This window comes from Xiphophorus hellerii, chromosome 21, assembly GCF_003331165.1.
Source record: "Xiphophorus hellerii strain 12219 chromosome 21, Xiphophorus_hellerii-4.1, whole genome shotgun sequence".
NCBI lineage: Eukaryota > Metazoa > Chordata > Actinopteri > Cyprinodontiformes > Poeciliidae > Xiphophorus > Xiphophorus hellerii.
The window spans coordinates 23,630,734-23,756,890 of record NC_045692.1 but is presented as its reverse complement, the minus strand read 5'-3'; the positions used below and the strand labels follow the sequence as shown (position 1 = coordinate 23,756,890).

The 126,157-nt window shown below is 41.1% G+C and overlaps 4 protein-coding genes across 7 annotated transcripts; 3 read left to right on the top strand and 1 right to left on the bottom strand.

Moving 5' to 3' along the window:
* Positions 1-14,869: 14,869 nt before the first annotated feature.
* LOC116712363 (uncharacterized) lies at positions 14,870-24,942 on the top strand. Its single transcript, XM_032552229.1, has 15 exons — positions 14,870-17,011; positions 18,726-18,867; positions 18,945-19,055; positions 19,127-19,175; positions 19,326-19,462; positions 19,566-19,669; positions 19,739-19,849; positions 20,836-21,096; positions 21,180-21,259; positions 21,933-22,145; positions 22,646-22,724; positions 22,794-22,895; positions 22,966-23,054; positions 23,126-23,195; positions 24,062-24,942. Exons 1-15 carry the CDS (start codon positions 15,071-15,073, stop codon positions 24,188-24,190), a joined length of 3,618 nt encoding a protein of 1,205 aa, XP_032408120.1. The 5' UTR covers positions 14,870-15,070; the 3' UTR covers positions 24,191-24,942.
* A 1,863-nt stretch (positions 24,943-26,805) lies between these two features.
* On the top strand, positions 26,806-77,302 carry LOC116711784 (disco-interacting protein 2 homolog C-like). Of its 3 annotated transcripts, none has more exons than XM_032551290.1 (38): positions 26,806-26,912; positions 41,439-41,501; positions 42,022-42,126; positions 43,085-43,210; positions 46,250-46,540; positions 47,199-47,321; positions 48,254-48,400; positions 49,063-49,182; positions 51,137-51,334; positions 52,225-52,316; positions 53,109-53,219; positions 55,236-55,359; positions 55,432-55,541; positions 56,527-56,629; positions 56,748-56,812; positions 57,671-57,764; positions 57,855-57,974; positions 58,817-58,931; positions 59,630-59,769; positions 61,912-62,048; positions 63,135-63,343; positions 64,695-64,809; positions 65,321-65,522; positions 65,604-65,704; positions 66,797-66,877; positions 66,975-67,098; positions 67,810-67,931; positions 68,017-68,128; positions 68,819-68,928; positions 70,065-70,195; positions 70,280-70,448; positions 71,091-71,261; positions 71,989-72,050; positions 72,124-72,181; positions 72,687-72,761; positions 73,319-73,493; positions 73,582-73,705; positions 74,824-77,302. In XM_032551290.1, the coding sequence occupies exons 1-38, from the start codon at positions 26,834-26,836 to the stop codon at positions 75,074-75,076; spliced, it is 4,857 nt and encodes a 1,618-aa protein (XP_032407181.1). In that variant the 5' UTR covers positions 26,806-26,833; the 3' UTR covers positions 75,077-77,302. The 3 variants fall into 3 exon arrangements, with proteins under 3 accessions (XP_032407181.1, XP_032407180.1, XP_032407182.1); XM_032551289.1 differs by having other exon boundaries at positions 42,001-42,126; XM_032551291.1 differs by lacking the exon at positions 41,439-41,501 and having other exon boundaries at positions 26,811-26,912.
* A 1,837-nt stretch (positions 77,303-79,139) lies between these two features.
* Positions 79,140-101,662, top strand: LOC116711948 (vasoactive intestinal polypeptide receptor 2-like). Of its 2 annotated transcripts, XM_032551601.1 has the most exons (14): positions 79,140-79,540; positions 83,463-83,562; positions 85,533-85,640; positions 89,323-89,420; positions 95,655-95,752; positions 97,208-97,346; positions 98,484-98,634; positions 99,585-99,645; positions 99,744-99,813; positions 100,018-100,109; positions 100,481-100,619; positions 100,920-100,961; positions 101,064-101,215; positions 101,260-101,662. In XM_032551601.1, exons 1-14 carry the CDS (start codon positions 79,484-79,486, stop codon positions 101,267-101,269), a joined length of 1,317 nt encoding a protein of 438 aa, XP_032407492.1. In that variant the 5' UTR covers positions 79,140-79,483; the 3' UTR covers positions 101,270-101,662. The 2 variants fall into 2 exon arrangements, with proteins under 2 accessions (XP_032407492.1, XP_032407491.1); XM_032551600.1 differs by having other exon boundaries at positions 79,142-79,540; positions 101,064-101,649.
* Positions 101,663-102,606: 944 nt separating this feature from the next.
* LOC116711950 (C-C motif chemokine 2-like) lies at positions 102,607-105,059 on the bottom strand. Its single transcript, XM_032551603.1, has 4 exons — positions 104,887-105,059; positions 103,159-103,285; positions 103,031-103,089; positions 102,607-102,941 (listed from the first exon to the last, which is right to left on the bottom strand). The coding sequence occupies exons 1-4, from the start codon at positions 104,957-104,959 to the stop codon at positions 102,913-102,915; spliced, it is 288 nt and encodes a 95-aa protein (XP_032407494.1). The 5' UTR covers positions 104,960-105,059; the 3' UTR covers positions 102,607-102,912.
* Positions 105,060-126,157: the final 21,098 nt, after the last annotated feature.

The following is a 126,157-nucleotide window of genomic DNA, read 5'->3' as shown; positions in this document are numbered from 1 at the left end:
CCGACTTCCTGTGATAGTTGGCTTATAACATTAAATGTAAGTTCTGAGTCTTTTGGTGAGCTCTACAAGTGTGCCAAATTTCATGTCTCTACGATGAAGTACGTTCATACCATTGTGTCAACAGAAAATTGCTAGTTGCCGCCGTTGAGCAATTTTTTATGCGATTTTTGCGACAACCTTAAAATTCAAAATTTTTAATTTTTCTAGTCGCGACCGCCAAGTTTGGTGAGTTTTTGAATATGATAAAGCCCCCAAAAAGGCACACGAAGAGGGGGGCAGAATAATAATTAAAGCTGCAAGCAGCCTCGGGCGGCCCTCGCAGCAAGCGCCGCTCCGGCCTATTGGCCACCGCGGGGGTTCCGGCCACCGCAGAAGCTCTCGCGCGTTTTCCAGAGCCGCAGCCTGCTCCCCACCGCGGAAGCTCTGCCGCAGTTTCCAGCATCGCCGCCCGCTAGCCGCCGCAGAAGCTGTCGCGCATTTTCCCCGCCCGTCCACCGGGCGACAGGCGTGAATGCGTTCGGCGGCGCTCCCCGACGACTGTCCAAAAATCTGGTGCAGATCGGTCGATGCGTCGAGGAGATACGGCCGATGTATTAACTTAGGGGGCGCAGTGGAGTCAAATTACATCTCAAACCCGTCGGGCTCTTTAGAGGTGAACAAAGGTCATACATATCCAGTTTGGCGCCAATCGGATGATCCATGTGTGAATTAGAGCCAAACGTATGAATATGGCGAGGGACTGATATTCGCCGTTTGGCCACGCCCGCACGGTTCAGCCAGAAGCCAGCAATGACAGAGCTCATCATCCGAATCATCTTGATTAGGTCAAGAGAGCCATAAACGGAGCTTTCCAAGGAAAAAAACGGCACTTCCTGTTCCGAGGGGGCGGGGCTTAGATGACGTCATAATGTGATGACGTAGGATTGACGGGCAAGCCTCCAGGATCACTCAGGCCAAGTTTGATGCAGCTCGGTCAAAATATGTGGAATGTAGAGGCAAACGTATACGAACGGCGTTGCCGCCATTGAAAACTCTTGGCACTTTAAAGCAAGCGAGATCAACTTCCTATCTGTCATCCAACACAGAATCACCTTGATTAGGTCAAGAGAGCCATAGATGAAAGTTTCCAAGGAAAAAAATAGCACTTCCTGTTCTGAGGGGGCGGGGCTTAGATGACGTCATAATCTGATGACATAGAATTTTCAGACATCACACCAGCATCACTCAGGCCAAGTTTGGTGCAGCTCGGTCGAAACGTGGAATCTAGAAGCAAAAGTATGGCATCGGCGTTACAGGTCACTTCGCCACGCCGCCACGCCCAGCTGCTATCTCAAAGCCGGTCAGGGTTGGAAACCTCAACACACCAACATGTCTTCTGTCTCTGGACACAGGTTCATGTTGATTAGGTCAAAGGGCTAAGAGAGCGACCGTTCACAGTAAAACATGACACTTCCTGTTCTCAGGGGGCGTGGCCTACGTGATGTCATCATTTGACCATATGGTATTGTAGGCCACCTGATGACGATCAATCACTGAAAGTTTGGAGTCTCTGTGACTTTTTGTGTTAGAAATACCAATTTTTCATTTTTTCCGGTGTATTACAAAATCGAAGAATTTCATCTGCAGGGCAATGCTGCCCTCTGGTGTCGAATTACTGAAATAATGAAACTATTTCAGTGGCCAGCAGAGGGCAGCATTGCCCTACAAACGACGAACATGTACTGTTTATTATGTAATTACACAGAAGATCTCTCTAATTCATTCTGAGGGGGCGGGGCTTAGATGACGTCATAATATGATGACATAGCATTGTCAGGTATCACACCAGGATGAGTCAGGCCAAGTTTGGTGCAGCTCGGTCGAAACATGTGGAATCTAGAAGCAAACGTATGGCATCGGCGTTACAGGTCACTTCGCCACGCCGCCACACCCAGCTGCTTCATCGCAGCCGGTCAGGGCTTGAATCCACAACACACCAACATGTCTTCTGTCTCTGGACACAGTTTCATGTTGATTAGGTCAAAGGGCTAAGATAGCGACCGTTCACAGTAAAACATGACACTTCCTGTTCTCAGGGGGCGTGGCCTAAGCGATGTCATAATTTCACCACAGGGTATTTTAGGACAACTATTGTTGATCAATAACTGAAAATTTGGTGTCTCTGTGAGTTTCTGTGCAGGATATATAAGAGTTTCGTGTTTCATGGCGAGTAGGTGAACTTTGACCCCTGGTAACCCCCCTTCAGCAAGCTCATACAGTCACCAATTTGATAACTTTAAATCAGACATGCCTTATGATCAGACTGACCGAGTTTGAAGCCGATCAATCGAAATCCCTAGGAGGAGTTCGATCAAATGCAAAGGCTGTAAACGTCAAACTCGAGGTCCAAAATGGACCTTCAATACAAAATGGCCGACTTCCTGTTGGGTTTCGACCATGGCTGTAATAGACTTTTTTGTACGTCCTGACAAGATACACATATGTACCAAGTTTCGTAATTCTAGGATAAAGCATGGCATGGGGCTGTTCATTTAAAATACTCTAGGGGTCGCTATAGAAAAATTAGGCCACGCCCACCAAATATTGCTATGGATTCCTGTTCGGGGATGGATAAGGATCCATCCTAGTGAGTTTGGAGCAGCTCACCCCGAAACTGTGGAATTCAGAGCCAAACGAAATTCGATGGCGTTCGCAACGCCGCCACGCCCACCTGCTTCATCGCAGCCGGTCGGGGTTGGAATCCACAACACACCAACTTGTCTTCTGTCTCTGGACACAGTTTCATGTTGATTAGGTGAAAGGGCTAAGATAGCGACCGTTCACAGTAAAACATTACACTTCCTGCTCTCAGGGGGCGTGGCCTACATAAAAAAAAAATTTCACTGCAGGGTATTTTAGGACACCTGATGTCGATCAATCACTGAAAGTTTGGTCCCTCTATGTGTTTTTGTATAGGAAATATAAGAGGTTTTTGTTTCATGGCGTGTAGGTGAACTTTGACCCCTGCTAACCCCCCTTCAACATGCTCCAAAACTCACCAATTTGATAACTTTAAATCAGACATGCCTTATGATCAGACTGACCGAGTTTGAAGCCGATCAATCAAAATCCCTAGGAGGAGTTCGATCAAATACGAAGGCTGTAAACGGCCCAATCAGGCTCCAAAATGGACCTTCAATCCAACATGGCCGACTTCCTGCGATACTTGCACTATGACATTACTTGTAAATTCTGAGCGTCTTAGTGAGCTCTACAACTGTACCGAATTTCAAGTCTCTACGATGAAGTAAGTGAATAGCAATGGGTCTTTTGAAAATTGCTAGTTGCCGCCGTTGAGCAATTTTTTTTGCGATTTTTGCGGCGACCTTAAAATTCAAAATTTTTAAACCGCCTAGACGCGACCGCCAAGTTTGGTGAGTTTTTGAATATGATAAAGCCCCCAAAAAGGCACACGAAGAGGTGGGAAGAATAATAATAATAATAAACAGTACAGATACAATAGGCCTTCGCAGCGCTTTGCTGCTCGGGCCTAATTAAAGCTGCAAGCAGCCTCGGGCGGCCCTCGCAGCAAGCGCCGCTCCGGCCTATTGGCCACCGCGGGGGTTCCGGCCAGCGCAGAAGCTCTCGCGCGTTTTCCAGAGCCGCAGCCCGCTCCCCACCGCAGAAGCTCTGCCGCAGTTTCCAGCATCGCCGCCCGCTAGCCGCCGCAGAAGCTGTCGCGCGTTTTCCCCGCCTGTCCACCGGGCGACAGGCGTGAATGCGTTCGGCGGCGCTCCCCGACGACTGTCGAAAAATCTGGCGCAGATCGGTCGATGCGTCGAGGAGATACGGCCCATGTATTAACTTAGGGGGCGCAGTGGAGCCAAATTACATTTCAAACCCGTTGGGCTCTTTAGAGGTGAACAAAGGTCATACATATCCAGTTTGGCGCCAATCGGATGATCCATGCCTGAATAAGAGCCAAACGTATGCATATGGCGAGGGACTGATATTCGCCATTTGGCCACGCCCACACGGTTCAGCCAGCAGCGAGCATTGACAGAGTTTATCATCCGAATCATCTTGATTAGGTCAAGAGAGCCATAAACGGAGCTTTCCAAGTAAAAAAACGGCACTTCCTGTTCTGAGGGGGCGGGGCTTAGATGACGTCATAATATGATGACATAGGGTCGTCAAGGATCCCACCAGGGTCACTCGTGCAAAGTTTGGTGCAGAAGCTATCGACCGTTCACAGTAAAATACAAGACTTCCTGTTGTCAGAGGGCGTGGCCTACGTGATGTCATCATTTGACCATTGGATATTATTCTACACCCGAGGATGATCAATAACTCAAACTTTGGTGTCTCTGTCAGTTTTTGTGTTAGAATTACAAATTATTTAATTTTTTCCTCTATAATTCAACATTGAACTGTCATTCCGTAGGGCAATGCTGCCCTCTGGTGTCGAATTACTGAAATTACTGAAATAGTTTCATTATTTCAGTAATTCGACACCAGAGGGCAGCATTGCCCTACACATGACAAAGCCCTTTGTATTACACAGTCGATCAAAATTGAACTCTGTCATTCCGTAGGGCAATGCTGCCCTCTGGTGTCGAATTACTGAAATTACTGAAATAGTTTCATTATTTCAGTAATTCGACACCAGAGGGCAGCATTGCCCTACACATGACAAAGCCCTTTGTATTACACAGTCGATCACAGGGGAACTTTGAGCCTTGCTAACCCCCCTTCAACATGCTCCAAAACTCACCAATTTGATAACTTTAAATCAGACATGCCTTATGATCAGACTGACCAAGTTTGAAGTCCATCAATCGAAATCCCTAGGAGGAGTTTTATCAAATACGAAGGCTGTAAACGTCAAAATCGAGGTCAAATGAACTTCAATCTAAAATGGCCGACTTCCTGTTGGGTTTAGAGCATGGCTCCAAGAGACTTTTTTGTACGTCCTGACAAGATACACATGTGTACCAAGTTTCGTAATTCTAAGCTAAAGCATGGCTTGGGGCTGATTTTTTGAAATATTCTAGGGGGCGATATAGAGAAATTAGGCCACGCCCACCAAATTTTGTTATGAATTCCTGTTGGCGGGTCAATAAGGATCCATCCTAGTGAGTTTGGAGCAGCTCACCCCGAAACTGTGGAATTCAGAGCCAAACGAAATTTGACGGCGTTCGCAACGCCGCCACGCCCACCTGCTTCATCGCAGCCGGTCGGGGTTGGAATCCACAACACACCAACATGTCTTCTGTCTCTGGACACAGTTTCATGTTGATTAGGTCAAAGGGCTAAGATAGCGACCGTTCACAGTAAAACATGACACTTCCTGTTCTCAGGGGGCGTGGCCTACGTAAAAAAATAATTTCACCACAGGGTATTTTAGGACACCCGATGACGATCAATCCCAAAAAGTTTGGTCCCTCTATGTGTTTTTGTATAGGAAATATAAGAGTTTCGTGTTTCATGGCGAGTAGGTGAACTTTGACCCCTGGTAACCCCCCTTCAGCAAGCTCATACAGTCACCAATTTGATAACTTTAAATCAGACATGCCTTATGATCAGACTGACCAAGTTTGAAGCCGATCAATCGAAATCCCTAGGAGGAGTTCGATCAAATGCAAAGGCTGTAAACGTCAAACTCGAGGTCCAAAATGGACCTTCAATACAAAATGGCCGACTTCCTGTTGGGTTTAGAGCATGGCTCCAAGAGACTTTTTTGTACGTCCTGACAAGATACACATGTGTACCAAGTTTCGTAATTCTAGGATAAAGCATGGCATGGGGCTGTTCATTTAAAATACTCTAGGGGTCGCTATAGAGAAATTAGGCCACGCCCACCAAATTTTGTTATGAATTCCTGTCGGTGGGTGGATAAGGATCCATCCTAGTGAGTTAGGAGGAGCTGGGCCCGAAATTGTGGAATTCAGAGCCAAACGAAATTCGACGGCGTTCGCAACGCCGCCACGCCCACCTGCTTCATCGCAGCCGGTCGGGGTTGGATTACTCAACACACCAACATGTCTTCTGTCTCTGGACACAGTTTCATGTTGATTAGGTCAAAGGGCTAAGATAGCGACCGTTCACAGTAAAACATGACACTTCCTGTTCTCAGGGGGCGTGGCCTACTTAAAAAAATAATTTCACCACAGGGTATTTTAGGACACCCGATGACAATCAATCAATGAAAGTTTGGTCCCTCTCTGTGTTTTTGTATAGGAAATATAAGAGTTTCGTGTTTCATGGCGAGTAGGTGAACTTTGACCCCTGCTAACCCCCCTTCAACATGCTCCAAAACTCACCAATTTGATAACTTTAAATCAGACATGCCTTATGATCAGACTGACCGAGTTTGAAGCCGATCAATCAAAATCCCTAGGAGGAGTTCGATCAAATACGAAGGCTGTAAACGTCAAAATCGAGGTAAAAAATGGACTTTCAATACAAAATGGCCGACTTCCTGTGATAGTTGGCTTATAACATTAAATGTAAGTTCTGAGTCTTTTGGTGAGCTCTACAAGTGTACCAAATTTCATGTCTCTACGATGAAGTACGTTCATACCATTGTGTCAACAGAAAATTGCTAGTTGCCGCCGTTGAGCAATTTTTTGTGCGATTTTTGTGACAACCTTAAAATTCAAAATTTTGAATTTTTCTAGTCGCGACCGCCAAGTTTGGTGAGTTTTTGAATATGATAAAGCCCCCAAAAAGGCAATTCATTTGGGTGGAAGAATAATAAGAATAATAATAATTAAAGCTGCAAGCAGCCTCGGGCGGCCCTCGCAGCAAGCGCCGCTCCGGCCTATTGGCCACCGCGGGGGTTCCGGCCACCGCAGAAGCTCTCGCGCGTTTTCCAGAGCCGCAGCCCGCTCCCCACCGCGGAAGCTCTGCCGCAGTTTCCAGCACCGCCGCCCGCCAGCCGCCGCAGAAGCTGTCGCGCATTTTCCCCGCCCGTCCACCGGGCGACAGGCCTGAATGCGTTCGGCGGCGCTCCCCGACGACTGTCCAAAAATCTGGTGCAGATCGGTCGATGCATCGAGGAGATACGGCCGATGTATTAACTTAGGGGGCGCAGTGGAGTCAAATTACATCTCAAACCCGTCGGGCTCTTTAGAGGTGAACAAAGGTCATACATATCCAGTTTGGCGCCAATCGGATGATCCATGTGTGAATTAGAGCCAAACGTATGAATATGGCGAGGGACTGATATTCGCCGTTTGGCCACGCCCACACGGTTCAGCCAGAAGCGAGCAATGACAGAGCTCATCATCCGAATCATCTTGATTAGGTCAAGAGAGCCATAAACGGAGCTTTCCAAGGAAAAAAACGGCACTTCCGGTTCCGAGGGGGCGGGGCTTAGATGACGTCATAATGTGATGACGTAGGATCGACGGGCAAGCCTCCAGGATCACTCAGGTCAAGTTTGATGCGGCTCGGTCAAAATATGTGGAATGTAGAGGCAAACGTATACGAACGGCGTTGCCGCCATTGAAAACTCTTGGCACTTTAAAGCAAGCGAGACCAACTTCCTATCTGTCATCCAACACAGAATCACCTTGATTAGGTCAAGAGAGCCATAAACAGAGCTTTCCAAGGAAAAAAACGGCACTTCCGGTTCCGAGGGGGCGGGGCTTAGATGACGTCATAATGTGATGACGTAGGATTGACGGGCAAGCCTCCAGGATCACTCAGGCCAAGTTTGATGCAGCTCGGTCAAAATATGTGGAATGTAGAGGCAAACGTATACGAACGGCGTTGCCGCCATTGAAAACTCTTGGCACTTTAAAGCAAGCGAGACCAACTTCCTATCTGTCATCCAACACAGAATCACCTTGATTAGGTCAAGAGAGCCATAGATGAAAGTTTCCAAGGAAAAAAATAGCACTTCCTGTTCTGAGGGGGCGGGGCTTAGATGACGTCATAATCTGATGACATAGAATTTTCAGGTATCACACCAGCATCACTCAAGCCAAGTTTGGTGCAGCTCGGTCGAAACATGTGGAATCTAGAAGCAAACGTATGGCATCGGCGTTACAGGTCACTTCGCCACGCCGCCACGCCCAGCTGCTATCTCAAAGCCGGTCAGGGTTGGAATCCTCAACACACCAACATGTCTTCTGTGTCTGGACACAGTTTCATGTTGATTAGGTCAAAGGGCTAAGAGAGCGACCGCTCACAGTAAAACATGACACTTCCTGTTCTCAGGGGGCGTGGCTTAAGTGATGTCATCATTTGACCATATGGTATTGTAGGCCACCTGATGACGATCAATCACTGAAAGTTTGGAGTCTCTGTGAGTTTTTGTGTTAGAAATACCAATTTTTCATTTTTTCCTGTGTATTACAAAATCGAAGAATTTCATCTGCAGGGCAATGCTGCCCTCTGGTGTCGAATTACTGAAATAATGAAACTATTTCAGTGGCCAGCAGAGGGCAGCATTGCCCTACAAACGACGAACATGTACTGTTTATTATGTAATTACACAGAAGATCTCTCTAATTCATTCTGAGGGGGCGGGGCTTAGATGACGTCATAATATGATGACATAGCATTGTCAGGCATCACAACAGCATCACTGAGGCCAAGTTTGGTGCAGCTCGGTCGAAACATGTGGAATCTAGAAGCAAACGTATGGCATCGGCGTTACAGGTCACTTCGCCACGCCGCCACACCCAGCTGCTTCATCGCAGCCGGTCAGGGCTTGAATCCACAACACACCAACATGTCTTCTGTCTCTGGACACAGTTTCATATTGATGAGGTCAAAGGGCTAAGATAGCGACCGTTCACAGTAAAACATGACACTTCCTGTTCTCAGGGGGCGTGGCCTAAGTGATGTCATCATTTGACCATAGGGTATTGTAGGGCACCCGATGACGATCAATCACTGAAAGTTTGATCCCTCTATGTGTTTTTGTATAGGAAATATAAGAGTTTCGTGTTTCATGGCGAGTAGGTGAACTTTGACCCCTGGTAACCCCCTTTCAGCAAGCTCATACAGTCACCAATTTGATAACTTTAAATCAGACATGCCTTATGATCAGACTGACCGAGTTTGAAGCCGATCAATCGAAATCCCTAGGAGGAGTTCGATCAAATGCAAAGGCTGTAAACGTCAAACTCGAGGTCCAAAATGGACCTTCAATACAAAATGGCCGACTTCCTGTTGGGTTTCGACCATGGCTCTAATAGACTTTTTTGTACGTCCTGACAAGATACACATATGTACCAAGTTTCGTAATTCTAGGATAAAGCATGGCTTGGGGCTGTTCATTTAAAATACTCTAGGGGTCGCTATAGAGAAATTAGGCCACGCCCACCAAATTTTGTTATGAATTCCTGTCGGTGGGTGGATAAGGATCCATCCTAGTGAGTTTGGAGCAGCTGGGCCCGAAATTGTGGAATTCAGAGCCAAACGAAATTCGACGGCGTTCGCAACGCCGCCACGCCCACCTGCTTCATCGCAGCCGGTCGGGGTTGGAATCCACAACACACCAACATGTCTTCTGTCTCTGGACACAGTTTCATGTTGATTAGGTCAAAGGGCTAAGATAGCGACCGTTCACAGTAAAACATGACACTTCCTGTTCTCAGGGGGCGTGGCCTAAGTGATGTCATCATTTGACCATAGGGTATTGTAGGGCACCCGATGACGATCAATCACTGAAAGTTTGGTCCCTCTATGTGTTTTTATATAGGAAATATAAGAGTTTCGTGTTTCATGGCGAGTAGGTGAACTTTGACCCCTGCTAACCCCCCTTCAACATGCTCCAAAACTCACCAATTTGATAACTTTAAATCAAACATGCCTTATGATCAGACTGACCGAGTTTGAAGTCGATCAATCGAAATCCCTAGGAGGAGTTCGATCAAATACGAAGGCTGTAAACGTCAAAATCGAGGAAAAAAATGGACGTGCAAGACAAAATGGCTGACTTCCTGTGATAGTTGGCTAATAACATTAAATGTAAGTTCTGAGTCTTTTGGTGAGCTCTACAAGTGTGCCAAATTTCATGTCTCTACGATGAAGTACGTTCATACCATTGTGTTAACAGAAAATTGCTAGTTGCCGCCGTTGAGCAATTTTTTTTGCGATTTTTGCAACAACCTTAAAATTCAAAATTTTTAATTTTTCTAGTTGCGACCGCCAAGTTTGGTGAGTTTTTGAATATGATAAAGCCCCCAAAAAGGCACACGAAGAGGTGGGAAGAATAATAATAATAAACAGTACAGATACAATAGGCCTTCGCAGCGCTTTGCTGCTCGGGCCTAATAATAATAATTAAAGCTGCAAGCAGCCTCGGGCGGCCCTCGCAGCAAGCGCCGCTCCGGCCTATTGGCCACCGCGGGGGTTCCGGCCACCGCAGAAGCTCTCGCGCGTTTTCCAGAGCCGCAGCCCGCTCCCCACCGCGGAAGCTCTGCCGCAGTTTCCAGCACCGCCGCCCGCCAGCCGCCGCGGAAGCTGTCGCGCATTTTCCCCGCCCGTCCACCGGGCGACACGCGTGAATGCGTTCGGCGGCGCTCCCCGACGACTGTCAAAAAATCTGGTGCAGATCGGTCGATGCGTCGAGGAGATACGGCCGATGTATCAACTTAGGGGGCGCAGTGGAGTCAAATTACATCTCAAACCCGTCGGGCTCTTTAGAGGTGAACAAAGGTCATACATATCCAGTTTGGCGCCAATCGGATGATCCATGTGTGAATTAGAGCCAAACGTATGTATATGGCGAGGGACTGATATTCGCCATTTGGCCACGCCCACACGGTTCAGCCAGAAGCGAGCATTGACAGAGTTTATCATCCGAATTACCTTGATTAGGTCAAGAGAGCCATAAACGGAGCTTTCCAAGGAAAAAAAACGGCACTTCCTGTTCCGAGGGGGCGGGGCTTAGATGACGTCATAATATGATGACATAGGGTCGTCAGGGATCCCACCAGGGTCACTCGTGCAAAGTTTGGTGCAGAAGCTATCGACCGTTCACAGCAAAATATGAGACTTCCTGTTGTCAGGGGGCGTGGCCTAAGTGATGTCATCATTTGACCATTGGATATTATTGGACACAAGATGATAATCCATAACTGAACGTTTGGTGTCTGTCATTCCGTAGGGCAATGCTGCCCTCTGGTGTCGAATTACTGAAATAATGAAACTATTTCAGTAATTTCAGTAATTCGACACCAGAGGGCAGCATTGCCCTACGGAATGACAAAGGATCCCCTTTGTAATTACATATTACACAGTCGATCACAGGGGAACTTTGAGCCCTGCTAACCCCCCTTCAACATGCTCCAAAACTCACCAATTTGATAACTTTAAATCAGACATGCCTTATGATCAGACTGACCGAGTTTGAAGCCGATCAATCGAAATCCCTAGGAGGAGTTCGATCAAATACGAAGGCTGTAAAAGTCAAAATCGAGGTCAAATGAAATTCAATCTAAAATGGCCGACTTCCTGTTGGGTTTAGAGCATGGCTCTAAGAGACTTTTTTGTACGTCCCGACAAGATACACATGTGTACCAAGTTTCGTAATTCTAGGTTTAAACATGGCTTGGGGCTGTTCATTTAAAATACTCTAGGGGTCACTATAGAGAAATTAGGCCACGCCCACCAAATTTTGTTATGAATTCCTGTCGGGGGCTGGATAAGGATCCATCCTAGTGAGTTTGGAGCAGCTCACCCCGAAACTGTGGAATTCAGAGCCAAACGAAATTCGACGGCGTTCGCAACGCCGCCACGCCCACCTGCTACATCGAAGCCAGTCGGGGTTGGAATCCACAACACACCAATATGTTTTCTGTCTCTGGACACTGTTTCATGTTGATTAGATCAAAGGGCTAAGATAGCGACCGTTCACAGTAAAACATGACACTTCCTGTTCTCAGGGGGCGTGGCCTACTTAAAAAAATAATTTCACCACAGGGTATTTTAGGACACCCGATGACGATCAATCAATGAAAGTTTGGTCCCTCTCTGTGTTTTTGTATAGGAAATATAAGAGTTTCGTGTTTCATGGCGAGTAGGTGAACTTTGACCCCTGCTAACCCCCCTTCAGCAAGCTCATACAGTCACCAATTTGATAACTTTAAATCAGACATGCCTTATGATCAGACTGACCGAGTTTGAAGCCGATCAATCGAAATCCCTAGGAGGAGTTCGATCAAATGCAAAGGCTGTAAACGTCAAACTCGAGGTCCAAAATGGACCTTCAATACAAAATGGCCGACTTCCTGTTGGGTTTCGACCATGGCTCTAATAGACTTTTTTGTACGTCCTGACAAGATACACATATGTACCAAGTTTCGTAATTCTAGGATAAAGCATGGCCTGGGGCTGTTCATTTAAAATACTCTAGGGGTCGCTATAGAGAAATTAGGCCACGCCCACCAAATTTTGTTATGAATTCCTGTCGGTGGGTGGATAAGGATCCATCCTAGTGAGTTTGGAGCAGCTGGGCCCGAAATTGTGGAATTCAGAGCCAAACGAAATTCGACGGCGTTCGCAACGCCGCCACGCCCACCTGCTTCATCGCAGCCGGTCGGGGTTGGATTACTCAACACACCAACATGTCTTCTGTCTCTGGACACAGTTTCATGTTGATTAGGTCAAAGGGCTAAGATAGCGACCGTTCACAGTAAAACATGACACTTCCTGTTCTCAGGGGGCGTGGCCTAAGTGATGTCATCATTTGACCATAGGTTATTGTAGGGCACCCGATGACGATCAATCAATGAAAGTTTGATCCCTCTATGTGTTTTTATATAGGAAATATAAGAGTTTCGTGTTTCATGGCGAGTAGGTGAACTTTGACCCCTGCTAACCCCCCTTCAACATGCTCCAAAACTCACCAATTTGATAACTTTAAATCAAACATGCCTTATGATCAGACTGACCAAGTTTGAAGCCGATCAATCAAAATCCCTAGGAGGAGTTCGATCAAATACGAAGGCAGTAAACGTCAAAATCGAGGTAAAAAATGGACTTTCAATACAAAATGGCCGACTTCCTGTGATAGTTGGCTTATAACATTAAATGTAAGTTCTGAGTCTTTTGGTGAGCTCTACAAGTGTGCCAAATTTCATGTCTCTACGATGAAGTACGTTCATACCATTGTGTCAACAGAAAATTGCTAGTTGCCGCCGTTGAGCAATTTTTTATGCGATTTTTGCGACAACCTTAAAATTCAAAATTTTTAATTTTTCTAGTCGCGACCGCCAAGTTTGGTGAGTTTTTGAATATGATAAAGCCCCCAAAAAGGCACACGAAGAGGGGGGCAGAATAATAATAAAACAGTACAGATACAATAGGCCTTCGCAGCGCTTTGCTGCTCGGGCCTAATAATAAACAGTACAGATACAATAGGCCTTCGCAGCGCTTTGCTGCTCGGGCCTAATAAAACAGTACAGATACAATAGGCCTTCGCAGCGCTTTGCTGCTCGGGCCTAATAAATGAGTCAGAAAAAGTATTCCTGATAGGACGACAATCTGGGCCAGAAAACGGTCCAGATCGTCGTCCTGCAGCACATCGGCTCATTGGCTGGCAAAGAGCAGAGAATCACCCAGCAGGTCTTTATCTCTGCTTGCCGGTTTTTCACTTTATCCAAAGATTTCCTGTTTTGTGGTGAGCTGGAAGTTCTCAGGTTTGGTGCGTTCACTGAAAAAAGAAAAAGGAGCTCCATCTTAAAAAAACAAACTTAATTTCTTACATGTAATCAAATAAGAAAGTTCAAAATCAATTTATTTATGTTGTTTAAAATGATAACTTAATAAACTTAACATATTTAATTGTATAAACTTAATTTGATTACTTGTAAAAAAATAAAAAAATTAAATGTAATTTATTTTTCCATTGGTCTAGAAAAGAGAAAAAGTGCTCACTGGTATCTCATTAAGGTTGAGGTCTGGACTTTGACTGGACCATTGTGCTTGATTCTTTTGTTTTTGTTTTTCTTTCTTTTTTGGCTATTTTATTGTTGACCCAACCTGACGTCTCATTTTGAGTTCAGATCCATGCTGAGTTGGCTGACTACTGCTCTGCTCCCCCCCAACAGTCTCCGTGGCGACCAGCAGCAGCAGCACTCGTCCCATTGAGCCGACGTCCTCCATGACGTCAGAAGTGAATCCGTTCTACCCAGCTGATCTAGAGGTGCAGCTGACGCTCGGAGAGCTGGTTCCTGGTTATTACTGTGTTTACCAGGTAAATCCACCTCAGAGGGCCCATCGGTGTTCAGAGGGGGCCACAGACACATGACACGTTTTCAGGGTTTTTGTTGTAAAACAGTTTTCCTTCCAGTTCACTATTACACTCTACTTGTGATTATTAAAGGAACTCTAGCTGACACTGCAGCTTTCTGTCATGTTTCTAGAGCCGCCTGACTCATAATTCAATATATTCAAAAAACAAACAAAACAAAACTCTGACTTTGTCAAAAACAGCATTGTATCCATACCAATTGTTTTTCATGTCTTTGTTTTATGTGTATGTTTTTGCATGTTTTGTTAATATCATGTTCTATTATTTACATTATTATTGCTATTTCACTAGAAAACCCATCTAGGGCGAAGTTTTGCACATTAGCTTGTGCTATTAGCATCATGATTCAGGCGTGGGACTGCAGCTTCATTCAGGTTGTTTATGTTATTGTGTGTTTGTCCCTAACAAATAAAGCTAATGAATAAAATCAAAAAATAAAAGAAGGATCCTCCATGAGCAGATTATTCTCACACATGGCAGGTTGAGAAGGGAAGGACCTGGAGTGGGGAGGGGGGGATTTCCTGGAAGAACCCAGCTCAGTGATTGGTGGGCTGCTGGATCATGTGACTCCTCTCAGTCTGTGCCCTAATTCAAACACATAGACCACCCTCCCTGGGTTGAGTGGCAGGGACATGTGAGCCCCTCACTCCAGCTATTCTGGGAAGGCCGGCGGGGCCGGAGGGGGGAGCGTTCCTGTTCCCGCATGCGGGCCGGCGGCGGCGAGGAGCAGCTGCTGTGTTACTCTCATGTTGTGTGGCTCTTGGTGAGTGCGGCCGTAGCAGACTTGTGTTTTACTCTCCCTCCAGGCCGGAGAAGATGGGCTGCTGCTTTAGTAAGGAGCTCGGCCCCGAGCCGCAGACTGAGAGGAGCGTTCTGTTATCGGCGCCCCTCCAGGACGGGCTCAGCACGCTGACGGAGCAGGTCAGGAGGCAGGCTGAGGCCGTGGCCCACAGCGCCCGCCTGGAGGACCAGGAGCCGGCCAGGGAACAGGACCGGCCCGGGCCCGACCCGGACCGCACCCAGGTGGCTCTGTCTGGCGGTGAGGCGGAACCGCAGCGGCCCCAGAAGAGCCCAGAGGCCTTCATCACCACAAACACACACACAGATACCAGAGCAATGGCTGCTGGGACGCGGGAGGCCAGCTCCGGCCGCGGGACGCCTCCCTACATGGAGGTGTCCACCCAGAATCCGCTCGGTCCTGAGACTCTGGAGACCGCCGCGCACCGGGCCGCGGGGTGCAGCGGGGCGCCGGAGCACGGCGAGCAGGGAGGGCCGGAGCCGGGTCCCCAATCGGGCCTCCAGGACGCAGCAGGATTCCCACTCAATGCTGCAGCAACGCACCGCAGCTTCTACAGCATCTGTCCCATCGGAGCCGAGGAGCTGGAGCCCAGCTGGACCCAGACGGCTCTGCCCGGCACACCCTCCAGCCAATCAGAGGCCAGCATGTTCAGGGACCATGCCCACACAGGTATAGCCTGGTCACATGACCAGGAAGTGGTCTCTGCTGACAAACTGGATCCTGACTCAGTTCTGGAGAAGGACGGAGTGTTAAATCAAAAGGGTGAGGCCGCCGTGAGCGGCGAGGACCCTCAGGCATCCACAGTGGACAGCCATCAGCTGAAGGACCCCGGCGCCGCCACAGAAGAAGAAAACATCCGCTTAAGGAAGAAAGAAGCAGAGCTAAGCAGTGATGGGTCTGGGTTCAGAGCTGGGCAGGAAGTCCAGAACCGTCCAGGTCCGAAGACCGTCGAGGTCCGAATGCTGCTCCAGGAGGAAGACGAGGATGACCTTTGTCTGCTGGAGGGACCGACCCTCCGACTATGCCACACAGAGGTCATCTGCAGGGTCAGCAATGCTACAGCGACCCCGACCCGACGTGGTCAGAACCCCACCCCGCTGGCTCCCGGGTCAGACTCCTTCCATCAGGAACCCAAAGAGCCGACAGGAAACACTAAGGCAGAGCTCTGTGATGAAGCTGAGCAGGGGTCAGAGGTCATCATTCAGAGAAGCCTTGCAGAGGCCGGCGATGCTGCCTCTGGTGTACAGGAACCAGAACCACAGGGCTGGGACCGGATTGGACCTCAGAACCATGAAGGTATAAGCCACCATCCTCCCAGCCGCTCTGGGCCGCCACCTTCCTCTCCTGTTTCCTCCTCTTCCTCACACGAGGAGGCGCCGTCTGACGGGTTTACTCCAGCGGGTCAGAGACCCCCCCCCAAACCGGATCGGACCTTTGACTCTTCCTCAGACAGAAACAACATGGAGAAGATGAAGAGTTCACTCCCCGTTGCCCCCGGTTACTCAGACTGGATGGTTACAGATGCTAGCTGCCAGGAGAGTTCTGGTTCGGTGCCAGTGGACCCAGATCAGATCGATGTTTATGCCTCCACTCCGTCCTACGAGATTCACTTCCTGAACCAGGAAGTTCCAGCCACTGAGGAAGAGGAGGAGGAGGAGGAGGAGAAGGAGGGCGGGATCAGGGACATGGTGTCGGAGCTGCTGGGAGAGCTGGCCGAGGCGTCCGTCTGCCGCCTGTACCCCCAGCCCTGGATCCGGCTGAGCCCGGACCAGAACCCCGATGCTCTGGCCCAGGGCGCGTCGGAGGCGGACAGGACGAAGGGCGAGGATGAGGAGCAGATCCCGGCCCTGGTGTCAGAGCTGCAGCCCTCCATGGCCCTGCTGGGGGCCTTCCCCTACAGCACGGCGACGCCCCAGGGGCCCTGCGTCTGGGACTGGCACACCAGCGGCTCCCAGGCTGTAAGTCTGGCTCCAGCTCTACTGCTCCATGTCTCACACACACACGCACACCCACACACACACACACACACACACTGGAAGGAAAACATCTGGAATATTCTAGGTTTGACACAACAAATGGGTTATTATTCACATGTACACACACAGTTTCAAGAGATGAGATTTTATTGATAATCCAGACTGGAGTTAACTTGGAGTCATGGTTTTCGTTACATTCAGATGATTGTGCTGACCTTTGACCCTAACAGCGCTGTTTTCTACATGATGAACCTGAACTGAGCACTGAGAAGAATCAGTGAACAGCCATGCTGTGTTTCATGTGTGCATCATAATCTGTCTAGGAGCTGTGATGTACAAATTATGATTTAGCAACTTTTCAATCTGAGGTGTTTTAGTGTAAAACAGATTTGGAACTTTGGAGTAAAGAAGATTCATGGCAAAATATTAATTGGTAAGAAAAAATGATTGAATCGTGAAAGTCAGGAAGGTCTGAGGAGAAAACCAGACCAGGTTCATGTGTCTCTGTCACATCATTTAGAAGGTAATATGACGTTATGAAAACATGTCAGAATACAGCTGCACTTTGCTGATTTTCGTGCCACCTGTAATAGATTTTCTTATTCCTGATGAGTTGACGCTTCAGCGCTTTGGGACGATTTGCCAGAAAACTGCAAGTCCCACATAAGTGAGGGACTTGTATTTTCTAAAGTCAGACAAAATTGTTACATTTGATGCATAATACATGTAGAAAGAGTGAAAATTGAGTTAACAGAATTTGTTCAGAGACCATAAAAATTTTTGCTCTAGCAGCTGAAGAACTTTGTAATTGGATTCCATTGAAAATGTGACATCTGACAATAATATGACCAAAAAATTGAAGAGGAATTTTATGAAAATAGTAAAAAGCATAAAAAAGCTGGAACATACAGAAGTAACCAAAAGGCGTTAAGACAATTCAAAGTTTGAATGACATTTTTAAGTGAAAGTATGTGGAAGTGTTTACATTTGAAAAACAGGCAAGTTTTAGCAGAATGTTTTAGGGGTTTCCATTTATTTCATTCTATAAAGTGAAACATTCTGTGGGCAAATTTCAGTTTTAATTAGAATTTGGCTAAATTATAATAGAGTTTATATGAAACGATCATTCAGTGTTTCTTTATCCTTCACATTTAAAAGCAATTTTCTCTTGATCAAAGTTTTCTACAGACAATAAAGAACTTTTTCTTATATAATCATGTAGAAACAATAAAGTATAACATGATAACTAAAATCACACAAGATAAAACCATTAAACCACAGAGTTAAAAGCAGCTGAACACGATCTGATCAACAGACTGGTTTCTGCCTCTGGTTTCCAGTCTGGAACTGGGAATCTTTAACAGTTTCTGGTTTGTGATGCTGTCAAAGTTCTGACTACTAAGGTTGTTCCAACCACTTAAACTGGTAAAAACAAGAAATAAACCTGTTGGCATGACTCATTTACCTAGTGAACTCTGAACATGAACAGATTCAGTGAACCTGAGTGAACTGAGAACTAGTTAAGGGTTTGATGAACTAGTTAAGCTGTTGTTAATCCAAGAAGTGGCTCAACATGCTGAACCAGAGCGGTGTAAACTGGGCTCAGAACATTCATTAGGATGTGGATCTGTTTCCTGTCTGCTCACACCACCAGGAAGTCTAAATGTGTTTTAGAGTTAAATGTTGTTTGTTTCAGGAAGCTGCTGCTGCTCCGTGTCTCAACCCTGAAGCTGAAGTATGGAACGACCCCAACCTGAGCTTCCACATCCCCGACCCGGACTACCAGCAGCTGCAGCAGCCGTGGCTGCAGCTCCCCGACAACCTGAACCACCAGGAAGGTGAGCCCAGGGTCCCGCCTCTTCACCGCATCACGCCGTCCTCTTTACCTCACCTTCCCCTATCGCCATCCCATCAGGATTCGTGTCAGAGTTTGAAGGGAACGTGGACCTGGCGGAGGCCGAGTATCTGACTCAAACGCCTGAAGCTCTGGCGGTGAACGGAGAGACTTCTGATCCTCCGGTTACAGGTAGGAGCTGGAATCACGCAGCAGCAACACTTGTCACACTGTCGGACTGAAAACATCTGCTCTGTTTCCAGATGAGATCCGAGAGGAACTGAGCAGAGCTCTGGAGTCCTGCCTGACCAGGTAACATCTGGAACCACAGCGGCTGGTGCAGCAGAAAGCTCCTTTACCCGCCGTGTTTACCCTCCATGTGTCTCTGAGTACAGAGAAATGTGCGTTTTGCTGTTTTCTGGATCTAACCTCTCCGTCAGCCTTTCCTGCTCTCCTTCTCAGGGATTATCTGAGCAGCGACCTGTACCTTAAGTCCCAGATGGACAACGACCAGTATGTCTCCATCGCCACGCTGGCCAGCCTGGACGGCATCAAGAACCTCACCACAGACCTGGAGCTCATCTCCGACATCCTCAAATGTGGCTCCGTGTTTTAGCTCCCACTAACACATCAATATTTTACTCTAAAAAACTTTAATCACCAGAATAATTGAGCGCTAACGTCCTGCTCTCTGGTTGGCAGCCATGCCTCTGGTCCAGGTGGCCCCGTGCGGGCAGAAAGTCCGGCCCAGGCAGAACCGCTGCGTTGTGATCTTGCGGGAGATTCCTGACACCACGCCTGCAGAGGTGAGTCCCGCTGCTGCACCGATCCGCCTGCTGCTCTCTGCAGGCTTTACCCTCTGATGTTCCCTGCAGGAGGTGGAGGCTCTGTTCGAAGGAGAGAACCTTCCCAAAGTCCTGAGCTGTGAGGTCGTCAACAACGACAACTGGTTCCTCACTTTTCAGTCAGAGGCTGACGCTCAGCAGGTACAACAGCTCCTATCAAAGTCTTACCTAAGTTTCAAACCACAATGCTGCTGGAGAGCCAGTCACTGATCCAGCTATCAAAGACACTAACAGGTTGATGTCAACCACAAAGATCTGACAGGAAATACAAGAAAAAGACTGAATGCCACCAACTAACCAAAATCTGAAAAGTGTGTCGTGTTGGTATTCAGCCTCCATTCAGAACCATGTTTGGTCTCAGCTTTTCACAACAGACTCAAGTCAGTTTGGATGGACATCAGTCCAACTAAGCTCAGACATGAATAATAAGAATGAACTAATGACACATTCTATGTACAGCAGCTCTATGCTCCCTCCTTTACCTTCAGATTCATGTTGCAGGAGTGAAATAGATACTGGTATTCATAGTATGACTAATATTTAGTTATTAAAGCTTTAAAATGGAAATGATATTGAAAACATTCAGTTATCTTCCTGTTTCCTGTTATGAACATGAAGTTGTTGTTATCCGTTATCAGACGCCGGGCTGGCCGCTGAAGGTTCAGCCTGGACATTTACAGTCAACAGCAGAAACCACACTGGGAAGACTTACCAGAGGTTTTGCTGTTTGCTTCTCTGTTCGATGTTTTCTTTAAAAAAATCAATTAAATTGATCCAATATCATCATTCTTACTTAAATCTGGGCTTTGACTGGGCCATTCTGACATGAGTCTGCTTTGATCTGAGCTCCAGTGGTCCAGATCTGGTTCATCATCAGGCCTCTGCAGAGCTTCAGCACTGCAGTAGTGAATTAGTCATAAACTGAGCTGTTCGTACAACACACCAGAACCAGAACCATGCTGCATGTTCAGGGTGGTCACCCTGCTGGAAGGTGAACTTTGACCCCAGTCTCAGGTCTTCTGCTGCCTCCAGCAGATTTTGTGCTCCAGCAGCTTGGCTGTATTTCTGTCAGATTATAATCCTATCAGTGTGTGGGATGTGACAGAGTAACATGGCCGGTCCTTCAGGCCTACAGGTACCTGAGAGAGGAGGTCCGGGTGTTTAAGGGGAAACCCATCATGGCCCGGATCAAAGCTAAGACCATGGCTATTGCCTCCTTCGCCCCCAAGAATGGCTACAGGCCCGTCCAGTTGGACCAGTGCAGCAGCCGCTACAGCTCCTACTTCCCCCCCACCACGTTCAACCCGTCCTGCCTCCCTCAGCAGATGTTTGACCAGAACAATGAGGCATGGCCCGCCACCTCGGCCCAGTACCAGGAGAACGTGGAGGTGAGAGCAGAACCGGGTTTCCTGATCCGGACCTGGTCCGTCCTACTCAGTGTTTCAGTCATTAACTCTGATTCTCTCTGCAGCCTGAGCTGCTGATGAACAACTTGATGAACGAGTTTCCAGCAGCTTCTACCTTCAAGCCACACGCAGCTCACAGACAGAGGTACGACCGCCACCCTGCTGCTGCCGTTCTTAAAGGGCCAGTGTAAAAAAAAAAAATCCACTTTTATCAGCTCTACATCTTCTAATAATATTACTCTCTCCTTCAAAAACAGAAGCCTCAATTCGTTCATTCATATTTGAGAAATCCTTTAATCTCCATGGCAACCATTTAGCAGCTGGACCTAGCTCCGCCTTTGAGGCAAACCTCCTCCACTTCACAGAGCAACTCTCTCCCACTCAGCTCCTTCAGACTAGCCTGCCGAAATTAGCAAACACCTGTTGGAACTGCTGAGCTCATTGTAGGAGCTACTCAGAGCAACGCTGGAAAAATGTTGTTAAAGGGTTAATAGAGGAGCCATGTTGCATGTTCTTCCTGTAGGCGGAGCTTCAGAAAGGATATGAGATTCTTAAAGAGACAGAGGCCCAATTTTAAGGCGTTAAATTACAATGTTAAATTTCTTTTAAGTGATATTTGATATATACAGGATTATGACAACTTTAGGTAACATAGTAACTTGATTGTGCTATAAAATGGTGCTGCGTGCCTGGAAACTACATAATACTGCTCCTTTAATGCACCGGGTCTGAGTCGGTTCCATGCAGTTTGGACCGGGTCTGAGCCGGTTCCGTGCAGTTTGGACCAGGTTGGAGCTGAATTTGGTCTCTACTTGCAGGAGGGGCTCCAGGATGCTGAGCTGTGGAGACCGCTGGCAGGCCCACCACCCGGACCTCTACCAGCCGTCGGAGCAGCTGTCTGCAGACCAGTACTCCTCTCCCTCCCTGAGGGCCCGGCGGGGCCGGCTGAGGGGCGGCCTGCGCCGGCAGAGCCGGGGCGGAAGAACAGAATCCAACAAACAGGTTCTGGTGCCCCCCTCTGACCGGGGAAGGTAATGTAACTGTTCCTGTTGCAGAATCTCAGCAGCTGTAGTTCAGCCTCAGCAGGCCTTCCTGTTCTCTTTGGTAAATACTAACCAAACCTTAGCAAGCTAGCAGCAGCTGGCAGCGTAGGAACATTTTGCCCTGCATGCAGAGCCCTGTGTGTGTTTAGAGTGGAAAACTCTGAAGATCATGCAGACATTTCAGATGTTAATGTTTGAAGCTGATTAACAAACTGACAGCTGTAATTGTAGACAAAGTATTGACTCAGATGGGCTGAATACAAATGCACACCGCATTTTTCAGATTTTCTTTTTTGTTGACACAAAATTTTTCTTCCACTTCACAGTTTATCTTTACTTTTTCTTTGTCTTTCATAAAACCCCCCAAAACACTGAAGTTTGAGGCTAGTAAGCAACAAAACATGGAAAAGTTTAGTTTAGCGATGCTCTGCAACACGAGGATTTCACTGCAGAGATGCAGAAAACAGGTTTTTGTTTTTCTGTCTCAGTTACAGCAGGAGGGGAACCTTCGGCCAGAAGAGGAGGGAGACGGAGAAATCCTTGGAGAGACCCAAACTGAACTCTGAGGTAAGAAAACACAGCAGAGGTCAGACTGTGGAAAAGTGAACCACTCCCATTCTGTCTCCTCTTCATTAGCCTCCTCCTCCTCCTCTGGAGCTCAGCCTGTCCAGCTTCCCCCCACTGTCTACTGCAAATGTTGCCACAGCGACGACGCCTGCAGCTAATGACAGCGTCAAGGTAACGCACACACTCATACACACCCACACCTGAATCAGTTCCAGTCTGACCTGTGTGTCTGAATCATCAGAGTCCGACAAAAAGCAGCAGCTCAAACTCATCGTCCTCATCCTCATCATCATCACTTCCTCCAGTGGAGCCTCAGCCGGCGTCTCTGCTGTGAGTATCCAGCTGTTGCGGCTGTGCGGCCGGACCGGAGGCTTCACATGCAGCTCTGTTGTTGTGTGCAGGAAAGACGGGGACAGCGGAGAGACGACGGTGGAGGACAAACCAGTCCAGCTGCCACTGGAACCAGCAGCAGTAAGACACATTCAGGACTCACGTTTATCACCTGGATCAGCCAGAGGGGGAGATGTGGGTCGTTTAATGGTGCTTGTCTCTGGTTGAAGCTGATCTGGGTTCAGTTCAACAGGAGAAAAGAACAAAATGTTTCCTATTGCTTCATTTTAACAACACAAAGACAAAAACACAACCAGCTCTGTGACAGCAGCGTGTGACTCCCTGATTAGGTCACTTCAATATTAAACATTTCAACCTTTTATTTAAAACAAAGCCTGCCCACTAGACAAACAGTCTTAAATAGTTGCTTAGCAACTCTTACCAATATACGCTGAACCTCTTTTAAAAAGATTAAACTAATCAGGGCATTTAAGATGAAAACCTTTTTCTGTAAATCTGTTGTTGATGTTGGAAGGATTTTTATCTGCAGATTTATCTTTTTCTACAAACGTTCACTAAAGGAATGATGACACTGCATTTTAGGCCATAAACTTTATTTTCTTACTTTTAAAGGAATTGAACTCTGTTGATTTTCACCTTTTAATGTATTTCTAATATTGTATAACAGACTTATGTGAAAAATCACATTTCTTTCAATTTCTTTTAATTGTCAGAATAATCGGTTACTAAAATAGTTTTATCCGTTTTCTTGTGTATTTTGTCTGCTGGTTTTAATCCATTGTGATGTCACTAATCGCATCACATGAAAACTTCATGAAAACGTTGTACTCTATCACAGTGGGGAAACCCAGCTCTATTTGAACTGGACTCATTTGTTGGTTTAAAAACAGTGTATGGTTTATGTAAAGATGAAAAGTACATGAATAATTGAAACATGTCGGCGTATCCGCCTCCTGACGCCCGGTCCTGTTCTTCACTTCCTTCAGGAGCTGAAGAAGCTGAGCTACGCTGAGATCTGCCAGAAGGCTTCATCCAATGAGGCGTCGGCGCCGCTGGCTGACCCCGCCCCCTCAGCGGAGTACCAGGCATCCCAACAGCCTCTGCTGCCGCCGTGAGACAAAAACAGTCTGATGGGAATGTGTAGTTGTATAGCTGGCTGTATATTTATTATAAAGATTGATCAGTAAGTAATGGAGATAAACTCTGAGCTAAACAGAAACCAGTCTTTACAAGCTCAGGATTTTTAATCTTAGAACTATAGAAACTGCTGATGCTGAATGGAAATTTTTAACACTTTAATTTTTTGGCAGGGAACTGAAAATAATCTGTAAATGTTTTTGTAATTCTTTAGTTTTGTTTCTTGTCTTGTTGTTGGGCTCAGTGTAATGAGAGCCAGGCGTTATTTTCAGATTTATTGTATTTGGCCGTCGGCTCTGTACAGGAAGTTCTGTCAGGATTCTGTTATTTATTCTGAATTTTTAAGTCTGAAGTGGATCTTTCCCGTGTTTAGAGGCCCAACAATTAATAACCAGATCTGTAAAGCCTTCCTGTATGTTTGAAAGTACTGAATATCAACTCTTTATTGTTGCTCTGTTTTATTTAATTTTAAACACAGATTCAGTTTTATTTGTTAAACTGGCCTGTTTTAGTTGTTGACTTTATTTAACTTGCTGAGTTTTGACCGCTGAGCGTCCAAGAACAAACTGATTCAACTTGAAGAAATGTTTTCTTTGATTGTAAAGAGACTAATGTTGTTTTCTGATGTGAAGTTTGAATGTAAAGCTGGCACCATTGTGACATATGTTGTTGTGTACAAATGTACAGAATACTGAACAGAAATATATTAAAGAAGTGCCTTTACAAGTAACATGTTTAGATTTTTATTTGTTTGAAGCTCCGAGTCATTCAGCCTCTTGCAGATTTACTTCCTTCTCTTAACCAGCAGATGGCGGTAGAGCCACATCACAACTCTAATTACATTGTTTGGCTCAGCATTTGTTTATCAGCTGCCTAATGAATAGCATGCAGCATACTAATGAAATGATCCATACTGGGCTCACTTCATCACACTTTACTCAAATAAAACTGATGACTTCAGGATCCGCCTCTGAATTCAGTTCACACCAGAATGACCAAATTTGGTCTGAACAGATTCTGGTTTAGTAATAAATCCTGTCGTTGTTCCACCGGGCCACAGGTGCATTCACCTGCATTCAGAGGAGACCCGCACACGGAGTGGCAGGTGTCAAAACCAGGGCGCCACATTTCTCCTGCTTCACATGAAATGAGTAAAAGTTTTAAAATGCAGGAAGCTGCTGTTTTTCCTGGCAGGACTCATAAATCTCCTGTAATGAAAACGGGTCACAGGCTGCGCTCAGACTGATCACGTTTTAGTTCATTTCCCCTTTCAGCTGCAGGTCATCTGAGGGCAGAAACTGACATCAAGGGGACAGAAATAGAAACGGTTGTTTTTTCCTCTTGGAATCTGTAATGAACTTTTCACCTGAAAAATGTGGTTCAAATGATCAAATAAATTCAAGGAAATGAATTTTTATACAGGTTTGAGTTTGGCTGATGACTCACATGTGCTGATATTTTGTTACTGAGACTTTGTGCTCCGAAGAGGCTTTGCTGCAGAGTGGGTCACCTGCAAATAGGAATGTTATAAAAGGTTTTAGATGCACAATGGAGACATAACAGGCCAAAATCATAATATCAGCCAAAAATTTAATAAAGTGCATCTGATCAAGTCGCCTCCTAAATACATATTCTGTCTTCAGGCCATCTTGTCACCAGGTCTGACTTTCCCTCACCTCTCTTTTTGCGTTTTTATTTTAATTTGAAAGGACTCTATTTATATAGTTTTAATGCAATATTGACGTGAAATAACATTTTTGGAAGAGACATGAGAAAGAAACAAAATTTCTCAAGTCAGTCCAACAAATTTATTTTTAAATGAAATAATTCAATACTAAAATTATTTTTAAGCAAGAAAATTAACAGTTGAATTTCAAGAGTCTAAGTCAGTAAAACCCGATGCAAACTTTATTACACAGTGGAGCATTTTGTTTTAAAAAAATATCTTGTTTTATTTTTTATGTTAAATATTACATTAAAGAAATACATTTTAATGCAAGGAAAAGATCAAATGAAGTAAAAATGCCTAAAATTAACTTATTAATTTTAGGCATTTTTCATTAAAACAGTTTTTAGTTAATCACAACTTAATTTAATAGATACATTTAGTAGATATTCAGTGGATGAAATATAAAAATGATGCTGATCTCGTATTTCAGTCAGGTGTAACTGAAGCGGTGTCTCTCTGTAGGTGTGGTTGTTCGCTGCGCCCCCTGCAGGTGATGAGTGTCACCACCTCTTTCCGTACAGTCACGTGACAGCAGCAAGCTTCAAACGGCTGCGAGTGCGGTGCTGCGCGAGCCTCATCATCCTCATCACAACCGCCAGCAGAACCTCCGCAGCGGCAGAGAGGAGAACCGACCGAACCACCGGGGGTCTTCACCGAGCCAAGGAAGCGGGCAACATGGCGGACCCCCGTTAAAACCGGACCCAGATTTATCCTCTTTGTTCTACCCCGACGCCTCGCTGTCTTTACGCGCCTCCGCTGAGGAGGGGCCGCCGAGGAGAAGGAGAAGGAGAAGCGCTCCCCCCACCGCCTCCGAGCCGAGCCAGGAGGAGGCAGGAGCGGCTGAGGAGGTAGCTGTTACCGCCGGAGAGCTGTTTTCTTCGGTACCAGCCGAATGGCGGACCGTGAGGCGTCGCCGATACCGTTGGAGATCCGAGCCCGGCTGGCGGAGCTGGAGCTGGAGCTGTCAGAGGGTAAGGAATTAATTAGAAAATGGGGGGAGAGAAAAAGAGCGCAAACCTCCCCCCTCCTCCTTCCTCCTTCTCTCCCTCCTCTTCATCCTCATCACCTTATCTCATCTCCATCCTCACCGGTTGTTCACTAGTAGCGGAATCCGGCCGTTCATTCCTGCGGCCTCATCCTCTTCCTCCTCCTCCTCTTCCTCCCGCTCCTCCCATCCAGATGTTTGTCAGCCGGAGTAACCGGCCTGGGCAGCTCCGTGCTGCCCGGGGAGAGTGAGGGCAGAGCGGGATCCGGCTGCTGGGTTGGGCCGCTGCACTTTGTCTCAGCCGCGGTGCCGCTTTTAGGGAAACACCGCGATGTTCTGCCGGTTCCGATCCAAAAACAGAGCCGTGCTGTGACCTTGAGATGTTGACACAAGCAGCCTGGCCTACCTGGCTGACTGACTGCGTGAGTGTGTGTGTGCGGGCGTGTGCGTGTGTGTGTGTGGTCGGTTTTAATAATAGCTTTGCGGTGCGACGCTGCGTGACACCGCAGCACACAGAGGCTCCCCGGCTCCGGGCGCCCCGTCCTCTCCCTGTGCGTGTTTTTCTGGGCCTGCGGAGCTGGAGGGTGAGGAGCAGGATGCTCCTTCTCTCCCTGGATTGTGAGTTTAACCCACATCCGAGCTCAGATTTTCTTCCTGACTGGCTTATATAATGGGAATCACATATTTTATTCATATCGGCTCATGTGAAATTCACATTCTTCACCTAAAATTCTCCTTTTATTTTGGAGAAACATCCTGACAGCAAACTGCAGCTACATCTGCAGCTGTTTTGCTAAAAAACAAAACAATCTTTCCAATATGTTTATTGCAAACTCTGGAATGAATGCTGAATTATTTATCATGTAAAGGTTGGCACACAATCAGGACTCTTCTTTTTTGAGATCTCCTGAGGTGAAGTGGACCTCCAGAACCAGCTCGGTCCAGACGCTCAGGTGTTTTTTTCTGCTGCTGATCTCTGAGGGAGACTGAGCAATCGGTCACCAAATGAGACCAAGCTGTTTTAATGTAGGGCAGCGTTTCAGAGGATTAACCAAAAGGCCGTGACTTTTAAAAAAATTATAAATGGTTTTATTTTAAAACTGTCTGGGCAGCATGCCGGTGGCTCCTGATGTAAACAGGGTTGTTGTTGTTGATGTTTTTCATAAAATTACCTTCTTTTTCCATGTTTATCAAAACTGGAAAGAATATCTTTGAGTTCAACGAGCAGATATTGTGATTTTAAGCTCAGTTAAATAGCATATTTGATACTTTTATGACTAGATGACTAGACTAAATGTCTAGAAAAACAAAGATCAGTAATAAAATCTATAGTTACTAGTAAGTAAAAAAGCTAACTAGAGCTATTTTAAAGCTTTTATAGTTTAACAAAACCAAGAAAAAAAAGCAGAGATGCACCAATTTGTGGTTATTGGTGAGACAAAATGATTCAGCTGTTTTTAGGATCTTACATTAGCTAAAGAAGTGTGTTACAAATAGGAATGTTTCAAAAGCAGTGTTTGTATTAGTGGGACTATAATTGCTGTGACACATAGTCACAGCGATATACTAGCTAAAAAAGTTAGTAAATAACTCTTCTCTTCACTTTTGCTATCAGAATACTAACACAAAATATCGTGATAAAGTCCTTATCGCCCACCTCTAAAGCCGTCAACAATAATAATAACACCTAGTTTCTAGGTTTCTCAAAGGCCAACAGTTACAAATCCAGTTTGTTCCAAATCATCATTTAAATCAGGAGTGGAGGTGATGCCACACTGTGTGAGAGAGCAGTCGCTGTAAAACTTTTCACTTCTTAAAGTGTCTCCGATCACATAAAGCTTGGATTCTTGACTTGATTGACTCACCTGTATAAAAAACTCCCAGAATTCCTCTGTTTTACTGCAGTCAGGTAGACATTTAGTGAGTTTGCCTTCCGGGTTTCTGTGAAAATGTGGGAACTTTAGTCAGACTGAGCTGAGCAGAGCTGGATGGTGGTCTGGTTCTTCTGTTCTTGGTGTTGATTTAATAGCAGTGCTGCAGTGATGCAGGAACAAACCGGTCGGAGTTTTACCAGGCCATGTTTACGTTCTGAGTTATCAGTTTTGATTCCTAAAGGAAATCCAGAGCAGTGATCTGATCGTTAATCATTTTGAAAAATTAAAGCTATCAGACAGACTCTGAAAAGCAGCGAGGTTCTGTCAGACTGTATTTGTCTTTGGTTCAGGGTGGATAATATTAGCACCACACAGGAATGTGTGGATTGTAATATTTCAGATGTCGTTGATCTGCGCCCTGCACAGCGTTTCCAGGCTCGACCAGTTCTACGGATTCCTGCGGCCCAGTTGGTCCTGACCTCATTTAGGCAACAGTAGCTCAGCTGCTACAGAAAATACTCCAATCATTTGTTGTGTTTGAAGACCTTTGTTGATATTTTTGGGTTGAATTTTCGGATGTTCGGACAAATATTCCCTCTGGTTTTAGACGCTGTGCAGACAGGAAGAAATTTTGCTTTTACTTTTTTACAACTGGAAGGAGCTGATTAGTATCTCAAAACTTCAAATAATACCTGAACTACAACTTCAAATCCCAGAAACGTTGAAAAAGAGCAGAGAGAGAAGGAGGAAGTTCAAACCATCTCTTCCCCTCCAGCATCACTCCAACCAGACAACCAGACAGAAAATTAAAAAGCAAAGGAGGAGGATTAGCAGAGCTTGCTGCCACATATTAAGCCACTAGCATGGCAAGACAGTTGTACAGTTTTCAGTCAGAGGCCTCTTGAGATTTGTTGCAAGACTGACTGCTACTGGAGAACCTTCCTGTCAACAGCTGTTTTTCCTAATTGAAAAATAGATAAATCAATTTTATCAATAATCAAATTTTCTATTTTTGAAGATTTAATTTTTTAAAATGGATTTTTTTATTTCACCAATGCTTTCCTTGAGTCTTCAGAGTTCAGAGTGATGTAAGTGCACCCGGGGTGGCCATCTTGTTTGAAAAGCATTTTTTACAGCTTGTCAACTCGCTGAAGGAAAGGTTGAAACAAAAGCCATTTTTTAAAGATATTTTCCCTCATTTGGATCTTTTTTCAAGGAACAAAGCGAGGAAAAAGAGTGGCAGGTTTATTTGTAAGCCGTATCGCCCAGTCCTGGTTTGAAATGTCCATAGAGGTAAAGTTTGTCTCTGCTTCTGAAGCTAAAGGAAAAGGAGGCAAATAAAAGTGATTAGTCAGCTTAGTAACTCAGAGCAGAATCACCTCATCTCATCTGTAAGTCATGGAAAATATTTAACATTTCATCACAATAACAAACTTCGGTGTGTTATTGGGAATTTGTACGATTGATACGACTGAAGTAAAACGACTGTCAAAGAGAATCTGAAAGCTGCTGGTATACATGCGGATTACCTTAAAAATCACAACGACACAATAATAACATGACTTTAATCTAAGCCAACATGGCAACCTGAACGCAGCTTTATTGGGTTTAAAACAGGAAACCTCCAGATCAGCTGCCTGCATGCAGGTTTTGACAAACTTTAGTGTTTTATCTAATAAAATCCAGCCTGTAGAAGATGAGAGCTGCAGATCGGTGCGGTTGTCTGTCAGATTTGATGGGTTGAGCTACAGTGTTTGACTCCAACCTGGCAGATAATCGGCGCTCCACCTGTTTATTAGATAAACTGAGCAATCAGCCGACTCGCCGCCGCTGAATCCCGTCTCCTCCAGCGCCTTTCTGTGACCTCCAGCCATTAAAAGTCGATATTCTTCAGCGTCTCAGAGCATTTTGCTCCTGCTGCATTACAGATCAGGCCAAACTGTGATCTCTGACATGTCCTACACACCTTGAAGTATCCATTCCAGTTTTATGTGATGAAGCTCAAAGACCTTCTGGAAGGTTTTTCTTATTTGTCCCATAAAAACCTGCAGCTTTATCCAGGGAAAACCAACTGAGACCAGACAGAATAATAAAAAATAATAATCTAATATTTAATCAGTAAAGTGTGAAACCTGCAGCCTGTGTAGTTTATAACTGGACATTCATGATCAGCCTGTTTGTGATTCTGGTGTTTCACCTCTGACCTTCTGCAGCGCTGCAGATTGAGAGTTTTCTTCGTTAGAGATGCATCCCTGCTTTCCTCCGCATGTGAGCCTGCATGCGACGCAGCGATGCTCATCATGTGGCCTGCAGCGGTGCGTTTCAGGTCAGCTCTGTTTCTGTGGAGCTGGGATCATTTATGGCGTCTTTTATAATCCCTGATTACTTCCTGTGTGTCGTGGTTCTGTCAGCAGGCTGCTGGGTTTGGGAAGCAAATTTAACCAAAATAAACAACTTTTATTATAATTTTACAGCTGTTTGAAAAAGTTAGACTTTTTAATATTAGTCTGAGGTGTTTGAGACTGAGGCGGTCTACAAACCTGACCCGGTTCCACTGGTTCTGTCAGGAGGAATGGACCAGAACTCAGCAAACTGTCGGGGGAAGCTTGTATTATTTTAAAGGCGACGCTGCCGAATACTGAGGAAATGTATGTAAACTTCTGGTCTTGAAGATGTTAAATAAATGATTTTTAGCAAATAGAAGTAATTTTGGTCATTTTGACTTAAAGGAAGAGAAGTTTGATCTGAATTAACTGTATGTAAACGTCTGGTTTCATCTGTATATTTAGATCATGAGACGTATTTTTCAGTTTGATTAAATTATGTTATGAAAATATTCAGGTTCAAATATTAAGACTTTTTTATTCTGGGCTAAAGTGTCCATTGACTATAAAATTGGTCAGATATATGACCATGAACGTTCCTCCGTTAGCGGACAGCGGAGGCCCAACGTTCCTCTGTTAGCGGACAGCGGAGGAAACGGCGGCGTGTTTCCATTTCTGAAGGCATTTGATCTGGTGACAGCTGGCTGACTGATGCGTCGGTGTGTTTTCAGAATGGAGACGCTGTCAGCGCTGGCTGCGCCGCCTGGTTACACTGACGTCCGTCTCCGTCGCCCCACTCCACACAAACACACTGTGGGCTGTGTAACTTCACTGCTCATGATTCTGCTGACGGTCCTCCGTCAGAAGGTCCAGAACCATGACAAGCCTGACCGCTCTGCTGAGATTTAACGACTTTAGAGCGCCGTTGCATTTCTTACGTCCAGTTTGTGCAGCGTCACTTCACCAGACCTCACAGCCTCACTCAGCAGAAACAAAGAAGTCTGGCAGGAAATGTTTCTTCCTGTCACCTTTTAAAGACGAACACATCCTCACCTCGGTTCAGATTAACAGATTCTAGATCCTCAATATGTCCGTCATCAAACCTTAATCATCCAAAAAATAATCAAGAGTTTACTGATTGATCATATCTTTTGTTTTTCTTTGAGATCTAATAGAAAAATTCTGATTTTGGTGATTTTCTTTCAGAAAATAATAACACATCCAAGCTAATTTATGCTCACTTTGACTTAATGAAATAACACAAACAGTCTCAAGTTTTTAAAATAAAAGGCTAAGACGCGTCCTAAAAGATAAAAAGTCCAAGTAGTAAAACTCTAAATTACCATGGCAACATTTTGTTTTTATCGTTTCAACTGGCAGCTGAATAACTGGGCCTTTATTTTTGGTCTAGTTTTGATATTGTGGTACCGGTACATCTTCATGTATTGTTCAGTCAAAGTACAAATCTCTACAGCACAAGTCTAAGTCAAATCTGAAGCTTTAATTTTTGCAACTTCAGTGCAATTTGATCTGTAATATCAAAGTCGAGTCACCATCTCTAGTTAAAACCCTAAATGATCGTAGTGACATCATTTTTTTATCGTTTTAACTGACTACTGGATAACTGGTTTTATATTTCTGCCCATGAAGAACCAATTAATTCAGTGAATATGATCAAAACTTGTGTTTGAGGATATAAATGTTTATGTTGCTGTGAGATCCGCAGCTTTTAATTGGGTCAGAGTGAAAAACGTGAGAGAGGAGCAGAGAGGCGTCACTCCTGCTGAAACATGCGTCTCTGTTTGGTACAAAGAGCAGCTTATGGACTTTATTCACTCCTGATCAACTGATTGTTTATGATTATGATGAGACATTTGAATCAGAAATCAGCAGAGCTTGTGATTAAATGAAAATGTTTATTATTGAGATTAAAAAGGAAGCAGAACTGAAAACAAACAAATTGATTTCTGGAGGCTCTTCAGGATCGTCGCCATGTTTGCTGGTAAATTTCTGCCTCTATTTCTCACTGTTTAATTATGAACTTTGACCTTCCCCAAGGCGTTTAAGGCCAGCAGAGCTTTAGATGTTCTGGATTCTTCTATGACTTCCTGAAAAATGGTTGATGTGCTGTTGAAGTAATTTTGCTCTGTGGAACTGGGTTAACTGGGATAGTAATACTGACTAGCTGGAAATAATTCGGCTAATTAGTGGCGTCAGTTTTTTGTGCTGCTAGTCATTCTGGATCTGGCTCTGTAGAACTGGGCAGCCGGTCCGCCTGCAGCCCAACACTCAGCACTAGGCGTTGACCAAGCTGCCACTGGTTGACCTTACAGTACGACCTTGACCCAGTGCTCCAACTGGGCGCCCTGCTTCCTGTTCAGTGTTTGTTAATGGGCCTCCGGCTCGGCCGGGCCCAGATGGGTCGAGACGGGCCGCAGAGCTAAAGGACGCTACACACGTGAGTGGGACCGCCCGGGGTCTGCCGAGTGTGACACACGCAGCTGCTCAGAGGAGGCTGGGTGAGCCGGTCGCCATGGAGATGATGCGACGCACCGACGACTCGTTTCATTTTTATCAAATTTCCACATCTGGATCCTGCAGCTGCTTCTGGTTCCATGCTGTTCTTATGGAATATATTCTATAGAAGAAACAATTATACAGAGAATCACAATCCTGGCAATCCTCTAAAATAGATTTCATAGTTGTAAATAAATGTTTTGTTTGTTTACTGTCTTTTCCTCTTGTCAGTCTCATCATTCAGACAGATTTTCTAGACTGTTTCTGAATTACAAATTAATCGAATCGTCATCCTATAAATCAGAATCGAAAATCTCTAGACACTGAAAGATTTGTATCTGATATTCCATCATCTACGTGATTCTGCTTATGAATTTCCAAACATTTGGATTTTTCTCTCCTCCCAACACGGCCTCAGAAACATTTGCTCCTGGTTGCTGCTGAGGACAGAAGTCGGAGGCTGGCTGAATAAGTCGCTCCATATGACCAGACGTGTTGCCGGTTTTCAGTACGTGACATTTTCAGCACACTCTGCTCCGACGCTGTGTATAATGAGCCATTTATTTTTACATTGGATGATAAATGTCAAGTTCCCGAGAATCACAGAGCAGTTCCAGCACGTATTAGAGCTCCAGAAAACCAAACAAACAAACGGGGAGGAGAAAACCAGAGCTGAAATATGGCTTTGGAGAAAAATCAAACGGTCAGCTCAGTTTTCCTTCAGATAGCACTCAGCCATCTTTCTGGTAACAAACCATCCAGAATGTTAACCTTCTTATTTCCAATTCTTTGCTTTGTTTTGCTATTATCTGTCACACTTTGCAAGCCTTCTTGCTGCGCGACTGCCACCAATGATGAACCAAAGCTACGTTAGGCAGGCGGAGGTTTGAGTGGAAAACACAAAATATTTAGTTTCTTAAATATTTATGTACATGCAGAATATGTCAATTTGCAATTTTCACCTTAGTGTCAGCTGTCGTAACTCATAACATCCAGAAGGATCTCCAGTAGCAGTCAGTACTGCAACAAATCTGAAGAAGCCTCTGATTGAAGACTTGCTATATGCTAACAGCTCAATAGCAGAGACAATATTCCACAGTAACATTTATAGATTATTTTGTAACTTTCTTTTTATTTTGTGTTTAAGCGTCATTTACTATAACAGGATTTGTTTTGATTATTTCAGTGTAATGAATATGTATTATTTCTAACAATGACTTATTGATGTTTAATTGCATTAAATGTTGCTTATATTTTATACGATAAACAACGTTTACAAGGCTGAAGGATTTTTTTTGTCAATGTTTTGTTCTCAGACCAGTCAGCCGTAAAAGTTGTGAGAAACACATTTCAAAACATAAAATGTTGTTTTATTTTAGTTTACCTGCTGTAGAAGACAGATACTATCACGCGTAGCTAAAAATTATTTTAGTAATAATCAAAAGAACTGATTAAAGGTCATTCTACCGATTTTTCATTTAACCTTTTAAGTCTTTTTGTACAATGTTAGGAATACATTAACAGATGCAAATAAGCAAATAATTTAATTCCTTTTTTTTATGAAAATAAACATTTTAGTTCTTAAAATGCACTAAAATGCATACCAGTAGTGTTCTGCCAAAGGTGTTTTTATTTTAAATGTAATATGTATGCATATTGTACAGTTTGGGTTTAATTATAGCTCTGAATATGATGTTTTTTCAGTAAATGGCGTTTTTTGAATCTGTGTACTCCAGTTTGTGATTAATTGATAACTATATTTGTTGATGATTATTTTATTAATCAATTCATCACAATTAATCTGATTAATCATTTCAGCTCTAGTCACAGGACATGATTAATAACAGTGATAAATGATCATATAGTGAATATAATGGTGAATTGAAACAGTTTTTTAGTTAATTTGTGCAGTGTGGTGCTGGAAAAGTTTGAAAACGTATCTTGAAAATGCTTGAAAAGTTCTTGAATTTTATAAACCATAAAAAGTAAAGTCTGGATGTGTAAAAATCTTCCTCCCAGTTTTCACCTTCACCTATGAATTTAAAAGGTTTGAGCAGATTTAGGAAGTGGCTTCAAACAGGCTGAGAGCGAGTTCAGGATCAGAAGGGTGCCTGTCCCTTTAAGATAGAGCTGAGCAGAAAATCAGGCCTGATGGGTTTGCTGCAGAGGAACATCACACACAGGTGTGTGTTTCGCCCAACAGAACAGCGTGTTCAGAGCTGAGCAGCCCTTTCCACCGCTCAGCCGCAGAAAAACTTCAGTCTGTAGCTGCTGCCATCCGTCCTCCACGCTGCGCTGTGTCATTAAAATCACTGAGCAGGAGGAGGAATTAATTAGCCTGCGGCAACACACACACACACACACCCCCACACACACACACGCCCAGATCATATTCATGCACCTTGGCAGGTACCGTCTGAGCACCTCTCTCATCTGATGCTCCAAATCCAAGATGGCCATCTCAGGCCTTCTCCAAGAGAACCGTTGCTAGGCAACACCCTCCCAGCTCTGCTGCGCTGTGCTGCGAGTGGAAGATGGCGTCTCCCCACGGACCTCGGGTGTGTTTGTAAGAGAGTAAAAAAGAGAAGAACAGAGAATGTTGTTCCACTGCGGCTGATCAGAGAGAAGAAGAAGCTGGAGGCATCTGTTGGTTTTACAGCACACAGACGAAGCTTACCGGCACCGATCAGAAGATTGGACCCAGATGTTCTGGCCGTTCTCCACCATCAGATTATCAACTCTTTATTTCCCTCTCTCTCCCCATTTGAGTTAAATCAATCCATTTGATTTGATTCTGGGTGATTAAAAACAGCGGAGGCTCGTTTTCTCTGCGCTCTCTGTCGTCTGTGATTCAGCTGCAGACCGACACTTTTCAGTCATCACAGCCCTGCAGCGAATCTGCTTTATTTTCCCCTCATTCGTGTTTCTGCTCACATATTTCCTCCCTGCACTCCAGAGACTCCCCACAGCTCAGCATATGTTATCCATGAAGTCAGCAGAGACGCTGCTCCTGTAGAAACCTTCTTTACCACATCTGGTTCGCTGAAGAGTTTACGGTAGAAGCCCGAGACATCACACTTCCCACACCGTGCTCAACAGATTGTGTGATGATCATTTTAGGGTGCATTGACACCAGCACTGTTTAGTCTAGTCCGTTTGAAGGTCCGGTTTGTTTGGAGAGCTGTGAATGTGTAATAAAACTCTGATGAGGACCTGAAAAGTGAAGTCCTACAAACCTCAGTCTGGGTTCATTTGAAGTGAACTCTGGTGCGGTTTCAATGCATATGCAAACACTAAGCGGACCGCAGACAGCTCCAAAAGCAGGAAGTTGACTACAGCGCAGGGCATTCTGGGTAAATCCAACCAAAACAAACACTAGCCTAGCGCTATTGGGAGAAATGGCTCCTGGTCTTTACCAAAAACAAAAGAGAAATCTTCCAACTTCTGAAATCTGAGGCTACTACATTTTTATTTACATTTGGTAAAGGAGGAAGTTACTCTCAGAGTCTTCAGAGGTTTTTGTGTCGTTTCCTTCAGTAGTTCTTGGTGCAGCGCCCCCACTGGCGAGGAGGGGAACAGGTTGCTCAAATGGTTTGGTTTGTTTAACTCAGTGCAGCGATAAAGAGAATCGCAGCAGCTGAAAATGTAACAAATGTTGTGACTTTGGTTGCCAGACTATCAGGTGTAAGAAATACCTTTGTGAAGCATCCTAAGTGGTAGTTTTTCTCCTTTAAGCCCTTCCAAACAGCCATACATGTTCATTCTTCTTCATCTCTCCTGTCAGAACATTTAACCTGCTAACTGCAGAGTCTAAGACGGAGCTTGTGAGTTTTTTAGTTAACTCTCTGAACCTTGCACGGGCTGATCATGGTGGACTTCCTGGGAAGACTTACAGCTGCAGAATGACGTCAAATAGTTTGGAAATGTGCTTAATATACCTTCCAAAACTGATGTCAAGCAGCAGTTTCTGCTCTAAAGCTCACCGCTGTTGTCTTTCTGGTTTGGCATTGAACTCTGCAGGCCAGCAAACTGGAAAAAGAGCAGCTTTCTGGACCCGTCCCACTGATGATCCGCAGCACCTGGTCGCTAATAAATTCTGCATCTTTACATAGAAGTTAGGTCAGCAGGGTGTCTGTGAATCTTTAAAAAGTCTTAAATTCATTTAAAAAATGTAAGTTGATCTTGAATTTGTTAATCACACATCTTAAATTTTGTCGTGGCATAACAATTTCAAAAAAAAATTTCTCACAGGACAGGTTAAACTTTGAGTGATGCGCAGGCATCTTCATTGCGTTTGTGACTCGAGGCCATTGAGGCTACTGCTAACTAGCTGCTGATATACTGTTGCTAGCTAGCTTTGTAGCGTCACCAGTCTTTTCTAGTCTCTTACATTTTCTTCATAATAGTCTTGAAAAGGTTTTAAGAGTTGCTGAAAGCTCAAAAGTAAAACCCTGTTCAGATTATAATAATGTATTTTTATTATTTGCTGAATCATCTGTAGGAGGGAGTGTTTCTTTTCCTCATGACTGTAAACTCTTTAGTGTGAAGAAGCTGTTGTCTGGTTGTGTTCAGACTTACACAGTCCTCCATTAGTCTTGCTGTCTGCAGAAAGATTCGACCCAGCAGTGATTTATTCTTGTTTTCTTTGTTCACCTGAACCCAGACGGATTGTCCTCCAGAACCCGTCCCAGTCTAGCGGCTGACATGTTCCTTCATTACTGGTTTGTTTGGGTCGGGTTCCACATAAATCATCCTGCTGTAGGAAACACCCACTGCAGCTCTGGAGCAGGGCTGAAAATACTCCACACAGATGCTCCTTCTGCTCGGTTTAGCAACATTTGCTGAAGCTGTTTATCTTGTTTAATTTTAGAAAACTGTGTGTCAAAACACAAGATATTAAAAAGGTTGAGGAGAAGTGAATGACCGCCTGTGTTCTGGTAGTTTGTCTGCGTTTCACGACTCAGAAAAATAGCTTAGCGAGTGGAAAACATCCATCGTTTTACTGCAAGTACAAATTATTCCCCATTTTCTCCTGCTATTGGGAAAACTGTAAAGCATGAAGTTACACATCTTCTGTTTAATCTCCCTGACCTTCCGAAGAATAATCAATAATCAGCAACTGGAGAGGCAGTTTAACATTTAATTGGGAGAAACCAGGACGTATCAGCAGAAATTAGCGGTGCTTTGCAGACCGTAGGGTGCGATTGATAGCTGGTGATTGTGTTGGTTTGGTGTAAGGTTGCCATGGCAGTGAAGACCCCCCTCAGGGACTGTAATGAACCCCTCACCTTCCCTGTCACCCACCGACCTCTGTGTCTGTCCACTGTCATGGCCGCCCTCGGTGTGATGACACGGCCGCTGATGTCGTCGTCTCTTTGGTTGCAGAGCGCCATTTAGCTCATGTAGCTTCTTGGGTTTCCTCGCTAAGACTGATGGAGGAAACTTCTGCTCTGTGAGGTAGTTAATCCTGGACCGAGTCTTTCACACGTCTCCACAATCCTTAGGAAAACCTGCCTGCCATCACCCTAATCTCTAGTTTTCTCCAGGTTCTCTAATCAAGTCCTGATTCTGGCTGAGAGGCTCTGAAATGTTAATATGACGTCCAGTCAGAAGAAAGATGTTGGCAAAATTAATATGGCTTTAAACCCAAAATGTGGAAGAGCAGCATTCAGCTTCTATGCACCACAAATCTGGAACAAACTTCCAGAAAACTGCAAAACAGCTGAAACATGGAGGCTGAAACATGGAGTGCCTTTAAATATAGACTAAAAACCCACCTGGTTAGAGCTGCTTTTGAAAAAATGAACGATGTCACTTGACTAAAAGTTTTGGTTGTTGCCTGTGTGTCCTATGACTTTGTATTTCTGTGTTTTTATAAAAATCGCTTTGAGAGGCCTTGTTGCTGAAATGTGCTACACAAATAACATTTTATTAGATTTTTTAAAAATCTGCCAGAAGCAGGAATAATTTCAGGCTCAACTATACTGCATGTTATGCACAATATGCACAAGACATTATGCAAGGTTCTATAAATATGAAGATACATTTATTCAAACAAACATAAAACTAAAATACTGGCATTAACTGATGTTCATAGCCAACATGATTGATGACGCTGATAAATAACAGCAGCTCTACACAAGACGCATTTCTTTTTTGGAACAATAAAATATGTCTTATTTATGCATTATTGCTCCTTTGGCAAACAACATATTTAATATTTTGACTTTGATGAAGAGAAGAGCTGGAAAATGTGTGTTAGTTGCAACTAATATTTTATTTTATTCTCTGTTTTTCCCAGTATCATAAAAATGGTCAACAAAGCTCAAATTAGGACTGAATTTCGAAATAAATTGGAGTTTTGGTGGAGCGTTTGGTAGTGCTGTTGCCTTGCAGAAAGGAGATCCTGGGTTTGAATCCTGGTTCGCTCCTTCACTTCCATTTTTATGAGTTTGTTTATGTGTTTGCTCTCATGTATGGATCCATACGTCCTCTGGGTTCTGTTTGGGGAGCACTTTGTTACTCCGTGTCTCAGAAGGCCGGACATAAATGAATCATAAACGATCCGGCCAGGAGAGACGATCCGTCACTGCAGCACCTGTTGGACGCTGAACCCACAAACTCATGTTGGAGTCGTGAACAATGCCTGAAACATTCCTGCAGGTTCTGGTAGAACCCAGAACTCTGACAGCAGAACCAAGGAAGTCTAGAGCTTTAGGTCACAAACTGACCATCTCCTATAGAGAGCAGATTTCATGGTCCCATGAATTGTGCCAAGTCGTCCAGGAACAAATCAACCACTGACCACCACAATGTTTGACTGTTGTGTTGTTTTATTTTCTGAAACCGGCAGTTTTACAGTAACTGCAACCTGATCTACACCTTCCAAGGCTCAGGGATCTTCAACATGATTTCTGGAAAGCGTTTATAGTTCAGCAGTGGCTTCAGTTTTTTTTTTACATCATGAACGCTAACCTTAGTGAGCTTCAGATGTGGTTCTGGGTTCTTTTGTGATTTGTTGGAAAGTTTTAGACTTGTTGCTGTTGTAAACTTTGTTGGTCGGCCATTCCTGGGAAGGTTCCCCACTGTCCACAAATCAGTCGATGGAAACATGCAGACTTACATTTTTTAAAGTTTGCTCAAAATCCACATGATAGTTGGATGGAAACATAGCTCACTTTGTTTTTCATCAGTTCTTGAATTTTGCTTTTAGATTCAGAACTGTGTTGGTTCTGGGATATTTTAGCGTACTTCCTATCGCCAGACAGGCTCTATTTAAGTGATTTATTGATTCTTTGGCTCTATTTAAGTGATTTATTGATTCTTTGCACGAAGCATCAATCAGTTGTGGTTGTTTCTAGTGAAACTGGACCAAAACCATGCGGTTAATCACATTTATTTCACGATTTAGCTGAGGGGGGAACCATATTTTCACATTTATAAATTTAAAGACTGCTATTTGTTTTTACTCAGATTATCTTTGTTTGAATGTTAAATTTGTTTATTTCAGATAAGAGGATGGTGATCTGGTTATGATTTATGTCTTGTTTTTCCATTCTTCATTTTCATTATCATGCATCACTTCATCTCATCTTGTTTTCTTTATGTTCACATTTTTCTCTTTGATTAACAGTCAGATAAAGACGTTGAAGACTGGGAGAGACAGAAAAGGCTGCAGTGATTATCCTAAAACAAAAAGATGATCATCTGTGCAACCAAAACATATCTGATGAAAGCAGAAGCGTCGCTCGCAGCCAGACTGCCTCTCTCACTCTCTGCCTATCTATCTGTTCACAGGGGACATCACTCAGAAGGGTTATGAGAAGAAGAGGTCCAAGCTGATCAGGGCATATGCTGGAGGTAATTTAGCAACCTCTGACCCCCTCCACACACCCGCTTCGCCCACTCAGCTGAAATATTCCCATAGCGCTGCTGGAGTATCGATCTGCTATCAGGAGGAATACAGTAGTCTGAACACTGTACTCTATTGATGGAGTCTTGAGCCGCCATTAGTGGATGTAGGTTAGGATTCCCTGGAGCTCAGCTTGGGCCTGCTCCTCTGAATCAGTCGCTGATCAGGCTGCAGTCGCTCCCTGCCTCTAAAGCACACACACATCACACACACCAGGGTAAGCTTTGGGTCGAGGGACGAGATGTTCTGTTGCAGAGCAGAGATGCAATAACTGCATGTTTCTGGTTTTATGTTGGTTATTTTGGGTTATGAAGTCAGAAAAATAAAATTTTTCTGCCGTTTCAAATCACCTCCATGTTTCTGTTTTTCCTTTATTGCGCTCTTATCTGTTGCTTTCATGTGCATATACATGTTGTTCCTGTAAAAACCCGTCCGTGTGTCCACAAGCTTTTCTGCCTGCTTTTGTAGGTATGGAGGGGCCCATGTCTCATCGGGCCCCGCTCGGCCCCCCGGCCGCCGCCCGCTTCCACCGGCGGAGAACGTCCGGAACCAGAGACGAGCGCTACCGATCAGGTACTGGGAGCCCGCCTGATCCACGCTTCGTCCCAGAGAAACACCAGCTGCACCGTTTTATTGTGGTTTTCACAAACTGAGAGCAACACCTTGGAAATCTTTCACACTCTGTCTGCAGTCAGACGTCTCTGGGTTTCCCCCAGAAATCCTGCTAAACCCGCTGGAAGAGGCGCAGAGACGGGCCACCAGTGGAGTTTTTGTGTTAAAAAATGTTAAAACTTTACAGAAAATATGAAAATATATGTTATAGGAAGAAAGTATTGACAATACTTAAGAAAAATGCTAACACAGAAAAATACAATTAAAATAAATAATTGCACTAATCAGCCAGTGGACCTCAAAGCAAGCTTAACTAAGTATTCCTTGGGTGAAAAACAAAAGTTTTTATTATATTAAGTTTTCAGGTTTTTTCAGAAATTCTAACGTTTTGTTTAGTCCAGTTTAGTGCAGTACTGGGATTAGCTGGTTGTGACTTTTCCAAGTGAATATCAACGTTTTCCCCAGAAAACTTGCTAAGCCTGGTGGTTGGGTGCGAGGGCAGTCATCCATCCAGCAGCCCGTCGTGTTTTTGAGTTAAAAAATGTTTACAGTTGACAGGAATTTTGAAATTATTGGAAGATTAATATTTGAACAAATTCACTCTGAGAGAAGCCTGCAAGATGCTAAAGGAAGTCTCATTAGCAGAATATAGAAAACGTTTTGTGCATTTTTGTAGTAGAAACGAAGCTTCTGTAGCCGACATGTCAAAATTAAAAGGTAGGTTCAGGCTACATCAGAAGACTTACTTACGTTATCTTACTCTTATTTAGTGTTTCTGTCTGTCCTGCTAAAAATGAACATAGCATAAACACAAAAACAGATGAAAATTAGCTCAGAGTTGGTAACTTGAAAACGACAAACAGGCTAAAGGTCGTCCGGTGTGTCCATAGACGTGTGACTTCCTGTCTCTGTTCCTCAGACGTCCACACTGAGGCGGTCCAGGCCGTGTTGGCGCGACACGTAGAGAGGAAGATGGCGGTGCCCATGCCTTCCAAACGGCGCTCCCTGGTGGTCCAGACCTCCATGGACGCTTACACGCCTCCAGGTGACAGCGCACAAACAAAACCTGCTCTCACTACACCAGGTCATCTCCCAGGCAGACTCAAGGTTTTTCTCTGATCCACCTCATAGAGCTGCTAACGTTAGCTGTGACGTTAGCAGCTCATATTGAATGAGTAGCATCTCCTGACTCCACCAGAGAAGCAGCCCTGTGCTCAGACAGGATTCTCTGCTTTCTCAGACGGCTCTGACAGAGGAACGCTCATCCCACCCAAAACTGCAACCAGGCACATTCTCTGTGGCATGTAAAACCCACGGAGGGATTTACAGAGAAACCGGCCGCAGGAAGCTGTAAAAGCTGAACCCTGTCACCTTCTGCAGCATTTCTGCTGAGAGACGGTCCAGAAAACGGCCAGCGCAGCTGACCTTTACCTCACACATCAGCTCATTAGATCATCCATAACCACAGTTGATGGAATAATTTTGGTTTTGATTGAATCTTAATGAAGGAAATATAGTAAGTTTGTTCCTTTGTAATTTGCTGCTTAACCTTTGAGAACATGGCTAAGTAGAGCTGACGTGTCCCTGAACGCATCATGTCGTGTTTTTCCACCGTTCTGGCAACACTTAGTTAAATGTCTGCACACAGCGGCGCTCACCAGGCCTTATCGGCTGCTCTCACAATTATCTGCTGTTCAGAGCAGGAAATTCAGCCGCCTGAAGCATGTTGGACCCAAATTGGTTCTTGTGGCTGTTTCACTGACAAGCCACAAGATCCGATTCACTAATTACTGACATTTGGTGTCTCTGAGCTGCTGAGCTTTTTGCCTCAGTCACTGAAAGGTCACAGTACTGCAACGGCAAATTTGTCTTATTGGAAATCTTTTTCTTTCCGGACTTTTGCATTTATAATCTCCATAGTTTAGATAATTATAAGTTAATTCCTTGTTTGGAAGCTCAAATATTTTTGTTTTCTGGCCCTAAACTGTTGCTTGGCCCTAAACTGGTTGGTGTGGAGAGATGTGAATTTGTAATCAAACCAAAAACCAAATTCTGGTCCGCCTACAAACCTCTGTCTGTTTGGTTGAAGTGAACTCTGGTCCAGTTTAAATGTTTATGTGAACAAAAAGCAGAGTGGAGACCACTCCAAAAGCAGGAAGTGGACGACAGCGCGCGGCATTTTGGGTAAATGTAACCAAAACAAGCTTGCTAGCCTAGTGCTAGCAGGAGAAATGGCTTGTTGTCTTTTACAAAGACAAAACAGAAATCCTCCAATCGGTACAATCGGACGCAACTTTGCTTTTGTTTGCATTTAGTGAAGATGGAAGTTGCGCTCAGTGTCTTCAGAGGGGTTCATGTTGTTTCCTTCAGTGGTTGTTGGTGCAGCGCCCCCACAGGTGAGGAAGGGAACAAGTTTCTCAAAGCGTTTGGTTGGTTTGACTCAGCAGGGAGAAAACAAATCGCAGCAGCTGGAAATGGAACGAATGTTGCAGCTTCCAGTTTACCGGATTATCAGGTGTGAAAAAAACGCTAATCGTAAATATGTGTATTTACGATTTCAATAAATTAATCTTTTTTTGCAGCTGCAGAATTTCACAATGAAAAGATTTTTAAAAATCCAAATTTTAATTAGCGCCATTTATTCTGTGAGTGGAAAATAACATTAAGAAAATATTTTTTATAAATATGACAGATTTCAAAAAGTTGTATAAAATAAGTTTAATGAAGATTTTTAATAAAAATATTTAATCTGTTTTTTAAGTTGATCAGATTTCCTTGTGGGGCAAGATGCCAATTTCTCTTCTTCAAAACTGGAAAGAAAAGAGAACATGTCACTCTAATATGGCAGATATGTTGTAACTAAGTATCTTAACTTCTCTATGTCACAGTCTGGGCAATAATTATGTGAAAATATGATGGGATCTAGAGTTAGTTTTGTGTTTGTTCAGTAGGTCGAGCTTTTTGGCAGCAAACACTTTAGAAAAAGCAACTCAGGCTCACTGTAAGGTGGGAAATCTGTGATGCTGTGGGCCTGTCAATAAATGTACAATTACAGGTTGGGATTTTTATTGCTGCTTTAATAAATGATTTTATTGTTGTACATCTTAATCAGGGATGTGAAGCGTTAGACCAGCAGGAACATTATGTTTCATTTCCTGGAAACTGCCATCAGGAATATTTTGTTTTTTCTCATGAAGTTCGGCAGGAATGGAGGGATTTTCACCTTCATTTCTAACGTTTTGTGTTCCCGCCTGCTCTGGAACATTGAGCCTGTCCTAAAACAAAAAGTCTCAGCTGCTTTGATCCAAGCACAGAAACAAAAATCCAAGAAAAAACAGGACCATAGAAATCCAAAACAGCAAATCAATACCGGTTGTTCTTCCTCCTCAGATACTCAGCCACACAGGAACTAAAACCAAAAATATATCATTTCACCCCACAGATTTAACAATACATTTAAAAACAATCATCCCTTCTTTGTAGAATTTTTTATTAATTAACTACATAAAAGTTTTAATGGGTGAAAAATTTTAATAGCTTCCATTTTTTTTATTTTTTACATACAAAGATTTTGACCAGAACCTTTGTATTCACATGTTTCTGGTACACCCGTTTATCTGACACACAAGCAACATTCACAAACAGCAGCAACGGACAACAGCATATACATTGCCTAAAAAGAATAATTGATTTATTTAATAATTTTGCAGCAAAAAGTGTTTTTGAATTTAAAATATTGCTTTTTTTGTTGAGGTATGGTTTTTGATTAAAATGTGATTACTTAATTAAAGTCTGCAGTCAAATCAATTAAACAATTGAATCTCAATTCACTAGTTTTTAATTTCATTTAGATGTATTTTTGCATTGGCTTGTTTCATAATTGGTTACTGTATTATTACATTAACAAATAAAAACACTGTATTTTTGTGTTTTTATGGTATAAAACACTTTGATCTGGCATGTTGCTATAAAAATAAAATTGACTGAGCAGGTAAATGACTTTTTCTTTCCTAAACTTTTCCTGTCATGTTGAATGTTTTGGTATTTGCTGTGTGTAAAGTAACATCTTCCCATGACTCTCCAGGCCTGTCGCCGCTGTGCTCTGACTCGTCGTCGGGCTCAGAGGAGGAGGCGGGTCCGGGCGACGACATGACGGGCATGGAGCACTGGATGAGCCGGCCCTCCCAGCTCGGCCCCGCCCACCTGGGCTCCACCTCCTCGTCCTCGTCGTCCACGCAGAGCGGAGGCAGCGGGAACGCCGGGCGGCTGGCCGACTCGCTGGCGCACACGCACATTGCGCACCTGGCGCACCTGGGCCACCCTCACCTGGGCCAGCCGCACCACCAGCAGAGCCTGCTGTCACAGTCGCATCACGGTTAGAACGTTAGCCTGTGACCGGCTGAAATGCCATGAAAGCCTAAAACTTAAATATATATATATAAAGCAGTATATTTCCGGCAAAGTTAATCTCAGAAATTTTTAGATTCATTTCCGAAATTTCCTAGAAAAAACTTGGACATTACTGAGTTTCAAAAATCACATTTTTTCTTTAATTTTTGCTTTCATCCAAGGTTCATCTAAGTTTTTTGGTGGAAATTTACATATTTTTTTCTGTCTGCAGTGGCCCTAATTCTCAGATAAATTAATTTTTTTTATAACTCAAATTCTTATATTCTTCAGCTTTATTTGGTTAAAACTCCTTGAGAAAGCACAAATTAAAACTGTTTTAATCAAAAGCCACAAAATAAAATGAAGAAAATTTAGGAAAATGCTGAGTATTTATTACAACAGTGTCTTTAGTCAGAGGCTTCCAGGGAAACACTGTAATACAGACTGCTACAGGAGTTCCTTCCTGCCCATAGCCATCAGCTTCTACAACAGCCTTTTAAAGAACCTTCAGTTCCAACGTTTTATTTAATGAATAAAGTATTTTAGCCTGGATTTTAGGGTGACTAGAGCTCCATGTCACAGCGTTTGTTCCTGCAGCATCTCGTGTTCTGACCCGGTTCTGACACGGCGCTGTGTTTCTGCAGGAATCGGCCACCTGTCTCTGAAGAGGAAGGGCGCTCTGAGCGTGGCGGAGAACGGCGGCTCTCTGCGGCGGTCCTGTGAGTTTGGATCGGACATGCTGTGGCCGCCGCCTCTGGAGTCGGAGGGTAGGTCCAGACCGGGAGCTGAGCGTCCAAATCCGGCTTACGGAATAATTCACACAAAAACGGATCCGAACTTCACAAAGATCAAACCTAAATTTATTTTTTTTAACCTTTTATTCAGTAAAACATCTTCAGGGTTCCTACGGTGCTTTACATTTTTTAAATGCTTCATTGTTTTCAACCTTTAATGTGTTTGATAATCAAACTGCTCAGTTTGTAATAAAGATCTATAACATCTGATTAAAAGTACATTTTGAAAACATTGTTTACACCTAAAGACAGACATTTTTTTATCACTATCTGTAGTTAAATCAGGCTAAATTTTACTATTTTAGGGAATTACCTAAATTATTTCTGCGGAAACATTTTTTATAGATTTTTTTGTTGTAATTTTCTTTGTTTTGAAGCATTAATATGAGCAGGAAGTTCATTTAACTTAACATGATTTGTCTGGATTGTTTCAATGTAATGAATATTTATTATACCTAATAACTTGTTGATCATCTCAATTTGGTTATTGAAATTGGGACATTTTTTTTATATTAAATTTGTATTTTGTTTATAGAGTGTGTTACAGAAAGGTTTAAAATATAACATTTTGATATATTTTAGATTACCTTATCCTTCTGTTTAAAAACTTTCCTTGAAAATGTTTTTAATTTAAAATTGAAAAGTGAATGAACCGTGCTGAATATTGATGATTTATGATAATAACTTCATCAGATTTTTATAGATGTAACTAGATTATGTGACAATGTTTGGAGAAGCTGCTCGCTTCACATCAGTGTTTACATGAACAAAACGCTGAGTCATGAAACAGCAGACTGCTGAGCGCGGCAGGATGTGACACAAAGTGATGGTCAGACGGGTCTAATGGAGCGTAGCGCCAACAGGAAGTGGCACTGACTGACTGCTTCCTGTCCGTCTTCCTGCAGAGAACCACTCGGCGCAGCCGGACGTGACGGGATACTCGTCGGACTCGTCCCACTCCCACACCGAGCGGCACCACATGTCCAACATGGGCACCATCGCCAGGAGCACGCAGAAGTACGGCAACGCCGAGCGCATGGAGACTGGCGACGGTGAGCCAAGGGCGGGAAGGTGGGGGGTGGGGTCAGCACCACCAGCAGATCTGTAAACAGGAAGTGAGGGCGGGGCCAGCACCACCAGCAGATCTGTAGGGGCCAGCACCACCAGCAGATCTGTAAACAGGAAGTGGGGGCGGGGTCAGCACCACCAGCAGATCTGTAAACAGGAAGTGGGGGGAGGGGCCAGCACCACCAGCAGATCTGTAAACAGGAAGTGGGGGGCGGGGCCAATAGTCCAAGCAGCATTTTAAACGGGAAGTGCAGAGCACTTCCTTCTTTCCTTCCGTTCTGCTGTTCTTCCTTTTTAGTTCTTGATTCCTTCCTTCCTTCCTGGTATTTAACCTTTGACCTGAACTGAAATAATGACTCCATAATGAATTTCTGTATTATCATTTTAGAGTTGCAGTTCTGGATCAGTTGCTGTTTGAGCCTCGTTAGCGTCTTCCAGATGAAATAGTTTCTGATCCTGTGTTTTATGGCTGTTTTGTTACCAGCCGTTTTTTCTGGTCGTTTTGTTTCCAGCTCTGTTTTCCAGCCGTTTTGTTTTGGCTGTGTTTTCTGGTCGTTTGGTTTCTGGCTGTGGTTTTTGGCCGTTTTGTTTCCAGCTCTGTTTTCCAGCCGTTTTCAGCCTGCTGTCTCTGCTGGGCTTCATCCAGGTGTTCCAGTCAGCAGTCGGGTGTCGGCTAAGATCCAGCAGCTCGTCAACACGCTGAAGCAGCCCCGCAGGCCGCCGCTGCGCGAGTTCTTCGTCGACGACTTTGATGAGCTTCTGGAGGGTTAGACGCCGCCGTCATGTCTGCATCACTTCCTGCCTGTCGGTCCTCACTCACATTTAACTCAGTTCAGCAGCAACACACATGCTTCGTTTTCCAGAGGAGTTATTACTAAAAAACGCCTAATTTTATTCCTAACTTCTAACTCTTTCTGACAGAATCCAGACTGACGGAGTTTTGTCAGTTTTGTCTCTCCAGTTGTTCTGCTCCACGTTGAGATGAAGTTAGCACACTGTTTTCTGTTAAGGCCGAGTCGTGACTCTTAAACCTCTTCACGGTTTTCTAAGAGTTTCTGTGGTGAATAGTTGCCGTGGAAACTGAAGCCACACCGTAGTTTACAGTTATGTCACTGCTAGAACCTTAAAACCACTGCTGCAGATAAAATAAAAATATAGAAAAATTTAATTCCTTCCTTAGTTCCTTACTAACTTCCTTCCTCATTCCACTTCTTTGATTCCTTTGTTCCTTTTTGTATATTTTTTCTGTTTCCTTTTTTATCTTTTGTTCATTCCTTTCCTTCTATGTTTCCTTCCTCCTTTTTTCCGTTTACTTTTTTCCTATCCTTTGTTCTTGTGGTTTTTTCTCTGCTCCTTTGTCTTTTCTTCTTTGTGTCCTTTCTCCCTCTATTCCTTCCTTGTTCTATCCTTGCTTCTTTGTCCTCCACTTCTTTCCTTCCTTATTTCATTTCCTTTCTTGTGTCCTTTCTTCATTGCTTGTCTGATTAATTTTTCTCCATGTACTTCCTCTTCCCCTTCTCTCATTTTGTTTGTTTTTTTTATTTGTATTTTTTTCTTCATCTATTTCCTTGTTTCCTTCCTTGCTCCCTTATGCCGACCCTCCTTCCTCTTTTTCTCTTCCATCCTTCCTTCCTTGTTTCCTTTAATACTTCCTAGTCTCTCAGACTTATAACGTTTTCTCACTGTAGCGATTCATAATGAACTTTAATGTTTTACATTTTAAAATGAACATGAAGGAGTCATGTGAGGGAATCCTGTTGGTCACTAAATATTTTGGCAATAAAAACATTCTGGCAGACTGGTGACAGCTCATAAAGTTTCACTGATGGTTGAAATTAATATCAAACTTTATGGTTGATATTATTTTTTTATATCTTCCTGGAGAATTTTCTGGTTTGTTAATTTCCTTCTAAAAATCCATGATGAATGCTTCTCTGTACAGATAATTAAGGTCAGAAAGCCATAGATGGAGAATAAATGTTTACAGAACCTCTGAGATGAAGATGACCTTTGACCCGAGTCACTCTGAGGCGTAACGCTTGGTTTGCTCAGACTTCACCTTCACCATCTGTCCTGCTGTCTGTTCATTTTCAGTCAGCAGTCATTTACTTTCTTTTACAGTTACTCATCTATACAAGAAGGATCCAAATACATGAAGCAATTATACAAATTAATCAATTATTGAAATAACCATCAACCAGTTTAGTAATCGATTAATCATTAACTGAAATATCCAGACTCTAGAAAGGCCATTTGCTGAATATTAAGAGTAGATTTTGTACAAAGAATCTATACATTTTAGATTTGAGAGAAGAAAAAAATTACTTTTCTGTAAATACATTTATGTTGTGTTTAATTTGTAAACCATGAATAATTTCCTCCACTTCAAAATGATGCACTACTTTGTGTTTATCAAATGAAATTCCTGTGAAATCCATTAAAATCTGTGGTTGTAACCTGACTAAAGGAGGTGAATAGTTTCACAGCTCCTGTAACAGTTAACACCTCTGAAGTTTGCATGAAGTCACAGTTTGATGGATTTTCTGCTCATGAACTCGTCCTGCAGCCGCGTGTCAGCAGCAGGTGCAGCGTGTGTTCGGCCTCGCAGCTGCTTCGCCTCGTTGCCGTCGGTTACTGGAGCCATGTTGGTTTTGCAACAGCGAACGCACCAGGAATTAAAACTTTATGACACTAAGAGCATCTCTCTGCTTCCCCTCCAGTCCAGCAGCCGGACCCCAACCAGCCACGGCCGGAGGGGGCGGAGATGATGCCGGTGAGGGGGGAGCCGCTGGGCGTGGTCACTAACTGGCCCCCCTCCCTGGAGGCGGCGCTGCAGCGCTGGGGCACCATCTCCCCCAAAGCGCCCTGCCTCACCAGCCTGGACACGGCGGGGAAACCCCTCTACGTCCTCACATACGGTAAGCAGACGCTCAGCGGGCGTGGCGCTCACATGCACACTGCAAAAACATGAAATCTAATGCAAACGCTTTAATATACCTGAAATAAGACAAAATTAACTTACAACTAGGGGTGGGCATTTGTCATATTGTTTATCACCTATTGTAAAAAAAAATCTTTCATAATAAGAATTTTGATTAATCGTTGTCTTGATAAATTCCAGTTGAAGCTATTTTATGTAACTTTTACAAAAATAGATTTTATTCCATATTTGTTTAAACTGTCACCAAGTGATGACAGTTTATGAGACAGATAATCTGTGAAAAAATTTATCTCCTCCACCTTCTGCTGGAGCTACTAATGCAGTCTGAAGACATGCCCCGACCGAAAACAACCAATCAGAGTCAGGAGGCGGGGCTTATCGCTGCCAATCATCTGCTAGATTGTTAAAGACGGCCATATCATATTGGATGATCGTATCACCCAACCCTACTTATAAGCAACTTTTCAGCCAGGAGTAAGAGCTTATTGTTTAAAGTCAATAATTCCTTAATACTGATGAAAAGTGCAGGTTCTCCAAACCTGGGTTTTGTTTTCTGACCAAACATCTTTAATTTGGCTTCATGTGTCCAAATGTTGCAGCAGCAGCTGGTTGGACTTAATGATCATCAACTAATCAGGATCATTTAGTCTTAAAAATTGCATAAAGTGTTAAGGGTGTACTTACTTTCTCCCATGGCTGAGGTTCTGTCAGTCTATTAGGAGCTGAATCACCTATAGAAACTGAATCAATCGATGGTGGTTTCTTCCTTTTTTTTAGTGTTTTTTTCACAAAGCAGAGAACAAAGAATCTCATTCTGACTTCCTGTGGACTTTTTCACACTCATATTCTCTGTGCTGCCCCCTGCAGGGAAGCTGTGGTCACGCAGCATCAAGTTGGCCTACAACATCCTCCACAAACTGGGCAGCAAGCAGGAGCCGATGGTGCGGCCGGGCGATCGGGTGAGTCACCTCCGACCCCTCACAGCTTCCTCTTTCTGTCTCCCTACATGAATCAGCCGCTGATCAGACGTCATCCGACATATTGACTTCTATAAAAATACATCTACGATCCGTTCAGCCAGATCGGCCTGGTGTTCTGTTCCTAAGTAACACCATCTGTAAGACAAGAAATAAAGCAAATGTGAAACTGAGTGCAGACAGAAACTCATCTGTTCAATCTGACTAAAAAAGACTTTTATTTATTAAGTTATGAAGTGCAAATGTATTCACATCCTTTAAACCTATAGACTTCCATTTATTCTGGGATGTTTTGTGGTAAATTTAGCAAGAATCAGAAGAGAAGTGTGGCAGACATGTATATTATTTACAAAATAGAATAGGCCAATCTTTGTCACATTGGGTGAGTGTGCAGATGTTTGATATAGGACTAGGCTTTGACTAGACCATTCCAACACATGCTTTGATCTAAACAATCCATAGTTTCTTCAGTATTTTTGTCTGGTTTCTAGATATCTCAGTACATTTGAAATAAAACAAAACTTAGAAATAACATGTCAGCAAGATATAGAAGCTTGTTTTAGGTCAATAATTCCTTCATATTGATGAAAAAAGTTCTAATTCCACTGGTAGATTATTTCACTTATAACATGGAAAAAATGTCATAAACAAAATAAAGTTTCACAAAACAAAAATACTTGGTAATATTTTGTGTTTTTGCAGTTTTGCGTTTGTTTGCGTTGCTGAACCAGAGGTTAAACCACGCCTCTCTGCTGTTCTCTCTGTCTCCTGCAGGTGGCGTTGGTGTTTCCTAACAACGACCCAGTAGCCTTCATGGTGGCCTTCTACGGCTGCCTGCTGGCTGAGGTGGTTCCTGTTCCCATCGAGGTGCCGCTGAGTCGCAAAGTAAGTCAGCCAGCCAATCAGAGACACTCCTTCTTCTTCTTGGGTCTTTGAGTTCCTCGTTTTGCTCCCAGCTGGAGGTCAGGTGATGTGTGACTTTAATCCCCTCCGCCTCGTCCCTGTCAGTGTTTTACCTCTAACCTCCTGCTGGACGTGTTTCTGTCCTGTCGGTGATGATGGGAAAACTACTTCTGATCGTCGGTCTTATCTGTTTTTGGCAACAAGTATTCCTGAGAAGTTAATCCGGTCTGAACAGGGAGCAGCAGGAAGAGAAACATGTGTCTGTACGCCCCCCTCCCCCTCTTTCCCCCTGCTGTTGGGACACGGGGTCATGTAGTTGACCTTTGCGGTGTGAACCGGTCTGAGGTCTGTCTGTCCTCTGACAGCAGCTTCTATCTGGAAACACGTTCGTTCTGCCGGTTTACTGAGCCTCCAGCTGTCAGTTGTGCTTCAGCACACCGAGTCCTCTGCTGTAATCTGGGAGCCAACACCGAGACGTGCTGCCTGTCACGGTTGGCATGGTTACACTCTGATTACTTGCTGCAGTAAGAAAATGTCTTGCTGCGCGCTGTCCACCTCTCTTAACCCCCCCCAGCCAGTAGCCTGTGTTTCTGCTGCAAGGTCTAAAATGTTGTTGCAGCTCAAGCATCAGTTTATTTACAAACTTTAGATAAATTAATAACGCACAAATCAGGCTTCTCCTGCTCATGTCCATTTAGTTTTCTTTGAGGTCCGACCTGATGAGTCCAGTTATGATTGATCCTGTTTTAGTCTAAAAGTTTGAAACAAAAGAGAAGAAAATGTCCTGCAGACGTTTTCATGCAACATTTACAATCAGATTTATTGGCTACACTGCAAAAGCACAAAGTCTTGCCAAGTAGTTTTTGTCTAGTTTCTAGTTTGCAGATATCCTACAACACACAAAAATAACTCATAACTAACTTTTCAGCAAGATAAAGGAGTTTTTTTTAAGTCATTAATTCCTTAATATTGTTGGAGAAGTTCTAGTTCCACTGGCAGATTATTTCACTGAGAACATAGAAAAATAAATGTCTTATTATAAGTGGAATTATCTGCACAACTAGACCAAAAATACTTGGTAAGATTTTGTGTTTTTATAGTGTAAGATTGTAGTGCAAACAAAAAGAAACATTAGGTACAAATATGTAATTTTTTAACATTTATTTATTTTTACAAATAGTGCTCTTCAGTGCTGACTTTTACTTTAAGCATGTCCAGCATGTGTAGGGTCTGCAGAGATGTTAGCTGCTCTTTTTGTGACCCTAAATCTGGATGTAGGGAAGGTCAGCCCCAATGATTCTCTCTGCAGACCTGATTGATGATTTGAGTTTAGCAGAAAATAAAGGAATTTTTAGATTATTCCTGGAACTGGACGGCATGTCCTGGATGACATCATCAGCTGTTAGCTAGCTGCTAATCCTCCTCCTTTCTTTTTGCTGCTCCTCTTTAAATCTGTCTGGCCGTTTGGTTAGAATGACGGATGGTTTGAACCTCCTTCTTTTCAGCTCCTGTGGGATTTGGGGTCGTAGTTCAGGAACTAGTTGAGCTTTTGAGATGCTAATCAGCAGCTCCCAGTTGTGAAACAATACCTTGTTGCCATGGTTACCTGTCATAAAAGCTGTCTGAAAGTAAAAACGTAAGACCACGAATCCTTCCAGCTTCACAGCATCCAAACCCAGAGGGAATAATTGTCCCAATATTTAATGATGCAACATGAAAAATGATGAATAAAAGTCTGAAAAAAGAATAAATCAGAGCAAATGTAGTAGAGCTGCTGGAACGTGCCGCCATAAAGAGCAGCGCTGTTCTAGAAATGTTGGAGATTTTACTTTTTATCCTTGCGTGAACTGGAAAATATGTCATATTTTCTGTAGTTGTTCTGGTCTCCAACCGATTGATTGGTGCGTCTCTAAAGGTATTCAAACCCTTTATCTCACACATGAGTTGTTGATTTAAATGTTTAAATGTCGTTTCCTTCTTCCCTCTGTCGTCCAATAGGATGCCGGCAGCCAGCAGATCGGGTTTTTATTGGGCAGCTGCGGCGTCACCGTGGCACTGACCAGCGATGCCTGCCATAAGGGTCTTCCAAAGAGCGCAACAGGAGAGATCCCGCAATTCAAAGGTTGGAGTGCAGGTCATTAATCATGGCTGACGCTGCGTTCAGCAGGAATTTACATGTTAGCGCCCCCTGCAGGATGGCCCAAGCTGCTGTGGTTTGTAACGGAGTCCAAGCATCTCTCCAAGCCTCCCAGAGACTGGTTCCCGCACATCAAGGACGCAAACAACGACACGGCGTACATAGAGGTGAGCTTCCAGACGGACCCGGATCAGAACCGGCAGCTCCCTGTTTGGATCAGAACCGGCTGTCCTCTGTCAGACGCACTGAAACTTGTACAGCTTCAAGTTTTATAGTTTATGAATTCAATATTTAATCCAACAAAATAATATTTATTTCCCTAATTCAGTTAAAGAGTGCCACCTTATGCATCTGAAATACACACAAAGTGACATATTTCAGGTTTATTTATGTCTGATTTTGATGATTTTGCATGACATCTTATGAAAACCTAAACATCAGTTTCTCAGAAAATTACAATATTACATAGAACCAGTAATTTTTAAAATAAAACAAAGTCCTGCAATGGCTATGTTATAGCTAACATGATGAAGGGAATTGTCACTGACCCACTCTAAAGAAGGATAAGAAGCTGGCTCTGTTCAAAGAGTGCTACATCCATGCTTATCAATGGAAAGTTGAGTGGAAGGAAAAGTGTAATAGAAAAAGCTTTTATTGTTTTAAAATTTCACAGAAGCTCTTGTTATGGAATTCTGTTTATCAACGGGTGATAAATCCCCAAGCAACCCTGTGGAAAGTTCAGTTGAAGAAAGATCTGTGGTGGAAAAAAGATTCACCAACAACAAAAAATAACCACAAATTTTATAGAACTAGGAAGCAAAACCCATACAAGAGTCTGAGGGAGATTCACAGAACAACATTCACAGATTATTTCACCTAAAACATGGAGAACTGTCTTGCTATAAATGAAATAATCTGGCAGATTAGAACTAGTACTAATTAATTACTGACTTAAAACAAGCAAACTTGATTTGGGATGATTTCCAGATTTGAGTAAAACATTTCTGACAGAAGATCTGCAGCAGAATCAAGGACACATTCATCTGTTTTATATTTAAACTGCATGATGTTTCAGATTAAAGCTAAAGATTTTGCTAGCTTCACGCTGAAAGCTCCTGACTGCGATGCTCCATCTGCTGTTTCCCCTGTCAGTATAAAACCTGTAAGGACGGCAGCGTTCTGGGCGTCACGGTAACGAGGATCGCTCTGCTAACACACTGCCAGGCTCTCACCCAGTCCTGCAGCTACACCGAGGGTATCCTCTCACACACACACACACACACCCACACACACCCCCGCACACACACACACACACACGCAGCAGTTCCTCCTGCCCTGATGGGGGATTAACCCTTTCTCCTCCTCTGATCCAGCTGAAACCATAGTGAACGTCTTGGACTTTAAGAAGGACGTGGGCTTGTGGCACGGCATCCTGACGGTGAGAACACACACCCGACGTTTTTCTGTTCCTTTAATATGTACAGGAAATACTTCCAACGTGAAGCATAATGTGAAAACATCAGTGGTAGTAGTCTTACGTTTATATATCCAGACATATATAACAACCAAACCCATATTTAATAGCATCTATTTAATTTTAATTAGAGGGGATGAACAATCATTGTTTCTTTAAAATTCACCAAAAAACAAAGCTGGCATCAATATAAAACACCAACAATAACTGATTATTGATATTATATATCGGATCCAACAATAATCACTAATAATATGATGATTTGTCCAGTTTTATGTTGGGACAGTCAAACAGTTTTTGACTCCGCTTATTAATACAAAAACGTTTATTCTAGTAGTTCTTAATTTGCATATTTTAAACTTTGATTCCCTCTTAACTTATAAACATTTTTATTCTTTTCCAGTAATTGTTTAATTTTGGTTTTGTGAAGAATTGGAGCTGTCTGTAGTTTCACTGACAATTAATTTTAATTATTTAGATTTTACAAGTAGTGTTTTCTAAATATCGCATCTTATGAATTACTATTATTGCTCTTTTTTGTAGTATTGTAAATTCCTGTAGTGTAGTTTTTGTAATCTCAGATTAATGAACAGTAATGTGATGTCATCTGTGACTGACCTGGCTTTGTTAAACAGGTGATATTTTTTGAGCCTTTGCTTTGGACGTACCTGTTGTGTGGCTTCCACTTGAGTTTATTGTCAATAATGACGCCTAGAAATTTGTTTTCACCCCGTCTAGAAGTTTATCTCAGAAATCTTAAATTGGGTATTTAGCTAGGAAACAAGCAGAAGCTGGAGTGTGTGTGTGTGTGTGTGTTTGCAGAGCGTGATGAACATGATGCATGTGATCAGCGTGCCGTACTCCCTGATGAAGGTCAACCCTCTGTCGTGGATCCAGAAGGTCTGCCAGTACAAAGGTCAGCCTCGTCCTCCGTCGCTCGGCTCTCCTCTCCTTCCTGTCAGTCAGATTAGATGCTAACTTCCTGCATGTGCGCTCCTACCTGCAGCCAAGGTGGCCTGCGTCAAGTCCAGAGACATGCACTGGGCTCTGGTGGCCCACAAGGACCAGAAAGACATCAACCTGAGCTCGCTGCGGATGCTGCTGGTGGCCGACGGTTCCAATCCCTGTAAGCTCCTGCTCAGCTTCTCTGCTGGTGGGAGATGGAGGAACTGTCTGGGGACGTCTGGGTCAGAACAGAACGTCTCTGTGTGGACGTGTCGTACAATAAAGGTTTTCAAATCTGAAAACCTTTAGGAAAAAAATGGAAATCAGACCAACATCTGGTCAAAAATGAGACGTTTTACTTTACAGGCATGAAATCTGTGATGAGTCTTAAACTAGAGCTGCAGCAACAATTATTTTATTTTAGCAACGATTATTCAGACGATTTATGAGTCTGACTATTAATTGATTATTCTAATAATTAATATTATATGATAATTGGTTAGTCTGATTAATTGATTATTTTGATGATTAATCAGTTGTCCAATGATTAATCAGTTAGTCTGATGATTAATCAATTAGTCCAATGATTAATCTGATAAAAAAAGTTTTTTCCTATACCACTTAGCTTATTTTATGCGATATTAGAAATACATGAAGAAATACAAAAAGGCAAATAATTAAATTCCTTTTTAAAATAAAAAAAATAAGCATTTTATTACATAAAATGTAACAGAAGCATAACTTTAAAGTACGCTTCATGATTTGTAGCAAAAGATACCTTCTACAAAATACTTCTAACATCAACATGTGAAAAGTTGATGTCCTACAGAGCAGGACTTATCTGGTGATTATTTATTTTACTTTATCCAATTAATAACTGGATAACAAAAAATGCTTAATGGATTTTTAAAAATATTTTTGAGATTTTCTGCTGCATCAGCCAGACAAATTGGTGCAGAATGCATCTGGATTTTTTTTTTTTACATGTTATTCTGAGTGTTTGTGGGTGATCCTGTGTTTTAGGGTCCATTTCCTCCTGTGACGCCTTCCTCAACGTGTTTCAGACCAAAGGGCTGAGGGGAGAGGTCATCTGTCCCTGCGCCAGCTCCCCCGAGGCCTTGACGGTCGCCATCAGGAGGTAAACATGCTCTTTTACATGCAGAAATCTGAAAACATGAAGCATGCTTCACATTCCTCCTGCATGCAAACGCAAACACAGACTGAAAACGAAGAGTTTTACAGATTTTGTTCTACAGTTGATCATTTTCAAATAACAATCTGAAAATGTCAGGAAGGCTGCGCTGCAAAAACACAGAATCTTACCAGATGTTATGGTCTAGTTTCTAGTGCAAATATCTTAATACAATTGAAATAAGAATAACAACAACTTAGAAGTAACTTTTCAGCAAGATATCAGAGCTTGTTATGAGTAAATACTTTTAGTATTTACTCATAACAATTGATTACAATTGATAAAAAAAGAACTAGTTCCACTGGCAGATTATTTCACTTATAACTAGTTCTTTTTCATTATCATTAAGGAATTATTCATTTAAACAATCTTGCTGAAAAGTTACTTTTAAGTTAGTTTAGTCTGTTTCCAAATGTCCTAAGATATTTGCACTAGAAACTAGACAAAAACATTTGGAAAGGCTTTGTGTTTTTGCAGTGTGAATAAAATTGTGAACTCCACACTTTTCAGCTTTTTATTTGAACAATCTTTTTAACTTCACAATGAAACACGTTTATGCTCTGATCGGGTGCATTCAACCAGCAGCTTCCTGCAGAGAGTCAGCTGGTGTGTGTGTGTGTGTGTGTGGGTGTGCGTGTGTGCAGGCCGGTGGAGGACAGTAGCCAGCCTCCGGGCCGCGGCGTCCTGTCCATGCAGGGTCTGAGCTACGGCGTGGTGCGGGTGGACACGGAGGAGCGTCTGTCTGTCCTCACCGTTCAGGACGTCGGCACCGTCACACCAGGAGGTAACGGCTTCCTGCTGCTCCGTCTGGATTTTTAGGAACGACAGGGAAACGGTTTGAACACGACTCCGGTGATGTTTCATCTAAATCTGCATTTCCAGCCTCAGGTTGTTTCTGCTGACTGAAGGATAATAAAACTATGTGAGCAGAAAACGGTTTCTTTGGTCCTTAGCCAGAACCAGGACTGTATTCACCTCAGGAAGACCCACTTAGAACCAGAACCCGACCAGAAGGAGGTTCTGATTCTGTTTGTTCCTTCATTTATTCAAATCTAAATATCTGAGGGTTTGATTCTGTATTTCTAGAAACAAATTGGTCAAAACAACAGTTGAATGGTGCCTGCAATCTGTTACCATGGTGATTGATTCATTCCTTTCTGTTTTCTTTCCTTCCATCCATCCTTTCTTCTTTCTTCGTCCTTCCTTTCTTCATTACTTCCTTCCATCTATCCTCCCTGCTTTCATTACTTTCTTTTTTCTTTACAATATTCCTTCCTTTCTTTCTTCCAGTCTTTCTTTCTGTCTTTATTTTTCTCTCTCTTTCCTTCTTTGTTATATTTATGTTTTGTATCATTCCTTAGTTTTTTGTTCTTTTTGTCTTTCCTCCCATGTTTTCTTCCTTCTTTATTCTTTGTGTGATTCCTTCCTTGTGTCCTTCCCTCTTTTGTTTCATCCTTCTCTCTTTGTTTCCTTTCCTTTCTTGTGTGTTTAATTCCTTCCTCTTCTATCTCCTTGTTTCCTTCCTGACTCCTTTATGCTCATCTTCCTTCCTCTTGCATCCTTCATCCTTCCTTGTCTCTCACACTCCGTTTCAGTCTAGAAACGCACCGCAGATTCATAGGAAACTTTACTGGTTTATATTCTCTTACTTCTTGTCATCTTTGTTGTTTTCATTCTGAAAATGTTCATGTTTAGATTCAAAAATATCTTTGGAAAGTTTTGGGATTGTCCTATAAACTCTAATATTAATGCTGACTGGGTTATTGAGTTTAGTGTTAAATGTGAAGCAGCAGAAGCTGAGCCGCGGCTGTGTGAAGAGTTAAACTATCAGCTGTCAGAGCTTCATGCTCTGCAGGGCAGAGAATCCATTAAGTCCATTAAACAGTTGAATTAGTCGGAGGGCGTCTGGATGTGTGGCCTCTCCTCTTAATCATTGTCCATTTTTCTGGGGCTCGCTCTCTCCGCTCATGACTGATCTCCCTGTGGAAGTTCAGAAAAACGCAGAAACCATTTTTAATAAAAGCTGCAATCCGCCCTGAGCAGCAGCCTTCACTCTCTGGGTTTTAACTGATGAAACGCAGCACAGTTCATCTTCTGAGTCATTATGGCTGAACAACAACATGGATTGATTAAGGCTCTTCTAAATAATAAAGGACAATTTATAACAGTCATTTGTTGAGACCCAAACATCAGACTGAAGACCAGGTTTGGTAGAAAGAGAGAAAAGAAAATGATAAATCACGCAAATGGAAATTATTGCGATTGTTTTAGTTTATCTTGATTAATTGATTTATTGTTAATTGTGACAGGAAACCTCTGTCCAATCAGAACGTCTCATTCTCCACCAGGGGTCCTCAACCTGCGGCTCTGGAGCCACCAGTGGCTCTTTGGTCCTTCCATAACATACAGGACTAATTCCACTGGCAGATTATTTCATTTATAATAAGACATTGTTCCCTCGTTAATCTGAAATAATCTGGCAGTGGAACTCGAACATTTTCATTAATATTAAGGAATTATTTACTTAAAACAAGCTCCTACATTTTCCTGAAAATTTAATTGTTACTTTCGTCTTATTTCAATTAGTATTTTAAAAAATATGCTAAGATTTTGTGTTTTTGCATTAAAAACACAATAATCACCCTCTCCATTAACCACCAAGTGAATAATATTCATCTTTCATTTCATTAAAACCTCTCTGGGTCTTGCATAATGCTGCTTGCTCTCAGCTTTAACACAGTTCCAGTTGGTCCATCCCGGTTTCTGTCGGTACACAGACATCAGCCTTACCTCAGAGTAGAACGGCCTATTTAAAGCTCCAGGCCTGCTGGAGGCTGTGACTCAGACGCCTGTTCCACTTTCAGAACCAGGTGCCTGTCGACCCGCTGGCCGTTAACCGCCGTGTGTCCTCGTTTCTCCGTCCCAGGCCTGGTGTGCGTGGTGAAGCCCGAGGGCGTCCCTCAGCTCTGCCAGACGGACGAGATCGGCGAATTCTGCGTCTGCTCCGTTGCCACGGGAACGTCCTACTACGGCCTGACAGGAATGACCAAGAACACCTTCGAGGTGAGGCGTTTTAGGACGGAGCAGCAGCTCTGCACAAACCCAAACCCTGCTGCAAAAGAAAGCACTATGTACATACATAATACAAATTTAAATAGTTAGGAAACAAACTCAGAAATTGAGAATCAGAAAAACAGATCTGATTTCCGATTTTAATCAGTTTTTTTCTTGCTCTCTTTTCTAAAAAACATACCCGACTTAAGAGGGAAGGAGATCAGGCTTTTCCTGTTGTTGCTCCTATTCTATGGAACAATTTACCTTTCCAAATGAGATCTGCCCACAGCCTGGATCATTTTAAATCGCTTCTCAAATCTCATTTTTATTCTTTGGTGTTTTGATGCTCTGTTTTATCAACTTGTGCTTTTGTCGTTCTTGTACAGCACTTTGGTGCAGTTTTACACCTGTTTTTAAAGTGCTATATAAATAAATTTGACATTGACATATTACAGATAATATGTCTTTTAAAAAGTGTCTTTTATTCCAGTCATCATCTGTGAATTGTACAATGGACTGTTAAGGCCTGGCTACAAGAATTTTTGTTTAATTATGGGAATATAGTGACAATATTACCAGAAAATTGTTTGAGAAATTGGGAGAAAAAAGTAGTTTTAATGAAAAATGGCTGGGATAATAAATTTTTTGTTTTAGTGGCAGAGTTCTCATAAAATTTCAACTTCTTTCTCCTAATATTACAACTTTATTTTTGTAATATTATAATTTTATTCTTATAATGAAAAAGGAAAAAAACTTAACCTGGCTATTATATTTCATGGTGGAGTCGACCTGAATTCAAAGTGCAAATAAATATAAGCTGCAAAAATCCAGATTTTTCTAAAATTAAATCTTCAAACACCAAAAATTGATAAATCGATAAAATTGATTTATTGGCCAACCCCACAAAGAATCAAAAGTTTCGGTTGATATTTTAAACCTTAAAAATGTTAATTGTTGATTTGAAATGATTAAATCTGACGGTTGGCCGTCAGGTTCTCTGCTTTTCCACCAGCAGCTTGAATTTATCCTGCTCTCCGCCTCCGGGCTGCAGACCTGGCTGGTTGCCACGGTGACGGTTTCTCCGTGTGTCTGCAGGTGTACCCGGTGAGCTCCGGCGGCGGTCTGATCAGCGAGTACGCCTTCGTGCGGACCGGCCTGCTGGGCTTCATCGGACCCGGCGGCCTGGCCTTCATCACGGGGAAAATGGACGGCCTCATCATGGTGAGCGGGCGGCGGCACAACGCCGACGACATCGTCGCCACGGCGCTGGCGGTGGAGCCCATGAAGTTCGTCTACAGGGGCCGGTGAGTGGACCCCCCACTCGGAGCGGCCGTCACTCCCAGCTGTCACAGTGATGAAAGAGCCGAGCCGGCACATTATGAATCTAATAAAGTCGAGCGACAGCGGAAGAATCGGGACGCAGCAAAACGGAGAAACTTAATTGTATTCAAAGCTGCTGAGCAGGAAATTCATCTTTTACCTGACAGGCTCTGATGACGCTCAATGCTGCAATTTCAAGTTTCAGCTGCAGGAACCCACAGTTGGTCCAAAGCAGGTTAACTTGGGCTGAAACAATTAATCGTGATTAATCAATTTATTTAAATAATCTTCAACTTGTATAGCTAGTCAAAACTCTAAGAAAAGCCTTTTATAAAAGAATAATTCACTCAGCAGATCAGTCCTACACTGTATCGATGTAAAGTCAAGCAGAAAGGACAGATTTTCACATCTTGATGTTAGAAAGATATTTTCAACAGCAGATGAATCTTTTGATGATGAAGTGTTCACTAAAGGAATACTGTTACTGGAGTTTAGTGTTTATTTTCCTAGTATATTTTATGTATAATATTGCATAAAAAGGCCTTAGTGATTAAATACAGATTGCAGAATATACCAGTTTTTATTAATTTATCGTTAAACTAATCAATTAATCATTAGAATAATTGTCATAATAATTGTCAGAATTGTCAGTAGACTATTTGTCAGGCTAATTAATTATTCGTGAGAATAATTGACAAATTAATAGATTAATCATCCAAACAATTGCCATACAAATCAATTAATCATCAGAATAATTGTCAGAAAAATCGATTAATCATTACAGTAAATATTTAACTATCCAAATAATTCTCAGACTACTCGAATAATCGTCAGAATTATTGATGGAAGAATTGATTCCCAAAGCAGTCGTTACTTTCAGTTTGTTGCGTTCCTTTCTCCAGCTTCGGCTTGCCGCAGCCTCTGTTTACTCCTGACTTTCAGAACATCGTCGGTGTGAAGCCGTAGTTACACTCTGAAGTGTGAACATCTTCTCCTCTGTGTTACCAACACATCTCCTTAGAAGTGTTTAGAAACTCCCAAAAGTCCCAGATCATCTTCATTTGGACTCATTTTTGATCCAATTATGCATTTTTATGTTTATTGTTACATAAGTTGAATGATTTGGCACATAAAACCAAACGGTGCTTTAAAGAGGAGCTGCAAAAACAAATTAGATGGATTATCAACAATTGATGGTTTCATCCAGGACAATATCAACCAGTGCTCATGTCAGTGACTGGTCCTGGAGATCTGTCCTGACCTCTGTGACCCGATGCTTCAGTCCAGGTGTGATCAGAACGGCGCCGGCCGTGTTTCTGCTCTCCGTCTCTGCAGGATCGCCGTGTTCTCCGTGACGGTGTTGAGAGACGAGCGCATCGTAGTGGTGGCCGAGCAGAGGCCCGACTCCACGGAGGAGGACAGCTTCCAGTGGATGAGCCGGGTGCTGCAGGTACGGGACACCTGCACTGCCAAAACTAAATATTAACAAAACGTTTTCTGTAGTTTCTCCTGCAAATATAAAACAAAACTAACATGAAAATAAATTTTCAGCAAGACAAATAAGCTTATTTTCAGTCAGTGATTCATGAATACAGATGCAAAAAGTACTAGATTATTTCACTTAACAGGAAAAATGATTAGTCAAGTAATCTGCCAGTGGAATTAGTAGCTTTTTATCCATATTGAGAAATTACTGACTTAAATTAAGCTTGCAGATAACCGTTGGTATTTGCAAGACATTTTCACTAGAAACTAGAAACAGTGTGGTATGCACAGACCTTATAGAACCTCAGAAACTGAGATTCTGTCAGTGTCGGTTCAGTTTTTTATGTCGGGTTGCCATAGCAACAGTTAGGCATACTCATCTTTTATTCATCGCTCCTCAGAACTTGAGGTAATAATCTTTATTGAAAGGAAATGGATCAAAACGACAGATTTTTGTCGGATCTGCTCCTCTTCAGGCCATCGACAGCATCCATGGCGTAGGCGTGTTCTGTCTGGCTCTGGTTCCGGCCAACACCCTCCCCAAAACCCCGCTGGGCGGCATCCACCTGTCGGAGATCAAGCAGCTGTACCTGGAGGGGGGGCTGCACCCCTGCAACGTCCTGATGTGCCCCCACACCTGCGTCACCAACCTGCCCAAACCGCGGCAGAAGCAGCCAGGTGAGACTCGCCCGTTTCCGGTAGGTAGGAAAAGCTGGAGCTGATCCGGGTGGTGATCCGGGTTCTGTCCATGTACCGCAGAGATCGGACCCGCCTCCGTGATGGTGGGGAACTTGGTGTCGGGGAAGAGGATAGCTCAGGCCAGTGGCAGAGACCTGGGGCAGACCGACGACAACGACCAGGTGAGAAGATCCAAAGTCTGGAAACATTCAGATTCATTCAGGAAAACTTTGTTTCAATTCCAGCAAATATTGGAGAAGAGCTTTCTGCTGGTACCTGCATTAATAAAAATCACATTTCAGCCAACCTCCATCTCTATTGAAGAAACATCAGTGGAAGGATTCACAGATTTATTAGTTTACTTTCTGGATCAATTGAAATTGCTAACAGTGAAATAACTGATAATCAAGGACAAAGTTACAGAAGCAACTGACTCCACAAATACAGCTAAATTTTCCAGGTTCAAGAGTTACATTATTTGTACTAAAAAACCTAACATACTTGTTTTAATAGACAGATTCTAGCATTTCCTTTATTTATTCTTTTGTTATAAAACTGGAGCTGCAGGATGTTATTAAATGTTGCCTCTGCATGAGCTTCAGGTTTTCTGTCATGACGATCTACACCAGCTGCTTGCTTAAAGGAAAGTGAAAGTCCATTTATGATGCCAGAAATATCACTGGCATGTAAAGTCTGAGTACATGGTTCCTTATTATTAAAGCCTCACAGATTTTTCAGCCATATTTTTACCAAGACAAGATGAAATGCATCAAATATCTTGTTGTTTGGTGGCTGAAAAATGATGCGTTTTTGCTGATTCTGACACCTTGATCAACTGATTGATGAACACAACAAAACAATCAAACGTGTGATTCAGATTTCTGCAGATCAGATGCTAAACGTTCTGCTGTGGTGGTTTTGTTTCTGCCTTTCTGAGCCGTCGGACAAAAGGTCAGAACCGTTTTTCTTCTGTTTCTGACTGAATCAGTTGAATTTCTCTGAAACAGAACAACTAGGAGTCCATCAGATTCAACACCCTGATGTATTGATTAGAGTCAGCAGCTCTGGCGACTCAGGCTCCATTTGAGACTGAGATGTGTTTAAAGACGCCCTGCAGTCCTGCTCCGGTGCTTTATGGCTCCTGTTAAATGCTGATGCTCCAATAATTAGATAGAAATGCCCAGTTCTGCATCTCTGCTGCAGTTTGAACAGGAAGTGTTGAAGAACTTCAGATTTGGTTGTTGAACTCCTCTGATGTTGGTCTTTGTTTCCAGTTTCTGTTCCTGTCAGAAATCCTGCAGTGGCGAGCCCAGACCACCCCGGACCACGTCCTCTACACCCTGCTCAGCTCCCGGGTAACCTAACCGCCCTGTACCCTCAGATCAACACGTCCAGCCACAGATCGTGTTGCGGTGGATATTCAGTCCGGTTTTCTCATCTTTTGTTCCCCAGGGGGCGGTGTCGAGCTCCCTCACTTGTCTGCAGCTGCACAAGCGGGCGGAGCGAGTAGCAGCTCTGCTGATGGAGAGAGGAGGCCTGCAGGAGGGAGACCATGTGGCTCTGGTTTACCCACCAGGTCAGACATGATTCACTGGACTGAACCAGCTACGGCTGGAGCAATTAATCAGATTAGTTGTGATTAATCAATTACTAAAATAATCGTCAGCTAATGTACTAATCGATTAAATGGCACATCGATGCAAAAAATGTAAATTGCTGAAAGAACAACACAGCATGTGCAGCAATTAAGCCAAAACCGTACAAAAAATATACATTTTGAATTTAAGATGGAAAAAAAAACTTCATCCGTAAATATGCTCTACCCAAAATTCCACAAGTTACATTTTTAGCTTCACCTGGTTCACATTCTGTAAAAGAAATCTGTTAAGCAGGTTTTTCATCCAATTATTAACCAACTAATCATAAATAATCACCAGATCATCCCTGCACTGTGCTGAGGTTAAGCAGGAAGGGCTGAATATTTATTGAAGTATTTTTTAGCTGCATCTTTTGCTACAAATGATCACGCATGTAGTAAAGGAAAGCTGTTATTGCATTTCACACAATATGATGTTTTTTTTAAATTTATTAATTACATAATTTATTTGCATCTTTAAATGTATTTTTAATAATGCATTAAAAAAAATAAAATAAAAAATCTTCAGAATTTATCTGCTTAATCGGTTATTCCTCTGAATAATTGATAAATTAATTGGTAAATAATAATAGAATAATAGTTTTCTTCAGCTTCATTTCTTCAGGTTTCTCCTCTCTGCTCCTCCTGCAGGCATCGACCTGATCGCGGCGTTCTACGGCTGCCTGTACGCCGGCTGCGTTCCCATCACGGTGCGGCCGCCTCACCCCCAGAACATCTCCACCACGCTGCCCACCGTCAAGATGATCGTCGAGGTTCGCCGCTGCTTCCATCAGAGCGCGCGCTGCTGCAACATCACCGCTGAAAACACAAACCAACATGTCTCCCTCCTCTCTGCAGGTCAGCCACTCGGCCTGCGTCATGACGACGGCCGTCATCTGCAAGCTGCTGCGCTCTAAGGAGGCCACGGCCACCGTGGACATCAGGAACTGGCCTCCGGTTCTGGACACCGGTACAAACGTCTTCTGTTTTAATCAATTTAGAAATATTTTAATAGTCAAAAGTCCAGAGAAAGAAAAATACATCCTTCTTATCATCCTGGGTTTTTTCTATCAAAAATATATTCCATAAACTTTTGGATTCTCACTTTAGGTCTTTCACTACAAAGGAATTTAAATCTTGAAAAATTAACTCTGTATTTCTGACAAAAAAACATGTAGAAACCCCAGAAAATGCTTTGCTGAAAGTAAAATCAGAGTCTGAACTGCAGCTGCTTTCATTCCTGCTGATTCTCCCCCTACTGGACCAAAGAGGCAACTACAGGGAGACCATCTACAAAACTAAGTTACATGAAAAATTTCAGGAAAATTTACTGGCTTATTTTAAGAAAATAATGTTAGAGAAAATACTGGTTCCACTGGCAGATTATTTCAATTAAAACATGGGAGAAATGTCTTATAGTATGTAAGTATGTATGTACACCTGTAGGAGGGTGTACTTTCTTTTTTCCTGTGTGTGTTTGTCATCCTGGAGGTTGTGATGGTTCTGGATCAGAACCGACCTCTGAGTTAATAACCAGCATCAGGTGCAGGTCGGTTGTTAGTGGAGCATTAACTGCGGCGCAGCTCTGGGGTCACCCAGAGGTCACTCAGGCTTTCCGAACAGAACCGAATGATTCTGTTTGATTCTGTTTGCTCTGCAGACGACCTGCCAAAGAAGAAGCCTCCAGCTTTCTATAAGCCCACCAACCCCGACGGCCTGGCCTATCTGGACTTCAGCGTGTCCACCACCGGCATGCTGGCCGGAGTCCAGGTCGGTTAATCCCCAGCAGAACCGGGCCTCCTCTTCCTCCTGATCCTCTTCCTCACCCATCACACCACAGGGAGACTCAGTTCAACGACTGTAGCAAGAACAAGAGTCCAAAAATAACAGAACATAAAGAGGTTTTTATTTTACTGCAGACTGAAAACTTTGGGCTCTAAAATCAAGGATAAATATTTAAGTTATTCAGATTTTTACTTCAACTTCTGATTAAAGTAATGTAGGAGAAATCAGATGTTTTTGCACATTTGGGGAAAAATAAAATGTTTTAAAAACCTTAAAGTAAATTTGTCTTTTATTGCAGTGGCAGAGTCTCACATTGAATATTTTAATTTAATAACTTTTTCATTCAGTGAGTGGGGAATTTTTTTTTATTATTTTGAATTGAATTCATAAATATTGAAATTAAATGTTGTAAATCATCCAAGTAGGTTGAAAGAGTCGTGGAAGGCGATGCTGTGGGCAGGAAGGATCTCCTGGAGCAGGCAGACTCGCAACAAATATAAAGAAGCCTCTGACTGAAGACTGTTGCTATTATAATATGCTAACAGCTCAATACATAAATGGCACCATCCGTTGCTCTGATAATCCTCCTCCTTTGCTTTTGCTGCTCCTCTTTCACTCTCAGTCTGGCCGTTTGGTTAGAGAGATGTTGGAGTAGGGGATACGATTCTTATCCAATATGATGGAGGGAAGATTTAGTTTGAACTTCCTCGTCTCTCTGCTCTGCATCCATAAAACCTTCTTCTCAGTTCCTCTGGGATTTGGAGTCAAAGTTCAGCTTTTATTGAAGATGCTGATCAAATTGGAAGTTGTCTGTTTTTCTTTTAATAAGGCAACAATCCAAAACCCTTTTTATATTTTGGACCTTTACAGATTTTATTCAAATCTTATTTTTTGTTGAGCACAATAAAACCAAATGTTGTATTTTTATTTTATTAATTTGGTGACCTGTCAGTAGTTTAAATTTGCCGGTTTTGGCCTCTTTGTGCAAAAAGGTTTGACACCACTGCTCCAAGCTGAAAACAAATTTGTCCAAACACATTCCAAGTTTATAGCCTAAATGTTGTAAAAATGAAACTAACTCTGTAGTTTTGTCATTCACGTCTCCATTCGTCCCCTTCCAGATGTCCCATAATGCAGTTGGAGCCTTCTGCCGCTCGGTGAAGCTGCAGTGTGAGCTGTACCCGTCCAGAGAGGTGGCCATCTGCCTGGACCCGTACTGCGGCCTCGGCTTCGTCCTCTGGTGTCTCTGCAGGTCGGTGCTTCGTCGTCGTTAAAAGCACGATTCCCCACGATGGGAGCTTGGTTCCTGGATGTGAGCTCTGCGTGTCGTCCGCAGCGTTTACTCGGGCCACCAGTCCATCCTGATCCCGCCGGTGGAGCTGGAGACCAACCCGGCTCTGTGGCTGCTGGCCGTCAGCCAGCTGAGGGTGCGAGACACTTTCTGCTCCTACAGCGTCATGGAGCTCTGCACCAAAGGACTCGGCCTGCAGACCGAAGCACTGAAGGTCAGGATGATGCAGAACCCTGAACCGGCCCGTTTCTGTGGTTTTCTCTGGGGTGGAATCACAAACCAGTGGAAATCAGTCAAAATGTTATGTTTTAAAACTTTGAGGTGGTTCAGATTTAGATGAATTTCTTACAGAGACCCAACGGTTCTGGTCCTCTTACATCAGAGATATCCTGAGTCTGGACGGGTTTGGCTCTGATCCGGATCTTCAGGCCCAGCAGGACGTGTCTCGGTGCCGGTGGACACGTCCTGTCGGCCTGTCCGTCCACTCTGTGAGGCTAAGCGGCTCCATCACGGTCCTCTGCAGGAGACGCTTGTCCTCCGGCTCGGTTTAATAAACTCCGTCTCCATCTGCTCAGCCGGAGGCGTCCGCAGTGATCGGTCACTTATGGAAGTTAATTTTAGTGATTATCTGTCTTTAAGTCTCCATGGAGACGCAGAGCGGAGGAGAAACGGCGTTTATTTCTGGCTGTTTCTTCATAAAACACTTTCCTCGCTGAAGAGCAGATGATTCTCCTGGGAGACTTTTTTCCCTCCACACGGTTTTGGTTTGATTTGAGTGAAAGCAAAGACAGAAATAACCGATCCATTCCCGTTTTATAAAAAGCTTCTGTTTGTGTTCTGCTTTTCTCCGATCCAGGCCCGAGGTCTGGACCTGTCCCGGGTCCGGGCCTGCGTGGTGGTGGCAGAGGAGAGACCCAGGATGGCGCTCACACACTCCTTCTCCAAACTCTTCAAGGACCTGGGCCTCCACCCTCGCTCCGTCAGCACAGCGTTTGGCTGCAGGGTCAACCTGGCCATCTGTCTGCAGGTACAACACGCCAGGAACCCGCGAGGAAGACGTCGATAACACGCCTATGACATGTGAACAACACGTTAACAACACACCAGCAACATGCCAAAGAATGCAATGTTTGCACTTAATACTATCTGATTGGCTGAAAAATACCTGTTTGTGATTGGCTGGTTGAGTAGCTCATTTACATAATGACGGACAATCTGGAACGTCCTACAACAGCAGTCTTCGGTCAGAGGCATCTTTAGATTGGCTGTACAACAGACTGCTACAATCATCAGCCTCTGAAACAGTGTTTAATTTGACTTGCAGCATTTAATTTCCCTTTGGGATCAATAAAGTACATGTGAATTAAATTAAATTAACTTTGTCAAGTTGCAAGAGCAGACAGAGATGTAACCACTGGATATTATTCTTTATTTTATTTTATTTATTTAAAAGATTTAAGTGCAAGCAATCAGTAGGACAGAGAGAAAACATGTGCATGCATAACCAAGAACAAAATTATTTCTTTATTCCTACTTTCCTGATTAAAAAGGAGTATGAAGAAGTGAACATTTATTTAACCCTTTATTTGTTATTCTTTGGTCACAAACATAAATGCGCTCACATCAGTCTTAATGCACATCTCTCAAAGTGCTTTTGTGCCATTTATCCATTTCTTAAAATTAAAAACAGAAAAACTCAGGGTGAAAGTGTGAATTAGTGAGCCAGACTGTTTCTGCCCTGTGATTGGCTGCAGGGGACCTCAGGACCCGACCCCACCACCGTGTACGTGGACATGAGAGCGCTGCGCCATGACAGGTCCGGCTGCCGCTACCCGTCATCCGCCTCTGCTGTGGGAACGGTTTTAACCCTGAAACGTTTCTTTCTTCAGGGTTCGGTTGGTGGAGAGAGGCTCGCCCCACAGCCTGCCGCTAATGGAGTCTGGGAAGGTGAGTGAAGTTGGACCGTAAATCCAAGTCGTGACTTAAGATCTAAATGAAGTTTTGAGAAAAGTTGGTCACTTGTGACAGAAATGAGAGACAAAGATGTGAGCTGAGCGCTGACAGCTCAGAGATGAGGAGTGGCAGCCGGTTCTGGGGCTATTTCTGCTGCTTTTCTCTGCACGTCCTCCCACATCCAGTGAGTCACAACAGACTGCAGGTCTGAGTCCAGCAGGAAACGAACAGCCTCCCTCTCTGTTCGCTCATCCGGGGAGAAAAGAATCACACAGAGCAGGAAGAACTCATCAGCTGGAAGAAAACTCGCTCTGCGCCCACATTCAGTAAAAAAAAACAAAACTGGAGAAACAGTTTGGATCCATTTTATCAGGATCTTCAGTTTACTGTTCAAAATGTTCAGTGAGAAGCTGGAATATTAACAGACAGTAATCTGGGCTCTTAATGGACTGGACTGGAAAGAAGGAAAGAAGGTTAAGTGGTGCTTTTATTTTCCCAGATTCTGCCAGGAGTCCGTATCATCATCGCCAACCCGGAGACCAAAGGGCCGCTGGGAGACTCCCACCTGGGAGAGGTCTGCAGCTCCGACTATTATTCTAGTGATCGATTATTCTAATGATTAATCAATTATTCAAACTAAAAAATTCACCCATTGTGCAGATTTTCCATTTAACCACTTAAGGTTTTTTGTAATATATTGGAAATATGTTAAAAAATATATAAATATTTTAATTCCTTTTCAAACAGGAAAATAAACATTTTACTGGTAAAATGCAATAACTGCATTATTGGTGTGATCATTGGTAGCTATTGGTATAGCTTGATTATTGGTAGATTTTAAAAAAATACTTACATCAACATGACCATTTTTTTTTACCTAATTTGAACCAGAGTTCAAGTTACAAACAAAGATTTTTTTATCTTAAATGTGATATTCATATATTTTTTGTAGTTTTAGCTTCATTATTGCTCTGAATATGTAGTTTTTTTCAGTGTACTGCAGTTAGCGATTAATCAGTTACTAAATTACTTAACGATTATTGATTGATTAATCACAATTAATCGTTTCCGCCATTCTTCTGTTGGAACTGTGTCTGTTCAGTCTGACGTGGTTTTGCTCTCCTCCTGCAGATCTGGGTCCACAGCGCTCACAACGGCAGCGGCTACTACAGCGGCTACGGCGAGGAAGTGCTGCAGTCGGACCACTTCAGCTCCAGACTCAGCTTCGGAGACACCCAGACGGTCTGGGCCAGAACCGGATACCTGGGCTTCCTCCGCCGCACCGAGCTCACAGACGCCAACGGAGGTGAGGATGATGCGTCCGTCTCCTGCGAGATGTTCGGCGGCCGCACCGGCAGCAGGACTGACGGTGTGTTTGTGGGGTTTGTGAGCAGAGAGGCACGACGCTCTGTTCGTGGTCGGGGCGCTGGAGGAGGCCATGGAGCTGCGGGGGATGAGGTACCACCCCATCGACATCGAGACCTCCGTCATCCGCGCACACAAGAGCATCATGGAGTGGTAGGTCCATCTGCACCATGGAGACACGTTCAGGTCAGATAGCATCATCTGAAGTACGAAGCTGTTAGCATTAGTAATGAGAAAAGTTTGTTTTCATGTTTTGTTCTGTGGAATATACAAATCGGATTTCTAAAAATAAAAAGAAAGGCTTTAAACAAGTTGCACAGAATGATGCTAACGAAACTGAGACCAGCTGATAGCTGGTGTCATATTCTTATGTATGGATTAATCGAGATTAATCGAGCCAATTGAAATAATTGTCAACTAATTTAGTAAATTATTAATCATTAAACAGTTTATACAACGTTCAAAAAAGGTCATTTGGTGAAAGAACAGCATATTCAGAGCAGAAATTAAGTTACAACTGTAACAAATATATATAAAATTTAATTATTTATGTGCATTTTTATGTATTTTTACTAATGAAATGAAAATGAAATCTGCATAATGTACCATTTTTATTGATTAATCATCAGAATAATCAATGACTGAAATAATCCTTTATTTTGTGTTTTTCTGGTAAAAATTTAAGTTAGATGAGATTAAATCAGCAAAGCTGTTCCCAGTTCTGGAGCCGTCGGTGGAAAAACCTGGACCAAACACTTCCTGTATCAGATAACTAACATGTAGGAGAGCCATTAGGAAACCTAAAAATAGATAGATTAATCTGATTAATCGATTATTAAAATAATCGTAAATAATTTTGTAATCAATTCATCGTGAACTGGAGCGTACAGACTCACAAAAAGGCAATTTGCAGGAGAAGAAAAACATATTCATAGCAGTAATTAAGCCAAAACTGTACAAAACATATTTTCATTTTGTATTTCGGATAAAAACACCTTCCTGTGTATATTCGCTGATACAGATTCACCTGTTATTGCATTTTAGGCAATAAAATATTTATTTTATTCCAAAAAGGGATTGAATTATTAGTGGATTTGCATTTTTCAATCTTTGTACATACTTTGTGCATCATTGTACAGAAAAGGCTAAGTGATTGACTGAAAAATCTTTACAATATCCCAGTTTCTTTACCGATTAATCGTCAGAATAAGTAAACAGGAAAAACACAACAGGAAGTTGTGTTTTTTCTGAAAGCTGTGTGTCTCCGCCAGCGCCGTCTTCACCTGGACCAACCTGCTGGTGGTGGTGGTGGAGCTGGAGGGCTCTGAGCAGGAGGCCCTGGACCTGGTTCCTATGGTGACCAAGGCCGTGCTGGAGGAGCACTACCTGATCGTGGGCGTCGTCGTGGTGACGGACGTCGGCGTCATACCCATCAACTCCCGTGGCGAAAAGCAGCGCATGCACCTCCGCGACGGCTTCCTACAAGACCAGCTGGACCCCATCTACGTGGCCTACAACATGTAGCCTGGCTGTTTGTGGGGGTGTGTGTGTGTGTGTGTGAGAGTGAGAGAGGGTGTGTGCGTGTGTGTGTGTGTGTGTGGGGGTGTGTGTGTGTGTGCTGCTCATATCGCCGTCGTTGTTCATTAATTTCCCAGAAATCCAGATGTACTGTATTTTTGAGCGTTGATTTGATGTGTTCTGCAGTCGTTTGTTTTCGCCGGCTGATTCCGGCCGATGGATCGTTTTTAACCCCTCGCTCGACCCCGCGGCCAACAGGAAGCCTTAGAGGAGCACTGTGTTCAAATCTGTGGTTTCTGTCTCAGTTCCACCACTAGGGGGCGTCAGATTATTGTAAAAACTATAAATACTGTACATAAACATAATAATCTATATGGAGAGGAACTAAACAGCGAGGTGTAGTAGCCCCTAATGCAGCTCTCTCCACCCGCACCCTGAGTGTGTGTGAGTGTGTGTTCACCCGTCTGTGTCGATGTGCGACAGGAACATTTTCTGTGCTTTTAAACGCAGATTTTATTCAAAAACGATCAAAGAAAAAAACTACAACCGTGTGAATCGGCTGCAGCTTTCTTCTGTTTGGGGCTAAACGTTTGTTTTTATCTCAAAAAAAGAAGGAAAAGAGTCTTAAAGCGGTCGGTTTGAACCAAAAATAATGCTGCAGATTTCAACAGGAACAATAAAAACATTTCTGTATGTGAGCAAACTCAGAATTTCAGACCTGAAGCACCAAAAGCGTCTCGCTGAGCAAAGTGCACTGTGTGAATATAACATAAATAAAGTTATCATTATTTAAATAAAGTTTTAGAGAATACATCTTCAGCATCCAGATGTTACTGCAGAGGTTTTTACATGTGAACAAAAATAAACCAAATGACTATTTAAATAAACATTTTATCATGTTGAGGGTGTTTCTTCAGATTATTTAAATGAATTAAATTATTAAATTAAAGGTTTCCATTAAAACATTTAACTACCAGGTTGGAAGTTAAATTTTGTCCTGGCAGAAACATCTGGAAGCTGCGGGGGTGAAGAGGAGGATGAAGTTTACATAAAAAAGCTCCCGTTGTAGCAATAATCATCCAAAGGTTGTTCTCTACTGATTCTGTGGATTCCTGATTTTAATCTCAACACATCACAGCATTTACAATCATATCTATACCTGAAGGTTTTCATTACTTTCCTGCATTTATTACACTTTTCTTAGAGTGAAACTCTTCAGAAATGCTGCTACGGTGGCCTAAAAGGAACAAAAACAACAGCTGCTGTTTAAATGCTGGCTGCAGTTTGCAATCTGGGCCACTAGATGGCACTACATCCCGCAGACAGGACCTTTAAGACGTGAAACAAGCTGCTGGATGCAAAAAAATAATAATAATATATATATTTTTTACCCTGATCAGCCTGTAAGACCCTAACATCACAGTTTTAGAATAAAAAATAACTTTTATTTAATTTATCTGTTTTAAAAAAGATTATGAAATCACTGAGTTGCAGGATTTTTTTTATTTAAACCATATAAATATGGATTTTTTTTAAAGCAATGAGACATTTTGAATATCTAAAAGTCTTTTCTTTTTGTTTTTGTCACATAGAAAATGTTTTGTAGATGTCAAAATATTTCTTGCAAAACTTAGAGTTTGACTTTAAACCATAAAAATGATTGTTTTTTTTGCATTTTGAGCAGGAATCCTCAGTAAAGAACAACCTCGGAGCTACCGCCTGATGTGCACTGACTCAAACATTTTCCGAGGTTATAGACGTTTTAACAGATGATAAAAAATAAATAAATCTATGTAGAGTTTAAATAAATATCAGTTTATGGCAGGATTCCTGGGGATCCTCCTGATGTAAGAGTCTCGATGTTTGGATAAATTTAGTTTACGCGCCTGCGGGTGAAAAACGTGACATCTCATCGCGTTTTGTTTTACATCATCGGGAGGAAAAAAATTAATTATGCATATCAGAGGTTTGCTTGGATTGTTGGTAGCAGCGTAGCGATGACGTCAGAAACCAGGAGGACCGTCTGTGTTCAGGGCTGAATGGGAGAGAGACTGCACGCGTGTGTGTGTGTGTGTGTGTTGTATGTAAATAGTGTTGATTTTGTACGGTAAAAGTGTGTGTGTGACTTGTTTTGTACACATGATGAAAAGAGGAAATGACACTTTTATAAGAGCCTGCTACCGGCTCCCTGTCACACTATACAGTGCAATAAAGTGCTTTGATTGGCTAGAACCGGCTGGGCCGCTTTGATTCGCTCTCATCCGCTGCAGCAGAGGTGATGGTGTGTGATTCTTTTCAATACGATTTATTAATGAATCATCAGTTAAAACTGAAACGTATACAAACAAATAAAATGGAAAACCGGACAATGGTACCGGAATCGTTGGGGCGAGTTAAAGTTGAGGAGGAAATGGGTTCATTTATATCTCAAACTTGAATTGAAGTCGGTAAAAAGTCATAATTATGTTAGTAGCATCGTAACCATTCACATTTTTACATCCTGCATGCGGTACATTTCTGGGTCAAATTGCAAGAACTTTAACAGGTTAAATATGCAGATTTATAGTTTTTATTGTGCTGCATATTATTCTACTAACTATGTTATACTAAGTCGAGTAACTTACTCAGTTAGGCTGAATAGCAGAGATAGCATTCTAATGTAGAAGTTAAGTATTCACTTGAGCTAACTAGCATAGTTAGCCTTCAAATTATATCATGTACCATTGTGACTATTTTTATTAGGCTAGGTGGCAGAGTTAGCATTTTAATTAAGGTAAAATATCACAAAAAACAATTAAGCATTTCAAGGTTTTTTGTAGTAACTTTCCTCGTTGAGTTTTACTGTTTTCTTTTTGTTTGAGGACAGCTGTTTGCTACTGTGAAAATATTTTTATTAGCTCAAATACCATCTTTCCCTGCTGCTGTAAATGTTTCAACTTCGCACACAAAAGAGAAAAGTTTATAGACACAAACTTGTTAAAATGTGATCATAAAACAGAGACTGGGACAGATAAACACCATAAAACTGACCCAGATGGAGGCTTGGAGCATAAAATGTGTTTTAGATTTGCTGTCGTCTCTGTTTAATCAAAAGTCTCTTAAAGTTATTTAAAAACACAATTTTTTGTGTGTTTTTAAACAAAAAACACGAATGATAAAGTTTATTTCTGTCTGAAAAGAACTCAGTGATTGGGTTTTGCAACAGCAGAGTTCAAAGGTTGCGAGTTCAAAGGTTGTACACATGAAAACATTTGTTTGCAGAACTTTGTAGAAAGATTTTGTTCTGACAAAATCAGTTCTGGCAGCTTCGCACATCTAGAAACTCAGATTTGTACCAGTTCTTCTTTCCAAAGCAGCTGAAACTCAATCTGATTGGATGGGGAGAGTCTGAGACAATCAGTATTAAAAGTCTTGGCATAGATTCTCAGGTGGAATTAGGTTTGGGCTTTAACTAGGCCATTTTAAAACATTGTGTTCTCATAAAAATCAGGATGTAGGCTCCTCCACAATCAGAATGGTTCAAATGCAAGCGGATTAATGCAGGTGCATCCTGTACTCCATGAAGGGGGAGATTTCTATTGAGAAGCAGAAATTTTTCCTAAAATGTGTGTTGGTGAGAGGTGAGGTATAAAAACACGTAATCTCACCAGTTTCTGGTAAAAACATCTCAGTACACCTGAAATAAGACCAAACTAACGTAAAAATAACTTTTCAGCAAGATAAAGGAGCTTGGTTTAAGTCAATAATTCCTTAATATAAATTTTCAAAATGTTCTAGTTCCACTGGCAGATTATTAACACATATTGTTTGTTTTACTAAATCATCTTTTGGCAACAAAAAGGTGGTTATTGTTGTACTTTTTTTAATGTCTTTATTTATTTTTCTTCTTTTTTGACCATATTGTTTTTTAATTAACTGATATTCTAAATAAAACTATAGTTTACTTTTATTTCCTTTATTTATTTATTAGATTTAAAACAGATCTGCTGTTAGCAGAAGGCGCCACATGAGGGCGCTGTCGGACTTTATTGCTCTGACTGTGGGTTCTCTCTGGTCCAGGGGCCCAGCGGGGGCCATTTCTCGGCGACGCGCTTTAAATGCAGAAGGTGAACCGGAACCAGCAGAACCGCAGAGTTCCGCCTCTTCGGGACTTTATGCACATTCAGCCGAACTTTTCCGCGATTTAACAAACTCTCCCGGCTCGGTTCGGTTCGGTCTGCACATCTGAGGCGCTGGTGAACAGAAGAGCGACCTGGACCGAACCGCGCGTAAAGGTGAGGACCGGGATTCAGGAGCGGCTTTCTCTCACCTGTCAGCCTGCGGGTCGGTTCGGTTCGGTTCGGTTCGGTTCGGACGTGTTTCCCGCTCAGGATGACAGCAGCCAGGTGAACTGCAGGTGGATGAGATGCGACCATGTTCTTTACGCGGCGCCTCGCTCTGCTGCTGCTCGGCGTCTCCCTCATCCACACGGTCAGTCCTCACTCAGCCGGAACGTCGGTCTGTAAATCCAACTGAAACTTATTTATTCCATCAGTTTCTCCAATTGGTTTTCATTTTCTTTCATAAATACATCATAAATGCATCTTACCACGTATTTTCTAAGTAAACTTGAAATAAGAAACTTTCACCTAAATATACGATCTTGTTTTAGGTCAATAACTCCTTAATATTGATGAAAAGTTTTACTTCCTCTGGTATAACGTCAGAAAAATGTCGCATAAGTTAAATTATCTGCTAATGGTACAAGTACTTTCATCAATATTAAAGAATTACTGACTCAAAACAAGCTCATATCTTGCTGAAAAGTTATTTGTGAGATAGTTTTGTCTTATTTCAAGTGAATTAAGATATTTGCACTAAAAACTAGAACAAAATTACTTGGTAATATTGTGTTTTTGCAGTGTATTCTGTCTGAGACATGGTTTATTTGGGATTTCTCTATTTTTAATGTCAATTGTGAATCTTCTTCCTCTTTGTGAGACGCTGCCAGCCAAGGCAACACATTACTGATAAACCAGCACTTTTTTTTGTCACTTTTGGTTTTGCTGCATTTTACTAAAAAATACGAGCAGATTCACTTTCTGGCTGCCTGAGGAACATTTTAAGATTTCGTTTTGGCTCAAATCTGGAAACTAAGAACCTGATTTGTTCCTTCCAGGGTTTGGATTTAACAGCTGACTTTTTAAGTGGCTTTTTGCTTCAGTATCCAAGGTGAATGTCAGCCGTCCAGAAATCCACTCAGGACACAGATTATGTGACAGGTTAAGATTTACACCTCAAAAACACAAATTCTTACCAAATATTTTTGTCTAGTTTCCTTAATTTTGCTTAAAAAATTAATAAAACAAAAGCACTAGTTCCACTAGCAGATTATTTCACTTGTGACCTGAGAAAATGTTTTGTTTTTAGTGAAATAATCTGCCAGCAGAACTAGTTCTTATTCATTAAAATGAAGAATTATTGACTTAAAACAAAGTCCTATTTCTTGCTGAAAACTGACTTGTACATTAGTTTTGTCTTGTTTCAAGTGTAAAAATATATTTGCAGTAGAAACTAAATACAAATTCTTTGTAAGATTTTGTAAGTTTTTTCAGTGTGAGCAGGTATTTCGCTCATGTTTGATGCATTAGCTTATAAAGCTTTTCAAAATCCCAGAGCATCACTTTGCAAATCGAATCTAATCATTTTATTGCCGCTGATGCGTCGTCTCTGCAGCGATGAAATCTGAGAAGTTTAAACGTCTTAGAAACAGCAAAGACTCGATGTTTGATGAGAGTTACGGTCAGATCGCTCCCATGTTTCCTTCTGATTCGTCTTTCTGCAGAAGAAGAGTCTGCCGACGGGAAATGTCTTCATTTTGTGGTTCATTATTCATCCAGAAACATTAAACTCCTCAAGAGAAATAGATAAAGTTGCTTTGCAAGTTACAGATCAAAAAATGATAGAAAGAGGGATGTATTACTAATGCTCATTAAAATAACATTTTTGTTGTTATTCTCCAACATCACAGCTTTAAATCCCTTAAAATCCACATGGCAGCATATTTACTTGCACAATAAACAAAATTTTTGTCGTCACGTAAAGAAGGACACAAAGAAGGCAACTTGGAAAATGTTGATGTTTAAGGAAAACTATCTCAAAACTACGACAGTGAATTAGGGCCATTGCAGATAGGAAACAAAAAAAGCAAGAGTACATTTCTGCCAAAAACTCTGAAATCTTGAGATAAAGCTCAGAAATTTTCTAGTAAAAATTTTAATTTTCTGAGCTTGAAAAGTGAAAAATTTGCTAGAAAAATGTCAGAAATTTTGACATTAATCAAATACATTTTTAAGAAAACAAATTTAAATTTCTGAGCTTGAAAGTAAAAAAAAAATAGCTAGAAAAAATTCTGACATTTTGAGATTAATTTGACAAATTTTCTTGAAAAACAAACAAAAAAAAAAACTAGGAAATTCCTGAGTTTCAAAAGTAAAAAACGTTTGACTTTTGGAGATTTTCTGGGTTTCCAAAAAATATTTGTAAGCTAGTTTTGCCTCATTTCAAGTGGACTAACATATTTACACTAGAAACTAGACCAAAGATGTGTTGAGATTTTGTGTTTTTGCAGTGCGGCAGGAATATGAGCTGCAAAACATGGAAAACGCAGATAGGAAGAATATTTCTTAACACGTTAAGGTGGCAGGTTGGTTCAAAGCATTAACATTCCCAGCAGGAAGTGAGGAAAGCAGAGGAAATATGTGCGTTGTAAGTGGGCCGACAGCGCTGACATGTTGGCAGTATATCTCAGTGTAAACAGACCTCCCAGCACTTACACACACTCACTACATCAATGGAGTCAGGTTTGGTGTGTGAACTCGCTCTGTTGGAGTTTTTCCCTTCATCCGTATTGTAAGCTCTGCCGTTTGTGTACGCCGTGTTTGAGAGCGTATCCTTGGTTACATCAGCCCTACCAGGAAACACACAGACGTTAAACAACGAGGTGGCAGCCACTTATCTGCAGCCTGAAATATGGTGAGGTTGGGCAGCAACATGTGATAAAGCATCTGGAGCATGGATTCTTCAAACCACGCAAAAACTCAAGATAGGCGACACACCCGACTCTCCAATCCACTTTTTTTATGGAACTGAAGGTATTTTTCTCTAAAGTAGTTCCATATTAGACTTTGACTAAAGACTAGGTTCAATTTGGAACCAAGTTACATTTTCAGCTGCTGTCGATCTCTTTCACGCTGCACTGCGTTAAATGGACCAAACCTTTTGGAAAACCTGTCCCCCTCCTCGCCTGTGGGGGCGCTGCACCAACAAGGAAACAACACGAAAACCTCCGAATAAGACAATGAGCGCAGCTTCCTTGTTCATGAAATGTAAACAAAAATGGAGTAGCGTCAGATTTTAGCGGCTGTAGGATTTCTGGCTAAAAAAATACTAGCCATTTCTCCTTCTAGCGCTAGGCTAGCGCGGCTGTATTTCCCAGAATGCCCTGCTATGTAGTCCACTTCCTGCTTTTGGAGCGTCTCCCGTCCGTTTGGTCACCTATACTTTCAAACCGAACCAGAGTTCACTTCAACCGAACAGAGACCGAGGTTAGTAGGCGAACCTCAGTTCACTGTTTTATTCTTTCTGACAAACTGACTAAAGTGTGATTATAGCGGACTAAACAGGGCAGGTGGGAAGACAAAATGGCCGCTGTTAAAGACAAACTTTGTGATGTCTGAACTGTAAATAAAACTAAAAAAGGCTTTTTTCATGTTGTCCTACATTTTGGGGTCATGAAAGTAGATAAACTCAAAGCGTTAACACAAAATATTACCAAGTATTTTTGTTCTACTTTCTCTTGCAAATTTCTCAAAATACAACCAAAGTTACTTACAAGTAACTTTTCAACAAGACAGGAGTTTGTTTTAAGTCAATTATTTCTGAATATTGATGAAAAAGTTCTAGTTATCAGTGAAATAATTGGGGAAAATGTCTTATTCCAATGGCAGATTATTTCTCTTACATACAGCTAGCATTTTTAAAATTAATATTAAGAAATTATTGACTTAAAACAAGCTTCTATATTTTACTGAAAAGTTACTGCAGAGATAGTTTTATCTTATGTCAAGTGTACTAAGATGTTTGTACTAGACCTAAAATGCTTGGTAAGGTTAATGTTTTTGTAGTGCAGCTTCTCGGAGTGTTAAATAAAACCAGAATGAGCTCACTGAGGATTTTTAAGCTCCCGTTCATCTTAACTTTCCTCCCTGAGCTGCAGAAAGCAGCCAGAGGTCAACAAGTTTCACAAACATGAACTTTCCTCCAGAGAGATGAAGCATGAATTCAACAGACGGCAGGTTTGTTAACGTTTGTGTTAATGTCCGTTGTGTTTATTTCCTCCTCGCCCTGACAGGTTAATGGGAGGTTTCCTTACTGCTGGCTGTACTGGGAGATGGAGCGAGCCAGAGGAGAGTGTCAGACACAACTACAGCAGCAGACGCCAGGCGCTGAAGGTAAAACTGCTTCAGCTGAAAAAAATCCAACAAAAACCACTAAAACACACGAAAACATGAACTGAAATTAGTTTTTCTGGTTTAAATGAGGAGGAGGATGTGCTGATTGTTGTCTCAACACTTAAGATATTAGTGATTTATTAATAAAAAAGGAAATGCATCTTTTATCTTCTCTAATTCACACCTTCCCTCACACCTCCCACAGCAGACTAACGGAGAAACATAAACTTTGTTTCTATTAAACAAACAACAAATGCACTTTTCAACTGTGTTAAAAAACAAAACAAAATATACAGAAAAGGAAGCAAGTAGGACATGAATTCAAACATAAAAGTAAAATTTTATTATTTAGATGACTGAAATGTTATAGATTTATAAAAGTGGATTTGCTTGGATCAGACCGCGCACACAGAGGAAAAAACCTGCCGGGTCCAAACAATCCCGTCTCTTTAGACCGCAGGAAGGTTAAAGAAACTTGAAATCCGAAACTCTTCATGTGTTTTTGTTCAGAGCTCTTCTGGGAAAGTGTCCCCTCTTATCCATCCACTTTTCTCCAAGGACAGTCTTGGAGTTCAGACTTTCCTGTTGAACATTTTCCTCTAAACTGTTGAAGATGAGCAACGATTTAAAGAAAGAGTTGTTGCTGCCCATCAGTTTGGGAATAGAAGTTCATTTCTAGACTATTTAGGGAATAAAATCATACAATAACAACAGCTGAGCACAGTGGTGGAGGAGTAATGACCGGGGCTTGTTCCGCAGTCATTAACTGGACCATGAGGTCAAAGGTTTGGCCCAAACTGGGTCAACAGGACAATAAACTCAAATACAGCAGCAAATCTGCAGCAGAATGGCTGCAAATGTGTTGCAATGGCCTAGTCAAAGTCTAGACTTCAAACTAATCAAAATGCAGTGGTGGGATCATGAGAGAGCTGCAGAAATGAATGAATGAAGCAACATTTTCACAGAGTGGACTAAATGTCTCCTTTGTCCTGAACTCTGACCTGAACTTCACCTCAGCCTTGAGAATAAGTCCTGAAATTTAAGATTTAAAGTTTGACAATCTGTCTTTTTGTGTGAATATGGATTAGATTAAAAAAACAAACAAACAGAAGGCTCATTCCCCCAGCACTGGTCTGCTCAAACCTTTCTGGAGTTTGACTGATAATAAAATGTTGCCTCAGCTGATTGAGCAACGCTTCGTTTTTCTCTCAGAAACGTGTCGAACACAAAAAGTCAAACTGATGCGAAGGATTTCTGTGAAACCTGAGGCCAGATTTTAATTCTGCAAGTGTCACACAGTGGAGAGATAATCCACGCTGTTCAGATTAAATCTGAGTCGTTTATTCATCTGGAATAATGACTGGTGAGAACAGAATCTTATTTTTTATTTAACTTTTTTAAGTTAAAAAACTAAATGATATAAACTGTGCTGTAAATGAGAAACAGAGAAACAAAAGAGTATAAAGACAATAGAGGAAAATAACGGTGATCCTCTGGGCTCAGTAATAGGAACCATTTTATTTCAACTTTAATTACATCGTGATGGACGGATGGATCAGTTTTATGAAACTTCATTTTATACATTTAATCTGCTTTAATAACTAATAAAACTCTGGTAAATTTCAAAAGTGTAAACATGACGTTTCTGAACCTGTAAGTAGTTAAATATTTTCTAAAGAGAAGCAGATCTAAAAAAAGCACAGAAGAAGCAGCTGTAGTATGAAAAGCTTCGTGTTTCCAGGTATTTATTGCAGCTTCTTAAATCAGAGTTCGATGACATCACAAGAGGTTTTCATTCTCCGAGTGTCTAAACATTCCCGAGTGCCGGAAAACTTTCATGTTCCTCGATTTATGGCTGATGAGAATCTGAAACCAGTAGCTCAGATAAACAGGAAGCTCAGACCTGCAGCTCTCACTTTGTGTGTTTTGTGTGTGTGTGCGTGTGTGTGTGTGTGTGTGTCTCTGTGCAGGATGTGAAGGCGAGTGGAACAATGTTTCTTGTTGGCGCAGCGCCGCTGTCGGGGAAGTGCTGACCCTCCCGTGCCCCTCCCCCTTTCTGCTTCTGTTTGGTAAAAACGGTGAGACACACACACACACACACACCCCCGCACGCGCACACACACACACACACACCCACACACACCCACACTTCCTCCTTTCTTCATTCGTCTTTCTCAGAAAACGCTTCTAGAAGTTAAAGGAAAAACCTGTAAGAGCTTCCAGAATAAAACAAACATCTCTGCCGTCGGTGGGAAAATAAAATATCATTATTTTATTCTAGATTATAATCTGACACACAGTTATATCAGATGTTCAGCCGAAATCTGAAGCTGCTCTTCAAAACGATCAGATCCGACCCGTCTAATCTACGGACGTAAAGTTCAAACAGGAAACCATTAAAACATCTGGAAAGTTTTTTTAAACTGGTTTCAGTTTATTTAAATATTGTCTCGGTGTCGTTTAAGAATAAACCCAATCATACAGTCATTTACATAACTTACAATATAATCCTAGTTAATTGGTAAAAGAGAAATTTATTATTCAAACTAAATAATAAACAAAAGTTTTGATTCGTTTTTAGATGAAGGAATATTGTCTCTTCAGATGTTTCTTAAAAATAAACAAAAAATAAACATTTTCCCTCCAAGCTCAAGAAGTTGTTTTCCACAAATATAAAAAAATATTGCTTTTTATTTTAGAACCAAACTCCAGTAAATAAAAAAAATTACTATATCTAATGAGGCATCAGATATGCTATAATAAATCCAAATATTTAAAGTTGCAGTCAAACTGTTCAGTTCAGCAAATAAAAATAATTTTGTTGATTCTAACAGACCGGATTTTACTTCAGACAGAGAGAAAAAAATCTGGATTAAAAGACAAAACAAACAGATATGAAAATGAAACTTTGGTAAAAAAAAGTCATGATCTGGATTCCTGTTGAATCAAATAAAAAACAGAAACAGTTTTCCTGCCAGTTATATTGATAACAATAGAGTTGGACTATAATCTAAATTATGATTAAAAATGCATGAAAACCTGGTGATAATAAATAAACGTTGTGAATGAAAAAGGCTGAAATGTCAGGAAGACGTTTTGATAAGGAGGAGAAAATCTTCCTGAGGATCAGAAATCTGTCAGGACGGATGAGGAGCTCATAGTTTGAAAGTTCGCTCCGACCTCCGAGCCTTTTCTCTTCCTGCACAAACATTTCTGAGGATCCTAATCCGGTAATGAGATTAGGGAACCGAGATGATGATTATCCCGACTTTGGGAAACGTGGAACTTTACTTTCTGATGAAATCTCAGCCTCCTAATAATTTAAATGATTATTGTTTTTCTTTTCTAAATCCTTTTATTTGTTGTTGATTTTGGCATTTTGAGTCCTCCGTAGATCTGGTGGCAAAATTAACAATTTATCATCTAGATTAAGGATTCAGTCTCCTTCCTCCATCAGGATGGCTAGCTGTGTTAGTAAGAACATTTCTCTGTTTCTGTGGTTTTATACTTTTATTTCTGGATCTTTTTCTCTGATTTGTTCATTAAAATTCTGTTTTCTGCTGCGGTTTTTCCCTCTCAGCTTGTTTTTGGTCGGGGTAAGTGTCGTTATCTCTGGGTGGTTCATCCGCCTCCATGCTGCAGCAGGAGGCTCCAGGTCAGCTGCTGAAGTGATGAAACATGGAGTCATCAGCAGCATTCACAGCAGCAGCTGTGGCTCCGAAATGTCCCCGCCCTGCTGGACGCTGGAGGACAGACGCAGTTATTCTCCTAATGATTTATAGGAACTGCTCTGTTGTCACGGTGGAGCAATCATTTAAAAAGATTACATTTCAAACTAGAAAATTTCGGAAGAAATTTAGCCGGGGCCTGCCAAGGCGTGCCCGTCGGTTTGGGCCCGGCGTTGTCACGCTACAAATTGGCATCGATGCTAAAGAACGCTGCAACGTAATCAATAGCATGCTGAGAATCACAAGAACGTTAAGTAAGGTGGACGTGCACCATTCAGTATGATTTAAAATGTTGTCAAGGCTTTTATTTTGGAATTTTTGTTAAACTTCATTTCAAAGGGCCAACCTAATCCCATGAATAACAGTCATTGGATAAACTCAGTTATATAATGCTCAAAACACAAGTAGTTGATGTAAAAATATTAAAGGCTTTTATTTTGGAATTTTTGTTAAACTTCATTTCAAAGGGCCAAACTAATCCCATGTATAACAGTCATTGGGTTAAATCAGTTATATAATGCCCAACAGAGCAAATATCTGATTTAAAAATATTCAAGGCTTTTATTTTGAAATTATTATTATGCTTAATTTTAAAGTTCCAAACTAATCCCATGTGTAACAGTTACTGAGTTAAATCAGTTATATACAGCCCATAGCAGCACGTAGTTCTAAAGGCCAGTTCAGTCCTGATCTGTTTCAACTGAGCGTTCCACTATAGATAGAACTACAGTGATGCGTATTTGTAGTCCTAACCAGCAGCCAATAGCCTCTTGAGTTCCGTTGCTATGTTAAATAAGTTTCTCACCAAGGTGTGAACTGTTAGTAACAGAGCCTGAGACAGCCTAGAAAATCCTGTCGCATGACTTTGCTCTGAAGCACCGTGACAGAAAACCGTACGGTCTAGATAAATTTCGAAAACATTTTACCGGAGCAGACATGCGTATCAATGTGAGGACCGATTTTGATACCAATCGTGCGATATTTGTGGGCGTGATGGCGATTTCAAAATTATTTTGGGCTCAAAAAATCTCTTCATTTCTCACTCTAGCCGAGATCTAAAGGCCCTGGCTCTCACTCTAATTTTCGGAAAAATGAGAAACTTTGGGTCGCTTAGAGGCAAATTGTGGACAAACCGTAACTGGTATCGACGAGCCGTCTTCACTTTCGAAGAGATCACAGACGTATCTACAAAATGAAATTTGAATGGCATTTCTACGTGAATTCGTGACGACACAGAAAATCCTCAAAAATAGGGTATTTCTAGGATTTTTCCCATTGACTTATAATGGGGTTTTTTTCGTAGTTTTTTGCGAATTATGTCGCCACGTTAAGCCCAAATCCCACCAAAAGTAATAGCTCCAATGGCGTGAATTTTCTGCACGTTTTGATACCTCATTTGTAGGTGTGCACGCAGCGGTATGAGCCGCATTAACGGTTACGGATGAAAAATAAAGAATTGGGAGAATAGCAATAGGTTCCTGCCATTGCTTTGCATGGCAGGCCCCAATTAAAGCTTTTCTAATTCACATGGAGCAGTCTTTCTCAAACTTTGGTCCGCCGGCGGCCCCTAGTGGCCCGCAGAGTACTGCATGTAAATAAGTGACGTCGGCGCTACAATTAGCTTACCGAAGGATTGTGTTTAAAAACAGTAATTTATAAAACTTTCAAAAGAAAGACTGAAGATACCGATGGAAAGAAAATACTTATATGATCGGAGGAAATCAAGGAGTTACAAAAACATGCTGCTAAGCACTCTGGGAAATAGTTCCCACTCCTGTCTTTTTCCTTTTTCAGTTTTTTTAAGTGCTAACCTAAAAACTCCAGTTTATTAAACTCTTGAAGGTTTGACAAAAGTAATAAAAAGTCAACACAACTTTAGTAGTAAGCTTGTCTTTCACAAACTCACATTTATGTTAAAAATCTAAAACTCGCTAAATTTATTTGACTTAAGGAGTAGAAGATGGTAGACACAACTCAATGTGGCTGAAATGTTTTACAGTGTAAAAGACTGAACTGTTTCTGTTTCTGTCAGGTAACCTAAACAGGAACTGCACGGAGAAAGGCTGGTCGTCGGTTTATCCCGACATCGGCTCCGCCTGCTCATCGGACATCAGTGACGAACCCAACGAGGTGCGTTGAAAACCCGGAGTCTGCTCCGCGCCCTGCAGCCGCACGGTGGAGTGGCGGCGTTCCTGCAGCAGCTCTGATGCTCTCTGTTGACTTGAAAACTGCTCTGTTTGGGTTCTGATTGTCTAATCAGGGTTCTGTGAGTTTGTGCTTGGTTTAATATCAAGCTTTTCTCTGCAGAAACGTTAACTCTTTACAGATTATATAAGGAAACGTCCCTGACGAGTCCTCACAGGAAGTTTGTTTTACAGATTTTAGTTATTCGTCATGTTTTCTTTTCTAAAACACCAGACTGAAGTCAGCTTCAGTGACTTTCTAAAGTTTTCCTCTGAACTGCAGCTGCTATTTATCTCAGTCCAGAGGAAAGCGGAAAAAGTGCCAGACCTGATAAAACTGCCTCCAGATGATAAACAGTGCATAAAACTCACATTTTTAAGAAACATGACGTGGGATTTGGTTTTCAGCTAACAGCTCTTTCAGAGTCACATTGCTGGAGTAAAACTCCTAGTTTCTGCCAGACTGTGGGAAATTCGTCATGTTTTTATTTATTCAGCTGAATTAACTCAGTTCTGTAACAGGTTGCTGGTAAAAACCCCTACAGTCCAAAACAAGTCACCAGTCCTACTGTAGGTTAACCTGCTTTTTTCCATTTGTGCTGCCCTGCTAAACTTTCCTTTGTCCAAAGTAATCTCACACTTTATTATGTTTGAGTAATTTATAGGTCCAAGTTAAGAGGATTAATAAAATAAAACGTAAGCATTTTATGAGACATTTTATGGTAGTTATTGAAAAAACAGTTGAATTTCATTTTTTAATCTTAAAATGAAAAACATTCAAACCACAGTGTTGCTCCTTTGTGTGCTTCAGCCACTGAAAAGTCCCGTCCTGTAACAGAGAGGAAACAGTTACAGATCAGAGGCGGTAAATCTGCTCTAACAGGAGAAAAACTGCATTAAGTCTCTAGTTTGACCCACTTTTGAAAAGCTGGGCGACATTTGCCGCATGTCTTCCCTCCTCTCCTTCCCCGTTTCCTGTCAGCCTGCTGTCATATAAGGGACACTAGAACCACAAAAGACCCTGGAGGGGTAAAAAAAAAACTTATACAATAAAATGACAAGTTTGGTTTCTATCCTTGTCTGTTTGTGCCGCTGACCGCGCAGCACCGTATAGTCATTTATAAATGAAATCAACTAAATCAGAGTGATATCAGGCTACCAGATGTCTGTGTTTTCACAGGAGCGGATTGGTTGTTTTGACGTCCGTCATGGTTTAGTTCAGGACAGCGTGACGTCACGTACGCTTCACTACTCCAGATTAATCTGGTAAATTGTTGTGGTAAGACTTTGGTGACTTGCTGGAGTGTCAGGATGCAGAGGTCAGAGGTCATGTGGGTTCAGGATTCCTAGAATTGCTCTGGTTGGATCTCAGGTTATTAATCAGGTGGTTTGTGGCGAGACGCTGGCTTTACCTCCCAGTTGAGGGGTTCAGTTCGCGGTCGAGGCGCTCTGCTTCCTAATCCGACTTCGTCTGCCTCCGTCTCGGTCCGTTTGGGTCCATCTGGATTCGTTTCTGCCTGCTAACCTGACGCAGGTCCTGCAGTTTGCCGCCTCCGCCTGACTCTGGAGGATTAACGGTGGAGTGACGCTGCTGCAGGTTTCAACCTGCGCGTTTCAGGTCCGTTCTTGACCTTTTCTCCGTGTCGTCTGCGGTTCCAGTCGCAGCCTGAGTGAACCCCGTTTTTTAACCCGGAGGCCTCCAGTCCGATGCCATGCAGCTCAACTCGGACCTTCCAGTTATTACTTACTGCATTCCAGGATTCTGTTGCTTTATAGCTTTAAACAAGCGGTTAATGCAGAAAGCCAGAATCTTTATTGTCTCCATACAAACACACATCCTCCTTCATGTTGTGCTTTAGAGCTGGCTTTAGTTTTTTAAACGTGATTAAAAGGTTTTTATTGCTGTTTCTTATCTTCTCCACATCTGGAAGAAAGCTGTGCAGAAACAAAAGTCTGGAAAAGTCTGAGAAGTGAAGCAGAATGGAGCCTCAGCTCCTCCACAGCAGCTGCGATTCCTTCATCAGGATTCAGCGAGTTTCCAAAACACAGTTAAGATGTTTCCTTTAAATAAGAAACAAATAAAATCACACATGAATAAGTTTGTTTACATGATAAGTCCATCATCCTGCAACCACTTCCTGTCATCTTCTTCTTTGTTTCTGCCAGTAGTAACATCTGGTTGTTGATCACATGATGCAAAAAAAAGTGTTTCAATTACAGTTTTGCAAAAATACTGTCATTCTGATACGGCTGGAAAAAAACTGTTCTTCCTTAAGCAAAAACTTTTTAAAAAAATATTTAGATTTTATTTCTAATTTATTCAGTTTTCATGGTAAATGGAGATGCAGCTGGTGACAGAAAGCAACCAGCGTTGTTTCTGGAAGCTTTTGAGTTTCATGATTTGAATTAGAAAAGTCTCGCCGTCGGCCATCTTTAAATCTTAAGGCCTTTAAAAACTTGATTTTGATTTTCTTCATGTTTGACATATTTTCTTGTGTCTTATTTCAACTTGTAATCATTTAATTTGTTTTAAATGAAAACAATTTATTTGTTTATTTTGCTCATCATTTTCTGCTGTTTTTGTCAATAAGTTCAGTTTGGCTTTAACCATGAAACAAAACTCCCTGCAGCATCAGCAGCATCAACTTGAGTAAAAAGCTAAACAGAAAACGAAACAGTTTGAGGATATTCTGAGCTGGAGAATTGATCTGAAGCGTAACGGCCGGCCTGCAGAGTTAGTTTGCGGTTCTGCGTGAGACGGCTGGACTCTGCAGGACCTCGGACCGTGCCCTGCGGTATCACGCTCCGAGTCAGCAGATCCGTTAAGTCCCGTCAGTCCGAGCTGCGGTCAGCGTGGATCAGATTTGTTCCTGCACATCTTTCGACACCACGTCTCATGAAACCCACGTAGCTCCGTCACGGCTGCTAATCCTTAATCTGCGTTTAAAACAGGAACTGAACCTTCAGGAGATCAAGAGGAAGGACATTAATTTAAGAGTAAAACAGGAGAAAATGGCTCATTTTGCAAATTATTTCAGTGAAACTTGAAATTTTAATTTTATATCTACGTGTTTGAGATGAAAATAAAGAGACAGTTTAGCTCAGAACCAACAGCTCATCAGTTTGATCGTTTCTGCCAGTTTGGGTTTGATTATGTGCAGCGAACAGAGAGACGCTGGAGGAAGTGAAGACATAAAGCTGTTAGAGACGCTTCAGGCTTCAGACACTCTGCAGGATTTATCGGTTAGATCGCAGAACTTTGGTCCAAACCTCTGAGGTCATGTAAGACGCGCTTCGTCTGGCCTGGACGGTTTGCTGTGTGAGTTTACACTCCGGTGCTGTTAACGTAAACTACCGAGGCTTGATCCTCAGAGAGCCACAGCCTGCAGGGACGTCTGCTGGTTTGAACAGAAAAGTAACAAAAGAGTCTGCTAAAGCTTTTGTTCAAGTCCTAGTTGCACACTAAATGTTTTCAGACACAAACCTGTAGTGGTTACATGAACCGGTGTGTGAAAAAGAGCAGGAAAAGCAAAACGTTTGGATTTTCTGCAGTAAATTCCAACTTTTCTGTCAAAGAAGCTTCTTAAGTGACGCAAAGTCAAACCAAACTCTGCAAAGTTGCAGCTGTAAAAGGCTTTGCATGTGTTTTATTTGGATTTTCTTCGCAGCGGTTACTCTCCAAAACAGATTTAAAGAGCAACTAAATGAAAATGTGGCAGGAAACCCAATAGATTTGAACAGCAATCAGACGTTTTAAAAGACATTTATTTATCTGGACTCTGACCAAATTCATGCCAACTTTGGAATCTGAGGAAAGCTACAAAAAAATTCCCCCAAAAAACATTTTCTTCCCAAGTTTTCTGTTATTTAGCAAATAGAAATATTTTTTGTTATTTTAACAAAACTAAAAAAAGAAAAGTTTGGTCTGATTTAACTTCAGACAGTACAAGAAAAATGTTTGTCTTTTATCACAAGATGGCTAAAATAAAAACAATAATACTTAATTTATTCGAGGTTTTTTATTTGTATTGTTATTTTTGGTATTTTCCTTTCAATTTTATCATCGTTTAAATTAATTTTATATCTTGTTTTATCATTTAACTTCTTTGGTTTGCTGGGGTTGCTGTAAATTGTAAATCAATAAACTTTGACTTGACTTTTCACTCAGTTCATGTAAATATCTGGTTTCAACTGTAAACGGCAATTAAGCCGAGCGAAGCATGAAGGCGATGTGGGCTGTAAGAAAGCAAAACAGTTTTTGATTTGAGAATATTTGAGCAGAAACGAGTTGAATAGTTGAGACAAAGAGCAGAGAAGAGCTGCGAGTTTCCAAATAAGGAAATATTTAAGAAAATGAGGAATGTCGCTGTAAATATCCAACTCGCTTCGCCTGGATCTCCCACTGGAATCCATCTTCATGGGAACGAGTTCAGACTCTACGAGTCTCCAGGTCTCCATCGCTCTGCTCCGCGTCGTGTTCAGGGTTTCGGTCACAGAGGCAGACATGCATGCAGCTATTTTTACACTATATGTTGAGTGTGTTTTGGTGGAGTGTGTGTGTGTGTGTGTGAGGGGGGGGGGGGGGGGGGGTAATTGTCAGCCGTGGGGAATGTTGTTTACAGCTGACCAGAGAGCGATGAACGCCAGGCGCAGAACTCGCTGAGACGGAGCAGAACCCCGCTCTTATTCTGAAAGAGCCTCCTCCCGTTGGAGGCTTATTATGAGAATCACTTCAGAGTTTAAAACTCTTGATTTCAAGAGCTTTAATGCATCTGGGGGAGGTTTTCACCTCAGTCAGGTGGAAAAACACAAAAAAAGATTTTTTATCTGGTTTCTAATATCTGAGTACAACTGAAATAAACCAAAACTCACCTAACAAGATAAAGGAGCTTATTTTTAACACTGATATAAAAATACAGGTTTCACTTAAAACATCAGGAAAAATCTTTAAGTGAAATAAAAGTGGAACTAGTATTTTTTTTATTAATATTAAGGATTTATTTACTTAAACTACGTTATTTTGCAGAAACGTTTCTTGTAAGTTTTTGTTGTTGTTTCAGGTTTACTACAACATTTGCATTAGAAACTGGTAAGATTTTGTGTTTTGTAGCATTTTTCAGCGTTTTGCAGAACTTCTGCCTGTTGGATCTGTTAATACTGCTGATCAAACCATTACCTGCTCAGAGAAACAAACTGGGAACTCTGGTTTTGCTCCTGGTGGGCCTCGGGTTTCATTGGACCTTTTCTTCTGTCAGTACTTCTCCTGGATCGCCTCAGACAAAAAATGCAACTGTGGTCGTTTTCTTTGCTTTTTTGACCCAGTCGATCTTCACCAATTCTCAGCAGAAATGACTAACTGGGTGGATCTCTTAAATTACAGCGTTTTAAAACAGTTTGGAGTCTTAGAGTGAAGTTTTCTCCTTTAGCGTTGCCAGAGGACGAATGATGCGACACTCTCTACTTTTCTGCTCTTACTTGAGGAATATTTCTGTATTTTCTACCCACTGAATGAAAAACAAACATGTTTTAACCAAAGATTCACCAGATACAGACAAACACCTGCAGTTTCTGTTACAGTTTCAGAAGTTTTGTATTGAAAGAAACTGATTTGGAAACATTTTCTTTACTTATATGAATTATTGTCATTTAGGTTCTTGTAATTTTTAAATATTAACTGACTGATCATTTGAAATGAGTCATTTTCTTTCCAAATCACCAGTTGTCTTACCATGTGCCATGTTTTGTTGTCTTTCCTGTCTTGAGGAGGGAAACATTCGTCTGCTTCACATCTAATTTAAAACCAGAGAAAGTTTTTTTTTATTTTTTAAAGCCTGTAGGACTTTAAGCTGCTTCAGTGAAAACGTTGCATTGTTCAGCTTTTTGTGAAGCCGCCTATTTCTTCTTCAGTCTTCACAAATATTTGGTTGAATTTGTGTCTTTTCTCATAAACATTTTTGCACTCAGATGAGATTTATTTGAACAAAAGAATGTTTTTCATAAACAGCAGCGCCGGCCTCGGTTTGTGTCTCATAATCCATTTTCACTTGTGTTTATGAAACATAATGCGGTTTCACGGAGGCCAGCCCAGCTGCGCCTCATGTTTTATGATCGGCTTTGATGAACGGCCTCATTGTTTCTCATTCAATGCTCCATAAAGTGATGTCTGTGTGTTGCGGCGCAGCTGGTCTTCTACAGAGTGGTCCAGATCCTGTCCACTCTGGGTCACAGCCTGTCGCTCGTCGCTCTGATCACCAGCACCGCCATCATCTGCTCCTTCAGGTACAGCGCTCCCAAATCGCAGCAAAGCGTCACATCTCCTGTTTACGTTAAACACTCTGAGTCTGCAGCACATCCACTGTTCATAAAAACTCAAATAAAAGCTGGAAGTCAGATATTTTAGACCAGCTGCCTGTCGAGAACATTTTTCTTCTGCAGCTCAGTGCCAGTTTAATCGGATTGTTTTGTTACATAACCAGATGAATGTTTTCGGGGTGAGAATCGGGTCGGTTCTGAACGCAGCGGTTCTCACGGTCTGGTCGTCTGCCTTCCAGCAGATGTTCCATCACGACCTGCAGTTCATTCAGCTTTATGTTGCTTAAAACTTTCTGATAAATTCTGATAATATTAATGAAGAAACGCTGGACATTTTCAGTTTACCAAGTATTTTGGTCTAGTTCAGGGGTGTCCAAAGTGTGGCCTGGGGCCATTTGTGGCCCCTCGCTGACTGTGTGTGGCCCCTGACTTCTTCACTTCAAGAATGATGCACATTTGATAAACGGAGACTTTCTATTTATAATTAGGATAAAACAATGACAGATAAAGTCAGATTTTCTCAGTGATTTTCACTCCAAACCAAACTTTCCTTTGCTGCTCTCATCTGATTTTAATTCATTTGGCTAAATACAGCAAACATTTTCAAACAAAGTGTGACCTAAACCCTGATTTTATTGATCAGAAGTGATTAAACTGTTCTCTTTTCCCAATTAAAACCTAGAAAATCTGGAAAATTACTTTTAATAAAGCAAACCTGCAGAAACTTCATAAGTTTTGAATAATTTACATATTTCTAAATCTGACTACTTTGTTTAAAATATTGTCAGCTTAGTTATTTTTAAATAGGTTAAAAGAAACTTTTTTTTGGCCCTCCTTTTAACTTGATGATTCTTATGTGTTTAAATTATTTTTCTGATCATAAATGTAGATGTTTATAAGGATCAACACACATCTGGATGTTTAATTTATCTAAAAGATGCTGTGTTGACCCATGCAGCGTTTTTATGCAGCAAAAACATAAAGTTTATGTTAGATTTCTTTCCCGCTTGTCTAAACATGAAAAGATTTTTGGAATCTGAAACATTTCTGGGAAAATCCTGTAAAAAGAGAAAGTTTATAAATCGTGTTAGGTCGCTGTCCAGTTGACTAAATCTGCATTTATCTTCTTAAGAGGTTTTATTTATAGTGTGGAGAGACATTTATGACGACGCGTCCAGCATGTGGGAGTCTCAGCGTTTACTCCCTGACCGGTTTCTCTGTGGAGATAAGATGAACCAATTAACAGCAGAAGCTCGTTAAACCCTGATTGGTTCGTTTTCCAGCGAGTCGATAGCAGCTCGCTGTTAGTGTGTGTGACTCGGTCAGGAGGAACTGCTGTTTGGACAACACGTCACCCACCGGGTCGACTCTCCCTGTAAACATTCCTCCTGACGCTCCGTGTGTGTGTGTGTGTGTGTGCAGGAGGCTCCACTGCATGAGGAACTACATCCATCTGAACCTGTTCGTGTCCTTCATGCTGCGAGCCGTGGCCGTGCTGATCAAAGACACGCTGCTCTTCTCAGAGGACCAGAGCACCGACTGCAGCACACAGCTGTCTCTGGTGACGCCACACACAGAAAACACTCGGAAAAAAAACACACAGAAAACTAATGAGAAACAGACAGAAAACACAAAACACACAGAAAACAGACGGAAAACTGTTTTCTGTGCATTTTCCGGAAAATACACAGAAAAAACACAGAAAACACGCTTAGGTTTCATTTACCCCAGTGTGCTGGAAGTAGTTCTCTGAAAGTCTCGATTCAGGTCTTTAAAGTTTCCCTCCCAGCAGCCGGACTTTGTTTGGTCCTTTAAATCGTTCTTCAAGTTTTCTGAAAGTTTTTCTGAAGTTGATCTTTGGACTTTGGCTTCTTTTCATCAACTTTCTGTCCAGTTTTTGTTCTTTACTACATCTAGAAGATGATTATAAATCTGTTTTCATCTGACGAAATGTTAGAAATCAAGTATTCTATCAATTATTCTGGTGATTAATTGAGTAAAAATAATTTGTCAGGCTCTGCAGAAACTACGTTAGCTTATTTGATCAAATCCTATTATTATAAATATTTAATCAGGATAGAAGCAGAGAAACAAATCATTTTTTGTTTCTCTGCTTTTCTCTTTATTTGACACATTCACACCAAGTGCTGCATTGTTGTTTTATTGAATGTTTGTTAAAAGTCTGTAAGTTTTTTGGCTCAACATTCTGGTTTTTACCTAATATCCTTCCAGGTATCTTTACGATGAGTCGCTACATGTAGCGTTAGCTAAAATATGCCTCATTGTTAATCTGTGGCATATTTTCACACATCTAGCAAAGCGAAGTGAACATAAACGATGCCTATTGGCTGCTACAGACGAGTTTGATGTGTTTATCAGGTGTTTTCTGTTCAGGTGATCCAACATGGAGGACGGGCTGTCGTCAACCGTTTCGTCTTTTTGGTTTAGCTTAAAGTATTTTAGCTTAGCTTAGCATAAGTAGCGTAGGTTTTGGCGGAAGTGAGAGCGTTGTTGTGCAACACAAATAACCTTCTGCTGAATAGTTTAACAGTATTTATGGTGGGATATTTAACAAAGCAGATAATTTGCACTGAAGGTAAAAAACTGAAAATAAAAAAGGAGATAAATGTTTCTTACCTGCCTGTGACGATATATTTCAGACATTCAGTTTTTTACCACGTCCTGATTTCTGTTCCAGGTGGGTTGTAAGGCCAGCCTGGTTTTCTTCAACTATTTCGTCATGGCGAACTTCTTCTGGCTGCTGGTGGAGGGTCTGTACCTGCACATGCTGCTGCTGGTGGTCCGGACCTGCTGCGTCCGCCTCTCCGTCTGCATGCTGATCGGTTGGGGTGAGCCGGACGTCCCTCCGTCCCGCTGCACCGCACCGGCTCAGCTGTCCGCTTCATTTAGTCGAGGGTGATCAGAGAAGATCTAGACTGCAAAAACTAACCAAGTATTTTAGTCTAGTTTATGGTGGAAATATCTCGGTACATTTTAAATAAGATACAACTAACTTAGAAGTGAGAAATAGGAGCTTTGTTTTAATAAATGTTTCTGAAAAAGGCAGATTATTTCAGTTCTAACAAGACTTTTTCCCATGTTGTAACTGGAACTAGAACTTTTTCATCATCATTAAGGAATTATTGTCGTATTGACTAATCTCCTGTATTTTGCAGAGAAGTTGGTTTCAAGTTTTGTCTTATTTAAAGTGTAATCAAAACTGGACCAAAACTGTAATATTTTAGTGTGTCGAGTTTTTCTGTGGTTTACTCAACAGAAAGAATAAACCACCACGCTTCTTTTATTGGTTCCAAAATAGATTCTCTTATGCAAATTTTAGGATTTTTATGCAGCTTTCTAAACATATTGATCATATTTTGAACCCGACTGTAAGTTCCTCTCAAAAGTTGTATTTATTTATTGGTGTTAAATATTTTCTGAATAAATTCCATCTAAATTCTGCCGAGTTTTAAATGCAGAGGGAGGAAATCACTTCTGATCGGCCCTGAAGAGCCTCGGCGCCGTGTTTGTGTTTACGTCTGGATCTGAAGTTCTGAATGTTTTGAGCAGCTGAATGTTTTCTCGCCTCAGAGATGAACTGCAGAACCAGCAGCTCAGTGACCCTCAGCTGGTTTCACAACCGTTTCTGTTCAAACTGTTTTCTTTTCCGCTGCTCCTTTCTTCCACCATCTATCAAAACTCACGTCACCGCCGCTGTTAAACGCTGAGCTTCCTGAACGCGCCTCGGTGAGATGTTCTCCATCTGGCAGAACCTGAACAGAACCGCTCTCTCTCTCAGGAATCCCTTCTGTCTTCACCGTGGCCTGGATCGTCAGCCGGATCAACCTGGAGGACACCAGGTGAGTTTGGACCGCCAGGTGAAAACCTGGTGAAATAAGTTTGATGAAAACTTCAGGGAACATTTGAGTCTCTGAAAACGGTTCGTATTTGTTGCCAGATGCTGGGAGATCAACGACCACCCAGTTCCTGACCGGCTGATCAACTGGCCCATCATGGCGTCCATCATCGTGAGACTTAGTTATTTTTCATTTTTAAAGGTTTTTAGACACCTTTACCTGGTTGAAACGTATTTTCTGTTAGCGCTCCTCCTGCACTATATAAATGTCTGCTTTTGTTCTCTTAAAAACTGTATTTACTTATTTTTTACACTATAAAAATAACTTATTTATGTAATAAAAGCTCCGTCTGTGTCTGCTCTGTTTCTCCTGAAGATAAACTTCCTGCTGTTCATCAGCATCATTCGGATCCTGGTGCAGAAACTACGCAGCTCAGACGTCGGAGGAAACGACCAATTACAGTACAGGTACTATAAAAAATCATCGTTAACTCAGCTTGATTTGATTGTTTTAAGTTTGTCCTGTCAGTGTGGGAATTGTTCCTGTAGTTTGTGTTGTAGTTACTGTTGTAGTTTCTGCTGTAGTTCATGTTGTAGTTCATGTTGTAGTTCATGTTGTAGTTCATGTTGTAGTTCCTGTTGTAGTTCATGTTGTAGTTCATGTTGTAGTTCATATTGTAGTTCCTGTTGTAGTTCCTGTTGTAGTTCATATTGTAGTTCCTGTTGTAGTTCATGTTGTAGTTCATGTTGTAGTTCATGTTGTAGTTCATATTGTAGTTCCTGTTGTAGTTCATGTTGTAGTTCATATTGTAGTTCCTTGTTTTTGACCAACTGTCCAGGCGGCTGGCCAAGTCCACCCTGCTGCTGATCCCTCTGTTCGGAGTAAACTACGTAGTTTTCTTCTACCTGATGGAGCCGGACGATGAAACGCTGAAGCAGATCAAGATCTTCTTCGACCTCGGCCTCGGCTCCTTCCAGGTCAGGAAACTTTGGACCCTCAGAACCTTTGAGGGTCCAAGGCCCCTCCCCTCCCCTCCCCCCCCCCCCCCCCCCCTCCCCCCCCCCCCCCTCCCCTCCCCTCCCCTCCCCTCCCCTCCCCTCCCCTCCCCTCCCCTCCCCTCCCCTCAACAATTCATGAATTTTGTTTTAACTGTTGACTGTTCAGCTGGACATCATAAGCAGAAAACAGAAAGAAAAGAAAATGAACTACGGGTTCACCGATTTATCAGCCAGACAATTTATCGCTGCAGATTTCCTTCATTGTCCTTTGTGTTTCAGGGCCTCATCGTCGCCGTCCTCTACTGCTTCCTCAACAGCGAGGTGAGACTTCCTGCCCACATCCGTCTCTGGAAACGCTTCAGTCAGTCAGTCAGTCAGTCAGTCAGTCAGTCAGTCAGTCTGCTCCTCTCCTCTCCTCCGCAGGTTCAGACGGAGTTGCGGAGAACATGGAGGAGTTTATCCACGAATCGCTGCGTGTTGCAGGACTACAGGCTCCGCCGCTTGTCAGCAAACCTCAACAGCACTCAGTTTCCCAGAAACACCCGGGCCCAGTCCATCCTGCAGACTGAAACCACCATGCTCTGACCCGGGCCCAGTCCATCCTGCAGACTGAAACCACCATGCTCTGACCCGGGCCCAGTCCATCCTGCAGACCGAAACCACCATGCTCTGACCAGAACCGGCTGGAAACTCAAACATTTAAACCAACAGCCGGGTTCTGCCACAGCGCCCCCAGCTGGGGGACAAACCACATGTCAATCAGAGAGAAACCGACTGAAAATCACGGAGGAAAAACGAAGACCGTTATTACAGCCAGGTTTTATATTTTTATATGATTTTTCAGGCTTATGGCTCTTTTGAATTTAAATAACTGAATAAAAATGATTTTCTTCATCATAAAATCGACTCACTGTTTATAATGTTTTTATCTGCATCATATTAGACATGGATGTATAAAAATATAAAAACTGTAAACATCTGGACCTTTACCTTTTATAAAAACTGTTAATAGAAAGTCTCTTTCTGTTTCTTTTTATTGTTTTTCACTTAACGACGATTACTGAAGCTTTGTCAAATTAATGTTTGAAAAAAATCTGATTTCAGATTGAATAATTATTAAATATTTATGTTCTGAAATTATTTTTAAATAAATATAAATGCTTCTGTTTAGCCATTAGCTCAGTAATCAAAACTTGTGAAAAGTGGATTTTTTTTTTTATCACATTTCTTTAGAGACAGAATAGATATTTCAAGTTATTTTTTAATTTTAATAATTATGATTAGATTTCCACATCAGACCCTTTTTTTATTTGTGGTTTCGGGAACTGACCTGCTGACGGGACATTTTTCCTGCAGCAGGAGAGTTAAACAGAAAAATCTGGTCAAAAGAGGAGAAATGAAGCTTCATGTCCTGTGGAATCAGAGACCTCCTCCTCACACGAGTAGCTCTGGTTTGCTGTCTTTATTATTAGCGTGTCGCGTTGTGCGCACAGTTGGTCCATCAGTTCGGTTCGTTTTGTGGGGCTGCAGCTCTGGATCAGGTGATCCTGCAGCGGTTTTGGTTCTGAGCCCAAACAGTCAAAGTAACTGAACGTTTTTCAGCCTTATTTTCCTCTTCAGCTGTAACAATAAAACTTCTGGACCTTCTGCACCGAAACGTTTCCACATGATTTATGATTTGATGCTCGTGTTCATGTGGTTCACAACACATTTTCAGTTTGTATTTACTAATAATTAGACACTAGTAACTAAATAAAACTTTATTTTCTGATCATTGCATTAAAACCAAACCACTTCATCAGGATTTAACTGAGAAGTTTTTAGGCCAATCGCCGTTTTTCAGATTCATACCAGCTGTGGCCACAAGATGGCAGTAAAGTCCTGGAATTTGACTTCTGTGTTATTTTTCCATTTCTTCTGTCTTTCGCCTTCAAAGATTTTAGTGTAAAAATGTTCAAAATCATAATTATTGACAGAAATATATTTATTTAATTCTCAGCAGCACAATTCACTTATTTGAGTGAATAAGTAAGAAAATTTATTTATATTTCATAAAGCATTTCACAGGGAAAGTTCATAATGCATAAGTACAAAAATGAGACGAGTGGGAAAAAAGCAATTATTTTAAGTGTTGAAAGCAAATGCAGAAATTTTATTGGTCAAATAAATATTAATTTTTCTTGTAGAATAAAATAAATATAAGAATCAGTGGGCTGAGGATTATTAATATTTTAAATGAAGCTGCATGTCCAACAGTGTGTTCATGTTCGCTTTATTCCTTCTTCGTAATATTGGCAATGACTGAAAAGAAAAAAGAGGAAAGTGAAAATCAGAGTTAATTCATAAATCATGCATTGTTTTATGTGTTTGCATCTGAAGAGCTAATGTACCTTGTTGGACCCAGGAGTCTCTGGGATGGACACATATGGGTCCAGTCTGTGTGTAGAGTCTGGACATGTAAACAAGCTCGTTAATTCTGGTGTGATTCTGCGTGTTGAAATGAAATGAGTGAACTCACATCACGGCTCTCACACAGGGAAACCGGGCCGGCTGCTTATGGAAAGCCGAGCCGACAACTTGACTGCTGAGGTTCTTCCTGGAGACGTGGAGGCAGCACGGCCGGTTCTTCCCGGTCGGATAGTGAGCTGCGAACAGAGAGGGGATTAGACTTTAAACTGCAAAAACACAAAATATGAACAAGTATTTTTCTCTAGTTTCTAATGCAAATATCTTCCTACACTTGAAACGGGACAAAAATGACATAAAAATAACTTTTCATAAAGATATAGGAGCTTTTTTAAGTCAATAATTTATTAATATTGACATAAAATACGTAACAGTAATAATCTTCCTGTTTGGGTTGTTGTTCCTTCCTACTGTTGCTCTGTGTTTTCTGAGGCTTTGCAGAAAAGTAAGTGAGTTGGTTCAATCTTCCTAAATCAGATGATCATTTTTCCATGATAAACTGGAAGCTGTTTTTGGGTTTTACTGGTTTCCTTTACAAATGTGCGTAAAACTTTGCCAATATTCCACTAATGTCCAAAAAACACAATTTCTCAATTGCAGTGTTTCCATTAAATGAGAAGCAGAATTAAAATCAAACATGAGTAACTGTTTATGTGATAAATCATTAGAAAACGTGCAGCACCGTCATCCTCCTTCCCCTTCCTGTCGTCTTCTTTGTCGTTTCCATCAGTAGTAAATGAGAAAGCTTTAGATGATGACATTTTTTTTTTATCGCCCCACAAGGGTTTTTTTGTGGGCTCTAGTCTCCTATTTTCAAAGTAGGCTGACAGGAAAGGGGGGAAGACATGCGGTAAACATCGTCGGGTCCGGGAGTCGAACCCGCGACAGCTGAGTTGCCTCTGAATGTGGGTCGCGCTAACCCCTCCGCCACCACAGCACCTGTAGATGATGACATTTGGAGTGGAATAGTCTCTTTTTATTTAACAGACGTCGCCTGGCAGTGTTTTCATGAAGAGTTTTCCAGACTAAGGTTAATAATCTGTCACTAACTTCGATTCAGCCAAAAAAAACATTTTCTTAAAAAACTTGAGTTTTGTTGAAGTTGGCATCTTTTCATTAAGCAAATTTATTTCTGTAATTCCAGTTATGAAGTTATTCTGATGATTGTTTTATGGACATAAATTTGTTTTGTTCTTCTATTGTTTCTGTTTATAGTGTTGATATTTCTTTGAAAAGTTTTTAAATGCCTTGTCCAGGTTTTGTGGATGGAAAGTCAACAACAAAACACTTTGCTGCTTCACCAATCACCTAAAGGTCAGAAGTTTCATGGTATATAAAACTTAAACAATAAAAAAGTATCAGTATCGGCGATTCGGGCCTGTAACTACTGGGTATCGGATCTTAAAATGCATTTGAAAACGTCCCAGGAGTCGATGCATCGGCAGCTGAGTCACATGAGAACATTTTGTGGCGACTTCAGCCGGCCGAGTTTTGGTTTGTGCAGAATGCATTACAATAATCGAAATGAAACTAAAGCATTAATTAAGATTTCCAGTTCATAACAAGAGCAAATGAATCATTTAAAAGTTTCTAACAGGAGATTTTGCCAAAACATCAAAAATCTCCTTTGCAGAAACACAAAAGTTCATTTAGTCCTATTTCAAGTGCAGAAACCAAAAACATTGGTGATATTTTGTGTTTTTGCAGCAGTAAATAAAGCAGCACTCTGTTAATAAACTGAAGTATCTGAACCCGATGGATGAAACGCAGGAATATCTACCTGCAGAGGAGTGGCTGCACGGACACACTGCGAGCAGGAGGAGCAGGAGGAGCAGGATCTTCATTTTGATCATCAGCTGATGGATCGGAGTGACGGCAGCTGATCTCCGGTCTGGTATTTATCGGCACCATCAGCGGGGCCCCTGTGGGCCCCGTGACGCTCATGTCTTCATGCTTCTGCAGGTTGTGTGTGATTGTTTTGTGGTCAGTGTTTCTCACCTCCGCCCCTCCGCCTGTTCGCCCCTCCGACCACAAGCTTCATCTCAGCGACACGTTTCTGAGAAACGGCCTCACACGTCGTCAGAAAACGCGTCGCCTGTTTCGCTTTGTCATGGTGGCAACTTCACATGCCACAACAAAACAGGGTTTCCGTTTCAGCCTGACGTCTAATCAGGATAAACACAAATGCTGAGGAAAGTCATCAGTTTGGTTTCTCAAATTTGCACAAAAATATCTCAAACTAGTTTTTAAATGGACTCATTTTCACCAGCTGCGACGTTTACGTCAAATTTCCTTTAACTCTCAATCAGAGCGGAAACAGAAACCTTTAAATGTTTGGGTAACATTTTATTTGAAGGGCTGCAAATGAGACCAAAACATAACAACTTATGAACATGAAGGAGGCTTTATGTTCCTGACTGATGACATGAAGTGTCATCCAGTAAATAAACTTTTAACAGATCTTTACATTAAAAGTGTCATTATTTACCAAATGATGCTTCATGTCGACAGTTTCTGAAGATTCTTCATGTTCATAACGGCGTCAGAAATAAAGTGTTAGAGTCTTGCATTGTTTTTAAATGCAGCTCAGATTGATGCTCTACAGTGAGGATAACTGTATGATTTATGATTTGGCATTTTCAGGATTTCCTGTTCTGACTGCAGAGGAAGTCGCACATGAATTTCACACAATCAGTCGCTGTAATAAGTTCACACCTTTTGTTCCAGAGCAACAAATCTAAATTTGATCAGGTGTTTTTTACGTGACAACACACAGCTGTTTTTATTTGTCTTTACAAATAAAAACATGAAAAGTGTTCATCGTGTTTCAAGTTTCTTAATTAGATTTAGGTCTGTACTTTGACTAGGCCATTTGATCTGAGCCAACCTTTGTACGTAGCTGTATATTTAGTTGGTTTTCCCTCAATCCTGGTTTTCTTCCAGGATTTTAAAAGCTCAGTAAAGGTTTTGCAACTGTCTGAAAATGTTAAACTGAAACTTTCTGCATCAACCGCTCGGCTGTGGCCAGTTTTTTCATTCTGAGGTAAAAACGACGTTGCAGAAACTAAAGTTTGATGTTTCGTAACGTTCTGCGGCTGGGCCACTCAGATCCCCGCCGCTGTAGGTCTTCACCTCCCCACACGTCTAAAACAGAACGTGAAGCAAAATTCAGTTTTTACACGTTTTTATTTGAGTTTCTGCAGCTTCTAAAAAAAACAACCAAAGTGATTTAAAAAAAAAAATCATCCAGACATTTACTGGCAGTGAGTTCATGTTTTTCAGTGTCTGGAAAACGAGCCATTTCAAAACTCTGCCACATTCAGAGGGCAATGAGACGTTGCCTAGCAACCCCAGCCAGCTCAGCTTGTTACCTAGCAACCCAAGCTGAGCTCCAGCTGGTTTGACAGAGTCACATAGTAACTAGTTACATTTACTTAAGTAGCTTTTTTTAAAGTATATTTAGGAATATTTTTTATTGTATTTTTTTCTTCTACTTGACTAATTTTATTACAAAGTATTTTTACTCTTACTTGAGTAAAATTTCTGGATTTTCTACACAGTGAATGAAAAACAAAAACATTTTAACCAAAAATCCACCAGACAGACAGACAGACAGACACCTGCAGTTTTTATTAAAGTTTTATAAGTTTTTTATTGAAATAAACTGATTTGGAAAATTTTTTGTTTTGCCTGATTTTGTTATTTTTGTTACTTATATAAATTATTGAAAAATTGGTCCTTAAAATACCAAAATTTCCACTTAACTTTATATTTTGGTCTGTCTGATGATGTAACTTTTAAATATTAAACGATTGATAATTTGATCAGTTACTCAGTACTTGAGTAAACTTTTTTTTACCAAATACATTTTTACTGTTGAGTAATTTCTTGGATCAATATTTTTTACTCCTGCTTTAATGTAAGTTTTGGATACTTTATTCACCTCTGACGTTTGGTCAGTTGGTTTCATGCTGCACTGTACAATGGCTGCTGGAAAAGACAAGGTGTTTTGTTATTGACTTAGAATCCAGAAACCATTTGCTGCGTTCTCGTTGGTTGTGCAGGAGGCTCTACTTCTGCTTTTCAAAGATGCATGGTTGTATAATTGTGCATCTCTTTGCATCTGATTTCACAGGTGGTTGTAAACATTGAGTTGTGGGCGTGGCCAGCAGCAGCTTATTTAGATTTAAAGTGACAGAACCCTAAAACAGTTCATTCTGATATGAGATGACCAGAATAAAATCTCATTATTTAAGAATAATTTCCTACAGAAAATATAATAATCATGTTTTGTAGACCACAAACCCAGGCTAACCTGTTTAAGGAAGCATAATAATTCACCAGGCAATATTTATTACAGGCGTTGCATTATAATATCAGGAAGTGGTGGCAACTTCTGAAGAATGGAAAATTAGCCTGAAACTTTCCACATCCTGCAGCCTCATGCATCATGTGACTGATGATACAGAGAAACTGAATGATTTCACCGTGACTCGGCGTGATCGGCATCAGGAAATGTTTTAGTCATTAGGTTGAAGACGCTCTCAGATTTAAAGCACGAAAAAGAGGAAATTTTAAGCTTAGAACATGTAAAACAGGTCAAGTTCAACAAAAACATTAAGTTAGACAACATCCTGAGTCTAAATGTCGACACGCTTCTGACGTAACAAATTGCAAAAAGGGAAACATTTTAAGAAATGCCTCTTGGTTTTGAGGTTTGCTGTGAAACAGAATCACTTTCTGAGATTAAAACGAAACTTTTAGTGGATTTGAGCTCAGGAAACGTTTCAGGAAACGTTTCAGGAAACTCAGTTTTCCTGATAAAAGTTCAAACCTGAACCTTCATGGATGCTTTTAACTCTACACTGTAAAAACACAAAATATTACCAACTATTTTCATTTGGTTTCTAGAGCAAATAAGACAGAACTTATAAATAACTTTTTAGCAAGAAATAGGAGCTTGTTTTAAGTAAATAATTCCTTAATATTGATGAAAAGTTCTGGTTCCATTTGCAGATTATTTCACTTATAACAAGATATTTTTCCCAAGGCTTCGATGTTTTTCTGATCTGGGAGGAATTATAATCTTTTTGGACGTTATTTGTAGTTTATTAAAAACCAAACTAACTTCCTGCTAAATGTAAAATGACTTCATTCTACCACAAACTTCTTCTGGAGTAAATTCCTCCTGTACTTCATTGCAGACCTGGTGCTTTTGTTATTTTTATTTTAAAATTAATAAAACAATAAAACATCAGCAGTTGCTCTGGAAGTTTCATTTCTGAGCTGTGAATCAGCAGAAGCTGCTGTTAGCTTAACGCCCCGTTCAGGATTCCTCCCTCATTCTTTACTCAGATAAGATACTGACTGCTCATAATGACTCAAGACGACCACATTGCCACAGAACTAAAACACTCGGGTGGATTTTTACTCAGACATTAAATATTTGGTAGGATTGTCTTTTAAACAATTGTAGCGTTTCGGTTAGAAGTTAGTTTGACCTTTGACCTCTTCCTACTGACCTGATCCTTTCCAGATTTCTCAATTTGTCATGACTTTAAAAACGATTTAATCTTGGTCAGTTAAAAGTTTATTTATATACTGCAGAGTCATATTGGATAAATCAGAATCCAATGAGTTTCATTGATCAGGTTAAAAGTATCGACTGAAAATCGACATCAAACATATTTTACATTAAAACTACATTCTACTTTTAAATTACTATAATTAACAGAAATAAAAACTTTCAAACATCTGTTTGTAATTAATAATTTTTCACTAAAATAACTGCAGTTTTTACGACATTTTCAATTATATGTTAATTTTTTTTGTTGTTGTTTTAAATTGAAGTTTGATGATTTTTGTCCATAAAAATGTTTGATCAAACTTTGAACATCGACTTTTATCTGGATTTTTATTTTCAGAAAATGAATCAAGATGTAGAAAAACAAACATTAAGGTTTAGATTAGAGATTTTTATTTCTTTATATCTTTACAGTTTTACTTCAGAGTGAAACGTTAAACGCCTTAAAGTAGATAGATAGCTTAAAATATTTTACAGACATTTTTATCATTTATTAAACTGTCATATATATATAACGTATATATATTTATAAATATAAATATATTTTATCCTCTACCTGCACAGTGAAATACTTTAATAAATAACGTTACCAAATTAACACTGAAAAACGGAATATTTAATGTGAATCGTAATTTAGCTTAATTATAGTCTTTCATTTTTCTTATCTTTAGTTTTTAGTTGTACAGAGAAAATAAATTAAATATATTTTCTGTTTTTTTCCATCGGCTGCAGCTCTACTGATCTCTGGAGGCGGAAAACGTCTCACTTTCTGCGCTTGTGGAGGCAGAGGAGGAGAAAGACGAAGACGATGAAGACGGTCCAGGTGACGATGATGAAGGAGGGGCAGCGGTGGATGCAATGATGGACAGGAGCGAGGAAGATGAAGATGAAGGAGGGGTCGAAGTGACAACCTGAAGAGTGGACGACTGAGCTTTGGCTCTCCTGTTGGAAAATCAATAAAAACGTAAAAAATATGAGTTTAAAAGTGGAAAATTGAGGTTATTAGGAATAAATTCAGGTTTTCAACTCGCCTCAGTTCTTGGATCTTCTGGAAAACCCAGGGAGCGAGAAGGTGGCTGCAGTAATGCCCCGTCTGAGTGGTGAAGCTGCAGAAAGGAGAAAGGTCAGGGGTGTACAAACTTTCTGTAAACCCAGAAGCAGACCAAAAATAAAATAAAATAAAATAAAATAAAAACTAAATTCAGCCAAATAAACCTGATGTTACTGTAGATCCAAAACCCGATTTTTACCAGATGGCAGACTGAAAAAAATGAGTAAATTTTAATTTAAAAAACTCTGAAATTTTGTGATTAATCTCAGATATTTTCTAGAAAAATTTAAAAATACAAATTTTTTCAACATTTTTGAAAATGTTGAAATAAATTCAATGTTTTTTTCGTTGAAAATTTCTAAGTTTTTTCTAGATTTCTGAGATTACACCCAAAAAGTTTTTTTCCTCAATGGCCCTGAAATGCCGCAGCAGGTCCTGCATGTTAAAGGAAAAGCTTTTAATTAATAAGAACAGGATATGGGTCACTTTGTTTCAAAATATTTGTTATATTTAGCCAAGTTTTAAAAAAAGAAAGAAATTTGGCTTTTCGGTAAAAGTTTCTGGATAAACTTGGTTTTACTTTTTGTTCAAACTTAATTATTAAAAGACAAATCCTTCCTGTTCAATTTGACATTTTTCTGTGTCAGAAATTTAATCATTTCTACCCTGATTACAAATTAAAATGAATCTACAGGACAAATTTGTATCATTTTTAAAAGCAGTCGGGGGGCCGCATAAAATCGGTGGGGGGTCACAAATGGCCCCCGGACCGCCCTTTGGACAGCCCTGCCCTAAACCATTATTATTTTGCTGTAAATCAAACCAGAATCCTGGAAGCTATCGTCTCACATGTTCCCGTTTTAATCAGAAACTCTGCAGGTACGTACATCACGGCTCTCACACACGGAGGATTCGGCCGCTGGATCTCAAACTTTATGATCGGCTCTGTGATCTCAGCTGTGCTGACCTTCTTACAGCAGCTAAACAACTTTTCACCTGAGAACAACAAACAAATCAAATATTTAATCTTTAACAGGAATTAACATTTAATATTCAGCTAAAGGTTTCCCTTACCTGGGTTTGCAGAAACAACCGCCATGATCACAGCGACCAGCGCGACCTTCAACATGCTGATGGTTCAGTAAGCAGGAGAATAAATAGAAAAGAAAGTATTTCTGGTCGGTCAGTCGTCTCACTTCCCCTCCAGAGAGCTGATGGTGAACTGACATCCCTCTGAAGAAAACCTCTATTTATTAAACCGAGAAAAGCAGAAGTTCAGCTCTGCTTGTCATCCAGCAAGAACTCAATATCTTGACTAATTCAGATGACGATTTGTAGATGATTTCACAAAATGACAAAATTATATTTAGAGTTTTTGTCGTATTTCTTCCCTGACTGTGTAGGTGCATGAAAACCCTGGGAAATAAGAGGTCAACCTGATGGCAAAACTATAATTTCACTTCAGACACAAACTTGTGGATTCACTGCAAAAACACAACCTTACCAAGGTTTTGGATTTCTATTGCAAATATTTTAGTACACTCGAAGTAAACTAACTTTACAGCAAGATACAGGAGCTTGTTTTAAGGAAATACTTTCTTAATATTGGTGAAAAAGTTCTAGTTCCACTGGCTGATTATTTCACTTAAAACATCTTATTGTAAGTGAAATAATCTGCCGGTGGAACAAGAACTTTTTAAATGAATATTAAGGAATTATTGACTTAAAACAAGCTCCTTTACCTTGATAAAAAAAATCTGGAAAATTATTTGTTAGCGTTACTTATTTCAAGTGTACTGATGTTTTCACTAGAAACTCGACAAAAACCTTTGTAAGATTTTGTTTTGCAGTGTAAGGTTAAATGCATCAATAAAAGTCAAAATATTGGCATAAAATTTGACCCATTTTCATATTTCTTGAAGAGAATATCTAAAATATTCAAAACAAAAAGCGAAGCTGAAATATTTAGGCTGCTACGCTATTGGCTGCCAAATCAGCCAATCCAGGAGCTGCATTAATTTTGCTTGGTGCTGATTGGCTGAATGTCTTTGAGCGTAAATAAGGAAGACAGTGGATGTTAGCTTCTTAGCAGGTATATTAATGAATATTATTAATATTAATTATCTTTGGTGTTTGGTTGTGTTTTCTAACAAACGTGAACCGGAGATCCACGGTAAAGAAACTAGTTAAAACCGGTTAAAAAGATTTTAAAAAAAAATCAATATAAACATGCTATAATCAACACCAAAAAGTACAGTAATACATAAAACAAACAAAAAAAAAATCCCAAAATGAATCTTATCAGGGCATTTTGTATAAAAATCCAGGGCAATAAACTAAAATATAAATATTTTCAAATGGGAAATCAACTTAAATGCATTTTTCAACTTCACAAAAATGTATAAAACAAATTTAACTAATTCCTCTACAGTATAAAGCAGGCCTGGTTTAACTGCACCAACATTAGAGTATGTAATATTTGCTTACAATAAAGAAACATTATTTAATAATTGGTTTACATTTTGGTTCAACATGTTTTAAATTCAGGTTGAAAACAAGTAAAAACAGGGCAGATTTTAAGGTCAGGATGTTCTTGTTTTGTGGAAGTTGCGTTTATGTCTCAACAGGTTTAGCAACGAGTCTCAGCATGACTTAATGCAACAAGTCACAATGTTTTCCCTCCCAGTAACACAAAAACAAGCCACAACACTGATATCTGGACACCTTCAGGCAAAACTATATATAGATATCAAAACTATAATAATCCTGTTAGTCAGGATTATTCACACATTGATCATTATTGTACCATAGAACAGAAATATCATTTGTTGTCACACTGGGGAAATTCAGGTGTAACAGCAGAAATGACAGAAACAAAGTTAAAAACATAAACAAACTTTCATACGACTAACTCCCAGCTCAACTTTTATGCTGATAAATTGTCTGAATAGATTATTTTGGGTTCTATCTTTATGTTTCTGTGCAAATTTGAACATTTTTGTGTGAATTTGTTTATATCCACTTTCTCTTCTCAGTGCTGCCCTCTAGAGGGCGAACGGTGCCTCAGCAGGTGGATTATCCAGTTTCTTTAAAACGTAGAGATCGATGGGCTCTTTGCAGCTCCGCTTCCGCGTTCGGGGAAAAGCGGCTCGGTCGTTTCCGATCTATTGAAAATGGTTCTTTCCACTGGGTGCTTGTCCAAGGTAACAATTAATGATGAACATCGATCCGAAGCCCAACAAGTAGCTGGAGAAAGGTTTTAAGATGTTCGCCTCGTTATACACAGATACGAAGGTGAGTTTTATTTTCTTTACACTTTGTGGCTAACATTAGCTTTAGCTTATGCTAGTAGGCAATATTCTCTGACATTTTTCTTGTAAAAATGTGCTATTTAAGTATCTAAACATTTTTCATCCATTCTAACGGACAATGTTTTACCTTATGTTCAAGTATATTATATGCGTTTATTGTCGTTAGTGTCAGAGACCAAGTAACGGGGATTTTACTGTTCAGGCTTTTTGCTTCTGAAGCCTGAGGAACAACAAGCCCATAGCTTAACAGTAGAGCAGCTCTGGTGTCGGAGTTCTAGTTCAGCTGACTGTTCAGGTTCAGAGTTGTTGCTTTTAGAAAAATATGGCCGTGTTCCTTAAGGTCTCCGTGTTATTTCGCTTTATTAGTTTTGCATGTTTCTTGTGAAGCAGGACGGTGTTTACAGCAGTGTTTACAGGCGGATCAGTAGCTTGGCTGTCTGGCTCTGGTCTGCTCTCTCGTTCCCATAAACTCTTTCAGGCTGAATACAGAAGTGATTCCATGGAAATAACACAGGAGGCTCCTTTACCTTCTTCTTTAGGCTGAAGAAGCTGATCTGGAGTGAAGTGAAGGCTGTAAACGTTGCTGTGCGGCGTTAGCTTTAACTGGTAGCCACGAATATTTACAAGCCACCGTCTTCTTAATTCAGGACAGCTTGGAAATTCATGAAAACTTAAAAGCCCATTATATTAGGAAGACAACAATGTTCATAGTAATGTTTTATTTGCGTCTGAAATAAGACTTTGTCTTTTCTAGCTGTCATGGTAACTCAAAGCGGGGAAAAAAGAAGAACCCATTCAAACGGTACCGAGTTCAGATATAGAAACATTTTGAACACCATTATGAATTAAATCTTTATAATAACCTCTATAATGATAGAAATGTAGAAAAGAAAATTGTGTAGATATATATAAGTATATATATTTTACACAGAATGAATGTAGCATCGTTCGGTTTAGCAACATTAGCGAGCCAGTCGCAAAAATGAATGTCGTCCAGGCGCAAAAAGCTAGCTCACTAGCTAGCTAGCAGGTGTATTAGCAGCTAGTTAGCGGTAGCTACAACAGCCTCCAGTCGCAAATCGCAGTTTTCTGCACAAAACTCAAACATTTTCTACTACACTGAATATAAGAGATGAAATATTTGTGTCACAACAAAACTTAAGACCTGTGATTATTGTATTTAAGACAAACTTACATTTTAAATGAGTTTGAGACATTTTTAGGGCTGCAACTAACTATTATTTTAATAAACAGTTATTCTGATGATTAATCATTTTTAAAAACTGGACATATTCTGAGATTTTCCATTTAACTTTTTAAAATGTGTTAGATGCAAGTAAACAAATACTAATTATTTTCTTATTTAGAAAAGTAATATTTTTATTGCCCAGAATGCAACAGCATTACATTCCTTTAGTGAATTTGAACCAAGAGAAGCTAAAACTATTAAACTTGATGGATTTTGGCTAAAAATGTAAAAATATTTTCGACTGTTTTGGCTTATTTAGTGCTCTGAATATGTTGTTTTTTGAAAAAATTACCTTTTGTGGGGGAAAATATTTTTGCAAGTGGAACTAGAACTCTTTAAATTTACTTGTTTTATGTAAATGAAATAATGTACATAAATCAAGCTCTCATAATTTGTTAAAAGTTACTAGTAAGTGAGTTTTGTCTTATTTCAGGTGCACTAAAATATTTACAATAGAAACTAGACAATAAATAGTTGGTAAGATTTTGTGTTTTTCTGGGATTTGAACCTAAGAGCTACTGACGATATGAGATGGAGACCAAAATGAACAAATATTTTATATAAAATCATATTTATTAATGCATAAAGTTCTTATTTTCCCAGATGTTTCCTTCAGGATACAAAATTAAAGCATTCAAGTTTCTTAAGTTCCAAACATTTCCACAAACAACTAAATGAGTAAACATTCAACATGTCCGAACTGCTTCATAAGTTACTCCAAATGTTTATAAATACACAAGGTAATAAATATTAACCTTCACTGTATCAGAACAGTAAATTTAGCTTTACCAAATAAATAATTTAACTTATGAAAGAAACTAAAAATCCTAAATTAATTCAATATAACTAGGCTGTTTGCTCCAGTGTTGATGAAACATGATCAGTTGTTTTCGCCGGAGCCGGAGGTCATGAAGGTCACGAAGCTCTCGTCCTCCTCGCTCCCAGAAAACGAATCGCCGGATGAAACCCCGGAGGCAGAGCTGAAGAAAGGAGAGGAAGAGGAAGGAGGAAGAGTGGAGGGAGGAGCAGTGGAGGGAGGAAGAATGGAGGGAGGAGGAGCGGAGGCGGCGGAGGTGATGATGGAGAGGAGGGAGACCGATGGTGGAGAGGAACTGGCCGCGCTCTTTAGAGCCTTCGCTGCCCTGTTAGAGGAAACGTAGAAATACAGATTATAGACGAGTAAAACAGAAGGACAAGCGACGTTAGGAGCTTTTATTTTAGACAAACCTGTATTCGCTGATCTTCTTTTTAACCCAGGGAGCCTTCACCTGACTGCAGTAAAGACCGCTTTCTGTCTGAAAGCTGCAGGGAAAACAGAATCCACATTTTATAAAAATCCAATTAAATTTAAGAATCAAGGTTAGCATCTTAAAATCGCACAAAATCTGACCAAGTATTTATGTCTAGATTTAGTGCAAATTTCTTATATCACATAAAATAAGACAAAATTAATTTACAAGTAACTTTTGAGCAAGAAATAAGAGCTTATTTATTTAAATAAACTGTTAATATTGGTTTAAAAAAATACTAGTTCCACTTATAATAAGATGTTTTTTTATCTTATAAGTGAAATAACCTGCTAGTGGAACGATTTTAAGAAATCATTGACTTAAAACAAACTCTTATTTCTTGTTCAAAAGTTACTTTTAAGTTAATTTAATCTTATTTCAAGTATTATAATATTTGCACTAGAAAGTAGAGAAAAAAATATTTTTTTATATTTTTGCAGTGTTGAGTCTCTTATTATTTTACATATTCTGAATAAACAGTGTAAAATTCTCTCATTAAAGATCTGATTTCATTGCAGCTCTTTAGTTTTTAGTTTTTGGATTGAAAATACTCACATGATGGCCTGGACACACGGATAATTGGCTTTCTGGAACAGGAATCCCAGGATCGGCTCTGTGATCTCATTCCTGTTCACTTTCTCACAGCAAGTGGCTAATTTCTCATCTGAAGATGAAGATTTAAAAAAAAGCTCTAAGTCTCAAATCATTTGCAAAAAAAATCCTGCTTCATTTTGAACCAGTCTTACCTGCGTTTCCAGAAGCGACCACCAAGACGACGGTGACCAGCGCAGCCTTCAGCAAACCGTCAAACCGGATCATTTTCACTGACTGAGGGAAGAAGTGGAGAAAGTGTTTGGTTCTGGTCAGCCGCCTCTGCTGCTCTGCTGTGAACTGACGGCTGGACGGACGCCGCTTCTACTTAACCGACCGAAAGCAGAAGCGGCTCCCTGGTTAGTCATCTTCCGATTCCCTCAGCTCTGAACATGTGAATGAAGGAGATGCTGACTTCAGGGGAATTCCACCAAATGACCCAAAAACTTTACTGTTCGGAAACGCTTTCATCAGAAAGGTTCGCTCGGAAAGTTGAGTCAAAAATAGGGAGCTCCTCGCTGAGGGGGTGTAAGGAATCATCGAAGGCAAAAGTCCAAACATCTTTAATGCACTTAATGATGGTCTCATTCACACAAGCCCGGCCCGGTCCGCTTTAATCAGCTCCAGTTCATTTGTCTGGAACAGTCTGGTTCATTTGGGGAGGTGTGAATGGTAATCGAACCAAAAACATCGAATCTGCTCCTACAAACCTCGGGCTCAGTTCGGTTGTAGTGAACTCTGGTGCGGTTCGAATGCATAGAGAGGGGCATTCTGGGTAAATACAACCAAAACAAACGTGCTAACCGTGCTAGCACTAGCAGGAGAAATGGTTATTAGTCTTTTACCAAAAACAAAAGAGAAATGCTAAAATAACAACCGCTAAAATCTGATGCTGCTACATTTTGTTCAGGAAGTTGCGCTCAGTGTCTTCGGAGGTTTTTATGTCGTTTCCTTCGGTGGTTCTCGGAGCAGCGCCCCCACAGGTGGGGAGGGGAACAGGTTGGTTTGACCCAGCAGAGAGAAAGAGAACCAGAGTTTCAGGGCTGAACAATGTGACTCTCATCAGCACTGTGATCTCATTGCTGTTTTACTTTATTTAGGCCTTTTTGTTTGAAGCAAGAAGGTTCTGGGTTCAAATCCCAGCCTGTGGTGTTTATGCAGGGAGTTTCCATGTGTATGCTGTGATTCTCTCCAGGTACTCCTTCTACTGGTTCTATGTTGGGTTAGCTGGGCTCTCTAAGTGTCTCTGTGATGAACTGGTGACTCGTCCAACTAAAGGATCCTGAGTCCTGCTGTCATTTCCAGATTATCTAAAATTCAGTTATCTTGTAGATTAATAGAAAAAATATATATTTTGTTGTCATTTATTTATTATTAAGAATGTAAAGAGATTTTGTGAAAAAGACTAAAACAGAAAATTTTATCTCCAAGCTGATTGCCTGATAATCTCTGGTTGCAAAAATCTGATTTTTAATCCAAGTTAGTCCTCTAACTAGGGAGAAATCACACATCGGAGTTTATGCAAAATGTTAAATTTCTCATTTATTTACAGAATGACAACACAAACAATTGTTCCTTCTTTAAATGTGGGATTGCTCTGCAGTTTAGTATTAAATCAAACAGTTATGTCTCATAAAATTCAACACATCGTCACATGTTAGAGTCCCGTCCTTACCACAGAATATCAGGACCAAACTAAGAGAAAGAAAATTTACCTACAAGAACAAAATCAGAAGATTACAAGAATAAAGTCATAATAATATGAGAATGAAGTGTAAATATTACCTGAATAAAGCCAAAGTAACGTGAGCATAAAGTCATAATTTTCCAAGAATGAAGTTGTAATATTACCAGAATAATGTCAATTTACCAATATTCCAAATTTTAAGTCGTTATTTTCTCAGTTTCACAAATCCTCATGGCCAAGTTAGTGAAGAAATTAAACATTTAATAATTAAAAAATGCTTACAGAAACAAAATGCATGTGCCAAATACTGGAGAAAAGCCATACAAACAGGCCTCAAAGAAATATAATAAATATTCCATCAATGTCAAAAACAATAGAATCAAATATTCAAAGTATTAAAATTTACTTGCAAATTTTATTTTTCCTCTCTATTCCACAAAACATCCACACAAAAAAAAATAAAAATACTGTAGCTACATTCTGATGTCCTGTTGCAGATATATTTGACTTTTTACTCTTTTTTATTGTAAAAACCTTTATTTCACTCTGACACAGTGAAACCATGGAGAATAGAGGAAATGCCATCGTTGAGGTTAAATGGAAAACCTCAGAGGAGACAGGAAATGACTTGGCGTCGGTTCATTCATGTGATTCACCTTCAGTTTGTCCTGCAAGATTTAAACCGTTCAATATTTCAACCAACCTCTAAAAATGATTACAGATTCATTTTAGTGAACTTTACTGAATAAGTTCCTCTCCGAACAGTTCAGACGAAATTGATTCATTGATTCTTTTGCGAAGTTGGGATAAATTTCTCTGAAAAAGTTTCAGCTTCTCACGTTCCTCAAGTTGGAAAATGTTCTCCAGAACCGAGCTCAGAATTTCATTTTTTGTCCAATAACTAAAATTTTCATATCATTAAAACGACCTGATCATTTTTTTTATGATATATCATTAAGTACTGATATAAAATGTTGATTATTTAACATAAAAAGTTTGATTCCCAGCCACTAAAACACAATTTGTTCTAATTTCTGATCTGTCTTATAGAGTAAAATTATTTTCCTTCATCAGAGTCCATCTTTTCACATGCTTTAAAATGTAAAACACACATTTCTTCACAATGCCAACATATTTATCCTCAAAATTAAATTCAGCTTATTTATATTGCATCGATTCACAACAAATGTCTGAATGCAATTTACAAAACATTCAGTTTAGAAATGTGTTTAATTCAAAGTCAGTTACATGTTTTTAAAGTTCAGTTTATTATTCCAGTTGATAAAAAGTTAGAGGTCAACAGCAGTCAGATAATGTGTTTCAACTTATTTCTGCACAGGTTTTGGTAGCAAAAAGCATAAAAAATGGGATGAGCTGCTTTACATCTGCACAAACATAGATTTCTTTTAAAACCAAACTTTAAACTTCAGGAGTATTTCAGTTTAGATAATATTAGAACCCAAATTGCTGCGTTTGGGAAAAAACAGAAGACCGGAAAGAAAAACAAAAGCAGAAGCAGAAGAGGGAAACTGTCGGCTTTCTTAAGTTTTTAAAGTTTCTGTCTGGAGCTCTGAACTTTAAAAAAGTTTTTTTAATGCAAAAGAGCAGATTGAGGATTTAAAGACAGTCGGTTTCAATGCAAACTAAGAAGACAGAAAACTTGAGACCAAACTCAACTGCAGCTTGAAGTTAACCGGGACTGGATTAAAATAACTCCAGCTTCCTGTCTGATTTTCTCATTGACCGTTTTTTATTCTCAGTTGCAACACGTAATATTTCTGCCAGCTATAAATGCAGAATGGACTTTTCATCTGGAGAATTTCCCTTTTTAAAAAGAGAATATTTCGGAAACCAGCGTTTGAGTAGCACAAAATACTTTCCCAGACCTAAAATAACCCCAAAAAAGCTGCTTGTATTAAATATTAATGCCGGTTTTAGAGATCTGGTTTAAATACGACACTTTCAATGAATTTTTGTTTTGAACTGAGTTGTTATTCTGCTGCAGAAAGCATTTCTGAACAGAGAAAATCCAACTGCAGGAGGCCAAGAACTCATATTACTCCCACTCTGACAAACTATGATTTAAATTCATCTTGTCTCCATTGAGACCCTGCTGTAAGGAAATGTTTCTGAATGACTCAGTTGTGATCAGCAGTTACAATATTTCATATTTTGTAGGACTTTCAGCTCTGAATGTGCGAGGAATAATAGAGTTTTCAGAAACTAGATACAAGTAAATAATGTGAGAAATTCATTAAAACGTCAAGAAAGAGAAAACTGAATTTTCTGCCTTGCACAAAACATTTTACACCTTCCTGTTTAGATCAGCTCACTTCTGTCAAGCGTTTTATTTTAACACTCTGACCTGCAAACCAAGACTTCAAAGTTATCACCGTACGCCGCTGAAAAATAGAAATAGCAAACTAAATTTACTGCTACAGTTTGAATGTGCGAACAGGAAACGTGTGAAAGCTCAGGCTGCTAAAGAGCTAAAGGCCTGTAACCATAGCGATGGGAATCAGCTGAAAACCAACTGAACTGACATGACACCTCGCTCATTTCTGACACTAAAACTAAAACGTTTCGCAACACTTTGCATGAAACTCTTCCTTATCTGAATTCATCCTTCCTAGAATCTTAAAAAACAAGATTATTTTTCAGATGTTGTACGTGCCGCACACAGGCGAGACGTTTTCATTTTCCTGTCGCAGAGTTCACTTCTGTCGCTTGTGGTTGACCACACATGCAGAAAGCTGATGCAACAGAAATGCCAAGCTTGATTAACTGAGGGACGGACTCTGTGCTAAACCAGGGTCAATAATGTCACAAATTTTGAATGCAATAAACCTGAAGTTGTGCAAATCTGAAAGACTTTAGCTAAAAGTTTCTGTTTTGTTGCTCCAACCTTCATCTTGAGACCAAAGATCTTCAAATACTTGTTTTTTGTTTTCAGTCATGATCATAATTTGGTGACTTCAGGTTTGGTTGTGCAGGTTTTAGCCGAGCTCGGCGTTTCATTGATGCAGAAATGGAGCCGTAAATCAGAGGAACATTTTGTGGTGACTGCTGCTCTCTTTCAGTTTCAAAGTGAATACTAGAAAAAGAATAATAAAAACGTTAATTCAAAACATTTATTAAAGCTATAAAAAACACATTGAGTTAGTTTGAAATGACTGGAATGGCTTGTGTAATTACAAAACACTCAGTGGGAGGATAGTCTGGCAAACTGGTGCTTCTGGAAATGATGTCATGTTTTTAAAAGTGTTTAGAAATGAAACTGTTTAAAAATGGAAATAAAAACTGAACTCATCTGTCTGCTGTAACCTGAATTTGGACCGACGTTGCAGCAGCCCTGCATGCAGCCGTCATCACGTTTAGGCCCAGGGGTTCAGTTACAATAAAAATATTCCAAAGAGCACCAGGATGTCTCTTCCTGATGACGGCCTAGTCAAATCACGCTACCATCAGCGGAGAGGCAGCAGAGCCTTTGCAGCAGGTGATTGTGGTGCGTCTGCACACAGAGGTAAAAAAAACCATCGATGACAGGAAGATATTCTGCAGGAAACAGATGGATAAAAATCTTACCTTATTTTTTATCTAGTTCCAAATGCAAATATCTTATTTCACTTGAGCAGCTGCTTTAGGGAAAGCAAAAGAATAAAAACTCTCCAGGGGTTTAGTAGCAGACCACACACATTCTGGACACAAACTGTTCAGACTTCTACCTTCAGGTCTGCGCTACAGCCAGTCAGCTAATCGACTAAAACCTAAAAACATGTTTGAACTTTTCTAACCTCACATTAAAAACGTGTTTCCACACATGAACATAGACGAAGACGCCACTCCTTCAGTTTTATTTCCTCTATAGTTGTCATATTTATGCTAAACCCATTTTTATTCTGTTTGATTCAGGCAGTTTCAGAATCTTTTATTATGAACGTTTATACAGTATATTAGTATTTTGTTTTAACCTTACATTTAAGTATCTATTTGTTGTTATTGTAGTTTTCTCGCTTCACTTTATTAAATTGTACAACACTTTGGTCAACATCTGTGGTTTTGATGTGATATATAAATAAATTGACCTGCTTAATGTTTGAATTTGTGCAACAAGCAAATAAAACTGATTCAGATTCTGAACTGCAGTGACATAAAATCGTTTGTTTTGGTTTCTCTTTTAAAATAAATGAACGCAGAACCAAATCCTGAGTTAAAAGGTGAATATAAACCATTTTCAAATTTGCAGAAAGGCTAACATGTCAAAAACGGAAGAAAAACCTTCCAGAAACGCTTAAAATTTAACACTAAGTGTAGGAAATGTGTTGCGCAGCGAGCAACAGACAGTAGCGTTATATCGAACCAATACCAAGAATACCCACAGACATGAACAGAAACCGTAACCAAGACAAAACCGTCGCTTCCATCACAGAACTACAATCTTTCTTGTGGCGTCAAAGGTGAAAGCAGCAGCGCTGTGCGACTATATGACCTCTTACTCATCCGTCTGAAATGTTTCAGATCATCAAACTATTTTTAATGTCAGATAAAACTACAATAAAGTAATTCCCCAGTAAACATGACATGAAATCTGCTTATTTCAGTAAAGCCATTTACTTTGGAGATCATTAAGTCTGTTTGTCAAACAGCAGATCTATTATGCAAAATTAACTTTTTGCACATTTTGATAATTCTGTTTGGGTCTCAACTAAAAGGCGCTTATTAAAACCATCCAGATGTTTTTTGGTGTCTGGAAAATGAGCCTTTTCAAAAACCTCCTAATGGTTGAGTGACACGTCACCGTTACCTAGCAACTTAAGCTAAGCTGCAGCGCATTAGGTCAGCTGGTTTTACCGCTGTATGTGAGGTACAATGGCTGCTGGAAAAGATAAGCAGTAACTGTTGAATGATTTCTACAAAAACTTTAAACCAAAAAAATTTCAATTCATCATTTAACAAAGGCAACAGCTACTTCTTCCTCAGATAGATTTTCTTTCACTTTAATATATAAAATTACTTAGAAACTGCTTTTTATACTTGCATGGGTTGTTCTGGTTTAACATTAAAACTCTTTAATGAGCTAAACTTTATTCTGAAAAGAGTTTTTCTCCACCAACTGAATTTTATTTTTTGCTTTAACTGTAACTACAGAAAGTCTTCTGATATTTTTGAGAAGCAGACAGTGGAAAATTGGTGTCATGTACTCATGTAACAGGAAAGACGACATTTCCTTGAAACCCCTCGATGACTTCCTTCCCACACTTCATGTGTTGTGACTTTAGTTTAAATCTGCTGAGAAGGGGTGCTGTGGTGGCGCAGGGGCAAAGCATGACCCACGTTGAGGCCTTAGTCCTTGTAGCTGTGGTCGTAGGTTCGATTCCCGGCCTGGCGACGTTTGCCGCATGTCTTCCCGCTCTCTGATTACCCTGTTTCCTGTCAAACTACTTTCAAATAAAGGCCACTAGAGCCAACAAAACCTTTAAAAAAAAAAAAAAAAAAAAAAAAAAAAAAAAAAAAAATCTGCTGAGAAAGAGGAAGAAGTTTTAGCTTTGGACGGATCAAACGGTCATGTGACAATTATTCATCAACTGTTGGCGTCTTTTAGCTGGACTGACTCCATTATTCACAGGAAGCGGCGCCGCCACACCCATCAGGCCTCAGTTTGTGATAACGAGCCACTTAAATGAGTCAGATTAGTTAATACATATTCAGCAGTAATGAGAAAGAAAGTCTGTAAGTTTAACTTGCATATTTGCTCCTGGAAGTGGTCAAGTTTCCTGATGAGGAACGGCGCTGAATAAATTAGAACATTTTACATTATGACAGTATTTCTGCTTAAATACATTACTGAGAAAAATACTGCTAAATGTAAGCATTAAAAAAATCATGAGTTTGGACAAGATCAAAGTAAAGCATATCAAAATAAATATCCTAAACGTGGCACAAATGCATAAAATGCTAAACATTGGTAGCATCTTTTACCCATGAACTGAAATCTAAAGATTATGACACAAGTTTCATAACAGCATCATATTTGTATTGTGTTAAAGTAAGAAAAAAATGTATTATAAAAATAGACGAGGGGAATGAAAAAGTAACTAAATGCATAAAAAGAACCGGTTGCACAGTCTTTGGTACCGTGAGATTCACGCTGATGTGCTCAGATAGCAACGTCTTTATCTGCAGTTTTATCAACTACGCAGCTTTAGGTGGTTTTTTAGGATCGCTAATGCCAGTGGCAGCAATTATACTAACGGTTCAAATGAAAAATTGATAGTGAGAAAAGTACGAATATATGTTAAAAAAAAAAAACTGTTCTGCACAGAGAGCGATTTATTCAACTAATCAAACTGTCATGTTTTTAAATGACTTAAGTTAGCAGAGAATCTATAATGTAATTAAGCCAAATGTCATTTTAATAGAATCGTCTGTGAACTCAAGAGTCTTAAAATATGATCATCAGACTTAGAAATACCAGCAGAAATACATCTAAATGTATTTGCTCTTATTTAAAACTGATGCAACGTTCAGTTGCACACTCTTCACATACTCAAGCTTTTACAGGCCGAGGATCACTTACCCCGTTTAACAAACCCTCACAGACCACCTGACTTAAAACTGCCCCACAATAAGACAACATCTTAATTAAACATCTGAAATTAAAATGTTAGGCTCTTAACTCACTGTCTTTGTTCCGCCTAATGTGAAAGGTTGCTCTGTTATGTAAATGTGACTGGCCACAATAAAACCTTCTTCAGTTATTTACAGGTTCTGAAAGTACGGATTCTAAACTTTCCAGTAAAAAAAGTCCTTTACTACGAGTGTTGTGTGAACTAATAACGTTTTAGGGCTTTGTAATTTAGAAGCATAATAAAAGAAAAAATAAAACATTTTCTTTCAGCCAGTAGATAGCCCAATGTAAATAGTTTTATTCCAGGTGTTAAGATGCAGTTAGTCAGCATGGGGCGCAGCGCCTAGTTACAGTCATATCGCACTCAACATGACAGTATTCAAAAACAAAAGCTCTGCATTTCATCCTGAGACACTTTCCACCGATATCTTCGGGTTTTCTTTTTAGTAACCTGATCTTCAGCCATTTATCCGTTATTATTTTAAACACAATCCTTTGGTAAGCTAGCTGTAGTGCTGCACTTTGAGCCAAGGTCACGACAAATAAACGGTTTTTTTAAATGCAGTACCTTGCAGACCCCTAGGGGGCGCCCACAGACCACAGTTTGAGAAAACCTGCCTTATTACTGGGTTTCAGGTGACGTAGCACCGACGTCACCCAATGCAGATGGAAGGCCGGAAGTAAATGCAGCCCATTTATTTCTGTTGATCCAGCATCAAAATGCCTAAAGTCTGAGTCCTGTACGGTTGTTCCGACCGTTCTAATAGAGAGAAACATAAACGTTATTTTTGTGTTTTGAAGGTAGTTGGTCACAAGGGAGTTAAATTTAAAAAACTTACAGAAAAAAGAGGAGAAAAGTGGATCAACAATCTACGGCTAAAAACAGGAAGTGCGGAAACTAACAACGCCAGAGTTTGCAGCCACTTTCTAACAGGTAACGATCCATTGTTTAAATTGTATTTTCAGATATTTTATTGGACAGTTACTTAGAAAGCCAAGCATTCATATGTAAGGTAAGACATATTATTTTTATGCCCTAGCGTGGTTGTCCTCAGAGTGCTAATGTTGTTAGCAGCTAGCTCAGTGCTGAGTCACGGACAGAAAAGATAATGTTTATTCAGTGGGACTTTCATGCTAAAAAAAGAAAAGCTAAATAAATTAAATATAAGCCAGCCAGCCTTACAGTCACAGTGAGCTGTGACCATTCCCCACATGCTTCATGTATTCGTGTCCAGACGGACATGGGGGTTTCTGTAGATCCCCCATCCCATGTCATCCTACAACGACTCAACATTAACTATAACTCCAGCATGAATTTGCGTTTACAGAAGCTAAATAAATTATTTACCGTCAGCTCCAAGCTCATAGAAACAACATGGGTTAGTTTGTTGTTAGCGGTAGCATCGTTATCATAGACTAATTACTTAAAATGGCACAATTCACGACTCACCCAGCAGAAACAAGTCGACAGCCATTTAATGTTTCTTTTGATCTTAAATGCTTGACCCAACTTGAAACTAAATGATTTTATTCTCCAGGCTTTTGAAACTTTCTTCTGGCTAATATGAGGTCTGCAGCTCCAGATAGTTAGTTATGTGGATCTCCTCGGTGTGGGTAAATCCTCAGTATTATAAGAGAAGTCTTTTTTACCGAGATAACAC

Coding starts and splice junctions, on each gene's coding strand:
- LOC116712363 (XM_032552229.1), top strand. CDS start 15,071: ATGGGCTGCTGCTTTAGTAAGGAGCTCGGCCCCGAGCCGCAGACTGAG. Junction 19,056..19,126: donor TTCTGATCCTCCGGTTACAG/GTAGGAGCTGGA, acceptor CTCTGTTTCCAG/ATGAGATCCGAGAGGAACTG. Junction 22,896..22,965: donor CAGCTAATGACAGCGTCAAG/GTAACGCACACA, acceptor CTGAATCATCAG/AGTCCGACAAAAAGCAGCAG.
- LOC116711784 (XM_032551289.1), top strand. CDS start 26,834: ATGGCGGACCGTGAGGCGTCGCCGATACCGTTGGAGATCCGAGCCCGG. Junction 55,542..56,526: donor ACGACACGGCGTACATAGAG/GTGAGCTTCCAG, acceptor TTCCCCTGTCAG/TATAAAACCTGTAAGGACGG. Junction 67,932..68,016: donor CCGTCAAGATGATCGTCGAG/GTTCGCCGCTGC, acceptor TCCTCTCTGCAG/GTCAGCCACTCGGCCTGCGT.
- LOC116711948 (XM_032551601.1), top strand. CDS start 79,484: ATGTTCTTTACGCGGCGCCTCGCTCTGCTGCTGCTCGGCGTCTCCCTC. Junction 97,347..98,483: donor GCAGCACACAGCTGTCTCTG/GTGACGCCACAC, acceptor TTTCTGTTCCAG/GTGGGTTGTAAGGCCAGCCT. Junction 98,635..99,584: donor CTGCATGCTGATCGGTTGGG/GTGAGCCGGACG, acceptor TCTCTCTCTCAG/GAATCCCTTCTGTCTTCACC.
- LOC116711950 (XM_032551603.1), bottom strand. CDS start 104,959: ATGATCAAAATGAAGATCCTGCTCCTCCTGCTCCTCCTGCTCGCAGTG. Junction 103,286..104,886: donor GTGCAGCCACTCCTCTGCAG/GTAGATATTCCT, acceptor CTCTGTTCGCAG/CTCACTATCCGACCGGGAAG. Junction 102,942..103,030: donor AGACTCCTGGGTCCAACAAG/GTACATTAGCTC, acceptor TTTTCTTTTCAG/TCATTGCCAATATTACGAAG.